The 138,236-nt window shown below is 41.4% G+C and overlaps 2 protein-coding genes, 2 long non-coding RNA genes and 1 other non-coding gene across 18 annotated transcripts; 3 read left to right on the top strand and 2 right to left on the bottom strand.

The window, feature by feature from the left end:
- Positions 1-59,709: 59,709 nt before the first annotated feature.
- On the bottom strand, positions 59,710-76,592 carry LOC114673752 (uncharacterized). Its single transcript, XM_077975102.1, has 3 exons — positions 76,503-76,592; positions 64,011-65,085; positions 59,710-59,880 (listed from the first exon to the last, which is right to left on the bottom strand). The coding sequence occupies exons 1-3, from the start codon at positions 76,590-76,592 to the stop codon at positions 59,786-59,788; spliced, it is 1,260 nt and encodes a 419-aa protein (XP_077831228.1). The 3' UTR covers positions 59,710-59,785.
- LOC114673941 (U6 spliceosomal RNA) lies at positions 60,956-61,062 on the top strand. Its single transcript, XR_003724779.1, has one exon. It is a non-coding gene; the product is annotated as a U6 spliceosomal RNA (small nuclear RNA).
- On the top strand, positions 63,755-136,790 carry PPP4R1 (protein phosphatase 4 regulatory subunit 1). Of its 14 annotated transcripts, none has more exons than XM_028837972.2 (20): positions 63,755-64,006; positions 64,748-64,792; positions 87,108-87,192; positions 88,422-88,528; positions 93,790-93,932; positions 94,426-94,572; positions 98,079-98,186; positions 98,317-98,382; positions 99,357-99,515; positions 105,405-105,532; positions 112,226-112,752; positions 119,353-119,525; positions 120,825-120,920; positions 123,240-123,425; positions 125,631-125,792; positions 130,217-130,317; positions 133,225-133,345; positions 133,434-133,568; positions 134,272-134,413; positions 135,679-136,790. In XM_028837972.2, exons 3-20 carry the CDS (start codon positions 87,134-87,136, stop codon positions 135,840-135,842), a joined length of 2,724 nt encoding a protein of 907 aa, XP_028693805.1. In that variant the 5' UTR covers positions 63,755-64,006; positions 64,748-64,792; positions 87,108-87,133; the 3' UTR covers positions 135,843-136,790. The 14 variants fall into 14 exon arrangements, with proteins under 14 accessions (XP_028693805.1, XP_077831381.1, XP_077831379.1 ...); XM_077975247.1 differs by having other exon boundaries at positions 63,821-64,006; positions 87,057-87,192; XM_028837971.2 differs by lacking the exon at positions 63,755-64,006 and adding an exon at positions 64,457-64,542.
- LOC144336503 (uncharacterized) lies at positions 65,899-69,940 on the bottom strand. Its single transcript, XR_013408360.1, has 2 exons — positions 68,410-69,940; positions 65,899-67,032 (listed from the first exon to the last, which is right to left on the bottom strand). It is a non-coding gene; the product is annotated as an uncharacterized LOC144336503 (long non-coding RNA).
- On the top strand, positions 113,677-117,010 carry LOC144336501 (uncharacterized). The gene is made up of 3 exons (XR_013408358.1): positions 113,677-113,979; positions 114,768-116,267; positions 116,966-117,010. It is a non-coding gene; the product is annotated as an uncharacterized LOC144336501 (long non-coding RNA).
- Positions 136,791-138,236: the final 1,446 nt, after the last annotated feature.

Raw genomic sequence — 138,236 nt, 5'->3', positions numbered from 1 at the left:
TTGTTCCATACCTTACACCATAATCAAAACATTACTCAGAGTGAATCAGATGTAAATGCAAAACCTAAAAGTATTAAACTTCTAGAAAAACAGTAGAAGAAAATCTATCTGATCTTGGGTTAATGAAAGGATTTTGAGATACAACACCAAAAGCGTGACCGTTAAAAAAAAAAAACGGATAAATTAGACTTTATTAACATTTAAAGTTTCTGCTCTTCAAAAGACAATGCTCAGTGAATGAAAAGCCAAGCTACATGCTCAGAGAAAATATTTGCAAGTTGTATCTGACAAATAGCTTGTATGTAGAATATGTAAACACTTTCAAAACTCAGGAAAAAACATTTGAAAATGGACAAAAGATCTGAACAAAGATTCACTAAAGAAGATACCAATAGCAAACAAATATTCAATAGAAAAGATATTCAACATCACTACACATTAAAGTAATGCAAATTAAAACCCCAGTAAGATACCACTACCCACCTATTAGAATAACTAAAGTTGGGCCGGGCGCGGTGGCTCAAGCCTGTAATCCCAGCACTTTGGGAGGCCGAGACGGGTGGATCACGAGGTCAGGAGATCGAGACCATCCTGGCTGACACTGTGAAACCCCGTCTCTACTAAAAAATACAAAAAAAAACTAGCCGGGCGAGGTGGCGGCGCCTGTAGTCCCAGCTACTCGGGAGGCTGAGGCAGGAGAATGGCGTGAACCCGGGAGGCGGAGCTTGCAGTGAGCTGAGATCCGGCCACTGCACTCCAGCCTGGGTGGCAGAGCGAGACTCCGTCTCAAAAAATAATAATAATAATAATAATAACTAAAGTTAAAACTGATGATTCCGGCCAGGCATGGTGGCTCATGTCTGTAATCCCAGCACTCTGGGAGGCTGAGGCGGGCGGATCACCTGAGGTCGGGAGTTCGAGACCAACCTGACCAACATGGAGAAACCCCGTTTCTACTAAAAATACAAAATTAACCGGGCATGGTGGCACATGCCTGCAATCCTGGCTACTTGGGAGGTTGAGGCAGGAGAATCGCTTGAACCTGGGAGGCGGAGGTTGCGGTGACCCAAAATTGCACCATCGCATGCCAGCCTGGGCAACAAGAGCGAAACTCCATCTCAAAGCAAAACAAAACAAAACAAAAACGACTGATCATTCCAAGTACTGGTGACGATATAGAGCAACTGGAACGCTCATACACTGCTGGTGGGAATGTAAAATGTTAAACAGTTTTAGAAAAGAGTTTGGCATTTTCTTAAAATCTTAAACATTCACCTGCCATATGAGACAGACGCTATACTCCTAGGTATTTATCAAGAGAAACAAACGCACATGCTCAGAGCACCCTATTTATTTATTTATTTTTATTATTTTATTATTATTATTATTATACTTTAAGTTCTAGGGTACATGTGTACAACGTGCAGATTTGTTACATACGTATACATGTGCCATGTTGGTGTGCTGCACCCATTAACTCGTCATTTACATTAGGTATGTCTCCTAATGCTATCCCTCCCACCACCCAACCCGACGACAGGCCCTGGTGTGTGATGTTCCCCTTCCTATGTCCAAGTGTTCTCATTGTTCAATTCCCACCTATGAGTGAGAACATGCGGTGTTTGGTTTTCTATCCTTGTGATAGTTTGCTCAGAATGATGGTTTCTAGCTTCATCCACATCCCTACAAAGGACATGAACTCATCCTTTTTTATGGCTGCATAGTATTCCATGGTGTATATGTGCCACATTTTCTTAATCCAGTCTATCATTGATGGCAGTGTATGAGGGTTCCAGTTGGTCTATATCTTCACCAATACTTGGAATGATCGGTCATTTTTGTTTTGTTTTGTTTTGCTATTGTGAACAGTGCCACAATAAACAAACATGTGCATGTGTCTTTACAGCAGCATGATTTATAATCATTTGGGTATATGCCCAGTAATGAGATGGCTGGGTCAAATGGTATTTCTAGTTCTAGATGCCTGAGGAATCACCACACTGTCTTCCACAATGGTTGAACTAATTTACAGTCCTACCAACAGTGTAAAAGTGTTCCTATTTCTCCACATCCTCTCCAGCACCTGTTGTTTCCTGACTTTTTAATGATCGTCATTCAAACTGGTGTGAGATGGTATCTCATTGTGGTTTTGATTTGCATTTTTCTGATGGCCAGTGATGATGAGCATTTTTTTCATGTGTCTGTTGGCTGCATAAATGTTTTCTTTTGAGAAGTGTCTGTTCATATCCTTTGCCCATTTTTTGATGGGGTTGTTTGATTTTTTCTTGTAACTTTGTCTAAGTTCTTTGTAGATTCTGGATATTAGCCCTTTGTCAGATGGGTAGAGCGCCCTATTTCTAATTGCCCCAAATGGGAGACAACCCAAATGTCCATCAACAGGTGAATGGATAAATAAATTGCACTACGTCTGCCAGATCCACTGTGCACTCCTCACTGCACTCCAAATACAAGCAACCAAGATTGTTTATTGTCTTAACATAAGCAGAGGCATTAACAGGCATTGTCCGTTCACTGCACATTCTTTTGGAGTCTCATCTATGTGGAAAAAGAGGATGCTCAAATGACATCGGGGTGGGCCACACTGGGTAACTAGTTTAAGGAGCAGAAGACAGTAGTCAAAACCTATTTCAAGTCCTCCTTAGCCAGTATTCTACTTCTTATCATATCTGGATAGGTTTTTGTATCTCTTCTTAGCATCTAACATTCTCATTTTCAGGGGGACTTCATTTTTCCCCACGTATTTTCGACAGACCGTGGCCCCGTCTATTGTTTTTGAAGAGGAAAACTCCTGGTGCCAAGAAGTCCACTGATCCTTGGTTCAGACAAGGACTTTCAATTGCTCAAGTCAGATGAATATTGAAAGGTCACCACAGGATACACCAGGATAAAAACCCTATGAACTTGATATTGAAATTTTCTTGTTGAACTGATGTTGGAAGGTGGGGAGAGTAGAAAATAAGTTGTAAAATGGCCCAGGGCTTAATTTATTTAAAACTTTGGTTAAAAACGTTTGCTGCTTTGAATTGTTTTATGAGAAACCACAAAAGATGTTAGGTAGTGGAAGAAAAGAATTCCACTGAGAGGGCTTTAACTACCCTGTTACCTTCATAGCCCCCCAGCAGTAATCCACAAAAATGATATTTTTTGTATGGAAAGTTGACCTGTTTCTCAATGTAATGTAGATTGAATAAAAATCTGTGCTTTTTTAAATGCTATGCAAGTTAAAATGATATCCAAGTAAAAACTCTGAGTTTGCTATGAAACACATCTCTGATTGCAGCCAGATTGCTACCTCCGAACACTTCTTAGGTAGAAACAATGTAGCCAGCTCACCGGTTTTCTGAGATAATACCTAAAATTTTGCAACCCAAGACTGTTCCGTTTTCTTTACCATCTGGTTCTAGGAACACAGGGACACCATGACTATTGAAGCGTTGAACATTCCAGATTAAACGTGTTTTAAAATGTAAGCCTACACTGCAGGGCATGGTGGTGTGCCTGGAGTCCTAGCTACGTGGGAGGCTGAGGTAGGAGGATCCCTTGAGTCCAGAAATTCTGGTGCAGCCTGAGCCACACAGTGAAACCTCGTTTTTAATAAAATATTTTTTAAGCCTACACTTCCTAAATTTTGTATAGTGACTGCACTAAAGGACATTATATATTTTCTTTAGTACTCACGCTAATAGTATTCAATAATGCTATTACTTCCTGCTTTGACAGACGAGGAAAATGGAGCATGACGGGAATGGCGAGTGTTGGGAATAAGGGAGTGTAACCACCCTCTTCTCCCAGATGCCTGTGCCTTTGAGCAATTCACTTGCTCTTCCTTCGCAAAGAGGTTGGACCAGCCTCTGGGTGATTTCTAACCTCTAACATTAGAGGGCAGTGACTCTAAGCTAAAACACCGTTGTGGGATCCACTGTGCTGGTATCAAGCCACGAAGAGGAAGCATCTGTGCTACAGAAACTCATAGGTGAAAGGAGCGTCTTTCACTGCCTTATAAACTTGTAGAGTAGGAAGTTTTAGCTCTGGTTGACATCATGTGCAACACCTAAGAGAAATGGTTAGACTGTTTGAGGAAGTGCACACTAAAATGCCTGACCCCTGCACAGAGGTGAGTGGGTGCCATCTGGCCGAGAGGTTCCTGTTATTAGTATCTAATCAGGTTTCCCTGGTAGCTAGAGAACTGCATGACTTGTTGACTGTAAGGCCTCTTACCTCACAAGGGTGTGGTTTCAGAGGTTTCTGAAGAACAAGTGCGGGAGAACTAACTATGACTAAGGCATCTCAGGTCAATGACGTGAATAATTAACCCCAGCTCTTTTTTTTTTTTTTTTTTTTTTTTTGAGACGGAGTCTCGCTCTGTCACCAGGCTGGAGTGCAGTGGCGTGATCTTGGCTCACTGCAACCTTCGACTCCCAGGTTCAAGCGATTCTCCTGCCTCAACCTCCCAAGTAGCTGGAACTACAGGTGCATGCCACCATGCCCGGCTAATTTTTGTATTTTTAGTGGAGACGGGGTTTCACCATGTTGGCCAGGATGGTCTCCATCTCTTGACCTCGTGATCCCCCCACCTCTGCCTCCCAAAGTGCTGGGATTACAGGCCTGAGCCACGTGCCCAGCTGACCCCAGTTCTAAGAATTCTTGTTCCATTATGGGTAGGGAGATCATAACTAGGGAAACCATCTAGGTGGTGAGGATGCAAGCCAGAGAAAAGCCAGAGCCTGCCAATTCAGCTTTGGAATGTTCCAGAAAAGCATTCCTGAGACTCTGATAGTATTTATACGCTGGAATGATTTCTATTTCCCTATATAAAAGATCTTTTTATTTTCCTACTGGCTAGTACCTAACTCAGAACGTGGAGGCTTTAAAAATTCAGTGAATAAATGAAAGAAAAAACCCTTCATTTACGTTGAAAACAGGTATTTCTTACACACAATCATTTTTTTTCTTCTAATTTATTTTTCCCTAAAAGGAACAAAGGGAAGAAATAATAAAATCAAGAGCAAAAAATGGATAAATTAGAAAACATAAAACAACACATTTGGTAGACAAATCCAAGAGCTGGTTCTCGGAAGAAAATAGACAACTTGTGTACAAACGTTACCAAGAAAACAAAAGGAGAGTCAACATACATTTTGTTAGGAAAGAGTAAGTTAATAAGTGAGATTTTGGTGAAAAAAACATTTACCGTGTGTGGAATAGATAATTTTCTTAAAAAAATACAAGTGATCAAAACTGATGTTACCGATAAAACTATCAACAGGATTTTTTAAAGTAAACTGATGAATTCTAAATTTCATAGGAAGGTCAAACAAACAATAAAGGTCAGACAAAATCTAAAAAAAAAAAAAAAGTATAGGAGGAGAGTATCTCTATCAGATATTTTAATATATTTTAAAGCTACAGTGACTAAAATTGTGTGGTACTGACACTTGAATAGAAAAATCAGCCAAGCATGGTGGCATGCACCTGTAGTCCCAGCTACTTGGGAGGCTAAGGAGGGAGTATCACTTGAGTCCAGGAGTTCAAGGCTGCAGTGAACCATAACTGTGCTACCACACTCCAACCTGGGCAACAGAGTGAGATGCTGCCTTTAAAAAAAAAAAAAAGATGAAGAAAAAGAAGATCATCTGGAACATCATGTCCAGACTAGACCAAAAGAAATATGGTAATTTAGTATAAGACATAAGCGACATTTCAAATCAGGGAGGAAAGATGTTTTATCTAAATAAATTATGTTGGAGACAAAAAGTATCACAAGGAAATCTTAAATTATGTTGATATTAATAGTAGTAATGTTAGCATTGATATTTTAAAATTATTTCATATACACAGAAAGATATACACATTGTATGTATGATGTATATACATAAATACCAGCCAGGATGTAATCAGAGAAGGAGAATCGCTAGAAATAATCGAGCGTGAAGGATTCCTAAAGGGATTTGACCTTCCACAGTTGTGGGAGCTGGCTAGACAGCCTCCGTTTGGCTCTTTATGCCTGATACTGAGCCTGAAGTCATAAGGCCGTGGTTAGGAAGGAAAAATGCATGTGAAATGCGGCTGAGCAGAGATTCCCTCGCCTCACCCCACTGCTACCTCTCCTGTCTTCACACCTGGCCCAGAACTTGGAGAAGCTGCAGGAAGAGATCACATGGGGCCTGGAGGATTCCGCCTCCAGACGCTGTCTGCATAACAAAGGAGCCGGCAGGCCTGCACGTGCCTAAGTTCCAACAGGGCGTAGCCTAGCCCAACATTCAGAGGGTGAGCGCTGCTACTTCTTGACTGCTACCTTTCAAATCTCAGAAATTTCCCTGTGTCCAACTCTAACCGAAGGTCTACCAGGAAGGGCATTCTGGAAAATGTAGTTCTGTTTAACCAAATTGACACATTATTAAACCACCATTATATACATTCATGTGTGCTCACACAAACGCATGCACACGTAATCTATCTCTACATATGAAATAATTAAGTTAATTTTATTAGGAACCAAGCTATATGATGTAAGAGGAAAAAGATATAAATATAAAATTACAAAATAAAAACCATGAAATAGTTCATTTGAATTGAAAAGTAAGTATGGGCTGGGTGTGGTGGCTCTTGCTTGCAATCCCAGCACTGTGGGAGACCAAGGCAGGAGGATCATTTGAGCCCAGGAGTCTGAGACCAGCCCTTGGCAACATAGCAAGATTCTGTCTCTATTAAAAATTTTTAAAAAAATTTAAAAAAAATAGCTGGGCATGGTGGTGGGCACCTGTATTTCCAGCCACTCAGGAGGCTGAGGCCGAAGAATCACTTGAAACCAAGAGGCAGAGGTTGCAGTGAGCCAAGATTGTGCCATTGCACTCCAGCCTGGGCAACAACAGTGAAATTCCATCTCAAAAAGAAAAAAAAAAAAAGTAAGTAAGTATGAACTCATGATGTATATCCCTTCTGAAAAAAAAATTAATGGGCTTTTCCCAGCTCTGGAAGCTGCAGAGGCCTAGAAGCCATGACAATGCAGTAGCAGTAGGTACATCTAGCATTCATTTTGTGGTCTCTAAACACCATTTTCCATTGAAAAGAACCAGGGCTTCTTGGAGAAATGCTGTTTTATTTATTTACTTATTTATTTTTATTTTGAGACACTGTCTCACTCTTTCACTCAGGTTGGATTGCAGTGAAACAATCTTGGCTCACTACAGCCTCTACCTCCCAGGCTCAAGCGATCCTCCCCACCCAGCCTCCCGAGTAGCTGGAACTACAGGCTTGTGCCACCACACTTGGTTAATTTTTATATTTTTTGTAGAGACAGAGTTTCATTATGTTGCCCAGACTGTTCTCAAAGTGCTGGGACTACAGGCATGAAGAAATGCTGAATGTCTTTTTTTTCTTTTTTTAAAAATGGGGGTCTTGGCCAGGTGCGGTGGCTCATGCCTGTAATCCCAGCACTTTGGGAGGCTGAGGAGGGTGGATCACCTGAGGTCAGTAGCTTGAGACCAGCCTGGTCAACAGGGTGAAACTCCGTCTCTACTAAAAATACAAAAATCAGCTGGCTGTGGTGGCATGCACCGGTAATCCCAGCTACTCAGGAGGCTGAGGCAGGTGAATTGCTTGAACCCAGGAGGTGGAGGTTGCAGTGAGCTGAGATTGTGCCACTGCACTCCATCCTTGGTGACAGAGCGAGACACCATCTCAAAGAAAAAAAAGAAAAGAAAAGAAAAGAAAAGAAAGAAATGGGACTCTCACTTTGTCACCCAGGCTGGAGTGCAGTGGAATGATCATAGCTCACTGCCACCTCCAATTTCTGGGCTCAAGTGATCCTCCTGAGCCTCAGCCTCCCAAGTAGCTAGGACTACAGGTACATGCCACTGCACCCAGCTAATTTTTAAATTTTTTGTAGAGACAGTGTCTTGCCGTCTTGTCTAGGCTGGTCTCAAATTCCTGGGCTCAAGCAATCCTCCTGCCTCAGCCACCCAAAGTGCTGGGATTATAGGCGTGAGGCACTGTGCCCAACCCTGAATCTCTTATATCAGAAAGCAAGAAATCTCTGAGACTGCAAGGTTAATGCCAAAGGACACAGGAATTAGCTTGAAGAGAAGATTGAAGCATATTGAGTAAAAACTCATCAGTTTATCATCATAGTAGAGGAGGAAAAGGGGGTAAAAAAAACCTCAACAACAGCACTGCTAGAAACAAAAATGAACAAGTTGCTGGAGGATGTGCTGTTAATTTTCTGTGTCAGTTTGTGCTGAATGTTGCCCAGATAACTGGTGAAACGTGACTTCTGGGTGTCTGTGAGGGTGTTCTGGAGAAGGGTACCATGTGAACTACACTGAGCAGAGCAGTTGGCCCTCCCCAGCATGGGGGGGCATTGTCCAATCTGTTGAAGGCCTGAATAGAACAAGAAGGGCAGAGGAAGGAAGGTGGATTTGCTTCCTGTTTGAGCTGGGACCTCCATCTCCTGCTGCCTTCAGCCATCCGCACTTATGGTTCTTGAGCCTTCAGAGTTGGACTTACATGACTGGCTCCCCTGAAATACACCACAGGTCTTCCTGGTTCTCTGCCTGCAGATGGCAGATCAGGGGAATTTGGGACCTCCATAATCACATGACCCAATTCTTGGGTTCTATATATTCTATTGGTTTCATTTCTCTGGAGAACCGTGACCAATAAGAGAACTCTCCCCAAAAAAGGAAAAAATGGAAAATGAAACAATTCATTTCATGAAGAGATACCCTAACACTAACATACAAACCTGACAAAAACACAGAAAAGTAAACTGACACCTGTCATGTATGATAGCAGCGAAGTATTAATGAAATACTAACCAATGGAAGACAGTTACATTAGAAGACTAATACAAAGTCGGTTATTCTAAGAGAATCCTGACGTAGTTTGAAATTACAAAAACAGGCCAGGCGTAGTGGCTCACTGCTGTAATCCCAGTGTGCCCGGAGTTGGATCCTTCTGGTGGGTTCGTGGTCTTGCTGACTTCAAGAATGAAGCCATGGACCTTTGCCGTGAGTATTACAGCTCTTAAAGGTGGCACAGACCCAAAGAGTGAACAGCAGCAAGATTCATTGAGAAGACCAAAAGAACAAGACTTCCACAGCATGGAATGGGACCAGAGGGAGTTACCGAGGCTAGCTGGGGTGGCCAGCTTTTATTCCCTTATTTGTCCCCACCCATGTCCTGCTGATTGGTCCATTTTACAAACCTCTAGCTAGCTACAGAGCACTGATTGATGTGTTTTACAAACCTCTTGTAAGACAGAAAAGTTATCCAAGTCCCCACTCAACCCAGGAAGCCCAGCTGGCTTCACCTCTCACCAGCACTTTGGGAGGCTGAGGTGGGTGCATCACCAGAGGTCAGGAGTTCAAGACCAGCCTGGGCAACATGGTGAAATCCCATCTCTATTAAAAATAGAAAAATTAGCTGGACATGATGGCAGGTGCCTGTAATCCCAGCTACTTGGGAGGCCGAGGCAGAAGAATCTCTTGAACCCAGGAGGCAGAGGTTGCAGTGAGCTGAGATTGTGCCAGTCTGGGCAACAAGAGTGAAATTCCGTCTCAAAAAAAAAAAAAAAAAAAACAAAAAAAAACAAAACACCTAACCACCATGCATAGTCTTCTCTTTTTAAAAAGGTTTTTTAATAATATTGAATATACAGCCAATGTGTAAATATCCCTGATTGTCTTATAAATGTCTTTTATTAATCAGTTGTTTCAAATCAGGACTCAAACTGGGTCCAGACAATGCAGCTGATGAATGGTCTCAAGACTCCTGTAGTCTTTAACAATTTTCCTCTCCTCTCCTTTTTATACCTGCCATTTGTTGAAGACATCTGGACAATTTTTATGTAGAATTTCTCCCAATCTGGATTTGGTTGGTTATATTCTTGTAGATTGTTTAATATGCTCCATATTTCCTGAAGACAGATGGTTGGATTCAGAAGTTTGTTGGTACTGTATTCAGGTTCAGTTTCGTTGGGGACAAGAATACTTAAAAGATGGTGTGTGTGGTTCCTATTGCATCTCATGAGGAAGTGCCTTCTTGTCTGATGATTAGTGGTTCATTGTTGTTAGCCTGACCTGTTCCCCTCTGCCTGTTTACCTACTGGCTTTAGAAGACAGGCTTCATCATTGCCTGTATCTATCACTTCATTAGCAGACGCAACGTAGTGATTTTTCAAATTCTATCTGCCTCACATCCCCTGCAATGATTAACTTTGATTCTTCCATAAAGAAGAACTTCTTTGGCCAGGTGTGGTGTCTCACACCTGTAATCCCAGTACTTTGGGAGGCTGAGGCTGGAGGAGTGCTTTATCCCAGGGGTTTAAGACTAGCCTGGGCAACAGATCGAGACCCTGTCTCTGTTATTAAAAATCATAAATAATTTTATTTAAAAAAGAAGCACTTCTCCTATCAACTGTTTACTCTGAAATACAACTCATTAGGGAGGCAGGATAAATGCTTGGGGCTGTCCCTTTAGATATCATTTCTGTCCCTGTATGTATCCAGAGCAGTTAAGAATATTTTAGTTGCAGATAACAGAACCCAATTTGGGACAGCTTAAGAAAATATATAATTTATTGGAAAGCTCTTGACAAGTACAGAATCGTAGGAAGAGAGAAGCAGAAAGTGGAGATGTGAGGGCAGCTCTGAGCACCCCAGCAGCAGGCTTCGCCGGCTTCTCTTCAGAGAGTCGCCCTCTGTGCGACTCAGCAACATTGACTTCCAGGAGCAGGGTGCACGCTTCACTGCTGCAATTAGACAGGACAGTCCCCACAAGAGACTGTCCTTACTCTGACACCAACTGAAAGTTTGGGAGGTTCCCAAAATCATCTTGTTTTGATAATTCACTAGCTAGAAGGACTCACGGTGCTCACCAAAATCTGTTATACTCATGGTATGATTTCTTACAGAGAAAGGAAATGGATTAAGATCTGCCAAGGGCAGAGACTTGTGGGGCAGAGTCCAGAAAGGGGTCCACCCATGGAGCTTCTGATTATCCTCTCTGCGTTGTTGAGCAGTGTGAGCTCCTCCCAGCCATGATGAGATAATGCACATGGAGTGTAGCCAACCAGGGAAGCTCGCCAGAGCCTGGGTGCCCACTGTTTCCATTGTTGCTCCATAGCATAGCATAATGACCACATGGCTGGCCTTTAGTCTCTACCCCTTCCTGGAGATGAGTCTGGTAACTTCAGTCTCCAGTCCCTTCTAGAGACAGAATCCATCCTATGTAGCCCACATCCCCCATCATAAATCACACTGTTAGACTGTCTGGTGGTGAAAACCTCCAGCCAGACAAAGGCAGGACATTCCAGGGGCCTAGAAACCACCTCCCAGTAGCTGAGGGCAAAGGCCAGCCTTCTCTTTGAGTAAGGTTCATTCTTCACTGCACACTGGGTCTCTTCATTCCAAGTTTAAAATTACGAAAGAAACAAAGACTAATTGGTCCAGTTTATACAAAATCAGTTCAGACATGGACCCTGGAGACAGACCTTGAAAAAGAGTCTTCTATATTTTACATACACACCCCTTTCTCCAGCTGTTTAAAAACGCCCCTAACGCAACTGACCTAGACTCCTATGCACCCCTCACTCTCTCAGAAAACATAACCCCAAGTTAAACTCAGCAGCTGCCTGTGAAAGTCATGTCACGAAGCCATAGTCCCCAAAGCCAGATCACAGGCCTGGCCTGTGCTCCTCCAGCTCTGCTGAGATCCTGTTTCAGTGATCTGCACCTTAGAGACATTAGTACCTCAGCCAACAAGATCACATCCAAAATCAAGGAGAAGAAAGAAAAAAAGACAAACTATAATAATGTATTTTTAAAAAGGGAAAAGGGTAGCAATTAGCTCCCTCTGGCAATAAGATAACGATGGAAGCATTCCATTTATTTTTCCACAGCATTACTCACAGTAGCAAAAGGTGAAGACGACTAGGTGTCCTTTGACGGATGTATGGATAAACTCAGTGTGATGGCTTCGTATACAAAGGAATATTATTCAGCCTTCAAAAGGAAGGCAATTCCAACACACACTACGATGTGGACGGACATTGAAGACATTACGCTAAGTGAAGTAAGCCAGACATCAAAAGGATAAATATTTTGTGATTCCACTTATACGAGGTATGCCAGTAGTCAAATTCATGGAGACAGAGAGTAGCAAGGTGGTTGTCAGGGGCTAAGGGTAGAGGGGATGGCAGTTATTGTTTAATGGGTGTGGAGTTTCAATTTAGAAACACTGAAAGTTCTCGAGGTGGATGGTGGTGATGGTTGCACAACAGTGTCAATGTACACAATGCCATTCAACTGTGTACTTAAAAATGGTTAAAAAATGTAAATTTCATATTATATAGTTTATGTATTATGTATTTTAGAACAATTTTTAAAAGGCTTTTAAAAATGTCCTCCATTGCAAATTGTCTGTTCCTGTTCCATGTGAATGAATTCTTTACATGTTAGAGGATATGAACTCTTTTTCTTTCATATTTACTTAGAATATATCTCTGAATTTGTAACTCATTTCCTTTGTTGTAGGGAAAATGCGGGTTTTTTTGGACTTAAACATTTATCATAATTATCTAATTGTTTAAAATGTTCCTGTGGGATTTGTCCCACAACGTTTAAGCTTCTGAAGTGGCCTACCCCTCTCCGTGTTTTAATTTTTTTAAGCCTTTTCCATGGTTTTAAATTTTTAAATTTTTGTAGAGACAAGACCTCACCATATTACCCAGGCTGGTCTCGAAGTCTGGACCTCAGACTCCCAAAAAGCCGGGATTACAGGCATGAGCCACGGCACCCGGCCTCGATTTATTTTTTTTAACATTGAATTCCTTAATGCCTTTATTGTCATAACATAATTAATTGAATAATTTTTCTATCTCATTGAGTTGAGATTGATGTGATTTTCATCACATATTAAAATGTAAAGTTTTTTGGCTTTTTTTGTCATTGATCAGTTTCATTTTTCATTGCTACAATACTATTTAATTATTCTAGTTTTATGTGGCTGTCTTCTGCAAAAATGGCTGCAATAATATTTCCCATCCTACACGAACCCTCTAGAACCTTCGCATTCCTCCAAAAAGATGGAGAGGCTGTGTTCCCTCCCTTTCAAACTGGGTAGGCATTTTGACTGCCTCAGGAGTACTCTGCAGTGGAGGTAACTCATGTGACTTTTGAGACTAGCCTAGAGAAGGCCACAAAGCTTGTTCTAGGCTCCCTTGAGACACAGGCGTTTGAGTAGGAGCCACAGGTAAGAAGCTCACCAGCTCTGAAACCGCTATGTTAGAACCACCCAGAGTCCAGGGCCCAGCAGGTCCAGCCTCAGCCCTTTAAGTCTTCCCAGCCGACGCAGCTGCCCAGCCTGGGAGGGAGCAAGTCTTTAGCCATCTCAGCCCTGCTCCCACCTCTCTGCAGCCACATGCGAATCTCAAGGAAGAGCCACCTAGCCCAGCCCAGTCACCTTCCAGATTCATAAGGCAGAAGACACAAAATTGAGAGGTGACAACGTGCTAGCAGCCCTCACTGGCTCTCGGCGCCTCCTCGGCCTCGGCGTCCGCTCTGGGCGCGCTGGAGGAGACCTTCAGCCCGCTGCGCTGTGGGGGCCCCTCTCCAGGGCTGGCCGAGGCTGGAGCCGGCTCCCTCTGCTCGCGCCGGGGAGGTGTGACGGGAGAGACGCGGGCGGGAGCCTGGGCTGCGGGCCGGCACGGGTTCCACGTGGGCACGGGCTCGGGTTCCGCGGCCGGCCAGCGCCTGCTGGGCTTGATCAGAAGCTGGACGAGCTCCCTCTGGGCTGCCGGAGTGCCGAGCTCCGTGCTGCGGAGCCACCTGGCGAGCGCCAGTGAGAGGTGAAGCCGGCTGGGCTTCCGGCACAGGTGGGGACTTGGAGAACTTTTCTGTCTAGCTGAAGGATTGAAAATGCACCAATCAGCACTGTGTCTAGCTAAAGGTTTGAAAACGCAACAATCAGCGCTCTGTGTCTTGCCAAAAGTTTGTAAACTCACCAGTCAGCACTCTGTGAAAATGGACCAATCAGCAGGATGTGGGTGCGGCCAGATAAGGGAATAAAAGCAGATCACCCAAGCCAGCAGTGCCAACCCGCGTGGGAGCCTTGATTTTTAGCTCTTTGCAGTAAATCTTGCTGCTGCTCACCGTTTGGGTCCACATCACCTTTATGTGCTATCACTGCGAAGGTCATTGAGACCACGAACCCACCAGAAGGAAGAAACTCCAGACACATCTGAACATCTGAAAGAACAACCTCGGGACACACCATCTTTAAGAGCCGTAACACTGACTGTGAGGGTCCGTGGCTTCGTTCTTGAAGTCAGCAAGACCAAGAACCCACCAGTTCCAGACACAAAATCACTATTGTTACTTATGCTACTGCGTTTGGAGTGATTTCTTACACAGCAATAACCGCCAGAACACTTTATAACATGTTTTAGAGCAGTTCTGCTGCTTTTCTTAGGAATTGACATTACAATTTGCGTCTATTTGTTCTTCCTGTGAATTTCAGATTTATTTGGTCACATTCCTACTTCCTTCCAATTTCTTTCTTGGAATCTATTAACATAGAAGTGACCGTGTCTATCTGGAATTGTATTATCCTTTAAATAGCATATTTAAAACTTTTTCTGTATAGCTATATAACTTCATAATTATATTTACTTAAATTTTGTCTGTATTATTGGACATTTAGGTTGTAGCATCTTTTTTCATAATTATAGATAGTACCATGCCATTTTACAATAATGCATGTTTGTGTACCCTCAAAATTCGTAAGTTGAAACTTAACTCCTAGTAGGATGGTACTAGGAAGCGGAGCCTTTGGAAAGTATTTAGATCATGAGGGTGGAGCCTCCATGATAGGATTAGAAGAAGCCAGAGAGCTGGCCCTCTTATTTGTTTATTTGTTTATTGTGATGGAGTCTTGCTGTGTTTCCCAGGCTGGAGTGTAGTGGCATGATCTCAGCTCACTGCAGCCTTCACCTCCCGGGTTCAAGCAATTCTCGTGTCTCAGCTTCCTGAGTACTCGGGACTACAGGCACCCGCCACCATGCCCAGCTAATTTTTGTATTTTCAGTGGAGACGGGTTTCACTATGTTGGCGAGGCTGATCTCGAACACCCTACCTCAGGTGATCTGCCTGCCTTGGTCTCCCAAAGTGCTTGGGTTACAGGTGTGAGCCACCGCGCCTGGAGTTGGCCCTCTTTTTACCTCCACGTGAGGATACAATGAGAGGTCAGCTGTCTGCCTCCTGAAAGAGGGCTCTCACTGAAACCTGACCATGCTGGACCCTGATCAGACTTTCAGCGTCCAGCGCTGTGAGATAAATTGCTGTTGTTTATAATAATAATAATAATGCTATAATAAATATCTTCATGCATATAACCTTTTCAAATAATGTATTATCTCTCTGGGGAGACTTTTTTGAGGTGGAAATCACTGGGTCAGAGAGCAAGAGCACTTTTAAGGGTGTAATACACAATGCCAAACGGTTATAACTCTTTATTGACACCACCAGGAATGTGCACAGGCAGACCCACAGTGCCTCTAGGACTCCCTGTTATGTTTTGTGTATTTGACTTAGCAAACAATTATATTTTATTATTTTTGTTTGACCTGTACTTCTTTCATTACTAGTGATGTTGGGCATTTTTCTATTTATAAATTAAGAATTACCTGTTTGTCTCCGTTATTAATGTGTGTATTACTACAGTCATCATTTTTTCTATTAACTGTATGAGCCATTTAGATAATTACAGTGAATTCTAGGGTGAGCCACCCGGACCCCCCTGAAAGATGGATGCTGTCATTCCCGCAGCTGCCAGGAGGATGAGCTGCTGACTTGCAACTGCTTCCCTCTCTGCAGATGCCTTCAGGAAAGGGAGCTGTCTTGCCCAGGGCTAGGCAGTCAGGGGCCACCCAAAGATCCATCCAGTGGACACCATTCCTCTTGCCTCAGTTTGGGATGATTCTGAAAGACAAACTGAGGCCTCAGTCAGTCTTATGTCCCAGGCCAGCTTTTCTCTATGCTCAGTCCTGCAGCCCTCACTGTCTCACGGATACTGTTTCTAGAACCCTCCCTAGTAAACTTCTTGTGTGCAAAGCTTCCTCTGAGGTGGTTTCCAGGGAACCTAATCTAAGACAATTGATTGTTTGTTTCTCATTGACTTCTCATTACTTCCCAGCCATTTTTTTCCCACAAATATTGAATTCCAAAATATGCAAACATATCTATGTTATTTCTGTGTGATTTCTTCTAAACTTAAAAGATGCCACCCCCAACACACACACCAGCAGTTTCACTAATACTCAGTTCTATTATCTTCTAGCTTTTCGTTTTTGTCTTTTTCTTTTTCTTTTTATTTTTCACAGATTCTTCTGGCTTTTCTACGGTTGCCATTTTATTCTTGGTTTCTAATTCTAATGAAATTCATTTTAGTGAAGGATTTGAAGCCAATGAGTAAATGCCATTTGTTCACTATGTCTCTCTCCCATGGTTCATTTGCAATGCCTATCCTTCTTTATATATTAAATGGAGGCAGTGTTCTCACCATATTATGCAGCTGTAAGTAGACAGCTGAGGAACCACTGCCTGGAAATGATTTCTGAAGCTATCCACAATCTCCTCCCTGTGTGTGGGCTTTTCAAATGTTCCTGCCCAGGCAATAGAGACTTTGGGCCAAGCTCTGGCTTCTCTTCCCCATCAGCACATCCCAGCACGTCACCATGTTTAAAACAAAGCCGGGATCCCAACACTGAATGAACCTCACTGGTTTTCTAGGAAAATTGCCCATACATTAGTGAGCTGATAACTTTGTCCCCAATACCAAATGGAGCTTTATAGTCAACATTGATGTCCACGTGGATAGTCATATTGCCAAGAAAACATTCACAATTTCCTTCCTTCCTTCCTTCCTTTCTTCCTTCCTTCCTTTCTTCCTTTTTATTTTGAGACAGGGTCTGCTCAGTCACCCAGGCTGGAGTGCATTGGCACTATCATGGGCTCACTGCAGCCTTGACCTTCCAGGCTCCAGCAATCCTCCCACCTCAGCCTCCTGAGTAGCTGGGACTACAGCATGTGCCACCATGCCTAGTTAATTTTTTTTTAAAGTGTTTTTATAGAGACGAAGTCTCACTATGCTGCCCAGGCTGGTCACGAACTCCTGACCTCAAGCAATCCTGCTGCCTTGGCCTCCCAAAATGTTGGGACTACAGGCTCGAGCCACCATGCCTGCCTTATGCTTCTTAATTAAATCAAATATTATAAATGAAAAAGAGAAAAAAAGACTGTTAAGGTCAGGGTTTCCTCGTCCAATAAACACGCTTTTTGTGTGAATAATATACTCTTAATTCAATCAGCACTTCCGTTTCGCCAGGCAGGCAGGAGGCGTATTTCCAGATCTCCTAGTGTGCCAACAAGAACTTTTTATTCAGGTCTGTCTTCACAGCCTTAGCCAATGGGTGCATTCACACGTGTGCATTTTTTCCCCATAAGCGTTCATGAGAAATCTATGTATGACTTTCCCCAAACTAGAATTTCTGAACAGATTTGAGTGGAATTCACACATTTAAAGCTTAGGTGTGGTGTGAACAACCCGCGTAACCAAGCAAGGGGCCATAAAACTCAAAGACCTTGGTGTCCACAAAGCTCCTCCACGCTCTAGGAGCCGTGCACGCCTGCGCAGCCCCTCCTCCTCCTGGGCTGGGGCGCTGGGCTCTGGGGGTGCAGTGCACTGGAGTGTGGGTCTCGTCTTCACAGTGTCTCCGGTGAGTGGATGCAGTGCTGCTTTGGCCCACTCTGAAGGGGTCTCCCCCAACATGGGGACAGAAAGGTGGAAGCACTTCCCGACTCCGGCTCTTCCGGACCCCGAGTGCACCCCTGCACACCACACTCACCGCTTCATGTCAGGGTGCCCAGCGCTGCAGCCCATGAGTTGGAGGCATTAAGAGAGGGTGATGAGGCCAGCGGCCTGGGCTTTCTTCTCTCACCAGTGCACCCCGTGTGTCCTACTAGAGAGCCTGCTTTGCTGCCCAAACTTCCCTGGAGAGCAGTTCACAGGTAAACCCGTTTTCTCCACGTGGGCCCCACCTGTTTCCTCCCCCAGTGCCATCTGTCCGTTGTTGTTGTTGTTGTTGTTGTTGTTGTTGAGATGGAGTCTCCCTCTGTCCCCGGGCTGCAGTGCAGTGGCCGGATCTCAGCTCACTGCAAGCTCAGCCTCCCGGGTTCACGCCATTCTCCTGCCTCAGCCTCCCGAGTAGCTGGGACTACAGGCGCCGCCGCCTCGCCTGGCTAGTTTTTTTGTATTTTTTTTTTTAGTAGAGACGGGGTTTCACTGTGTTAGCCAGGACGGTCTTGATCTCCTGACCTCGTGATCCGCCCGTCTCGGCCTCCCAAAGTGCTGGGATTACAGGCTTGAGCCACCGCGCCCGGCCCCATCTGTCCTTTTAATTCCTTTTCTTCTCCCAGAGTTCCTGCCTCCCCCATGTCCTGAAAGCTTCACATCACCCTCTCTCCCAAAGGTTAGTAGGTCTTGAAGCTTCTCTGGCGTCCTCGACATTTTCCCAGCCCCTCCCTCGATCTGTAAATCAAGGCTATTCCTCGACATTTTCCCAGCCCCTTCCTCCATCTGTAAATCAAGGCTGTTTCTCCTCTCCGCCTACATCTGCTGCCGAGCAGAGAAGTACAAACTCAGACGCCCAAGATGAGAGGGGTGGGGAGGAAGGAGTTTGCGATAATTCTCCATTCCCTACAGGTAGTTGGGGTTTTGCTTTTCTTTGGTTGCTTTCAAGTACATATATTTTTTAATTAGACATGACTCATACTTCGAGATCTAATCTCTTTATCATTGAGTCTTCATATGGACCCAAAGCTCCACCCCAAACCTAGCCGGTGTAAGCATGAGTTCACTATCATAAAAGAGCATTAGTTCCACTCTGACCTTGAATTACATGACAAAGCTTCTTCCAACCACTGGGTGTTGGTAGGATCCATGCCAAAGTACGCTGCTCTAATTCCTGAGTAATACAACCATATATTTTAGATCCCATCTACATAATTCTACCGGGGGACATGTTATCACTTCTTCCCACCTCATCACTTGCTCCCTTCTCTAACTGTCGTGTGAGTGTGTGGAGCGGAGGAATTGGAGCGCTGTCTCTGTGACCTACAGATGTCCTTGGGTAGCCGCTAGACCCCGTCAGAGAAGTGGGGAAAAGCTCGTTCATGGATGATCAGAGAGGCCTTGTTGAAACACTACGGCAACTTCCTAGAAAAGTTTCAGCACGATATTGGCAGTTGTATTCAAGAGTAAAGTGCTGCCCACAGTGTTTGACACAGGCATGACTCAGGCCATCAGTACACCCGTACCTTCAGCATTCTTCTCCAAGACCCAAATAAAAGTACCCTACTCACCTTCCGGTCACGCAGTTATTTACTGACAGCATGGAAAGGATTATCTTATAAATCCATTGTTGGAAAACCTCACAGGCCTGATCACCTCATGTGCTTGCCTGGGGGACAGGCTGAGCAAAAGGCAGGAAACTGCCCCAGGCCTGGGCAACTAAAGGCAAGAGGGAGCGGCTTGGCTGACTTAGTCACTCGTCACTCACCCTGGGTGCCAGTCCACTTATGGGGCCGTGAAAGTCTCCCCGCCCAAAATCTACCAGGCCTGGTCGATCGCTTAATGTGGTGGAGACTACTGGCAGTCAATCGCCCCTTCTTCTATATTAATAGAGTGTAAACTGAGCATGGACTGCCCAGGCAGAGACAGCATTTCCCAGACACCCTTGAGGCCAGGTGTGGCCAGGTGACTAAGCTGCTGCATGACTGAGGAATGAACAACTTCCGTCTTATTGCTTAAAAGGAAATTGCTTGTGGACTTCTGCTCTTTGTCCTTCTCTCGGGTTGGAAAGCCAAAGTGCCCAGTTTTGACCAGGCCTGTGAAGATCATGATCTAATGCAGGGGTCTTAGAGCCTTTTGTGCCATGAACTCCTTATAGTGCCTGGTGAAACCTATGGATCCCTTCTCAGAAAACTGTTTTTAAGTGCATAAAATAAAATACACCACAAAACATCCACTAGAGTAGACAAAGTTTGAAAGACTGATAATCTCTGGTATTAGTGACAAAGTGGGACAACTGGAAGTCATACATTGCATGCTGGTAAGAGTATAGCCTCACTCAACCACCTTGAAAAATAGCTTGGTGGTCTCTAGTAAAGCCAGACATATGGCTACCCTGTGACCCAGCAATCCCAGCCACAGCTTTATACCCAAGGGAAATGCATACATGTGTATGCCAAAGATGTGTGTGTGCAAGTGTATATATATGTGTGTGTGGAATATACATATGTTATATATGTAATATAGTATATGTATAACATAATATATGCTATATGTGTAATATATTACATATATTATGTTGTATATGTTATACAATACATATGTTATATGTGAAATATATTATATATAATATAATATATGCTATATGTGTAATATGTTATGTATATTATGTTGTATGTTATACAATATGTATGTTGTATATGTAATATATTACATAATGCAATAGTGTTATATATGTAATATATTACATATATAATGCAATAGTGTTATATATGTAATATAATATAATAAGTATATAATGTATGTATTATGTGTAATGTATGTTATATATATGTTATATATATAAAATAATGTCCACGGAGGCTTTGTTTATAATAGTAAAAACAGGATGGCCAGGTGTGGTGGCTCATGCCTGTAATTCCAGCACTTTGGGAGGCCAAGGCAGGAGGATCGTTTGAGTCCATGAGTTCAAGATTAGCCTGGGCAATATAGTGAGACCCCATCTCTACTTTTCAAAAATAAGAATAATAATAAAATGAAAACAGGAAACAATCCATATGTCCACCAATGGAAGAATAGACAAATAAATTGTGTCTATTCACAAAATGGAATACTACAAACAATAAAAGGGAATCAATTGCCAATACACAAAAACTTGAGTGCATCTCACAGGAGTTACGTTGAGTGAAAAAAGCCAGCACAAAAGCATACGCATTGTTTGTTTTCTCTTTTTTCTTTTTTTTTTTTTTGATGGATTCTCTTTCTCGTTACCCAGACTGGAGTGCAATAGTGCATTGTTGGCTCACAGTGACCTCCGCCTCCCAGGTTCAAGTGATTCTCCTGCCTCAGTCTCCCGAGCAACTGGGATTACAAGTGTGCACCACCATACCTTCTAATTTTTGTATTTTTAGTAGAGGCGGGGTTTCACCATGTTGCCCAGGCTGGTCTCAAACCCCTGGCCTCAAAGAGATCCACCCGTCTCAGCCTCCCAAAGTGCTGGGATTACAGGCGTGAGCCACTGTGCCTGGCCTGGGTGTCTATCTATCTATCTCTCTTTCTTTCTATCTATCTATCTATCTATCTATCTATCTATCTATCTATCTATCTATCTATCTGTCTATCTATCTATTTTTTTTTTTTTTTGAGACGGAGTCTTGCTCTGTTGCCCGGTCTGGAGTGCAGTGGTGCGATCTCAGCTCACTACAGCCTCTGCCTCCCGGGTTCACACCTTCTTCTGCCTCAGCCTCCTGAGTAACTGGGACTACAGGTGCCCACCACCACGCCCGGCTAATTTTTTTGTATTTTTGGTAGAGACGGGGTTTCACCGTGTTAGCCAGGATGGCAGTCTATATTTTAAACAGGCTTCTCAGGTAACTCTGAGGCCTGTGCAGTGTGAGTCTCTCCCCTGACTTACAAACAAGAATTTCTGGGCAATTGGTTGTCAGGAATTGTGTCCCAGCCTTGTCTCAGTTAAATCGAGTTTCTGTTGATCTGTCAGGGATTTCCTTTGACTTTAAAAATTAACGTGTAATTAATTAAAATTCGTAAAAACCTAGTTCTTTCGTAAGCATTTAAGTTCAATTTTCATATCTTGAACCCGGGAGGTGGAGGTTGCAGTGAGCCAAGATCATGCCACTGCACTCCAGCCTGTGCGACAGAGAGAGACTCTGTCTCAAAAAAAAAAAAAAAGTATATATATGTGTGTGTGTGTGTGCGTGTGTATACATACATATATATAGACACCCCACCTCCACTCCAAACTGAATCAGGGATCTGGGGATGAAGTGAAGCCTGGGAACTGTGGGGTTCTTCTCCCTCTGTATCAAGGATGAGGAGACATTGGTACTTTGAAGGGTTTCATATTAATTTCATTCATCACCCTGCTTTCAGTGAGGAACTTAAAATGCTTTACATACCATACCTGATTCATGCAAGTATGCGAATACAATTATCCCTCAGTATCCGTGGGGGATTGATTCCAGCAGGTAACCCAAAATCTGAGGGGTTTTGCTCAAGTCCCTGATGTAAATGTGGTAGTATTTGCATATACCTATGCACACTTTTTTATCACCTCCTGTACACTTTACGCCATCTCTAGATTACTTATAATACCTAATGCAATACCTAGACATCATTTCATTCTCATGGAGTTAACATAGTATTTGGTGTGTCAAATTCAAGTTTTGCTTTTTGGAAATTTTTGAACGATTTTTCAATCTATGGTTGGTTGAATTCACAGACGTAGAACCCACAGATACAAAGGGCCAACTGTATATGGTAATAATAACTCCAGGCATAGTGGACTTACAAATGTCTCCATGGCAACAATTCACTCTCTGGTTTCCATGGTGAGGCTTATAAGGACCCTCAAATTTATTTAAAATTCTAAATTACTTTGCTGTTGATCAGACATACATAAAGAGCTGTGTTTTAAAAATAACTCACGGCCGGGCGCGGTGGCTCAAGCCTGTAATCCCAGCACTTTGGGAGGCCGAGACGGGCGGATCACGAGGTCAGGAGATCGAGACCATCCTGGCTAACACGGTGAAACCCCGTCTCTACTAAAAATACAAAAAAACTAGCCGGGCGAGGTGGCGGGCGCCTGTAGTCCCAGCTACTCAGGAGGCTGAGGCAGGAGAATGGCGCAAACCCGGGAGGCGGAGCTTGCAGTGAGCTGAGATCCGGCCACTGCACTCCAGCCCGGGCTACAGAGCAAGACTCCGTCTCAAAAAAAAAAAAAAAAAAAAAAAAAAAAAAAAAAAAAAAAAATAACTCACTAGTATTGTTTCAGGACTCCTATAAAGAAAGAAAGGGAAAAAAGGAAATAGGAAGAAAAATAATAGTAATAAATCAGTACCTCCCATGAAAGCTCATGTTATGTGGCAATGAATTAGAATATCAAGGTCAAACATTGTAAAACTGAATTAAACAGCCCACATAATTTCTCCATCTGACACCCATTTGTCAGAATTCGTTTTTGTATTATTTAATACAGAAAGTGAATCATTGTTCAACCAGGCATCATTTTTATGAATTAAAAATGCATAAATTAACTGAATGTCCTTTATTCAGGAAACATTTCTCTTCATGCAATGTGCAGCTTACACAGATGTCTGATCATGGGAGAACAACTGACAAAATGTTGCTGAGTCAAACTGTCATTCTCCAGCAGCGAGAATGCCTCCCAATTAAATGCGGGATTTAAGAAGATGAGTTGTAACACTAATTGTTGCTTCAGAAATGTCACAAAGGAAGCACATCATTTTTTCCCCCTTTTGTTGAGATTTGGGAAGAACAAGGGCCTGGGAAAAGTGCTTGTACAGTCCTTCCCTCAAGCAAGGGGCCTGCACGTCACTAGGTTCTGGGACTGGTAGGCTGGGAGCAGTGAGCTTCCCACCTCGTGCTGGGACCTAGGGAGACGGATGCACCCCTGTTTGCTCCCACTACCTTACCTGGGAGCAATTAAGAGGACATGGCACCACCTGAGCTTTGCTGAACACCGGACAGTGGCTTACTCTGATTGCAGTCTTAACCATTATCTTCACCATATTTATTTTATTTTACTACATCTTATCTTGCTTATACTTTTGGAACAAAGGATTTTCATTCCTTATTATCATGGGGCTCTAGCCTTGCAACACATTAAGTGACACTGACCTTGTTGAAAACAACTACTGTTGGCCGGGCGCAGTGGCTCACCCCTGTAATCCCAGCACTTTGGGAGGTCGAGGCGGGTGGATCACAAGGTCAGGAGTTTGAGACCAGCCTGGCCAACATGGTGAAACCCGTCTCTACCAAAAATACAAAAATTAGCTGGGCGTGGTGGCATGCGCCTGTAATCCCAGCTACTCCAGAGGCTGAGGCAGGAGAATTGCTTAAACCTGGGGGATAGGGGGCAGAGGTTTCAGTGAGCCGAGATCGCACCACTGCACTCCAGTCTGGGCAACAGAGCGAGACTCTGTCTCGGAAAAACAACAACAACAACAACAAAAAAAACTATTGTTGGAAAATAATTATAGATGTTACCAGTGATGATTTGGAAAGAAAGCAGGTGGGTTCCATTTGGCCCCTCAAAGATCTGCATCTGAGCTGGGTGCAGTGGCTCAACCTGTAATCCTGGCCCTTTGGGAGGTCGAGGTGGGTGAATCACTTGAGGTCAGGAGTTTGAGACCAGCCTGGCCAACGTGGTGAAACCCCATCTCAAAAAAAAGAAAATTAGTCGGGTGTGGTGGTGCACACCTGTAGTCCCAGCTACTTGGGAGGCTGAAGTGGCAGAATCACTTGAGCTGAGATTGCATCACTGAACTCCAGCCTGGGCAACAGAGCCAGACCTTGTCTCAAAAAAAAAAAAAAAATCTGCTTCTGGTCTGCTCTCTGACACTACCTATGTATCTTTTAAAAATTACTCAGCATCACAAGGCCTCATTTTCTTCATCTGTAAGATAAACTGCAAAAAAAAAAAAAAAGATAATTTCTGAATTCCCTTCCAGCATTAGAATTCTCATCTCTGCTGTGTGTCTCCTGCACCTGGCACAATGCCAGTGGCCATGTTTGTGTTGGATGCTGGCCACGTCCCTTGGACACATGGTCTCGTGTGGCACAGATGGTGCCCTGGGGCTGAGTGGAGAACAATGCCAGGGTTGTGCCAGGTCAACAGCAGTGACTTCTAAGTGTATAACATTGAGTCTGTTACCCGAGAGGCAGCATCATGAGAATCAGGAGCCCAAATCAGCAAGAGCACTGCCTGGGTAGCCAGAAATCTGCAGCCTGTGGAAAAGCTAAGCCGTAAACTGATGGTGCTAGGAGCATGAGTGGTTCAGTCGCCAGTTTGCTTAGACAAATTTCACTGAACAGCATCCAGTCACTTGTATAGTTCTTATTAAACCATCCACTCCATGCTTGGGATATAGTTCGCCCTGGATATCCTTAAAGGTGACATTCAATCTCTAATATGGTGTGTGGCAGGCAGAATAACGGCCTCCAGAAATGTCCACATGCTAATCCCTGGAACCTATGTATGTGTTGCATGGCAAGGAAGCATTAAAGTCACAGATGGAATTAAGGTTGCTAATCAGCTGACTGTAAAATAGGAGATTATCCTGGACTATATAGGTTGGCCCAGTGGAATCGCAAGAGTCTTTTAAAGTGGAAGGTGGGCAGATGAAACAGGTCGGAGTCAGAGGGAGACTGGAAGAGGCTGCACTGCTGATTTTGAAGATGGAGGAAGGGACCACCAGCCAAGGGATGCAGGTGGCCTCCAGAAGAAGGCAAGGAGACAGATTCTCCCCTGAGCCTCCAGAGTGAGCTCAACCCTGCCACACCTTGGCTTTAGCTCAGGGAGACCCATTCCAGACTTCTGGCCTCCAGAACTATAAAAGGATAAATGCATTTTACTTTAAGCCATTACCTTTGTGGTAATTTTTAACAGCAGCAATAGGAAGTTAATAGATACTATGTATTCTGATGTCAGACGAGTCTGGATTACCTATGATAATAAAAAATATAAACAAAAGAAAAAAATACAAATTTTAAAAGTGAAATAAAATGCTTCAGAGATTTACTATAATGAGTTCATTAAGATGATGGGAAATTGATACATTCAAAGCAAAAGAAATAGTAAATTAAAAATTCCAGAATAAAACTACAAAGAAATGAACGTTATTCTTGTGAGTTGAAAATGCATAATTTTTTTTCTTTCAGAGTCACTGTGGACTGTGAGCCCCAGTTAATCACAGAGACTGGTCGGGGGAGGATGCACCAAGCATGAAATTGGGTTGAACCTGTGAGTTGCTTAATTGCCAGATTCCATATTCAAGGGAGAAGTCAGAAGACCAGAAACACATGGGTGCTAAGTCCTCTGCAATGCATCTGGCCAAGCAGGTGAGGGAGGTCGGATGAAGACTATGGGTTAAGAACCAGGTCAGGCCGGCGCAGTGGCTCACACCTGTAGTCCTAGCACTTTGGGAGGCTGACGCGGGCTGATCACGAGGTCAGGAGATCAAGATCATCCTGGCTAACATGGTGAAACCCTGTCTCTACTAAAATACAAAAAATTATCCAGGCGTGGTGGCGGGCACCTGTATTCCCAGCTACTCAGGAGGCTGAGGCAGGAGAATGGCATGAACCCTGGAGGCAGAGCTTGCAGTGAGCCAAGATCGCGCCACTGCACTCCAGCCTGGGCAACAGAGTGAGACTCTGTCTCAAAAAAAAAAAAGAACCAGGTCATACAGGAGTCTTGAAGCTCAAGGCAGGGGCAGGGACTAGAAGAGGATAGTGACAGCAGACAAGGGCACTCCAACAAGGACACCTTTAAAGTAAGGGAACCTCTACATCAGTCAAGATGCCTCCTGCTGAGTCGACAGCATTCCTTGGGCACAGAGGCAGCACTGCATCAGAGGGATTAGGGAATGCTAGTGAGGTCATTTTGGCAGGTGGGTGGGCGGGGGTCACAGCAAAGGACACATCTTGACATTTGCTTGATGATAGAATAAATGATTTTATTTATCTGATCATTTTTAAAATGTTACTTTGAAAAATTCCAGACATACACCACAGAAGTGGGATGGCCACTTTTGTCAGTACCCTCAACCACTTGCCCCCTGGACAAACAAATCCCAGCACATCACTTCACCTGTAAATATTTCAGTATTTGTCTCTAAAAGGATTCTATCTGACCAATTTTTAGTAAAAATACCCACACTAAATTATTTCAGCTGACCTGCTTTTCTAGTCCCTGTTCTGCAGCAATCTGATTACCTTTATCCTTTGGAAACACTGCACCTGGCTAGCAGCTGAAAACCTATGCGCCATCTCTGACAGTCAAGCTGACGTCAACACGAATTCCCATTTGCATTGAATTTTACCACTTATAAAAGACTTACACAGACTTATATCTGTCTGCTCCATAATGCTTGATGTCCTTTCCAACACCAACATTTCTTGCGGTCTCTTCTTCATTTCAGGTGTAGACATAAATGAACTAAAGTTAAAGGCAGGAAAGTGAAGTTTTGCAAAGCTGTTTTCTACAGGTAGCATCACAGTCTCCAGACGTCTTGTCCCTGTGCATTGTTAAACATTTGCAGGGAGCCAGGGACTGTGCTAGGTAATTTATTTTATTTTATTATTATTTTTTTATTTTCATTTTTATTGTTTTGGAGATGGAATCTCACTCTCTTGCCCAGGCTGGAGTACAGTGGCACAATCTTGGCTCACTGCAACCTCCACTTCCCGGGTTCAAGTGATTATCCTGCCTCAGCCTCCTGAGCCCTTGGGATTACAGGCATGCACCACCACATCTGGCTAATTTTTGTGTTTTTAGTAGAGATGGGGTTTCACCACGTTGGCCAGGCTGGTCTTGAACTCTGGACCTCACGTGATCCGCCTCGCCTACCTTGGCCTCCCAAAGTGCTGGGACTACAGGTGTGAGATACTGCACTCGGCCTCTGCTAGGTGCTTTAGACATGTTCTTTTATTGAAACTGCACCCTGAAGTTGGCATTTTTACCCATTTTTGATAAATGGGAAATCTCCAGCTTGAAAAGGTGGAGTCACTTGTCCTAGATCAATTCTGGAAAATTCTGGAATACCAGCCCAGGTCCATTTGGCTCCTATACCTGTGCTATAATTGACTACCCCAGTCCCCCTTCCCCCTCCTTTCTCCTCCCCTTTTCTCTCTACCCCAGGGACAGCAAAAAGTTGGCTGCCGGAACCTAGTCCCTTTTCTCCCTAATACAAAACACTTGGGAGTCATCATATTTTAGTGAAGAACAAAGAATAAATAGATGTCTGGTCTCCAAGCATTTCAAATTTTAGAGCTCCAGATGTGGATTTTCTAGAAAGTTAATGAAGCTCAACTGACAGAGTCTTTCCCTTGCTGAGACCTTTGTAGGGCCCTGGGAGGAGCCTTAGCAATACGTTCACACAGACTTATATTCCTATAAAATTGTCCAAAGCTACAACAAATTAGCCAGGCATGGTGGCGGGCACCTGTAGTCCCTGTTACACAGGAGGCTGAGGCAGGAGAATCCCTTGAACCCAGGAGACGGAGGTTGCAGTGAGCCGAGATCGCACCACTGCACTCCAGCCTGGGCGACAGAGCGAGACTTCATCTCAAAAAAAAAAACCTGGCAAAAGCACGGGATTTTTTTTTTTTTTTTTTTTTTTGAGACTGAGTCTGGCTCTGTCGCCCAGGCTGGAGTGCAGTGGCCGGATCTCAGCTCACTGCAAGCTCCGCCTCCCGGGTTTACGCCATTCTCCTGCCTCAGCCTCCCGAGTAGCTGGGACTACAGGTGCCCGCCACCTCGCCCGGCTAGTTTTTTGTATTTTTTAGTAGAGACGGGGTTTCACCGGGTTAGCCAGGATGGTCTCGATCTCCTGACCTCGTGATCCGCCCGTCTCGGCCTCCCAAAGTGCTGGGATTACAGGCTTGAGCCACCGCGCCCAGCCAAAAGCACGGGATTTTTATATTCCTTTTCTGAAAAGGGCCCCCCGAGTTTGTGTTAGTTACAGTCCCCAGGATCCAGATCTTCCCTGGCAAATCTCACCCATCACAGAAGCCTTCACTGTCCTTGTGCCTTGGCTGAGACCCGAGGGGCCTGCAGCCAGGGAGGAAAGCTGGGGCGTGGGGACCCTGCCCCTGAGCCTGGGCAGCAGGAAGCTGTGTGCATGGCTCCAAACGTGAGAAAACAGCCTGAATTTTCCCACAGGAACCCTGACACAATATTTATGCATACAGTCAGGCACCACTTAATGATGGGGATTCTCAGAAATGTGTTCTAACAAATGTGCCCTTGGTGATGTTGTCATTCTGTGAACATCGTTGAGTGCACTCACACAAACCTAGATGGCAGAGCCTACTACACACCCGGGCTGTCCGGTGTAGCCTGTTGCAGCTAAGCTGCAAAGCTGTACAGCGGGTTACTGTCCTGAATGCTGTAGGCAATTGTGTCACAATTGTGTATTGAAACACATCTCAACATAGAAGACGTACAGTAAAAATACGATATTATGATCTTATGGGACCACTGTTGTATATGCAGCACATGACTATAGTTGAAAGAATGTATTTATAATAGTTCTCAGGTACGTTGTAGATTTGTGGGCATACCAGGAGACCAAAGACCACAGTATGGTTTCTATGAGAAATATGTTCCAAGTACCAATGGTCAATCCTAAAAGAAATTGTCTGGGCACCATTGATGAAAGTGGTTTTAAGCAACCCCACAGGTTCAGATTCTGCCCATTCTTCAAAGTCAGACTAAACATGTGCCTGAGGAGGCCTCCCGGGATTGTCTCTGAGCTGAGCCCTGAAGTCCATACATTTCTCTACCTCTCTGTGGCACGTATCACCTATAACCTAGATTTATAGTTATTTGTGGACATGACTTAGCTTGTCTACTTTACTGTAAGTCCAAGGGGCAGGTCCCTTTCTTACTCATCCTGAAATCCCCTTTCACCCAAACACGGGAGTCCAGAAATACTGTGTGGCTGAATGAGTGAAGGAATTGGTGCCTGAATGAATGAAACCTTTTAGGGGGTCCATCTCTCTTCTGAACTTCTAAATCATTTATTTGCCTCTTTCCTCTAGCAGTTAATTATTAAGTATATTACACATTCCCTATGTCAGCTTTTGTTTTGTTCACTTTTTCCCCAGGAAGAAGTTTAGCTTCTTAAGGAGAAATCATGGTCTCTATTTTTCGTATACTCCGTGATGATAAACATCCAGATTTGCTCAGAGTAAGAGCTGAGCAAATGTTGATTGGCTGGATGACTAATCTTCAGGTGGAGGTGCTTTAGAGTATGTAGAATCACACAATTACTAAGCGTAAATAGGTCTTGATGTATCAGACAGGCATTTACTCTCAGGAAAAATGACCTACGGGAGATTTAGTACTGGTCAGCATAACAGACAGCATTCCCATGCCATTTACATGTCTTTATTACCAACTCTGGACCAAGATTGCTCTGAAATTCCTTGAACTGCTGGAAATAAAAGAAGTAACCCTTTTAACTCTCAAAATGAAATTTAAAAAAAAATGAAAAATGAAAAAAATCAAGTAAAATCTGATATCAGAAATCATAAAACCAAAAGAGCATTTATGTTGCTCTGTGTCATTGGCTCCGGTGGGAAACTTTTCTTACAGGGAATTGATGCTTTTCTTGCAGGGAATAGGTGCCCTGTGTTTCTGTTCCCACAGACCCAGCGATGAGTTGGCAGAATTCGTTTCCTTTTCATGCCTAGGTAAAAATCTTAAGCAACAACACAGGGAGTTCTAGTCCTTGCAAAAGTAGATCTGTCCTCCGACAGTTTAGAGATATGAGCAGGGACCATAGTGGTTCTGGAATAGGTATGAGGATGGGGACACCACACAGCTCATGTCCAGAGGGTGGAATCGCTTTGGCTCTATGCCATTATCAGGACAGTCTTCTGCTTCAAACTAGTCTGAAACAAAATGGTACTTGTTTAAAAAGAAAGAAATTCCATACATTTTTCAAAACAAGGTAAGAGCTAGATAAACAACTATCCAGTTCATTTTGCATTACACGATACTCCAGGGGTTACAGATTTCGTGACCCAGGGAGGGTCCCTGGAAATCAAATCAGAACAAGAAACCCCAAGTCAGTGCCTCAGGGAGAGTGGGAGTGTGTAGTTCGTCCAGACCCAGCAAGGCCCAGCATGGGCTCTGTCACAACAGGCTCATATTTGGGTTGGTGCCACTGTCTTGTCACCAGGCCAATCCCTAATTTTGCAGATGAGGAAAGTCAGGCCTAGGTAGCTTGAGGTCTTGTTTGAACACTGTCAGTGCTAGAGGGAGAAGGAAGAGATAGAGATGAAGGGAGGAGGATGAGCAAGGGAACTGAAGCTCTGGCTAAACTCCATGCATTGCAGGGCTTCCTTTTCCATTACCCTAGTCATGCACCTAGTGATTAAAGCTAGCAAAGTATGGCCAGGCATGGTGGCTCACACCTGAAATCCCAGCACTTTGCGAAGCTGAGGCAGGCTGATCACATGAGGTCAGGAGTTCGACACCAGCCTGGCCAACATGGTGAAACCTTGTCCTTACTAAAATGCAAAAATTAGCTGGGCATGGTGGCACATGCCTGTAATCCCAGCTGCTTGGGAGGCTGAGGCATGAGAATCACTTGAACCTGGGAGGTGGAGGTTGCAATGAGCCAAGATCGCACCACTGCACTCCAGCCTGGGTGACAGAACCAGACTGTCTCAAAAAAAAAAAAAGAAAAGAGAAAAAGCTAGCAAAGGCCTTCCAATCAGACAGATTTAGGTGAGAACTTAGTTCTCACTCTTGCTAGCTAACTCTGCAACTCAGTTTTTCTCATCAATTTTCTATCGTCAGAGATAGCACTTCTTCACAGAGTTCTTGTGAGCTTGAAATGCAATGTGCACCGAGCCCGAGATACAACAGACACTCAATACATGATATTCCCATCCCTCCACAGCCATATTTGAAAGTGTCGTACAGCATCCAGGTTTGTGTGTTTTTATTGAGTCCTTAGCCTGGAAGGATCTTTGGTCTTAGGGTATTGAGATGTGATGGAAAGCTCCGCACCCACTTCTTTGCATTTGCACAAGTTGTAACGTGTAGGAGTCAAAAGGTGACTGAACATGGCTGCTGGGGACCCCCCCACTTATTCCCAGCAGCTTCTGTAACCTACTTAAGTTCATGGCCAACTCTGAGACACTTCAGGTTTGTCTCTCCCATAAAAAACAGGGGAGCAACAATCTCGCTATTCATATTGTTTGCCCTAGACTTTGTGATTGCCCAGGGCTATGAAGCATGGCACAGCCAATGGCCTGCAGCTGCGCTCCTAACACACTGGAGTTTCCTGGAACACAATCAGTTAGTGCAAAGCACTTACCGTCTCCCGACTGGAAAGGAGTCAATGAGGCACAAGAGATACTCAGCAACTTCATTGTCCTTCATGCCCAAGCTCGGTTGACTTTTGCAGCCTTACTTCAGTTATTTATGCAACTGGAGTAGCAAAAGACTCCTGCAGTTGTGCAAAGACCTGTCATCAACCAAAGTTTAAAAGAGGGCAAGATACATGAGCAAGTGCACTAGTCAAAGGAAAAATTCAATACAGACGACAAATAGGGAAAGAATTGTGAAGGCCAAATGATATCACATGCTTTGAAGTGGCAAGAGTCAATATTCTTCTTTGTGTGATCTAAATGGCTTGTTTTAAGTGTCCCGTGTTACTGACTGCATGTTGGTGTCAGTCTATTATCAGTGAACGCGCCTAGGTTTTATTTTACAGAGACGGAGACAGCAGTATCGTGCCTAATTTCTTTATCTGTTATTTGAGAGACTGTCATCTTAAGAACTTTCATTTTTAAACATTCTGAAAGATGGGCATCTTGAAATTACCTACGTAACTATCAGCAAGTACAGTTCTGACACTGCTGGCCCTAAATTCTGGATGCAGAGGTTGGGGGCTGGTCAGTGAGAAACAATGATCATCTGTGAAAGAGAGAGCCCTGACCGCTTGGTGTATTTGTAACAGGAGGTAAAAGCATGTTGACCAATAGGGATTCAAACCTTTATTCAGTGAAATGAATGGTTAGGAAACATAATAGGTTTGTAAGAGATCTGTCCGTCAGAACAGAGCCACGCCAAAAATTTAGTATAAAAAGAAGTGTGAGAGAACTGCAAAGGACAAGAGATTTCCTCAGATACTCGTGGCTTTGTGTAAGTATGAATATGTTACAAGGAAGTGTATTAATCTACTCTAAAATTGTTGAAAATTTTTAAAGAAAGTCTTGTTGACTTGTTGATTTACAGTGGTTACATAGTTCTGGGAGTGATTTATTAGACTTCTAAAACGCGTCATGACCCAAGACCACTGAATATCAGTTTAGACCAGAAAATACTTGTATTTTTGCCTAGCAAATAATGTTCATTGTACTAATTATAAGCACATTTTCTTTAGAGATATACCCTTGAACAGCATGTAGCATGTTCTTGACCTTGACAAAAGGGCGGTAATGCATACAGAATGTTTACACTGCAGGCTGAGTTCAGTGTTAACATTTCAGTGTTGGCTGGGCGTGGTGGCTCATGCCTGTAATCCCAGCACTTTGAGAGGCTGAGATGGGCGGATCACCTGAGGTCAGGAACTCCAGACCAGCCTAGCCAACATGATGAAACCCTGTCTCTACCAAAATACAAAAATTAGTCGGGCATGGTGGCGGGTGCCTTAATCCCAGCTACTCGGGAGGCTGAGGCAGGAGAATCACTTGAACCTGGGAGGAGGAGGTTGTAGTGAGCCGAGATCACGCCACTGTACGCCAGCCGGGGTGACAGAGCAAGACTACATCTCAAAAACAAACAAACAAACAAAGAAACAAAAAACCAGTTCAGTGTTAGCAGTTGGACCTTGTTAAAAGAGGGAGAGAAAGGGTTTCAGTCCCTTCATAGAAAACTTTTTTAGTCGTTTGGTTTAATTTAAAATATAAACACAAAAAAGTGACTTGAGCTGTAATAGAATTTTGCCTGAAAATTCTGATTCATGAAAATTCCAATTCATAAAACTTTTGCCTAAAAATTCTGATTCATGAACATTCCAATTAATGAAAATTCTGATGACATAATCGTTCAACTTTTCAATTTTTTGAAATTAAATATGTAATTTAAAATCCTTTAGAGTAAGCAAGGGAAACTAATATTTAGAGAGTGGCTACCCTATGCTGGGTATTTTGCCACAAACTTTAGTCCATTGTTCTATTTAATCCTCATCGTCACTCTAGGAGATGTGGTTGGAGCTACCACAGAGAAGCCGTTACTGCACCGCTTAGTTGTATCAAAAAAAGGCACAAGTTGCTATCCATCAGTTTCCAGTATATCTATTATAAAAAGAAAATAAAATTAAGGAATGGAAGTGCTTTTCTCAGAGAACATGATTTTATCACTGTTAAACCATTTGTATCTTGAGTGATTTTAAAACTAATAAAACAAAATTTTACCTGGGGAACCAAATAGATACAAGTTTTTCTAGACAAAACTGCACATTTTTGTGTATCATCCTGAGGTTACAACTTGAACAATGGGTATTAAGGTAAATATACTTATGATCAACCTTAACACACAAATAGGGAACATTATTCTTATAGGTTTTTGGCTTATTTTAAAAATGCATTTCCAAGTGTAATATTTGCTTCAATGATAATATTCTATCAAAACCCAACAATCCAACTATGAATTTATATAAACATTTCTTGGTCATATTTTCTGTAAATATATGGTTTTGGCTTTGGAAGGATGGATGAAGGAAAAATCTAATAGGTTTGTGAAAGTGATCCCCAAATCCCTGAAGTGCTTGCATCCATTCTTCATTCCTTAGGTCGTTTTTGCAGAAGTACATAAACATATGGGTGAGTACCCTAGCAACCAGAAGGAGCATGTCAGCAGAAAGTCATTCAACTGCATTCCACAGCCATTACTCTTCCCTAAGCATAAAGAGCTTGGAATGTTCCTCCCTTTCCTAAATGTGAAAACAATTAGATGATTTATTATGCAAATCTACCTAAATGCATAAGGAAGAAAAAAACTGTACACATAAACCCCATATCTTTCATGAGATATGATTCCTTTATGGTTGTAAGGGAGGAATTGATAATGGATATTTTTGAATTACTAGAACTGGAAAAATCATAACAGAAAAAGATACATGGGGCATCCAGTTGACGGCTGATAGATGGAGTTGATCCCTGCCCGGTGCTAACATGACATTTTTAACATGTTATTTTTTGTGAGGTATTTACATTTTGATCAAGAATGCTAGAAACCTAAAATCCCCTCAAGACTCAAAGGGACACACCCCAAATGGTGGAACTTTAGGCATTTCATGCCTTGAGATGGCTGTCAGGGAGATGTGTTATGAAAAGCGGTTCTGCACCCTGTGCAGTTGTCCACTAATAAGCCCCTGGGCTGGCTCCACTGATAATTCTCACTAGAAACAGGTACACTATTTCAATGTTTGGTGTGTCTGAAAGATTCCATGCAGACTATATTTTGACACAATCTTCGTATTTTACTTAACAATTGCTGCTTCAATAAACCTATTCTCCAGGCAAGAAGATGACCTTTCTTTTTTTTTTTTTTTTTTTTTATGAGTCTTGCTGTGTCAGGCTGGAGTGCAATGGCGTGATAGCTCATTGCAACCTCCGCCTTCCGTGTTCAGGCAATTCTCTTGCCTCAACCTCCTGAGTAGCTGAGATTACAGGCATGCGCCACCACACCCGGCTAATTCTTGTATTTTTGATAGATATATTTTTGTATTTTGATTTTGGGGTTTCACCATGTTGGCCAGACTGGTCTCGGACTCCTGACCTCAAGTGATCCGCCTGCCTCGGCCTCCCAAAGTGCTGAAATTACAGGCTTGAGCCACAGTGCCCGGCCAAGAAGATGAAATTTTTTAGATTAAATTGAAGTGAAATTTCTTCTATGCATGTGGATTGATGCTAACTTTTATCATAGAAAATATACATGTGACATCCTAATCACATTTTTCTAATTGCACTTTCCGTGGCTGCTTGGTTCCATCGTCGTGAATTCATTTATTCATTCCTCCATATTTCCTTAGCGCTCAACCTCATGGCAGGCACTGCCCTAGTTGCCAGGGTTACAGCAGTAAAATAACAAAGCCCGTTAGTATAAGAGTGGGTCTTACATTCTTATTATCACGGAAAATAAGGAACTTACTATATTCTGTCTGAGGGTAAATTTTGGATAGAAAATTATAGGAAAGACACCAACAACATTTAGGTGGGTTTTTTGTTTGTTTGTTTCTTTGTTTGTTTTTGGTTTTTTTTTTTAGACACAGGGTCTTGCTCTGTCACTTGGCTGGAGTGCAGGGGTACAATTGTAGCTCACTGCAGCTTTGAACTCCTGGGTTCAAGTGATCCTCCCACCTCAGCCTCCCAAACAGCTAGGACTACAGGCACATGACACCACACTGGCAAAACTTTTAAAAATTTGTTTTGTACAGCCAGGGTCTTGTACATAGTTGTCCAGGCTGGTCTGCAACTCCTGGCCTCAAGCAATCCACCTAGGCCTCCCAAAGCGCTGGGATTACAAGCATGAGCCACCATGACTAGCCCTTTTATTTTGCACCGCCTAAATATTTCTCGCTGTTTGGAAAACTGTTAGAGTTTCAGAGTAGAATCAATAGCAGGTCACTTTTGTGCAACTGCACAGGATTCTACAGAGTAAAATGCTAGATATCTCGTCAATCAATAATTATTTATGAAGCACCACGATGGTTAATTTCATAGTCAACCTTGCTCAGCCACAGTATTTGGATCTATTTATTCAGATATTGCTCTAGCTGTTTCTGTGAATGTGTTTTTTAGATGAGATTAACATTTAAATCAGTAGACTTTGAGGAAAGCAGATCATCTTCTATAAAGTGGGTGGGCCTTATCCAACCGATTCAAGGCCTTAATAGAAAAAGACTGACCTGCCCTAGAGGGGAGGGAATTCTGCCAGCAGATGGCCTTCAGATTTGAGCTACAGCATCATCTCTTCCCTGGGTCTCCAGCCTGCAGCCTACTCTGCTGATTTTGGACTTGCCAGACTCCACATTCATATAAACCAATTCCTTAAAATCAGTATCTATCCGGCCGGGCGCGGTGGCTAAAGCCTGTAATCCCAGCACTTTGGGAGGCCGAGGCGGACGGATCACAAGATCAGGAGATCGAGACCACAGTGAAACCCCGTCTCTACTAAAAATACAAAAAATTAGCCGGGCGCGGTTGTGGGCGCCTGTAGTCCTAGCTACTCAGGAGGCTGAGGCAGGAGAATGTCGTGAACCCAGGAGGCGGAGCTTGCAGTGAGCCGAGATCGCGCCACTGCACTCCAGACTGGGCAACAGCGTGAGACTCCGTCTCAAAAAAAAAAAAAAAAAAAAAAAAAATCAGTATCTATCTATCTATCTATCTATCTATCTATCTATCTATCTATCATCTCCTATAAGTTCTGTTTCCCTGAACAACCCTAAGTAATCCATGCATCACTTTGAGAGATGATGTATCTCTTTGGAATTTAGAGTTTATTTCAAGACTTTTTTTTAATGGGGTCTCACTCTGTTGCCCAGGCTATAGTGCAGTGGTACCGTCATGGCTCACTATAGCCTCAAATTCCTGGGCTCAAGCTATCCTCCACCTCACCCTCCCAAGTAGCTTGGACTACAGAGGTGCACCACTACACCTGGCCAATTCTTATATTTTTTTGTAGAGACAAAGTCTCACTATGTTGCCCAGGCTAGCCACGAAAGGCTATTAATCAAGGCAAGACAAGCAACCTCAGGGACCCTCCAGGGAATTCTTCTCCCCTTTATGACTTAAGAGCCTACCCCACAAATTATTGATTCCGTTCAGATAATGTTTCCCACGTGAACCTTACCAAAAAGATCACTATCATTGTTGTTTAATTTTTTTAGAAAAACCCAGATTTCTTTACTCTTTCCCTGCAAGAAAAAAGAGAGAATGAGAAAAGCCATATCCTAATTGTAGCCGTCCTTGTCATCTATTTTGCGTTCTCATCGCACAGCTATCCAGGGTGTTGCTGGTCAGGGGAGGGGAAGGTCTTTGCCACAATGCCCTAGTCCAATCCTGAGAGCCTCTTTCCAGCCTAGTCTCATTCCAGTGGCCTGTTTAGCAAGGTCTAAAGGGATTCAGAACATGGACCTCCTGGTCTGTTGCTTGCTTTTCTTCAATACAGAGGTGTCTTTTGGGGAAATGATCATAGATTCTTACTACATGAAATTTTGAAAATCTCCTCAAAGGTGCCACCGCTTCTATTTTTAAAACATGTTCATTGAAATTTAAAAAGAAGCAGTTATTCTTTAATGCAAATTTGTGAGATTTGTACAGGCTTTCACCAAGAGCTTTATGTATGTCAGTGGTGCTCAAAGTGTGGTCTCCAGACCAGCAGCATCTGCAACACCTGGGAACTTGTCAGAAATGCACATTATCAAGCCCCCGCCTCAGACCTATGGAATTGGAAACTCTGCCAGTGAGGCCCAGCAATCTGTGCTTTCAAAAGCCCTCCAGGGAGTGGAATGATAGTTATCAGAGGCTGGGAAGGGGAGTGGGATGGAGAGAGGTTGGTTAATGGGTAGAAACATACAGTTAGATAGAATAAGTTTGAATGTTCGACAGCACAGCAGGGAAACCATAGTTAATAATTTGGCTGGCGCGGTGGCTCATGCCTGTAATCCCAGCACTTTGGGAGGCCAAGGCGGGTGGATCACCTGAGGTCAGGAGTTCGAGACCAGCGTGGCCAACATGGTGAAACCCTGTCTCTACTAAAAATACAAAAATTAGCTGGGCCTGGTGGCAGGCCCCTGTAATCCCAGCTACTTGGGGTGCCGAGGCAGGAGAATCGCTTGAACCCAGGAGGCAGAGGTTGCAGTGAGCCGAGATCGCACTCCAGCCTGGGGGACAAGAGTGAGACTTCATCTCAAAAAATAAAAAAATAAAATTAATAATAATAATAATAATTTACTGCATATTTCAAAATAGCTAGAAGATTTGAATTGTTCCTAGCACAAAGAAACAATAAATGTTAGAGGGACTGTATATCTTAAATACTTTGATTTGATCACTATACCTTATATGCATGTATCAAGATATCACATGTACCCCATAAAATTCTTCTTATTATTATTTTGAGACAGAGTCTCCCTCTGTTGCCCAGGCTGGAGCACAGTGGCACCATCTTGACTCACTGCAACCTCCACCTCCCAGCTTCAAGCAATTCTCCTGCCTCAGCTCCCCAGGTAGCTGGGACTACACGTGCACACCACCAAGCTCAGCGAAACCCCATGCAATTATTATGTATCAATTTTTAAAATTCCAAGCCCTCCAGGGGATTCTAAAGCATGCTACGGTTTGAGAACCCCTTATACATGTATTATGCAACTCACTCAGCAGGCAGCTAAGCTTCCTCACCCAAGGGGGTTGATTGAATCTATGGTAAACTAAAGCATGTCAATTATATAATTTTCTCAATATGATACTTGTTCAAATATGATACTTGTCCTTGAATAAACATTATCTCTCTAGTCATCAAATACAATTTAAATAAATATGCAACAGGAAATTGTGTGCACATTCTTAGGCTAGTCCTCTAGACAAAGGCAGGCAGAATAAAGTATCGGTGACATGGTGGCCACAGGTGGAGAGCCAAACACAGGGAAAAACACACCGACGAGTTCCAATCCATGCTCATTAGTTGCAAGAACAGACCTGCAGACAAATACCAGATGTGCTGTTTCAACAGACTTCCCAAGAAGGTGTGACTGTGTGTCCATGCCCACGGATTAACTGAAATGTACTCAGAGGAAATCTGTTCCTCTTGCTAGACCAGGACTCCCTAGAAGCAAACCTACAGACAAGCTCTCAGTGAATTCTGTGAAAGAAAACCCCTTTAAATTATCTACATGGAAATGGTTATCTAGAATAAAAGCGGGGGGAAAAAACACACTAAATAGACAAATATACAAATTAGTTCATGTACCTTTCACAGATTGAAAGTAAATTGGAAATGATAATTACTCACAATTCAAGGTTTATTAGGCTCACCTGTCTCCAGAAACGGTGTCTGAACTGACCTGGGGCTTGGGCACAGAGGGTGGGGAGCTACAGGCAAGGCCACTTGGGTGCCCACAAATAGATGGTAGTCAGGGAGGTCACTTTATCCTCGAAGCACTATGCTCATAACTCTACCCCTGCACATGGCTGAGGTGAACACTGAGCCTCCCCCCAGGTCCATTTCCCTCACTAGGGAGGACACAGAAAACTGACACCTGCTACCAGGCATGTTCAGCATTTACAAAAGACAACATGCTTCTCTTAGGACTTCTGACCAAGTATTCCTGCCCAGTCTTCTCAGATCCACCCTGTATGTTCCCAGAGCACCTTCTGCTTCCTTCTGTTAGAGCCCTTAGTGCATTTTGTCACAATTCTTTTACTTATCTTTGTTGTCTCTAGACTGTGAACTCCTTTTTTATATTTTTGGAGACAAAGTGTTTCCCAGGCTGGCATGCAACGACACAATCAAGGGTCACTGCAGCCTCAAATTCCTTGGCTCAAGTGATCCTCCTGCCTTAGCCTCCTAAGTAGCTGGAACTATAGGTATGCCACCAGGCCTGGCTAGTTTTATTTTATTTTGTTTTTTTTTTTTAGACGGAGTCTTGCACTATCACAGGGGCTGAAGTGCAATGGCATGATCTCGGCTCACTGCAACCTCTGCCTCCCAGGTTCAAGCAATTCTCCTGCTTCAACTTCCGGAGTAGCTGGGATTACAGGTGCCCGCCACCATGCCTGGCTAATGTTTTGTATTTTTAGTAGAGATGGGGTTTCACTATGTTGGCCAGGCTGGTCTCAAAACTCCTGACCTTGTGATCCGCCTGCCTTGGCCTCCCAAAGTGCTGGGATTACAGGTGTGAGCCACGAAGCCCGGCCTAATTTTTTAATTTTTGTAGAGACAGTGTCTCGCTATGTCGCCCAGGCTGGTCCCAAACTCCTAGGCTCAAGTCACCTTCCTGCCTTGGCCTCCTGAACCCGAAGTGCTAAGATTACAGCAGAAAGCCACTGCTTTCATAAGCCACTTCTCCTGGCCGAAGACTGTGAACTCCTTGAACACTTTTTTCCCCTACAGAACACTAATAGTGGAGCAAAGGCACTCTGTAAATCGTTTTCTGCATGAATAACACTTGTGTCCTAAGCCTGGTTTCTTGGGCATTTGCCTGCTTTGAGACCAGGACTTCCTGAGAGTTGAGATAAAAGTGAAAGCTTATTTGCCCTTTTTTTCAAACAGTGTATGTTTCCCATGAATCTTCAGTGTCTCTAGTGAGCATTGGTGCCATTTAACAAGAACGATGCTAAACCCTGTCCTAAAAGAATGAGCGGGACCAGGGCTTGCTGGGCGGGATTGGCTTACAGCATTTCAGAGCTTGAGTCCAGAGGCCTGCATAGACCCAAGACACAGCATTCTTGAGAGCTGATCCGCAGTCATGGAGATTGACCAGTGGGTCAGACACCCAGGGCTATGTCAGAGAGAAAGAACCCAGGCACAAGGTACGCTGTGAAGACTAGGGTGGTCAGGTGGCAAAGAAGCTTGAAGCAGAGGGTGGGAGCCTGCGCCAGGAGGAACTCATGTATCTGGGAGTGCTGCGGCCTTAAGCTTTCATGTAACTCAGTTTTTAACCTTGGGATCCCCCTTGAAGTCCCTGGTGTGGATACATCCTTCATCCTTTTAGACTTCCCAGCCCTGGACCTAAAGGAATGTACTTGTCCTGGATGGAAATTTTCATCTTCCCCAACTGAAACTCTGTACCCGTTAAACTCCCATTACTTGCTTGTACCTATTAAATTCCCATTACCTGCTCCCCCTTGGCATCCACTATTATTTCTTTCTTTTCCTTCCTTCCTTCCCTCCTTTTTCTTTCATTCACTTACTTTCTCTTTCTCTCTCTTTCTTTCTTTCTTTCTTTCTTTCTTTCTTTCTTTCTTTCTTTCTTTCTTTCTTTCTTTCTTTCTTTCTTTCCTTCCAGATGGAGTCTTGCTCTGTCACCCAGGCTGGAGTGCAGTGGCATGATCGTGGCTCACTACAACCTCTGCTTCCCAGGTTCGAGAGATTCTCCTGTCTCAGGAGACATCCACATCTTCACCAGCACATTTTATTTTCTGTTCTTTTGTTATTTATAGTAGCCATCTCATACAGTTTGGCTGTGTCCCCACCCAAATCTCATCTTGTAGTTCCCATAATCCCCATGTGTCATGGGAGGGACATGGTAGGAGATAATTGAATCATGGGGGTCATTTCCCCCATCCTGTCCTCATGATAGTGAGTTCTCACAAGATTTGGTGGTTGTATAAGGGGCTTTTCTCTCATTTGCTCAGCAATTATCTTTGCCACCGCCATGTGAAGACGGACGTGTTTGCTTCCCCTTCCACCATGATTGTAAGTTTTCTGAGGCCTCCCCAGCCATGCTGAACTGAGTCAATCAAACCTCTTGCCTTTATAAATTACCCAGTCTTGAGTAATTAGCAGCATGAAAACGGACTAATACAACATCCTAATGGGTATGAAGTGATAGCTCCTTGTGCTTTTGATTTACATTTCCCTTGTAGCAGTATTGAGCATCTTTTCATGAGCTTATTGGCCATTTGTATATCTTCTTTGGAGAAATGTCTATTTGAGCCATTTGTCCATTAAAAATACAAAATAATTTTTAGTCCTTCAAGGAAACGCACTTCTTATAGTTCTTAATATAATCATAAATTTGTTTTTTTGTTTTGTTTTGTTTTGTTTTGAGACGGAGTCTCGCTCTGTCACCCAGGCTGGAGTGCAGTGGCCGGATCTCAGCTCACTGCAAGCTCCGCCTCCCAGGTTCACGCCATTCTCCTGCCTCAGCCTCCCGAGTAGCTGGGACTACAGGCGCCTGCCACCTCGCCCGGCTAAGTTTTTGTATTTTTAGTAGAGACGGGGTTTCACTGTGTTACACAGGATGGTCTCGATCTCCTGACCTCGTGATCCGCCCGTCTCGGCCTCCCAAAGTGCTGGGATTACAGGCTTGAGCCACCGCGCCCGGCCAGTTTTTTTTTTTTTTTTTTTTTGAGACAGAATCTCTCTCTGTCGCCCAGGCTAGAGTGCAGTGGCATGATCTTGGCTCACTACAACCTCCACCTCCCGGGTTCAAGCGATTCTTCTGCCTCAGCCCCCAGAGTAACTGGGATTACAGACATGCACCACCATGCCTGGCTAATTTTTATATTTTTAGTAGAGACAAGATTTTGCCGTGTTGGCCAAGCTAGTCTGGAACTCCTGGCCTCAGATGATCTGCCCGCCTCAGCCTCCCAAAGTGCTGGGATTACAGGCATGAGCCACCACACCTGGCCAATATTCCTGTCTTAACATAGACTAAACCTTTATCAACCCACTGCTTATAGTTCTTAATATAATCATAAAATATTCTGTCTTTTTTTTTTTTGAGACGGAATCTCGCTCTGTCGCCCAGGCTAGAGTGCAGTGGCATGATCTTGGCTCACTACAACTTCCACCTCCTGGGTTCAAGCAATTCTTCTGCCTCAGCCCCCAGAGTAGCTGGGACTACAGGCATGCACCACCACGCCTGGCTAATATTTATATTTTTAGTAGAGACGGGGTTTCACCGTGTTGGCCAAGCTGGTCTGGAACTCCCGGCCTCAGATGATCTGCCCGCTGAGGCGGGCAGATGTTGAGGAAAAATATAAAGAAACTGTAGATAAGTCATGTAAGAAACATATAAATGTACATAAAGTACTATACATAAATATAAATCATATATTATATATTATACATATTTATATATCCAATATATTCATTTATATTGTACATATGTAGAATATATAAATGAATATATATATATTGAATATCTATAAATCATATATATATGATTTGAACAGTACACTGAATACATATCATGGCCAAATGCCAAATGACCAAAATTTTTTTTTTGAGATGGAGTTCTGCTCTTGTCATCCAGGCTGGAGTGCAGTGGCACAATCTCGGCTCACTGTAACCTCCACCTCCCGGGTTCCAGTGATTCTCCTGCCTCAGCCTCCTGAGTAGCTGGGATTACAGGTGCCTGCCACCACGTCTGGCTAAGTTTTTGTATTTTTAGTAGAGACAGGGTTTCATCATGTTGGCTAGGCTGGTCTCGAACTCCTGACCTCAGCTGATCCGCCTGCCTCGGCCTCCCGAAGTGCAGGGATTACAGGTGTGAGCCACCGCGCCCGGCCCAAATTACCAAATCTTAAAAACGATATTCAGCCAAAGCTAGGAGAGATCCAGGTCCTGTCAAAGCAGAAAGAGAAGCTGACTACCACAATCGCAGATTCATCTTCTCAAGTACAGAGATAAATGGCGTGTCCTCAAAAAATTTAATGAAGATTATAATTTTACCCTTACATATTTTAATAACCAATGTTTTAAAGTTTGACATTATTGTCTAGGAACAAAATTTTTCAAAGCTGTCAGCTGTGAATTTGCTTCTGTAGTCACTCAAGTGCATCTTTACGAGGCAAGATTGTCACCAGCACATTGGACGATGGCACTAATCCTTCATCCACAATTGAATATAACTCAAGAAAGGGTCTTCAGTGCTGTATTTTCTCAAAGGAACTATGCGCCAAGATTGGGAAAATCTCAAAAGTGCTTTTTAACTTCAACTACCAAAAAATAGTTGGGAGAACACAGCAAACATTTAAAGTTTGATGAACTCAAATCTATGAGAAAACATTCTTATGACATCTGTTTTTTTAAGTTTATTAGAAGGAACAAAATGTGGGCTACCTAATTTTTCTCTAACCCTTCCTTTTTTCCCTATTGTTCAAGCTTTTTAGTGTATGTATCTGGATTAAAGAAAGTTCATTATGGATTTAATGTATGCTGTTTTGTACTTCTCCCTGTAAAATTGAGATGGCAAAATTGACATTATGCTTTTAATATCTCATTCTTGTGATATGTAAAGAATTTTTCAGATAGAACTTAAGAAAAAAGACTTTTGACCTAAAAGACATTTTCAAAAACTTAAAATAAAATACAGTTCTTACAGATTATTTTGTTTATTGACAAAATTGCAAGTATAGGGCCAGGCACGGTGGCTCATGCCTATAATCCCAGCATTTTGGGAGGCCAAGGCGGGCAGATTGCTTGAGCCCAGGAGTTCAAGACCAGCCTGGGCAACATTGGGAGAGCCTGTCTCTACAAAACTACAAAAAATCAGCTAGGCATGGTGGCGCATGCCTGTAGTCCCAGCTACTCAAGAGGCTGAGGTGAGAGGATCACCTGGGCCTGGGAGGTCAAGGCCGCAGTGAGCTATAATCGTGGCACTGCACTCCAGCCTAGGCAACAGAACAAGACACTGTTTCAAAAAAAATGCAAGTATAACAATTCTGAGAAGATTGGAATCATGATATAATCATGATTATGTTACCTTATGTGATTAATTAAATTTTTATAAATATGTATTGGCTTCACTACTGTGTAGCATTCATCCTAAAATTGACTACCTAAAACACTCTTTTAAATAACAGCTTTCTAAATATATATTAATATGCAGCAGTTTCCCAGGCAATTATAAACTTATGTTTAACTTTAATTGACAGAATTTCAACATAGGAATCACATAAGGAGATTTCACTCTGAGTTATGTTTAGAATGCTTAATTCTGTTTCAAAGGTTATATTCAAATACTAATAACAAATCCACCCCATGGTTATTCCTACGAGATTTCACTCTGACTAAATACGATGATAACCTGTGTACTCACCTGATCACCAAGCAGCAGAATCCCACATGCTAGAAATGATGTTGAAGCAGCACGGGGCTGCTTAGCCTTCTGAAGGCGGTGAAATTAAAGCTGAGATTAAACCACTAAAGTCAAATACCATCACTTTCCTAATATATGCATTATTTTATTTTATTTTACTTATTTATTTATTTAATTTTTTTTTTTTTTTTTTTTTTTGAGACGGAGTCTTGCTCTGTCGCCCAGGCTGGAGTGCAGTGGCGCGATCTCGGCTCACTACAAGCTCCGCCTCCTGGGTTCATGCCATTCTCCTGCCTCAGCCTCCCGAGTAGCTGGGACTACAGGTGCCGCCACCTCGCCCGGCTAGTTTTTTGTAGTTTTTAGTAGAGACGGGGTTTCACCGTTTTAGCCAGGATGGTCTCAATCTCCTGACCTCGTGATCCGCCCGTCTCGGCCTCCCAAAGTGCTGGGATTACAGGCTTGAGCCACAGCACCCGGCCGCGTTATTTTATTTTTAAAATGTTGGAAAGACAGGAATGAGAGCTTTGTGAACCTGTGAATCCCAGCCCATCTTCAGTGCCATTAAATGTGGGGGATGGCATTTCCATTTCATAAAAAGCAGTGATGGCTAAAAATAGAAAGCCATCAGTGACAAAGTTAATTGGAATTCAGTTTGATCTGCTAACATTGCTGCCTACATCACTAATTTTGGTTGCTCAGAATGAGTGATTGTTTAATAAGTTCTCTATTGAGTTTACTTACTGAATTTTTACCCTGTACCAGCTACTGTCTCAGTACTTTACAGGTATTACTCACTTCAGTCCTCACAATGGCCCAATGAGAAAGGCACTTTTATTATATTCATTTTACAAATGTGGAAACCAAATCAGAAAGAGGTGAAGGAATTCAACCAACTGCAGATCAAAAGTATTTGGAAAAAAAACAAAACAAAAAATGTAACTATATACTTTTTAAAACAGGTTGGGCATGGTGGCTCACGTCTGTAATCCTAGCACTTTGGGAGGCCAAGGCAGGCAGATTACTTGAGGCCAGGAGCTCAAGACCAGCCCGGCCAACCTAGTGAAAATTTGTCTCTGCTAAAAAGACAAAAACTAGCCCAGCGTAGTGGCGCACACCTGTAGACCCAGCTACTCGGGAGGCTGAGACAGCAGAATCACTGGAATGTGGGAGGCAGAGGTTGCAGTGAGCCGAGATTGCTCCACCGCACTCCAGCCCAGGCAACAGAGCGAGACTCTGTTTCAAAATAATACTAATAACAATAATTTTAATAACAAATTTTAAAATACAGTATAAGAACTATTTGCCCAGCATTTACATTGTATTCGTTATTATAAGTAATCTCGAGACGATTTAAAGTGTACGGGAGGATGTGCATAGTTTACATGCAAATACGGTAACATTTCATATAACAAACAGGAGCATTTCAGGATTTTGGTATTCGATGGGGGTCCTGGCACCAATCCCCTCCAGATATGAAGGAACAACTGTACGTGTTTATCCTATTCAAAATAAATATTGTATTTTAATTACCAAGCAAAAGTGACAACTGCTAAAATGGTACAGGGAAAGAAGAGATGAGCTCTATCTAGATAGGAAGTCAAAAGCCATGGCTCCCACCTCCAGCCCTGCTCCTGACTCCCGTTGCTACCTTGAACAAATGGCTCTCTGCACCTTGGTTTCCTTGTCATGTAAATTAAGAGAAAGGTTGAACTAGAATTTTAAATTTCTGAGGGCAGGAATCGTGTGTGGTTTGTTCATCACTGTATGCCCCAAAAGTGTTGAATGAATGACTAACAAAAGAGTAGATGGGGGAAATAAAGAAAAGAAAGACATGAAGTAATTGCTCAAAGACCACACATCTGAAGAGGCAACGCCAGGGTCTGTGGCAGCTGCCTGGCTGCAGAACCCCTGCTTCCCTCCCCACGCTGCCCTGGTGCGGGTTACATGGAGATGAGTAGTTGTCACATAGCTGGCATTAAGGATTTCCTTTTCTCTCAACTTTCAGGTTAGAGGACTAAGTACCTTTGATTTAATCAGGACGCTACTGTAGTCCCAGTTCACTAGTGGTACCTATCCAAGGGGCTGGAGGTGCAGGAAGAGAGAGAGAATTCTAAACTCGCTGAGTTTGGAAGCTGAGGGAAGCTGAGAGTAGGTTGAAGACTTAAAGGGGATGGAAAACATGAAGGGCGAGAGAGAAACAGTGGATAGAAAAAAAAAAAAAGATGAGATGCACACTGATTTCTCCCATTTGCCTGGGGAAAGGCAGAGTTTTGCAACAGTTTATTGCAAAAAGCAAAATAATTAGTTATTAAATAATCATAGTAAATCAGGTAAACATTTTCTTTTTCTATTCCTCCCCTCTTCATCTTCTTCTTTCTCCTCTTCTTCATTTTTTTCCTAAAGATGATATAGAGAAAAACTCAGTGTTTGAAATTCTTAGGTGTTGGTGCTGGGCTATATATTGCCACACAAGTCTTTCTGGATGAGGCAATGTTTTTTTGTTTCTTCTTAACACACTTTTATAAATTAAAAGTAAAATATGCATACAGAATATCACCCTAAAAAAGGCATTAGAGAAAAATATCTCCAAATATGTTGAGTTTATCTGGAAATGAGAAAAGAGGATTATAATCTGGATGCACGAAACGGCAAGCCACAAATGCAGCTGGCTGGGGAAGGGCAAAGGGAAGTTCTATTGGCTGAAAGGGAGAAGTTGACATAAGCTACTTAGAAACTGAGCTAATTGGTCCCAGAGGCTCCAAGCGAGTTGTCGTCACTTCATTGGTGAAGATGGTGTTATTGAACAAGTGTTCTTTTGAGAGCATTTTATCTCAATTACTGCAGTCCTAAAGAATGTCTAGTGATAAACTTTGTCATAAAAATACATGTTGAGGCTGGGCGTGGTGGTTCATGGCTGTAATCTCAGCACCTTGGGAGGCTGAGACAGGAGGATCGCTTGAGGCCCTGAGTTTCAGATCAGGCTGGGCAACACAGCCAGACCCCGTCTCTACAAACATTTTTTAAAATTGGCAGGGTGTGGTGGTGCACGCCTGTAGTCCCAGCTACTCAAGGAAGCTGAGGTGGGAGGATCCCTTGAGCCCAGGAATTTGAGGCTGCAGTGAGCTGTCATTGTGCCACTGCATTCCAGCCTGGGTGACACAGCGAGACCCTATTTCAAAAAAAAAAGAGAGAGAAATACATATATATTTGCCAAATGTGCAAGCCATGCAAAGGAGGAGATGCATGTAGGATGCGGAGGGATTTCTTGTGGATTTTTAGAAAGTCCTTGGAAACATTTCTTATTTGAGATGCAAGCCTGAGCCTCCCTCCCCTTTGTCTTCTCAGCCCTATTTCGTCTGAGTCTGACTAAAGCAATTTCATCTTGGCATCTGCAACTTTTATAAGAAAAAAAAATCCCCAAATCATATGATACAGAACGAAAAATTATCACAGAGGTTCACACATAGACAACCATCACTCAGGTTAAGAACTGGAACTTTCCTGTCTGGGCATGGTGACTCACTTCTGTCAACCAGCACTTTGGGAGGTTGAGGCGAGTGGATTACTGAGGTGAGGAGTTGGAGACCAGCCTGGAAAATACGACCAACCCCTATCTCTATGAAAAATACAAAAATTAGCCAGGTGTGGTGGCACATGCCTGTGTGGCTGAGATGGGAGAATCGCTTGAACCCAGGAGGCGGAGGCTACAGTGAGCCGAGATTGTGCCACTGCACTCCAGCCTGGGTGACAAAATGAGAATCTGTCTCAAAAAGCAAAAAACAAACAACAAACAAAAAAACAACTGGAAAATTCCCAAGACCTAGAAGCCCTACTCCAGGCCTGCAGTAATTTTTCATCCCATCTGCAAGGTCACCTCTAAACTGACTACTGGCACCAAGGTTAGTTTTGCCAGTTCTAAAAATTTGAACAAATGGAATCACATAGAATGTATTCTTCAGTGTCCGGCTTCAGTTAACATTATGTTGGTGCTATATGTTCATTTCATAAAGTATGGCAGTTGTTTATTCACTTTCATTTTTATATAGTATCCCATAATATGAATATACCACAATTTTATTCATCCATTCTAAATGTTGATGGACACTAGGATTTCTTCCAGTCCGGGTGTTTTTTTACAAATAATGGTGATGTGCACACATTTTTTGGAGTGGAATTGTTGGATCACAGGTTCTGCATGTGTTCAGCTGTGGTAGATATTGCCAAATATTTTCTAACACGGTTGTACCAATTTACATTCCAAAGAGGATTGTATGATAGCTGTGTTAGGCCGGGTATGGTGGCTCACACCTGTGATCCCAGCAGTCTGGGAGGCCAAGGTGGGTGGATCACCTGAGGTTAGGAGTTTCAGACCAGCCTGGTCAATATGGTGAAACCCCATCTTTACTATAAATACAAAAATTAGTTGGGTATAGTGGTGCATGCCTGTAGTCCCAGCTACTTGGGAGGCTAAGGCAGGTGAATCGCTTGAACCGGGGAGGTGGAGGTTGCAGTGAGCCAAGATTGTGCCACTGCACTCCAGCCTGGGTGACAGAGTGAGATTCCATCTCAAAAAAAAGAGAAAAAGAAAAAGAAAAAGGCCAGGCACAGTGGCTCAAGCCTGTAATCTCAGCATTTTGGGAGGCTGAGGCGGGCTAATCACAAGGTCAGGAGTTCGAGACCATCCTGGCTAACATGGTGAAACCCTGTCTCTACTAAAAATACAAAAAATTAGCCAGGCGTGGTGGCGGGCGCCTGTAGTCCCAGCTACTTGGGAGGCTGAGGCAGGAGAATGGCGTGAGCCCGGGAGGCGGAGGTTGCGGTGAGCCAAGATCGTGCCACTGCACTCCAGCCTGGGCAACAGAGCAAGACTCTGTCTCAAAAAAAAAAAAAAGAAGAAGAAAAGAAAAGAAAGAAAGCTGTGTTGTTCCATGTGGTAGGCAGAATAGTGTCCATATTCTCATCCCAAGAACCTGTGAATACGTGACCTCCTCTGGCAACAGGGACTTTGCAGCTGTGATTAAATTAAAGCTATTGAGAAGGGGAGAGGATCTTGGTTTACACAGGTGAACCCAATGCCATCATAAAGTTCTTAAAGTGAAAGAGAGAGGAAGAGAGTTAGAGGGTGACGTGACTGTGGAGAAAGGGTCAGAGAGAGGCAACGATGCTGAAGATGAAGAAAGGAGGCCACGAGTCACGGAAAGTGGAGGTATCTAGAAGCTGGAAAAGGACAGGAAATGCGTTCTACCCTAGGGCTTCCAGAAAGGAATGCAGCCCTGCTGGCACTCTGACTTTAACTCAGTGAGATCCGTGTCAGACTTCTGACCCACAGAACTGTAAGATAACATATTTGAGTTGTTTTAAGCTCCTAAGTTTGTGGTAGTTTGTTACAGCATCAACAGAAAACTAAGAGACTCCACATTCTCAACACATTGTCTGTGTTGTAAGTTTTTTGCTATTCTGGTGGATGTGTTATGGTATCTCATTACGGTATTTATGTTTCCCTAATGAGAAATGAGCTTGAACACCATTTCATATGTTTTTTAGCCATGTAGATATTCTCTTTTATAAAGTGCCTGTTCATACATACTGCCAATTTGCCTACCAGGTTGTCAGTCTTTTTCTCATTGGTTTATAGGTCTTTGTATATTCTGAATATAAACCCTTTTTCAGTTATGTGTGTTGCAGATATCTTCCACTTTACAGCTTGTGTTTTCATTCTCTTAATAGTGTCTTTGCCTAACATAACATCTTTTTTTTTCTTTTTTTCTTTTTTTTCTGAGACGGAGTCTCACTCTGTCGCCCAGGCTGGAGGGCAGTGGTGCGATCTGGGCTCACTGCAAGCTCTGCCTCCCAGGTTCATGCCATTCTTCTGCCTCAGCCTCCGGAGCAGCTGGGACTACAGGCGCCCGCCACCATGTCTGTTTAATTTTTTTGTATTTTTAGAAGAGACGGGGTTTCACCGTGTTAGCCAGGATGGTCTTGATCTCCTGACCTTGTGATCCGCCCGCCTTGGCCTCCCAAAGTGCTGGCATTACAAGTGTGTGAGCCATCGTAACATAACTTCTTAATTTTAATATCATTCAACTTATCTTTTCCTTCGTGGTCAGTGTTATGTGTCTGTTTAAGGAATCATTCTTGGCTGGGTGTGGTGTCTAATGCCTGTAATCCCAGCATTGTGGAAGGCTGAGGCAGGAGGATCACTTGAGCCCAGGAGTTCGAGACCAATCTGAGAAACATAGTGAGACCCTACCTCCAGTAATGAAAAAAAGAAAAGAAAAGAAAAGAAAAGAAAAGAAAAGAAAGAAAAGAAAAGAAAAGAAAGAAAAGAAAAGAAAAGAAAAGAAAAGAAAATCATTCCATACCCCAATGCCAAGAAGATATTCCCCTGTTATCTTTTTCTTTTTTTCTTTTTTCTTTCTTTTTTTGTTTTTTTTTTTTTTTGGAAACACAGCATCACTTTGTTACCCAGGCTGGAGTGCAGTGGCACGATCTCAGCTCACTGCAACCTCCACCTCCCAAGTTCAAGTGATTCTCCTGCCTCAGTTTCCCAAGTAGCTGGGATTACAGGTGCCCACCACCATGCCCAGTTAATTTTTTGTGTGTTTTTAGTAGAGACAAGGTTTCACCATGTTGGCCAAGCTGGTTTTGAACTCCTGACCTCAAGTGATCTGCCCAGCTCGGCCTCCCAAAGTGCTGGGATTACAGGCGTGATGAGCCACCATGCCCGGCCTATGTTATCTTACAAAGCTTTATTTTTTTACCTTTCTTATTTGTATTAAATTCATCTGGAATTGTTTTCTGTGTATGAACAAGGTAGCAATCAATTTCCTTTTTTTTGTTTTTTTGTCTCATATGGCACTCCAACCCTCCCAGCCTCGGCTTTCTCCCACAGCTCTATGGTGCTACTTTTGTCTTTTAGTTCTCTACATACTTACTATTGTTATAAATCAGGTATTGATATATGTGTGGGCCTGTTTCTGTACTCTTCATTTTGCTTTATTGGTCTATTTGTTTATGTTCACTCCAACATTGCACTGTCTTAGTTATTGTAGCTTTAATGTAAGTCTAGATATCCAGCAGGGTAAGTTTCTCCCACTTGGTGGCTGTTCTTTGAAATTGGTTATTCTTGGCTTGATTCTTTGCATTTCTACATATACCTTTCGAATCAGGTAGTCAATATCCACTATCCACTTTATGTCATCATAAAGTCCTTAAAAGTGCCAGGCACAGTGGCTCATGCCTGTAATCCCAACACTCTGGGAGGCCAAGGCAGATGGATCACTTGAGGTCGGGAGTTTGAGACCAGCCTGGCAAACATGGTGAAATCCCATCTCTGCTAAAGATACAAAAATAAAAATTAGCTGGGTATGGTAGCATGCAACTGTAACTCCAGCTACTTGGGAGGCTGAGGCAGGAGAATCACTTGAACCCAGGAGGCGGAGGTGATGGTGATCGTGCCACTGCACTCCAGCCTGGGTGACACAGTGAGACTCTGTCTCAAAATAAATAAATAAATAAATAAAATAAAGTCCTTAAAAGTGGAAGAGAGAAAAAGAGTTAGAGGATGACGTGACTGTGGAGAAAGGATCAGAGAGATGCAACGATGCTGAAGATGAAGAAAGGAGGCCATGAGTCACTGAAAGTGGAGGTATCTAGAAGCTGGAAAAGGAAAGGAAATGCGTTCTACCCTCGGGCTTCCAGAAAGGAATGCAGCCCTGCTGACACTCTGACTTTAACTCAGTGAGATCCGTGTCAGACTTCTGGCCACCCATAAAAATAATCTACGCCGGACACAGTGACTCACACCTGTAATCACAGTACTTTGGGAGGCCAAGGTGGTGGATCACCTGAGATCAGGAGTTCGAGACCAGCCTGGCCAACATTGTGAAACCCTGTCTCTACTAAAAATATAAAAATTAGATGGGTATGGTGGCACAAGCCTGTAATCCCAGCTACCCCGAAGGCTGATGTAGGAGAATTGCTTGAACCTAAGAGGCGGAGGTTGCAGTGAGCCAAGATCGTGCCACTGCACTCCAGCCTGGGTGACAGAGGGAGACTCCATCTCAAAACAACAACAACAAAATCTGCTCAGATTTTAATCAGGAATGAATTGAATCTATAAATCAATTTGAAAGACAATTGACTTTTCATAAAATTGAGCTTTCTAATCTGTGGTCTTGATGTAGCCTATCATTTTCTTTCTTTTCTTTTCTTTTTTTTTTTTTTTAAGATGGAGTCTCATTCTGTCGCCCAGGCTGAAGTGCGGTGGTGCAATCTCAGCTCTCTGCAAACTCCGCCTCCCGGGTTCAAGCGATTCTCCTGTCTCAGCCTCCAGAGTAGCTGGGATTACAGGCACCCACCACCACGCCCAGCAAATTTTTATATTTTTAGTAGAGATGAGGTTTCACCATGTTGGCCAGGCTGGTCTCAAACTCCTGACCTCAGGTGATCTGCCCACCTTGGCCTCCCAAAGTGTTGGGATTACAGGCGTGAGCCACCACACCCAGCCAGCCTATCATTTTCTTTAGAATTCATCAAGTTAATTTCTTTGACAATGTTTTGTAGTTTTCTATGTAATTGTCCTGCACATCTTTCATTAGGATTCATTCTGAGGATTCAACCTTCTTAATGCTATTGCAAGTAACATTAAATTTATAAATTCTATTTATAATTATTGAGTAGTTATATAATAGATATAGAACTGATCTTGTGTCTAATGACTGCTAAATTTACTTTTAAACTTTAAGTTTATTATTATTATTATTTTGAGACAAAGTCTTGCTCTGTCACTCAAGCTGGAGTTCAGTGGCATGATCACAGCTCACTGCAGCCTCGAACTCCTGGGCTTCAAGTAATCCTCTCACCTCAGTTTTCTGAGTAGCTAGTACTACAGGCATGCACCACCATGTATAGCTATTTTTTACATTTTTTGTAGAAATGGGTATGGCTCTATTGTTTAGGCTGGTCTTGAACTCCTGGCCTCAAGTGATCCTACTGCCTTGGTCTCCCAAAGTGCTGAGATTATAGGTGTGAGCCACCACACTCAGCCTATTTTCTATTTTTTTTTTTTTTTTTTTTGAGACAGACTCTTGTTCTGTCGCCCAGGCTGGAGTGCAGAGGCATGATCTCGAGTCACTGCAAGCTCCGCCTACCAGGTTCACGTCATTCTGCTGCCTCAGCCTCCCGAGTAGCTGGGATCACAGGTGCCTGCCACCATGCCCAGCTAAATTTTTGTATTTTTAGTAGAGACGGGGTTTCACTGTGTTAGCCAGGATGGTCTCAATCTCCTGACCTCGTGATCTGCCCACCTCGGCCTCCCAAAGTGCTGGGATTCCTATATTCACTTTGTATAGTTTATTTCTAGAGTCTTGTATCTTCCACATATATAATCATGTCATTTGTGAATAACTACAGCTTGTCTTTGGATGAGACACATTTTACGTAGGAAGATGTGGAGAAATTAGAACCCTCATACATTGCTAATGAAAATGCAAAACAGTGTGGTTGCATTGGACAACAATTGCCAGTTCCTCAAAGTAGTAAAGATGGAGTTAACAGATAACCCAGCCAAGGCTGCAGTGAGCCTTGATTGTGCCACTGCACTCCAATGTAGGAAACAGAGTGAGATCCTGTTTCAAATAAAACAAAACAAAAACATGAAAAAAACACACGACCCAGCAAATCCACTTCTAGGGATATACCCAAGAGAACTGAAAGCATATATCCACACAAAAACTTGTAGATGAATGTTTATAGCAGCCTTATTCATAATAACTACAACAAGGAAACAATCCAAATGTCCATTAACTGGTGAAGGGATGAATACAATGTGATATATCCATACAATGAACTATTATTCATTAATAAAAAGATTTTTTTAAAAAAGAATGAAATACTGATACATGCTACAACATAGATGAATATTAAACACATTCAGCTAAGTGAAAGAAGCCAGTCACAAAAGACCACATATTATACAAATCCATTTATGTGAAATGTCCAGAATAGACAAATCCACAGACAGAAAATACATTAGTGGTTACCTAGGACTGGGGTTGTATGTAGTGGCAATCAGGAGAGACAATGATACTTGTTTCTTTTTGGGGTTATGAAAATGTTCTCAAATTAGATGTGATGGTCACATAACTGAATATTCTAAAAACTAATGAATTGTACATTTTAAATGGGGACATTTTATTTTATTTATTATTATTATTATTATTTTTGAGGCAGGGTCTTATTCTGCCACCCAGGCTGGAGTGCAGTAGCATGATTACAACTCACCAACTCACTACAGCCTCCACCTCCTGGGTTCAATCCATCCTCCCACCTCAGCCTCCTGAGCAGCTGGGACTACAGGCATGCATCACCACACCCAGCTAGTTTTTGTATATTTTGTAGAGATGGAGCCTCACCATGTTGCCTAGGCTGGTCTTGAACTCCTGGGCTCAAGCAATCCGCCTACCTTGGCCTCCCTAAGTGTTGGGATTACAGGCATGGCCACCTCGCCCAGCTAAATGGGTAAATTTTATAGTCTGTAATTTATATCTCAACAAAGCTATTTAAAGTTTTGGGTTTTTAAATTATTATTGTTGTTGTTGTTTTAAATGGAGTTATGCTTTTTTTTGCCCAGGTTGGAGTGCAATGGCGTAATCTCGGCTCACTGCAACCTCCACCTCCCAGGTTCAAGAGATTCTCCTGCCTCAGCCTCCCAAGTAGCTGGGATTACAGGCATGCACCACCACACCAGGCTAATTTTTTTTTTTTTTTTTTATTTAGTGGAGACAGGGTTTCACCATGTTGGTCAGGCTGGTCTCGAGCTCTTGACTTCAGGTAATCCACCCAAGGTGCTGGGATTACAGGCATGCACCACCACGCACGGCTAAACTTTTTTTCCCCCCCGAGACGGAGTCTCCCACTGTCGCCCAGGCTGGAGTGCAGTGGCATGATCTTGGCTCACTGCAGGCTCCGCCTCCCAGGTTAACGCCATTCTCCTGCCTCAGCCTCCTGGGTAGCTGGGACTACAGGCGCCCGCCACCACGCCCGGCTAATTTTTTGTATTTTTAGTAGAGACGGGGTTTCACTGTGTTAGCCAGGATGGTCTCGATCTCCTGACCTCGTGATCCGCCCACCTTGTCCTCCCAAAGTGCTGGGATTGTAGGCGTGAGCCACCGCGCCCGGCCTAGGCTAACCTTTTTTAAATATAGGACTTTGAAAGCTTAAAAAAGAGGTAAACATACGTTGTTTGGGGGTATAATCTCTAAATTTTTAGAGATTTTAATTTTTTTGTTATACTTTTCTGTGCTCTCCAAGAATATGTATTTTTGTAATTGGAAAATTCAGAAAAGAATAGATGTTACAAAGATGTAGAATTCCAGCCAGCCATGGTGGTTTACACCTGTAATCCCAGCTCTTTAGGAAGCTGAGGTGGGAGGATTGCTTGAGCCCAGCAGTTCCAGACTAGCCTGGGCAACATAGTGAGACCCCATCTCAAAAAAAAAAAAAAGATGTAGAATTCCACCCTTCCCAACACCTGCCACATACCCACAAGCAGCAGCAACAAACCCTCCTGAAAAACCAAGAACATCATTTGAGGGAGAAGTGAGTTGGTACCTGAGTTCAAGGTTGTCTACCTGGATGACTTGTCTGAATAATGAAATGGTGGTAAACTGCAGCTAAACAAGCCAAGGGCAGCTGGTGAGAGGACACTGTTAAGGCACTTGCTTGGGATTTTCACAGAATTGTGATGAACAAAATATTATATGAGAAAGATAATTTTTGTATCCGTGGCCAGAATAATTGAAACAGGTTAGTTAAAAAGTTATTAGTATGGGTTTGAAGTGGTTAATATCTTGGTCAGGATATTGAGTGGGAAACGGAGTGAAGGGGTGGCTCCTAAAATGTTTCAATGACAAAATCCTCAGGGAATAGTGATGACTTAAATGGAATTAGAGATTATACCAAGACACCATACATGTTGAAAGACTAGAAGTTCTCTTAACATGAAAGAAGTTGACTAAGGACCATTTTGACAGAAAAGCAATGAATGTGAGGATATGAAAACTCTATTGCCATTATTTAGAATCAGGATTCCAATGTTTGAATCCTAGTTTCCCTATTTGCTTGCTTTCTTTCTTTTTTTTTGAGACAGTCTCACTCTGTCACCCAGGCCAGGGTGCAGTGGCACCATCTCGGCTCACTGCAAACTCCACCTCCTGGGTTCAAGCGATTCTAGTGCCTCAGCCTCCCGAGTAGCTGGGATTACAGGCATGTGCCACCACGCCCAGCTAACTTTCGTATTCTTAGTAGAGACAGGGTTTCACCATGTTGGCCAGGCTGGTCTCGAACTCCTGGCCTCAAGTGATCCGCCCGCCTCGGCCTCCCAAAGTGCTGGGATTGCAGATGTAAGCCACCATGACAAAACCCCTATTTGCTTTTTGATCTCTGTCAAAATACCCAACCTTTTTGAGCTTCGATTTCCTATATTTTTAAAATAGTAATATCAATTTCTACTTCATAGCCTGTTTTAAATAAATCAGAAAGCACATAAAAGCACTTAACAGGCTGGGCACGGTGGCTCACACTTGTAATCCCACCATTTTGGGGAGCCGAGGCAGGTGGATCACTTGAGGTCAGGAGTTTGAGACCAGCCTGGCCAACGCGGTGAAACCCCATCTGTACAAAGAAACAAAACAAAACAAAAACAAACAAACACAAATTAGCTGAGTGTGGTGGTGGGCGCCTGTAGTCCCAGCTACTCAGGAGGCTGAGACACGAGAATCGCTTGTATCCGGGAGGTGGGGGTTGCAGCAAGCTGAGATTGTGCAACTGCACTCTAGCCTGGGTGATGGAGCAAGACTCCATCTCAGAAAAAATAAAAAAGAAAAGAAAAGAAAAAGCGCTTAATATAATGCCTGGCACATGCTCTGAAAAATATTTTATATATATGGTAATATTACCATTGGGGGAACTGGTGTGAAGGGGACATAGGATATCCTGGCACATCATTTGAAACTTCATGTAAATCTATAATTGTTTCTAAATAAAAAGTTAGAAAATGTATTAGCTATCTAGTCTGGGAATTGTGTTGTGTCATTGTGCTAATATTTTTCTCACCAAAGGAAGGAACCAAGGACCAGAGACACAAGCAATTTGTTACAAAGAGTTACAGAGAAGTGAAATGAGAATGGAAGTAATTTCTTCTGAATCATATTACCATAGAGCAGCCTTACTGTGAAGGGAGCTTAGAATTAGGGCAGTTAACCACTGAACTTATCTGGGTTTGAATATGTGGTTTGCTATGGTTTATTTCCTGGTTCAACTTGACTCATTCATTCAGATTCAGAATAATAAATATTTAAATGTTTAAAATAATAAGCATCGGCCGGGCGCGGTGGCTCAAGCCTGTAATCCCAGCACTTTGGGAGGCCGAGGCGGGCGGATCACAAGGTCAGGAGATCGAGACCACAGTGAAACCCCGTCTCTACTAAAAATACAAAAAATTAGCCGGGCGCGGTGGCGGGCGCCTGTAGTCCCAGCTACTCAGGAGGCTGAGGCAGGAGAACGGCGGGAACCCGGGAGGCGGAGCTTGCATTGAGCCGAGATGGCGCCACTGCACTCCAGCCTGGGCAACAGCGTGAGACTCCGTCTCAAAAAAAAAAAAAATAAATAAAATAAAATAAAATAAAATAAAATAATAAGCATCTAAAATGATAAGCATTTCCTCCCCATGTACTCTGTGCTAGGCATTGTGGAAGCCCCTCCCATATTGCTTTGAATGCGATCGCAACTAAAGGTTTCTGAATTCTAAGAGAAAGGCACAAAGGAAATTTACTACTGCCACTCTAATCCATTTAGTGCTCACTGTTTAAACATCTTTGTTTTCTCTTAATGAAATTAAAATGTGTGGAACAAATTGTATAGGATGTAGTACCTCCTCAGTGGGGAATTCTTTTGCCTCTACTAACCTGGAGCATTGGGAAAAGCACGGGACTAGGGAACACAGTGGATAAGAAAAAGAGGGTTTATTTTCCTTTATACTCAGTTTACAGTAGTGATTCCAGCAGGATGCACTATTTTGTTCAGAAAAAGCTGATGCGAAGAAACTTGGAGCTGTGGCTGATGACCTTGGGACAGAGTTGAGGTTCTGTTGCATTCTTGGGGCAGTGTTCAGCTCCTGTAAATGCAGAAATAACAGCCCTGAATCAGGGTAACTCTGGATAGAGCTCAGTTCTGTAGGTATTTTTCCCTTTCCCTCCCTCCCTCCCTCCCTCCCTCTCTTAGGTCAGTGTGAGAATATGTCTCTTTAGCTGACGTGAATAAAGAGATCAAATATCTTTGAAAAACTATGAAAGTTCTAGGAAAGGCTAAGGCTTCACATTCAGAATGTCACCTTTACAGGGAGCTTTAAAGGGAGATGGAAGCAGCATAGAGCGGAGAACATGTAAAATTTCACAAATATTTACCTTTATACAATTTTTTTTTTTTTTTTTGAGATGGAGTCTCACTCTGTCGCCCAGGCCGGAGTGCAGTGGCGCGATCTCGGCTCACTGCAAGCTCCACTTCCTGGGTTCACGCCATTCTCCTGCCTCAGCCTCCCAAGTAACTGGGACTACAGGTGCCTTCCCAGCTAATTTTTTTGTATTTTTAGTAGAGACTGGGTTTCACTGTGTTAGCCAGGATGGTCTCAATCTCCTGACCTCGTGATCTGCCCGCCTCAGCCTATCAAAGTGCTGGGATTACAGGTGTGAGCCACTGTGCCCGGCCTTACCTTTGTACAATTTATAGAAATGTATAAGAGGCTTTAGGTAAGAGACTGGCAATTAATTTTTTTAATTGTTCTTTTTCTCTTTTTTTTTTTTTTTTGTGAGACAGAGTGTCACTCTGTGTCCCAGACTGGAGTGCAATGGCGTGATCTCGGCTCACTGCAACCTCTACCTCCTGGGTTCAAGTGATGCTCCTGCCTCAGCCTCCCTAGTAGCTGGGATTACAGGCGTGCGCCACTACGCCCAGCTAATTTTTTGTATTTTTAGTAGAGATGGGGTTTCGTCGTGTTAGCCAGGCTGGTCTCAAACTCCCAACCCCAGGTGATCCACCCACCTCAGCCTCCCAAAGTGCTGGGATTACAGGCGTGAGCCACCACACACAGCCTAAAAATTGTTCTTATTTGAAAATGAGTCTATGAGGGACATTTTGTCAACCTGGTTTCAAAAAAAGAGATGAATGAAATGAATGGTAAGAATTTGTTTAATGTGCTCATTTCAGCAGCACATGTACTAACATTAGACTGATACAGAGAAGATTAGCATGGCCCCTGCGCAAAGATGACACACAAATTCATGAAGCAGTTCATTAAAAAAAGTAAAGAAATATTTGTTCAAAAATCATTTTTAATTACATAAGTATTTCTCCATTTTTCAGATTGTATAATAAATAATAGGTCTGTCTTTATATACTTTCAGTTTCAGGAATGATAATTCTGAAGAAAAAAGTGAATGGTTCATCACCGATGCAAAAATTAACAAACATGATAGTGGCTAGCAACGTCAGGTAGGTTTTATTTATTAGCAATGTTTTCCCCACGATTTTTTTTTATGTTTGTTTGTGGTTGAAAAGCCAAACACATTAATTTCCAAGGCTCATTGGCTGCTAAGAAAAATTGTCACTGTGGCCAGGTGCAGTGGCTCCTGCCTATAACCCCAGCACTTTGGGAGGCTGAGGTGGGCAGATTACCTGAGCCCAGGAGTTTGAGACCAGCCTGGACAACATGGCAAAACCATGTCTCTACAAAAAAATACCAAAATTAGCTGGGTGTGGTGGCGCCCACCTGTAGTCCCAGCTACTCAGGGGGCTGAGGTGGGAGGACTGCTAGAGCCCGGGAGGTGGAGGGTGCAGTGAGCTAAGACTGCACCACTGCACTCCAGCCTGGGTGACAGAGCAAGACCCTGTCTCAAAAACAAACAAAAACCCTTTAATTATCATTTGGAAGAGGACTTATTTTTAAAAATGCAGGCCTTAGTACTTACATAGTTGGATGATGCTTTTTGAAAAATGACTTGGGGGACACTCCTCCTATATTTTACACATTTCAGTGGCAGAACAGGATAACAATTCAGACCTCCTGTGTGCTCTGACCATGGACAACACACAGCTCTGTCATCCTCAAGCTGCACTGTAAGTGAAGCTGGGGTAACGGTATATAGAACAATGATTGGTATTATTTGTTTAAATATTATTTCTTATAAGAAGGCAACAGAGTGCAGTTTGTAAATACCGGTTTAAAAACTCCTTTCTTTTAGAAAGGAGAATGAGAGAAAGCGAAATATAAAAAACACATACTTGTGCTGAACCATGAATGACACCATCACAGAAATATCTAAAAACCATACTGCTTAAAGGCACTTGTTGCAATGTGTAATTCAGCTAAGATGATAATCAAATGCATAGCTCTTGAATACAGAAAAATGATACAAATCCTCCTCCTTTGCTGCCCTTCCCACAGAATACTGAGATAAAACTTATTGAGGCCCAGCTACCAAAGGCAGAATTAGTTGTTCCATATCCTAGGCTAGCATTTGGTACATAGCCCCTATTTTATCATGATTACTGAGAACTGTTAAGTCTAACTCGACTGTGTAGATCAAGACAGTTTTATCTTAGTGCATCCAGTGGCTGAAGCACAGGTGGCACCCTGTAGATTTTGTGTTGTTGCAGTGAGATCACCAGTTACTATAAAGAGCTGATTTGGGCTGGGTTTGGTGGCTCACACCTGTAATCCTGGCACTTTGGGAGACCAAGGCCAGAGGATTGCTTGAGGCCAGGAGTTCAAGACCTGCCTGGGCAACATAGTAGAACCACATCCCTACAAAAATTTTAAAAATAAATTAGCCAGGTGGAGTGGCCCGCACCTGTAGTTCTAGTTACCTGGGAGGCTGAGATGGGAGGATCTCTCGAGGCCAGGAGCTCGAGGTTACAGTGAGTCATGATTGTGCCACTGTACTCCAGCCTGGGCTACAAGGCAAGACTTCGGCTCTAAAAAAAAAATTGTTTTTTAATGAAAAAAAGAGCTGATTTGGCTCTTTCTTCCCCCATTTACCCAGAATTGCTTAAGTGGTAGATACTGACAAGGTATCTCAGCAGAGCAGAATTCTCATGGTTTGAGTCAGTCGGGACCAATTTATGTTGATGTGAATTTCTAACTCCTTTGTCATTCTGAGTGTGTCAGCTGAATTCACGTAAGGGCATTCATCAAGGAAGGAAGAGAAACAGCCTTTAGTTTTAACTATTTTATAGCTGAGAAAATTAGACACATACTCCGAGTTACGGGGTCTATTCTGATTTTTATTACTCCTAGAAATTTCATACAGACTATAATCTATCTTGTTAGTAATATCTGATAGGGAATTTTTTGGAATAGCTATGTGTAGAAACTATTTTATTACACAGATTTAGGAATCTCAGAGGATCTGATTCCTTCGTCTCTAAATCTTCAATGGCATTAAATGCCAATACATTGTCCTTGGTCAAGATTACAACGCAGAAAGGAACAAGCTAATTAACTATTTAGAATTCCCTCTCCTAAGAGACCACATCGACAAAGTGGCACCATAACACAGTTTGGTGTTTTGTTGATCACTTGAGGATACCACCACCATTTTGGAGGCTTTGGGTGGAGCTGGGGATAAAGCCATGGAGGCAGAACCGTGTCGGAAAACCTGGGTTTAGCCCCACTTTGTACTTGGGTGTTTGAGCTAATCGCTTAAGTCACGTAAAACAACAAGACTAATAAAGTCTGGGACACAGACTTTAACACCTCAAGTGCTGCCAAAAGTATTTAAAAGACAAAAGCGAATCACAGGCACCCTTCACCGAGCACCTACCTCCTAGACATCAAGAACCGTGCTAGGTTCCCTACATTCTTCATTTAATGCCAATAACCCCACGAGGCAGGTATCACCTTCATTCTACAAATGGGCCCCACTCCTACCAACTAACTGGCTGATTCAGGATCTGACCCCAGGCCTGCCACCGCTCCCGCTGGCGGATTGCCCGCCTTGTCAGCTCGAGTTAGCAGGACGTGGGAGTAAAAACCCGGCGCCCCAGCCTTCACCGTGCTGCACGAGGAAGCTGGCTAGGCAGGCATGACTTTGTCAGTCAACCGCCCCGCAGCCGGGCCCTGGGCTTTGTTAGCAGCCACTTGGCGAGGGCCCCGGGCGGGTGGGGAGGCGGCGCTTCCTCCAAGAGGAGGTGGGACCCCGGCTCCGCCGACCCCGGAGCCGCCCCGGCCCCGGATCGCCGACGACGTACGTGCAGGCCTGGGGATGGGGCGCGGGCCACGAGCGGCGCGCCCGCCGAGATGGCTGCGGCCTGCAGGGCGGTGGGCGAGGCCGGTGACCCAATAAAGCGGCCGGTCCGCGGGAGGCCCCGCCCGGCCGGGTTCCGGCACTCGCCGCAGGGTCCCGGCCGGCGGCAGTTTGCGCGCCCCCGTCCGCAGCGCTCGGCTTGAGGGCGGCTTGGGCCGAGGGTGTGAGCGCGCGCCGCCGGGCCGGGGCCCGGCCGGGAGCGGGGAAGGCGGGAGGCGGGAGCGCCGGTCGCCCGGGAACCGCGCAGAGGAGCAGGCGGGGCGGGACGCGGCCGGGGGCCCAGGCGTCCGGGAGCCGCGCCGCCCGCGGCAGGCCCGGGCCCTCGGCCCGCCCCGCGCGCGCGCCCCCGCCAGCCCGGCCCTCCTCCTCCCCGCCGCCCCTCCCGCGCGCGTCCACCGGCTCCCCGGCTCGCGCCGCTCCATGTAGCCCCGGATCCCCGGGCGGCCGCGGAGGAGGGGGCGACCACAAGATGGCGGGTACGTGGCCCCCTGTTCTCCGGGCGGCGGCGGCGGCTCCTCGCGCCCACCCGCCCTCCGCCGCCGCCCTGAGTGGCGGCCGGGCCGGGGCCGGCGTGGGGTCCCGGCGCGGGGAGGCGCCGCCGGGGCGGGAGGGCGGGCGGTGGGGGCGTCGCGCCGGGCCCCGGGGCGCTGACCGGGCCTTTCTTCTCTCTCCTCGGCGCAGACCTCTCGCTGCTCCAGGAGGACCTGCAGGAGGACGCCGACGGATGTGAGTGGCCCGACCTCGCGGTGGCCCGGCAGCCCGCGGGGAGCGGCCGGGGAGGGCGGGCTGCGGCGCGGCCTGGGCCGGGCCCTGGCTGGCTGAGGGGACGGTGGGCGAGGGCGGCCCCGGGCGGGCTGGGGTGGCGATTTGAGGGGAAAATCTCGCGTCCGTGAGGAAACGGCGCGCCCAGGTTCCGCTGGGGGAGGGAGACGCCCGGAGTAACGCCCAAGTTCGCTTTCCGCCCTTCGCTCTCCTCTCCCGGCGCCCCCGAATCGCCCGCGGGCTCGGCAGTGGCGCGGCTGTTTTGGAAGGAGAAGCCGGTGGGGCAGGATTTGAAGTGGGGTTTGGGTGTGTTTCGGCCCCGGGTGTCCCCTTCCCCCGTCCCTCTAGGAAGGAAGAGGCTCGCGCGGGAGGTGTGTTTCCTTAGAGTGGCTCTTCCAGGAGCGCCGGGGGGGCAGCCTGGGCCCCGGTAGCCGTCTGGGCTCCCCGACCCGGTTTTGGGTCGTTTGAGGATGACATACCTGTCATTTTACTTGGGCTGGGAGCAGTTTCTAGATTGCTCCCGATGTGATTCGTGGATTACGGGAAGGTTAGAAGGTGTGGCCTCGTCAGGAATTACTAGGTTTGAAGAGCATATTTCTTTAATGCAGATACTCAGAAATCACCCAGCCCTCCTTCAGTGTTAACAGTGCAGCCTTCCTTTGAGGTACTGAAGTTTTTAGAGAGTTGACGTTTTTATTTTTAAAAAGACAAAGTTTTTGACGTTTCCTGATGGCGACGGAATTGATATTTAGAAAGGAATTTTTCGTCTTATATGTACTTTTCTAAGTCTTAGAAGATAATTTGGGTCACGATAGAAAAGACAGAGTTAAGCAGGTTTGTATTGAAAGAAGTGACAGATTGCAGTTAACTTAAAATAGTTTCTATTCATGCTAATCTTCCAAAATAGTGACCCATCAGAAAAATCAATAGGTTTTGAGATGCATTTTAAAAATGAAGAGTGTGCAAAATGTATAAGCGTAGATCATGGGATGCATAAGGGACCAAGAAATTGTTCTGAGTTGAGATGCTAAGCATAGTAGAATTGTGGTCTGTTTAGTGGAAAGCCTACTGGATGCTGAGATTGACTGTCTAATACCTGTGTAAGTAATTTCAGAGATGGTTGCAGTTTGAAATTACTCTTTTAAATACTCTGTAGTTAATCCTTAACATTGTCTAATGTGCTTCCCTTACTCAGAGTAAACTGAATTTTTAGATTCCTGGTTGTTTTGAGTAAAGTAAAGGGCATTTACTATTTAGATGGATTATTTGAAACGAGTGATTTATCTTTAAATGAACCACGTCCAGACTTTGGTTAAGTCTGTGTTTTTAGTGGGGTGGCTCAAAACAGCTCTCTTAAAGGGAGCAGTACTCATGTAGTGAAGGGCGGCTTTAACATTTTATTTAATGTTTACCGTAAGCCACTTCTCTGCCTAATAGTAAGTTTGAGATATTGTTTAAGGCAGCTATTGATTTCAGATCTCTTGCCAGGTTAGGATTGGAGAAGTGGCCCTGATTATGTTACCTCGAGGAGGGCTTTTTAGATTTATGTTCGACTTCGTGAATAAAAGATTCATTCATTCAGCAAGTATTTATGACTGTCTGGAGCAAAAACTTCTCACTCCTGAAGGATGAAATGCGGTGTCAGTTTCTTCCCTAGCCCCCAACAAGCACAGTGTAGAGGGGAGGGCATACCTGTGAAAAATTCAGCCATGAGTTTGAAGACTCTGCCCGGTACTAGGGATGGAGCTCTGAGAAGGGTGGGCACAACCCATGCCCTCTAGTGGTTTACAAGCAGTTTTGAATCTAGGTGTATAGTACTATTACAGTTATAGACTTGGAGCCAGGCTGCTCTGTTCGTCTTAGCAGTGTCTTTTTGGGCAGACTTGGGCAACTCACTTAACCTCCCTATGCCTCAGTTTTGTCATTTGTAAGTAGACATAAGAAATATTACCTGCTTCATAGAGTTGTTCAGGACTATACGTGAGTTAGTGCCTGTGAAGCACTTGGAACAATTCCTGGTAAACGGCGATGATTATGATTATGTTTGCTGTTACGAGAAAAGAGCAAGGGAAGCTTGAAAGAAGAGCAGAGTAGGAAACACTGATGTTGAACCTTCCAGAATGAAGGTACTTACAGATGCTGCCAACGCTTGCAACTAACTTTTTTTTTTTTTTTGAGATGGAGCTTCACCCTTGTTGCCCACGCTGGAGTGCAATGGCGCGATCTCGGCTCACCGCAACCTCTGCCTCCTGGGTTCAAGTGATTCTCCTGCCTCAGCCTCCTGAGTAACGGGATTACAGGCGTGCGCCACCACGCCCAGCTAATTTTGTACTTTTAGTAGAGACAGGGTTTCTCCATGTTGATCAGGCTGGTCTCAAACTCCCGACCTCAGGTGATCCACCTGCCTTGGCCTCCCAAAGTGCTGGGATTACAGGCGTGAGCCACTGTGCCCGGTTGCAACTAACTTTTTAAAGATTCTGTTTCCTATGCATTTTAATTTAGGGTAAAACAGACATTGAAGACACAATAGTTATTTGCATATTCATAATTTGGTTGAAGGCTTTGTTAGAGTAATTGCTTGTTTTTCTCAGTTACTAAAGTGTTTGCAGGTGATACCTTTACCCAGAACATTCAGGAACAGAGGACCTTTGGACATATGGCCAGTTGAAGGACCACTTCCCTTCTCTTGTGAAGGGAGAAAGAATGAGGAGGAGCACTGGGCCATGGTGCCTGCTTAGAGAGCAAGATGGTTGGTAAGGGAGTGAGAAAGCTGTCACATCCTGGAGAAGCTGGAGAAGGTAGAGGACCCAAAGGTAGAGGAATGGAGCTTGGGCTGCCCTTACAACACGGTTGTTATCTCATGAGCCTGAGTTTCTCTGTCTGTGGCAAAACTCCAGAGTATGGAGGCCAATCATCAGCCAAGCTAGGTGTAAGTTGGCCCTTGATATGGGAAGAAATTATTTTCTGGTCAAGCTCTAGAATCTTGGTTGCCCTTCCTAAGTGCAGAACCTGGGCTATGAGGGAAGAGAGAGTAAGTTCTGTTGTGCAGATGATCTAGGAAAGGACCTAGCTGGAGTCTAGAACTGGAAAGAGGGTCATTGCCAGACATTGGTAAGAGTCTCACGTCTTTCGATTTGATTTGTTTTAAGCCCATCTCTGTATAGAGGCATAGAGTTGGGGAGAAGGTTGGTCAAAGACTGACTTGACTGATAACCTTTGGAGGAGAAAAAAAAATCTAATGAGGAAAAAATGGATGGTATTGTATTTGTATATATATCTCAAAAGGTCATAAAGGTAAGTAAATGAAATCATTATCAGGTGCTGTTAAATTTAGGAGAATAGGCTGGGCGTGGTGACTCATGCCTGTGATCCCAGCAGTTTGGGAGGCCAAGGTGGGCAGATCACGATGTCAGGAGATCGAGACCATCCTGGCCAACCTGGTGAAATGTCTACTAAAATACAAAAAAATATTAACTGGGCGTGGTGGCATGCACCTGTAGTCACAGCTACTCAGGAGGCTGAGACAGGGAAGCTGCTTGAACCCGGGAGGTGGAGGTTGCAGTGAGCCAAAATTGTGCCACTGCACTCCAGCCTGGCGACAGAGCAAGCCTCCATCTCAAAGAAAAGTTTAGGAGAATAATGCAGTAAAACTATATGTATTTAAGTTTAAAAGTGATACTTTCAATACTGTATCATGAAATACTTTGAATTTCAGATTGAAAGCAAACCAGTGACTCCATTTGAATATGGTTATCTCAGCGAATTTCAGAGTTGGATAAACCCTTTTTAATTTTTTATATTTAATTATGTACGTTAAGTAATAGGAGACAATACAAAATTGTAGATGTTTAGAAAAAAGTTATTTCAGATTTCTATTTTAGTTTCCAAAGATTCAATTTTGATTCACATTTAAGTTGGTAGATTCCTAAAATGAAATGAGACTAAGATACAGTTAAGATTTGATGAGCTAATGCTTGTAAAAATAATTTCACTTAAGGAGTTTCATTAGAACTTAAACTTTTATCAAAGCAGTATGTTGAATATCATTTTTAAAGAATGGCTATGTAACGCTTAGTTTACAGTGCCTTTCATACACAGGTTATTCTTCACAGCAGTCCTGTGATGTAGGCTATGGTATTCTAATACTAATAAGTAAGTTGACTAATGCCCAAAGGGACTAAAGAAACAAAACTCCTAAGTTTAGATGGGATTTAAACTAGACCTTCTGATTCTAAATATCATACTTTGAATATTATATTTTCTTAAATGGCCCAGTTTAAAATATTGATCAACCCAAACTTGTATAGGCAATTTCTTTGAACTCATTCTTAAAGTACCCTTGCAAATTAATCTGGGATGCTGCATGTGGTTTAGTTTACACCTGGAGAATGATAGAGAGGATGGAGCTTGGGTATAATGCAGCTTATTTAGTCGTTAATTTTTATTTCAGCTGTAACTAAGTATAACGTTGAAAAGTTTTTGAAGCTATGTTACTGAGTATGCCATGCAACAAATTTTTTTCATATTGAAGTTTTGGAATCCTTTTACATTATGCTGTTTTTTGGGTTTAAGGGCAGTGTTGAAGTGGAGTGAAGAATGGGTCCAGAACTAACTGAGGGTAACCGCCTAGACCGCACTCTGTGCAGAATCCCAGGCCCTCCTACCACTTTTCAAAACCAGTTCTGATAAGCTTAGAGTCCTTGTTGCTGGGGGAGGTGAGGAGCAAAATATTGGTGCTGTATCCGGTAGCAGCCAGGGAATCATTCAGAAACCTTAGGAAGGTGCCCTTGAACATGAATGATATTTAGGAGTATTGTTAAATAGGGATTTGGGAGGGTGAGTCATGAGACCTGGTAGCCTGTTTTGACTGCTGCCAACAAGCCTGGATGGAGAAGTCTTTATTTAGAGATAATATCATTGATAAACTAGAAAAGAGTGCTTTTAAAATGGTTCCGGTGGTACCCACATGTGTGTAGGATCAATTAATGATACTTAGGCTAACAACTCCCCACATAAAATTGAGAGAGAGAGAAACCCCTTTGTAAATATGCATGGGCCTGTAGCGTCAAGATGCACTGCCCTTCCCCCTCCAGAAAAAAAAAAAAAAAAAAACACCTAAATGCATACTTTTTGTTAGTTCCTGCCTGTGAAAGATAAATAGACCTCAGGAGGTAAAGTTCAGAAGTCTGCCGCCACATTTGTTTGATCTCTGGTTTATTATTTCTGGTCCTTTTCCCTCAGTCCCCTCAAAACAATGAATGTATGTTTATTAAACTACTGTTACTTTGCTTCCATGTTTGTATTATATCTCTTTTTTTATACTTTGGAGTAAAAGTATTTGAAAGTTCCTAAATTTGAATTAGAGTTTTGTTGTTGTTTTTAAATTGGATCTGAGAATAAACCTAACTTAGTGTTTTGGGCAGAAGTCTAGATGGCACAACTACGGAATTTTGGCTGAGGAGGTTTTCCCTCTAATTTCTGTAAGAGGGTCTGGAACCTGCTCTGCTTTTAGCACAGATGTTTGAGCTGGTGAATCACCAATGCTTTTTCCTCCACAAATTCATTTCTTAACTCTCCTAACTTTTAAGTCAGCTTCTTATCTCTCTAGACTAAGAAGCAAACTTAACTTACTTTCTGGCTTTATTGATATGAATTTGGTTGGTATTTGAACATCTATCATGAAGTCGTTCTGGAAGATACCTCCGTATAGTTTTGTGGAGGGGAAAGAACACTAGGCTTGGTAAGCCTTTAGACCTGAGTTAATATTCTGGCCCTGCCATTTATTCTCTTTAAAATCTGAGCAAGTTAACTTTTTCTCAGCTTTCTATCTTTAAAATATTGATGGATTTTTGGATCATCTCCAGTTTTTTGCTATTACAAATCTGCTGTGAACATTCATACACAAGTCTGTGTGAATATATACATTTTTTCTCTTGGGTATACATCTAGAAGTAGAATGGCTGTTTAACTTTTTAAGAAACTGCCGGCCCAGCACGGTGGCTTATGCCTGTAGCTGGGACCATAGGCCTGCACCACCATGCCTAGCTAATTTTTTTGTATTTTTGGTAGAGATGAGGTTTTGCTTTGTTGTCTAGGCTGGACTTGAACTCCTGAGCTCAAGCAATCCACCTGCCTTGGCCTCCCAAAGTGCTGGAATTAACAGGCGTGAGCCACTGCACCCAGCCTGATGTAGATCACTTTTATATTTCAATCTATGAAATTCACTTTTAGTAGAAATAACTCATTTATTCAAGACTTCATTTATTTAAGATTGGTGGCAATTTGGACCTGGGTTAGTTCAAATTTTATATTTGGATTACCTGTGGAATAAAAGATTACTACCAAAGTAATTGCATTATGATTGCAAAGGAAATTTTTATTCACTGAAGGGAACATATAACACATCTGTAATATTTGGGAAATCCACAAGTGTATATCAGAGCAAGTGCTTTGTTATACTACCTTTCTATTAAATACTGTTTGTATACATAATCTTGGTAACTAACTTGAAACTAGATAAACATGCTGCTACTGTATTATATAAATAGAAATACATTATACATATGGTGTATATATAAATACATGTATGAATATACATATAGTATACTTCAGCAAATTATTCTTGCCTTAAATTCAGTTGTGTTGTAGGACAATTTTGCATTTCTAAGGATTTAGTAAGGTTTTAGTATTGATATTTGAAGGAAGGATTTCTGATAAACATTATTTGTATTATTGCAAAGTACAAAATTAAAGCTTGCCATACCTCTTGCTTGAGACTATTAGACTAAGTTGTGTAGTCCTTCAAATTTATGTTATTTATCTATTTCTATTAATTTTCTTTCTCCAAATGAATTAATTGGGTTTCTGCTACCTCACTAGATGAGGGGTTGAAAAGTTTCTGTAGAAGGCCAAATATTAAATAGTTTAGGTTTTGTGGACCATGTGATCTTTGTTGCAGCTACTCAGATCTGCTATTGTAAGGTAAAAGCAGCCATGACAATACAGAAATGAACGAAAGGAAGTGTCATCCAATAAAATTTTATTTATGAAAACAGAAGGTGGGCCAGTTTGGCTCGGTGGCTGTAGTTGGTCAGCCCTTTCACTGTGCTATAAAATCCAAGATCTGTAACATTTTTATTCTTGACTCATCACAGAGTGCTCAGCAATATATCTCATCAATACTTATTTGCCAAATAAGTATTGAATGAATCTTGATGTTTCAGGCCAAGCTAAATGAGACCATAAACCTAATTTGGGGTCAAATAATGAAATTATTTTTAATTAAACTTGTTATTTTGAATACTTTCCAGACCTATACAAAAGCTGCACAGATATTGTAATGAATTCCCAATTCTTCACCTGAATTAAGCTGTTAACATTTTGCCAGTTTGCTTGTTATTTCTCTATACATTTATACATTATTCTTAATCTTAATTTTTTGGTGCACCTTTTGAAAATAGGTTGTGGTCATTGGGACCTTTAACCTGTGTCTCCTAAGAACGAGGGCACTTTTACAATCATAGTAGTGAAATTTAGGAAATTTAACATTGCTACAATTCTGTTATATAATATGCAGTATATATTGAAATATCCCCAGTAATGGCCTTATGGCAACTGTCTTTTGCTGTAAGGACATTACTTACAAACTTACTAGTTTGGAACAGTTTCTCAGCCTTTAGCGTTGATGATATTGACATTTTTAAAGAGTCCATTTGGTTTTTTCTGTTTCCTCATGATTTGATTCAGGTTATGCTTCTCAGTGGTTCACATTAAGGAGCACCTGATAGCAGTGTCCATTACTGGTAATGTGGAGGTGATGTCTATCAAATTGCTCCACTGTAAAGATTCTATTTTTGCTATTGTAAATAGTAAGGAAATAATTTGACAGTAGGGAAACACCCTGTTTCCAAACATTTACCCATTAGTATTAGACGGTGCTGATGATTCTTGCCTGAATTAATTGCGTTTACTAACTGACATTCTGCTTTATATTCATTTGTTGGTATATTTATTTGTTAATATCATTTTAAAGCCCCACATCATTATAAGGTAACTCTCATTCTGTGGTGTATCTCATTGTCTTTCATTTTCTAAAATGTAAAGATGGGAAACAAAATTTGGCAGATTTATTGTGGCCTGAGCAGTATCAAGGGAAAAACTGAAGGGAAGGATAGACTGTGAGCTTTTTTCTGTTTTATGTAGGATTATTAGAGGTTATGTAGGGAATAGAAGGGTGTTTAGATCAAATTTGATAAAAGGTTATACAAATTAAAGAGTTCTCTTTGGTGTGATACTTCTCAAGGTATTCATATGCTAATGTGCTTGTGAATATCTTATAGAAGGATAAAATATATTAAAGAAACTCTTGACTCATCAAGTATCCCTATGGACTACATTTTCATTAACAAATATTAATGAATGTGCCTCCATGAGAAGCATTGGATTCTGTTTTTTAGATAATAAAAAGATTTGCAAGACAATCTTTATCTTTAGGGAATTTATATATGTTGGGGAGGGAGAGGGGAAGGAGAGGTAGGAGAATATGAAAAAAAAAAAAAAAAAACTTTGCAATTATTGGTGGAGTAAAAGTAAGGGCACCCAAGACAGCAGGGAATTAAAAGGAAGAAGAACTCTTAATTAGAAAATGGAAAATGCTTCCTGGATGGTGTTTGTAATAGGTAAATTTAAGCTGAGATGAGGTTAGAGAGTACAGAAATGGAACAGATGAAACCACGTAAGACAGAAAAGTAGTGGGGCATGTTGCAGCAAATTGACTCCATATGGGCTGTGTGCAGGGGAGGAAACTAGGTTGGGGCCAGATCCTGGAGACCCTTGAATTACAGCATGAGAAAGAAAGTTGTACCTTAATTCAGACTGCCTGGGAGGCTTATAGGGGGTGGAATGGTGGGGGTTGGGAGGGAGGGCATGCAAGGGCGTGCATTGAACAGAGTGGGAAGATTGAAATGGTGCTGATATATAAACTGGATTTGAATGAGGGCAGGCAATTATATTAATAATAGTCTAGGACCATGCTCTTTAAACTTTGTTACTGCATACCTACTAAAATAATTTTGAAAACTGTATCATGTATTTTAAAGTTGACATCCAAAATTTTCTCCATAAAATTTTACCATATTTGCAAAGGATATAATTTCTAATGTATTATAAATATCAGTATTTTAAACATAGAGTTGTATCACTTTTTAAAATGGACTCTAAATACTAAAGCACGTGTATACCCACTATTCATTTTTTAAAACTCACAAATAGGCAAGACTGTAAGAGACAAATAAGACAAAAAAATTGTGAATAAATTATTTAAATTGAGACTCTTGCAGTTTTTTCTTTATCTCTTTTCATTTTCCACACAGAAATTTACCTTGATATATTTTCATATTTTCATGCTTGAGAGTTGATTTCTCAGTCACATTTCTCTGCACCAAAAATGGGTAAAGAGAAATTTAAATTTTGTGTCAGGCAAGATGGCTCACACCTGTAATCCCAGTACTTTGAAAGGTTGAGGCAGGAGGATCACTTGAGCCCAGGAGTTTGAGACCAGCCCTGGCAACGTAGTGAGACCACCAGCTCTACAAAAAATAAAAAAAAATTACCTGGGCATGGTGGCACATGCACTTGTAGTCCTAACTAGGGAGACTGAATTGGGAGGACTGCGTGATCCTGGGAGGTTGAGGCTGCAGTGATCCATGATCACACGAGACTTTCTCTCAAAAATTAAAAAATAAAAAGAAATTAAAAATTTGAATTTCCTGTTAATATAAAACTTAAAGTTTTATTGAGTTCCCATTATTAATACTCAGTTGATCAACCAGAATATATTACAAATTGAAAAAACCTAGTGAACAACGTTTTATCAAAAAGGCATCTCTTAATGAAATGGATGGGAATTTTACAAAATAATTGTGTATTCATGGATAGAATTTATTGCTTAGAATGAGATAATACTTAACATCATTTCTACTTTGCATTTTAAGAGCTATAAGCGCTGAGAAATGTTTGTAAATAAGTCAATGGGAATGGAAATGGTTTTTTTTTTTTTTTTTTGAGACGGAGTCTCGCTCTGCCGCCCAGGCTGGAGTGCAGTGGCCAGATCTCAGCTCACTGCAAGCTCCGCCTGCCGGGTTCCCGCCATTCTGCTGCCTCAGCCTCCCGAGTAGCTGGGACTACAGGCGCCGCCACCTCGCCCGGCTAGTTTTTTGTATTTTTTAGTAGAGACGGGGTTTCTCCGTGTTCGCCAGGATAGTCTCGATCTCCTGACCTCGTGATCCGCCCGTCTCGGCCTCCCAAAGTGCTGGGATTACAGGCTTGAGCCACCGCGCCCGGCCTGGAAATGGTTTTGTTGGCAGTGCCACTCATTTTCTTGAACTGCTTCCAACTTATATGCAAAAAAATTACAAAAATTATTTTTAATACGCTTTCAGTCTTTCCATAATTTTGAAACTTTGTTGAAATTTGTTGAAATATTTCAACAAAGGGTTGAAAACCATCTGACTTGTAAAAGTATTCATTACAGTATTTAGGGGGTTGATCACTTAACATTTTCATCAATATTTCAAAAGGTTCCATTGTTTAGCGTGGAAGGTTTTTTTCTGTCTTGGAGAAGTGCATCCTAGTAGCTTTGAGATAGTTAGCTTAGAGATAATGCTTTTCTCAGATTCGAGAACATGAAGGGAAAGCCTTGGATCCATAACTCTCAGGCACATTTTTGGGATAGAAATCCCTGGAAGCTGGGGTCTGGAAAATTCCTTAGAGTTATCCAATCTGATAAAGTTGTAGTTACTAAGTTATAAATCTTCATGTACCTTCATGGGGTTTGAATACCCCAGTTTGCTCTAGGCGGAATTATCAGAGCCTCTGAGTTAGAGTGTTGGGAACTTAAAAGGAGGGAATAGATACAGAATACTTTATAAAAGTAGAATTTATGGCTCTTAGGAACTGATTAGATATGGGGGCAAGAAAGATAGTATTTTAAACAATAAATGAAGACCTCGTGTTCGGTATCTCGAGTTGAGTGGGGAAAATGATGGTGATTGGAAAGTCATGAGGATGAGCTGATTTTATAAGAATAGTTTGGACAGTTTAGTTTTCAGAACAAATATGACATGGAGGTGGAGATTTTACAGTGTACTTGCAAATATGGCTCTGGGGATCAGGACAAGATGACTTCATGGGTCATCTGCACAATATGTGATAGCTGCAAATGGCTGGGTTTACCAAGGAGGGGAAGAGGGCATATGTGTAATGTATATGTATGAGGACAAAAGTATAGGGGAAACTACTACATAAAAGAGAAGTAAGCAAGAATAGTTCAGAAGAGTAGAAAATTACTCAGGATTGTGCACTCCAGAGAACTTACGAGAATTTTAAGAAGAGGATGTTGGGGTGGCAGGTGTCAACATTATGAAAAGCTGTAGAGAAGTAAGAGCAGTTGGTCTGAGAAGGATTGCTGATCTTTGAGAAGAGAGTCACAGAGTGAAAGAGAAGACATTTTATTTGTCTTGGTGAAGGCTATCAAGGGGGAACTGTACCTTTAAGAAGTTTGATGGAAAAAAGCCATTTTAGGGATAGCAAGCTTAGGTTCTAGATTCACCATGAAAGGAAAAGCCCCATGTAGTGAGACTGGTTCTTCAATACCTTTCTATGGATCGTAAAGTACAGTTTCCATGGAGACATTCACCTTCACCATTGTAACATTATTGTTGCTGTGGTTGAGTCCTGGGTGAGGTGGTTGGACTTTAAGAGCCATGTCGTTGGAAAAATCTGTGTCTTCAGACCATAGCAGCATGACTTTTTGAGAATCCTCTGGGGACTGAGACCAGCTGAGGGAATAGCACTTCTCCATCTCTCTCTCACACTCTGAAGCGTGTGTATGCTCACTGAATTGGATGTATGGTGGTCAAGTGCACTATCGAGACTGTTTCTTGCTTTTGTTCTCTTGGTTGCTGACACTTCCCACCCGACTTGTCCCGACTTGGCAGAACAGAGTAAATGCATGTGTGGTGATAATAAGGTAGGAATGGAAGTTGGGTTTTTTGAAGATGGTTTCAGGAACTTTTAATAAATAAGAGATTTGAGACATCTTCCGAGGATTGTAAGGTTTGATAAGAATTGTAGATTCAAAATTCTTATTGAGTGACCATGAAATTAGCTTGAATTTGTAGTATATTTGAGCATATTTAACAAGGAATAGAAAAGAGGCATACTTACAGTATTGATGCAGGTGGAGAATACAGTTGGTCTTCCACATTCAAGATTCCACATCTGGGGATTCAACCAACTGTGAATTGAAATATTTTTAAAAATAGAAAACAGGAGAACAATTTTAAAAATACAAATAAAAAATGCCGTATAACCAACTATTTACATAGCATTTACGTTGTTAAGTAATCTAGAGATGGTTTAAGATACAAAGGAACCTGTATATAGATTATATGCAAATTCTACAACATCCTATGTCAGGGCTTGAACATCCTTGGATTTTGGTATTCATTTGGGGGTTGGTCCTGGAACCAATTCCCTGCAAATACCAAGAGATGACTGTATGGTACTCTTGAGAAGGTTAGGGCTTCTGTGTATTCCTTCCTTCCCCCTCTTGCTCTTTGACAACTAAGAGTGGTAGGATCATTGAAAGAAGAGTGCTAGGAAATGAGGCCTGAAGTTCTGTTAGAATGCTGTGTAAAAACAGGTCATTTCGCTTGGAAGTGATAACATGATCTTTGCTTCTTAATTTAAAAAACAGATCTTAATAATTGATAAGTTTAGTCAGATTTTATTGTAGCATAGTTGAGTGAGTATATACGTTGCCTGGAGTTGTCTGTTGTTCTGCGATAACTGTTGAAATGAGTCAAGTTGTTGCTTGGAAAAATCTCAGATGTCATTCTGAATTACAGAGTAGTAATGTGATTTCTCTAGCCAAGTAAGAGGATTTTGCAAAATGTATTAATGTTAACTCTTTAAAAATTAGAAGGCAGAGTCGATTTGGGTAGGTCGTGTTTCCCTACTCCTGCCTTGCTTCTGTATCAACCTTATGCCCCAGCTACACCAAATTACTTGTAATTCTGGAGACATGAAATAGTTTTCTTTGACTCCCTATCTTTGGAATTTTCTGCTTAGAATGCCCTCCTCCTGCCCTTTGTCCTGCTTGGCAAATTCCAGTGTATTTTCCAAGAATTGGCTTGACTTCGAAGCCTTCTCTTACTTATCAGGGCAGACTTAGAAGTATAATAGTTAACAACATATTTTGTTTGTATACAGTCTTATACTATGTATTTTTTCTTAGTAGAGTATGTTTATATATGCACACACATACATACAATGTATACCCATATATGTACATACATGCACAATTTTTTGTCTAGTTTTTATAGTATATTCCTTGTTCAGTGCCTGACATTAGATAGTGTATGTGCTGTCCTGTTTATATTAAGACTACTAACTGGTTGAATGAAAACAATTAAAAACACATGGTTTTCCTACTTACTGGTTGAATGAAATCAATGAAAACAAAAATACTTGGAAACTACGGGCAGATTTTCTGTTTCTAGAAACAAACTGAAATGCAAAGTGGGAGGGAACATTTGCTTATTTGCCTGACACTGTTGCAGTTATCACTGTGTCTTAAAAGTCTTAACCGTTATTTTATAGATAAATATAATAAGTGACAAAACGGGATTTGAATCCAGATCTCTCTTACGATAAAAATCTTCTGTTCTTTTCACACAATTTGGCTATGACTATGTACAATTTTATGGTGGGCCCAACCTTTTTTTTTTTTTTTTTTGAGACAGTGTCTCGGTACGTCACCCAGGTTGGAGTGCAGTGGCGTGATTTTGGCTCACTGCAACCTCCTCATCCTGGTTTGAAGCGCTTCTCCTGCTCCAGCCCAGCTGATTTTTGTATTTTTAGTAGAGATGGGGTTTCACCATGTCGGCCAGGCTGGTGTGAAACTTCTGACCTCAAATTATCAGCCCACCTTGGCCTCCCAAAGTGCTGGGATTACAGGCGTGAGCCACTGCGCATGGCCAAAGGAAAGGCGCAACTTTTAAACTATTATATTTTAGGCACTTTTTCTTAAATTTAAAAAAGCGAAAAATTGGAATTTCTCTTCTGCTACTTTGGATTTTTATGTTAGATTCAGGGAACTGCAGGTAGTATAGAGAGAGGATACTTCTGGAACTATGACAGTTGTTTTGTCCTGTTACATAATCTCATGTCTATACAAAAAGACATTCAGTTCTAGAGGTAACAAGGATTGTCGTTGTTTTATTGTTTCTTCCCCTTGTCATCTTCATTCCTGATGTTCTCTTTATTTGTATCGTAACATATTTGATTCCTTTCGTGATTTGGAACTAGAAGGTTCTATTGAGCCTAGTTTATGTGTAGCAGCAGTTTTCAAAGGGTCTTGGAGATAAGATGAGCCAAAGCTTTAAGTATAGGGCCTTAGTTTATATCCTAGATTTTCTGTTCCTATTAAGAATTCTATTCTTTTGGCCAGGCGCAGTGGCTCACGCCGATAATCCCAGCACTTCGGGAGGCCAAGGCGGGTGGATCACTTGAGGCCAGGAGTTCAAGACCTACCTGGGCAACATGGTGAAACCCCGTCTCTTCTAAAAATACAAGAATTAGCCAGGTGTTGTGGCGCCTGCCTGTAATTCCAGCTGCTCAAGAGGCTGAGGCATGAGAATTGCTTATACCTGGGAGGCGGAGGTTGCGGTGAGCCGAGATAGCACCACTGCACTCCAGCCTGGGCAACAGAGCAAGACTCTGTGTCAAAAAAAATAAAAAAGAATTCTATTCTTTTAGAATTCTATTCTGTTAAGATTAACCAAAAACCCAATTTTCAATTAAAAGATGTGCCACATAACTTTTTCATGGAATCTTTTACTTTATAATTAAATATTAGGTTTTACAAAATGAAAAATACCTATTTAATTATTTATTGGCAATCTGTCTTGAGCTTACAAGGGATCTTCCCTTTAACTTTTTATCCTGGCTCCCCTTCAGCTAGCAATGATAGCTATTAAGACAGTAAGTTTATAGGGAAAGAAGGAGTATTGGGATTTTGGGAGAACAGATATAATTAGAAAAAGCATTTCAGAGTAGTCATTGTTAATATATGCTTTTTAAAAAGTTTATTATTTTTTTTATTTTGGAGACAGAGTGTCATTCTGTCACCCAGGTTAGAGTGCAGCGGTGCCATCTTGGCTCACTGCAACCTCTACCTCCCAGGTTCAAGTGATTCTTGTGATTCAGCCTCCCAAGTAGCTGGAATTTCAGGCATGCACCACCATGCCCAACTAATTTTTTTGTATTTTTAGTAGAGACGGGGTTTCACCAGGTTGGCCTGGCTGGTCTTGAACTCCTAACCTCTAAGCGATCCACCTGCCTCAGCCTCCCATAGTGCTGGGATTACAGGCATGAGCCACTGTGCCCGGCCAGTATATGCTTTTTTTTTTTCCTCCAAAAAAGACAACAGTAACAACAACAACCTGATTTGAACACACTGTATTATATGCTTTTTGGTCATTTAAAAAATTCAAATAGCATTAAAAGATGATGGTTTTTTAATGGTTTTTTTACTTCATCAGTGAAAGAGGCTGAATTTTAAAAGCCGTGGAACAGTATAGGGCTATTGCTGCCATTATAGTGTTCAAGAATCCATAGAGTTTAGTTATGCAGAGCTACTTAAGAATTCAAGAGTCAGGCCGGGCGCGGTGGCTCACGCCTGTAATCCCAGCACTTTGGGAGGCCGAGGCGGGCGGATCACAAGGTCAGGAGATCGAGACCACGGTGAAACCCCGTCTCTACTAAAAATACAAAAAATTAGCCGGGCGCGGTTGTGGGCACCTGTAGTCCCAGCTACTCGGGAGGCTGAGGCAGGAGAATGGCGTGAACCCGGGAGGCGGAGCTTGCAGTGAGCCGAGATTGCGCCACTGCACTCCAGCCTGGGCGACAGAGCGAGACTCCGTCTCAAAAAAAAAAAAAAAAAAAGAATTCAAGAGTCTTAAAGTACTAATATCTCCATTTCTAGTAATACTTCTTGTCTTTGATCTATTTTGTCTCATAATAATATAGCTACTCCAGCTTTTTTTCTTTTTTCTTTTTTTGAGACAGTCTCACTCTGTCACCCAGGCTGGAATGCAGTGGAGCTATCTCAGCTTACTGAAACGTCTGCCTCCCATACTTAAGTGATCCCCCCACTTCAAGCACCCAAGTAGCAGGGACCACAGGTGTGCACCACCACCCCCAGCTAATATTTTTGTATCTTTTATAGAGATGGGGTTTCACCATGTTGCCCAGGCTGGTCTGGTCTCAAACTCCTGAGCTCAAGCAGTCCACCTGCTTCAGCCTTCCAAAGTGCTGGGATTATCGGCATGAGCCACCACACCTGGCCTCCTGCTTTCTTATGCTCACTATTTTGTGTTATATCTTTTAAAAAAATTATTTTCAACCTGATGGTTGAAATTTTGTCTTTAGAAATGTATCTCTGGTAAACAGACTATATTTCTGATGGTCTGACAATCTTTGCCTTTTAAATGAGATATTTTAGTCCATTTATATTTAATGTAATTATTGATCTAGTTGCATTTAGGTCTGTGATTCTGCTATTTATTTTCTGTTTGACTCATGGTTTTTTCCTCTGTTACTCCTTTCCAGACTTTATTTTGGGTTAACTGAGTATTTTTTAGTACTCCATTTTAGTTTCTCCGTTATCTTTATACCTATACCTTCTAATATGTTTCAGAGATTGCTCCTAGGATTGTTATTTTTTTTGGGGGGGGCGCCAAATATAAGTGAACATTTGTCACTAGTGTCTGTACCAGAGTGGAACGCTCCCTTTGTATGGAAGTGATTAGACTTTGTATGGAAGTCTAATCATGATAGAGTGGTAGCAAAACATTTGAAGCAGAATATGATTTTGTTACCTTCTAGGAGTATGCTTCTTAAGTATGGTTGTTTAACAGTCTGCATTTAAATTAGTGGAGTTATTTATCTAAAAATAAATGCTCCTGAGCCTTACTCCAAACTAAATAAGTATCTGAGTGTGGGATCTAGGTATCTGCATTTTAGGTAAGTGCCCCAAGCTTGTCTTGAACATAATTATGTTTGGCAGTCACAGCTGTAGGAGTTTTTTTCCTACTGCCCTCTGCTTTTTATGGGCCAGAATCAATTTTATTGTTTATCTTTAAGATTAACAAGTGTGAGACTGATGAAACAGTTTGGTCATAGTCATAGAATTCTAGAGCCTTTATAAAGGTGTTTCAAGGTTATGCTAGCTTAACAGTCTTATAAAGGAGAAAACTGGCCAGATGAGAGTGGCTGAGTGGCTTTTACAGCTCTGATTTATAATTAATAAGGTATTTTGCTATGAATTGTAGACTAGAATAAGCTGTATAAAATATTTCTGCTCTGTATAGTTATGTTCATGGTTAGGTATTGTTTGTAATCCAATTTGACAGTCTCTGCCTTAGTTGGGCTATTTAGACCATTTGCACTTAATGTAGTTGCTGATATGGTTGTGTTCAAATCTCTTTATCTTGCTGTTTCTCATTTGTTTGTCTCATCTCTTCTTGTTCCCTTTATTCTCTTTTTGTGTGTTCTTTTAGATTACTTATGGGGTGTACTGGATTAGTAGTTGTATGTCTTTGGTGTATGTGTGTTTCTTTTTAAATAATGATTGCTTTAGAGTTTGTAATTAATATGCATTTTTACTTTTCCACAGTCAACTTCAAGTAATACGTATCTCTTCACACACAGCGTAAGAGCTTTGTAACAGTATACCCTTTTCTTGCCTGTGTGCTATTGTAGTCATATATTATACTTCTGCATGTGTTGTGAACCCCACAATATATATTTATCCATTTATTTTTTAGTACATAGTTTAAGCAGTTATGTTTTAGATACTTGAAAAATAAGAAATTTTTTATTTATCCCATATTAACTTTTTGTTCTTTCTTTTTTTTCTGGAGACAGGGTCTTGCTTTGTCCTCCAGACTGGAGTGCAGTGGCGCCATCTCAGGTCACTGCAGCTTTGACCTCCCAGGTTCAAGCAGTCCTCTTGCCTCAGCCCCCTAAGTAGCTGGGACTACAGGTGCATGCCACCATGCCCAGCTAATTTTTGTATTTTTTTTAGAGGCACAGTTTTACCATAGTGCCCAGGCTGATTTTGAACTCCTGAGCTCAGGTGATCCATCCGCCTCGGCCTCTCAAAGTGATAGGATCACAGGCGTGAGCCACTGTGCCCGGCCCTATATTAATTGTTTCTGATGCCCTTTATTCTTTTGTATAGATCCAGATTCTCATTTGGTGTAATTTTACTTTTGCTTGAATGATTTGCTTTAGTATTTCCTATAGTGCATGTCTGCTGTTGATGATAGCAGTCTTTGTATGGCTGAAAGAATCTTTATTTCAGCTTCATATTTGGAAGATTTCTACTTCTTAGGTGTGGAGTTGTAGGTATTTTTCTTTATGTACTTTAAAGATGTTACTGTCTTCTGACTTGTATTTTAGATGGAAAAGTCTGCTATCATTCTTATTTTTGTTTTTCTGTATATAACTTGAGTTTTTCTTTGGCTGCCCAAAAGTTTCTATCACTAGCTTTAAGCAGTTTGATTATATTGTGCCTTGGTATACTTTTCTTCATGTTTCTTGCTCATGAGTTTCATTGAACCCCTTGAATCTATCTGTAGATTGATAGTTTTTACCAAATTTGGGAAAATTTTGTCCGTTATTTCTTCAAATATATTTTATATCTCCCATTCTTCTTTGGGGACTCCATTTGCACATATATTTGGATGCTGGGAGTTTTCCTACAATTGATTGATGCTTAATTTTCTTCCTCCCCCATATTTTTTCTGTTTCATTTGGGATATTTTTCTTACGCTTTTTCTTCAAGGTAACACATTTTTTCCTCTGTAATGTTTAATCTGCTCTTGATCCCATCCCGTGTATTTTTCATATCTTTTTTTCATCTCTAAAAGATCAATTTAGGTCTTTCATATCATCTTCCGTGTCTCTTCTTTTTTTTTTTTTTTTTTTTTTTGAGACGGAGTGTCGCTCTGTTGCCCAGGCTGGAATGCAGTGGCCGGATGTCGGCTCACTGCAAGCTCCGCCTTCCGGGTTTACGCCATTCTTCTGCCTCAGCCTCCCGAGTAGCTGGGACTACAGGCGCCTGCCACCTCGCCCGGCTAGTTTTTTGTATTTTTTAGTAGAGACGGGGTTTCACCGTGTTCGCCAGGATGGTCTCGATCTCCTGACTTCGTGATCCACCGGTGTCGGCCTCCCAAAGTGCTGGGATTATAGGCTTGAGCCACCGCGCCCGGCCCCGTGTCTCTTCTTAACATGCTCTTTTTTTCTGCCTTCTTAAATGTATGGAATATAATTAAAATAACTTTCAATATCCTTATCTACTAATTCTATATTCTTTGTTCTGGGTCTGTTTCTGTTGTAGAATTTTTTGCCTCATGGTTTGTATTTTCCTGCCTTTTGTGTGCCTAGTAATTTTTTATTGGATGCTAGACGTTGTGGAGTTTACCTTGTTGAGTGCTAGCTATTTTTATATTCATTTACATACTTGAGTTTTGTTCTGTGACACAGTTTTTTGGATATAGTTTGTTTCTTTTGAAGCCTGTTAAACTTTGTTAGGCAAAACCAGGAGAATTGTTTGCCACTTCTTAGGCGTTTTGCCTCATTTATTATAGAATTTTTTAAATTTTTATTGGTGGAGACATAAACTAGTCCTTGTCCTTTGTGATAATCGAGGATTTGTTTACTTGATCATTTCAGGTAGTTATTTATTTTTCCCAGAATACGGAGTAGTTTCCTCACACACATAAACTGTTTGAATACTCACTCAAAGACTCAAAGGGACCTTCTGTAGCTTTCTGAGGTTCTTTCTCTGTGAAGGTCCCTCCTCTCTGATACTCCTCCTCTGCCAATTCTAGCTCCCTTGGCCTCCCTGAATTCTCAACTCTGTCTCCTCAATTCGAGGAGTCTGCTGAGATTATATTTGGACCCTCCTAGTGCTCTGGAAATTATTTCCAGGAAGTTAACTGGAAGAATATAGGGCTCATTTCATTTGTCCTCTCTTTCTCAGAGATCACTGTCCAGTACTGTCTTTTGTCAGTGTCTGATACCATGACTTCATATGTTTTATCTTTTTTTTTTAAGAGATGGGGGTCTCACTGTGTTTCTCAGGGGCTAGAGTGCAGTGGCTATTCACAGATGCAGTTATAGCACACTACAGCGTCGACCTCCTGTGCTCAAGCAATCCTCCTGCTTCAGCCTCCTAAGTAGCTGGGACTACAGACACTGTCGGCATACCTGGCTCTGTCATTTTATTTATTTATTTATTTACCATTTAAGGTGTGAGGGTTAAGTTGGTTCTTGTTAATCCATCCTTTTCAAAAGTGGAAGACCATGTTTAAGTGTTCTTTAAATACAGAAGTTGTTTTGTTTTTAACAAAAGGGACTGTGCTGTGTTTTGTGGTCCCTTTTTGATAATGTTCTATTGGGAGTAAAAACGATGTTATCTGTTTAAAGTAGTCAGTTCTGTAAGATGGTCCCATGGTATATACACATTTAATTTAAAAACCAGCATTTTAAAATGCCCTAATAGCAATAACATTTCATTAGGAAATGATGAATCTTTTCGGTCACTCATATAGCAACATTTGGGAGGAGTTTCTTAGGTGGTTTTCTTTTTCTCTCCTAAGAAAAGAGCTAAAGGAGCAAAGACAGAATCTCATGGTGAGTGATGAACAGATTTTTTTGTTTCAAAAATACTTAAATGCTTACTTTGTGCCTGGAAATATCCTGGAGATGAAGCAGTGTATGGGATAAAAATTCCTGTCCTCATGGAGCCAATAACTTACTCTAGAGAGACAGACAATAAGTAAAACAACTAATATTACCAGATGTTGACAGGCACTGTTGAGAAAGTAAATCAAGTAATGCAGGGGATAGAATAGGAAGTGCCAGGAAATAATAAGAAAATTTCTTGGAAAACTCTTAGGGCCTTGAGAAAGGCCCTGAACTGTAGCAGTTGAAGAGTTCTTATTTAGCTCTGGATCCCATCCTTTCCAACCTCATGGTGTTTCCATCAGTAATATTTTCTTATTGCTAAAACTTCAATTTATGTTTATTTGTTGACTATTTACTTTCATTATATAACCATGTGCAAATCTTTGTCTTCTTTTAAACATTAGGAACAAAACAAAATAAATAATCTTTATTTTGCTTGAATGCCCTGGCTAGTAATCTAATCCAGTTTACTATTTCACAACCACAATTCTGGAAAGTATATTTTGTATTCCTTGTCTTCACTTTCTTATATTTTCCTCTACCTCTTCAGTCAGGTTTGGCCTCTCAGCTTTCATACGATGGAAAATCGCCCTTGTCATACAGCATGGCACAAAAGTACCCAATTCAGTGGGCACCTTTCAGTTCTTCCTTGACTCCTTTGGTAGTAGATGCTGTTTAATCATACCTTCACTCATTGCTTGGTTCCTTTGAAATAATTATCTTTTGGTTGGTTTTTAGCCATTCTTTCTTGGTCTTTTCTTCCTTCTCCTGCAGCTTGAATGGGTGTCTGGCCTTCTAGTTTGTATTAATACATACTTTTATTACAATTATCATTTTAAAGTAGATTGTTTTATGTAGAATATTAGCTCTTTGAAAGCAGAAACATTAGTATTTTCATTATTGTCTCCCCAGCAACTACCCTAGTACTTGGCACAAATGTATTTAATAAATATTTGTTTAATGAATATAAATATACTAGTGTTTTTAGCTTTCCTCTATTAAGTGAAGTTAGATACCAGTTTCATTAGCTTTATCTTCTACATTGCAGGATTAACTATATCGGTGCTAGACTTTTTGTGTGTCTATTCACAAGTTGTTAGTGTCTTGATTGAACATGTTCTCAAGACTCTGATCACTGTTTCCTGCATACTGAGTTTCTGTAGCCTCTGACCCTTGTGCTTTAGAGCCAAGTAGAACTTTGTCATTATAGAGCCAAGTAGAACATATCTGTAGGAAAAGGAAAGGGAGGTATCTTTTAGTTATTTGTGGCTTCTGGATTGATTCTGAGAGTCTCTTATGATTTTTTTTTTTGTACCATTCCAGAAACAGATTTTTACTGCTTCAGACAGGCAAGGGGTACATTTTAGTTTCAAAGTGTTATAAGGAGTATTTCTGATATCTCTGATAGTTGGTGTGGATGACTACAGCTCAGAGTCTGATGTGATTATTATACCTTCAGCCCTGGACTTTGTCTCACAAGATGAAATGTTGACGCCCCTGGGGAGATTGGACAAGTATGCTGCAAGTGAGAACGTATTTAACAGGTATGTGCATATTCTTTTTGTTAAAGTGGAAGTGGAAGGGTGGTTTTACTAACCTCAGTAGGGAAAATGAAAGTATCCATTTTAAAGGAGGTATTATTAACAGGCACAATCTGAGTCACCAAGTTTTATTCGTAATCATAGCATGAGCAGTTTTGTACTTGTTTATTCTTTGATCCTAGTAAGCATACAACATGCTTTCTTTGCAAAAAAATTACCATTAATTACCATTGCTTTCCTGCCACTGGACATAATTTTGGTATTGATATAAATTGCTTATTGGAAAGTACGTTATTCCTTCAACACATGATGTTGTATACCTGCTGTGTGACAGGTGATGCTCAAGGTCATTGGGTCACATGGCAGTGACCAAGAGCCAGCACTCTTCCTGCTGCATTGTGTTTGTCCGGCCACGATCCCAGACCACTTACATCACACTTTTCTGGGAAATCAAAAAGTCTGTTCAGATTTTTTGGGTATGGCTATGCAAAACTCATACTGTTAAAAATATGTAAGGATAGCATTTTGTATAATGAATGTGTTTTTTCATTATAATAATTGAAAGACAACTGAAATGAATTTTTGGTGACTTTTTGCCCAATCAGTTAGATAAAGATTTAAAAAAATGTTGTAAATATTCAGTCTCATCTTGTTAAAATAAAATCAATACTGCCATTTGCCACTTAGAAAATTATAGACCTAATATATGTTTTAATAATGTAATAAGAAAAAAATTTCTTTTTTTTTTTTTTTTTTTTTTGAGACGGAGTCTCGCTGTGTCGCCCAGTGCTGGGATTACAGGCTTGAGCCACCGCGCCTGGCCTGAAAAAAATTTCTTAAAAAATGTGTAGATTTTGTCTTTTAAAATTCTAGATACCGGCCAGGCGCAGTGACTCATGCCTGTAATCCCAGCACTTTGGGAGGCCAAGGCAGGTGGATTGCTTGAGCACGGGAGTTCGAGAGCAGCCTGGGCAACATGGTGAAACCCCATCTCTACTAAAGATATTTAAAAATTAGCCAGGTGTGGTGGTGCACGCCTGTAGTCTCAGCTACTCAGGAGGCTGAGGTGGGAGGATTACCTGAGCCAGGGAAGTCAGTGCTGCAGTTAGCCGTGGTTGCACCATTACACTCCAGCCTGGGCAACAGGAATGAGGCCCTGTCTCAAAAAAATAAAATTCTGGATATTAGCTGTTGATGCCATTGAACATACGTAATCTTGTTTTTCTGTGTAGACAAATGGTGGCCCGGAGTTTGCTGGATACCTTGAGGGAAGTCTGCGATGATGAAAGAGATTGTATCGCTGTTTTGGAAAGAATTAGCAGATTGGCCGATGATTCAGGTATATGTTCATGTGGAGAAAGTGAATTTACTCTGTTCTAGAAAGGTTTCTTTGACCAAATTTGTGTTTCTAAAAACTAATGAAAAAATTAATGTGATATGAGATGGCTTTAAAATCTTTCCTAAGTAATTATCAAAGCCATCCATGACAACAAAAGTAAAATGTGTTACTGAGACCTGGACATTTTACAGTAGTCTCATTTAGTTTAATTTTAGAAATTTCTCATCAAAACAAGTCTAAAAATATTGTTTTGCATCATGTATATTAATATTTTAGGATTAATAATATCTAGAATAATTTTGAATACATTAAAAGAGATGGAGGAAGCTATAAATTGTTTTTTTTTTTTTTTTTTTTTTTTGAGACGGAGTCTCGCTGTGTCGCCCAGGCTGGAGTGCAGTGGCCGGATCTCAGCTCACTGCAAGCTCTGCCTCCCGGGTTTTTACGCCATTCTCCTGCCTCAGCCTCCCGAGTAGCCGGGACTACAGGCGCCCGCCACCTCGCCCGGCTAGTTTTTTGTATTTTTTAGTAGAGACGGGGTTTCACCGTGTTAGCCAGGATGGTCTCGAACTCCTGACCTCGTGATCCGCCCGTTTCGGCCTCCCAAAGTGCTGGGATTACAGGCTTGAGCCACCGCGCCCGGCCTATAAATTGTTTTAGGCAAATATAGAAAGCTTGCTTTCTGTGTGGTTTCTCACTTTCAAAAAATGTTGATTAACCATTTGTAAAACTACACCTGGTTTATCTCCAAAGTGAAAATGAGAAAGTCTGCTTAAGAAAGAGGTAAACTTGATTTGAAGCTTAGAAAATGGTGATGTTAGAGTTTTTACAAATATGTCTTTTGTTGTAGTAAAATATACTTAATACTTAACACATGAAACTATTTTAAGGTAATACTAAGCATATTTTTATACTTGATTTTAGAAACAATCCAAAAATAAATTCTAAAACTTTTTTCCTTAAATCTGTTATCTTTATTAAAGTATATTTTCCATCTCTGACAGACTTTTTGGCATCTCAGCAAGCCCCATCTTTTAATTTTTAGACAAACTCATCTTTTGATGAACAGTTCATTTTAATGGGAATATGTTAAATGTTTACATAAGCCTTAAATGTTCCTAATATTCTTACAGGGTGGGTACAACATTTATAGGCTTAACTGAGCAATAGTCTACCTTTGTGTACATAATTGCTTATGTATATGCTTGCTCTAAAATGGTTTTAGGAGGGGTCTCATCAAGTATAATTTTTACTTATTTTTTAAATTTGATTTAAGTTAAATAACAATTTCATGTAAATTCATGGCACTGTTAAGCCTATTATGGTTATATTCCTTAGTAAAGACAGATATTTTAAGGATGGATTTGTGTTTTCCTTTATCTGTTTACCAGCTCTAGAGTTTTTTTTGGTAAGTGTGTGGGGGTGTGTGTGTGTATTTTAAAATATGTTCTCACATTGGTAAGTTCATAGTAAATGTCTCTATTGACATAATTCTATTCATTCAGTATACATCAAACAGTACCTACTCTATACCAGGTTCTAGATTAAATGCTAGAGCAGTCATTAAGGTGAACAAGGATTTCTGTCGTCAAATTAACAGTTTAGTGAATGCAGCCAACGTATAAACAGTACATTACAGTGGGAAGGATCGGGGCAGGCTTCAGAAGGTTAGTGACGTTTACGTTGGATCTGATAGAATCATGAGGTATAGAGAGGGGAAAGGGCGCACCCAGGAGAGGAAAAGACAGAGGAGTTCAAGAAGGTGGCCCGTTTGGTCAGCAATGAGGCCAACCTGACAATGAGACTAACCTGCTGAGTTTCCAGGTTAGAAAAATTAGGCTGTTAAATAAGGTAGGTGAGGGCTAGATTGTAAAGGTTTATAACAAACCATGCTGATGACTTTACCTGTTTTGTGATTTAGAACAGTGTGGTGTAGCAGTATGAACTGATATGGTGAAAAAGATGGGTGACAAGAAGACTAATTGGAAGACTATACCAATTAATTGGGTGTTTTTGTTTTTGAGACAGAGTCTTGCTCTGTCGCCCAAGCTAGAGCAGAGTGGCGTGATCTCCACTCACTGCAACCACCCCTGCCTCCCAGGTTCAAGCAATTCTCCTGCCTCAGCCTCCCGAGTAACTGGGATTACAGGCATGCACCACTACACCCAGTTAATTTTTGTATTTTTAGTAGAGAAGGGGTTTCACCATGTTGGCCAGGATGGTCTGGAACTTCTCTAACCTCAAGTAATCCACCTGCCTCAACCTCCCAAAGTGCTGAGATTACAGGCATGAGCCACCGTGACCAGCCAGTTAATTGTTATAAGGATGAATTGTTGGATAGAAATTGAAGTGCTGGGAGGGATTCCAAGGCTAACCTCCGGATAGAGTGAGGAAGAGAGAGGATTTCACCCTGAGGTTTCTAATTTGTAGGACTGGGCTTATTGTGATATCTGGGTAAGATAAAGACTATTGAATAATATAGCTCTGAAGTGAATGAAATATGTATCCTTTGTTTAGACAAATAAGCAGCTGAGAACCTTTCAGTCTTCTGCCTTACCTTTCATTAGCTTTTATCTTGATTTTTTTATTCCCCAAAATTTACCAACTGCTTTTATTATTTTCCCCTGGAATGGATGGATGTGTAGTGGTTTCTCATTTTGGTTGTAATTTACATTTCCTCAATAGCCAGTGAAGTTCATACCTGGTTATATACTTACTGGCTATTTGGGTATCCTTTTTTTTTTTTTTTTTTTTTTTTTTTGAGATGGAGTCTCACTCTGTCATCCAGGCTGGAATGCGGTGGCACGACCTGGACTCACTACAACCTCTTCCTCCTGGGTTCAAGTGATTCTTCTGCCTCAGCTTCTTGAGTGGCTGGGATTATAGGCATGCACTACCACGCCCACCTAATCTTTGTATTTTTAGTAGAGATGGGATTTCTCCATGTTGGCCAGGCTGGTCTTGAATTTCTGACCTCACGTGATCCACCCAACTCAGCCTCCCAAAGTGCCGGGATTACAGACATGAGCCACCATGCCCGGCTTCTTTTTTGAAATGTCTAAGTCTCTTCCCCCTTTAAAAAATTGGCAGTCATTTTCTTACAGATTTACACGAATTCATTCTGCATATGAGCCCTATGTTGTTGATGTGTATTGAAGATATCTTTTTCACTCTGTGCCTTGTGTTTGCGCTCATAGTGATGCTTCTTAAAGAAGAGAAGTGCTTTTCCTTTATGGGTTGTGCTGCTTTTGTCTTCTTAGAGATTTTCTCCAATCTCAAAGTCATAATAAATATCTTTTCCTGTATTCTCTAACACAGAGAAGCCTTATTGTTTTTTGCCTTGACATTCAGATCTGTATTCCACCTGGAATTTGTTCATGTGCATGATATGAAGTGGAGGACAAGTTTCTTTTTTTTTTTTTTTTTAATATGAGGAGCCAGTTGACACAATACCCTTTATTGAGAAGGCCATCTTTCCCAGTTCACCTTGTAATAAATCAGTTGTCTATACATGCATGTGTCTGTTTCTGGGCTTCCCCCCCCCCCCGCCCCATTAGTCTATTTGCCTAAGCAGGGCTTTGAGGAAAGAAAAGTTGCTTATTTCATTTTTAACTGAAACCATAACTTGTGTCCTTCTTTTGCTTCAAAAATATAAGCAATTGTCAGTGTTAACTTAGAAAATTCAGGATCCGTGAGAATAGCAGAGGCCTGTATGTTTACTTTTTTTCTTCAAAACAGAAACACTCTATTTTGTTCATATCTGGCCAACTTCACGTGGTACAACAGTATAATAGAAATTCCAGATATTGGTTTGTTGATAAGATTCTGAACTTTGTAAAATACCATATTTTCTATTTAAAGCTCTGTCAATTTCTCTGTTGAGATCTGAAATCCTAGTAGACACATTCATACGTATTTAATGTAATTTTAATAATGCATAATGATAATGGGCACCAAAGTTCTAGTTAGGTCCAATACAGTGACTTGTTACTGATAATCCATCATGTCTGTCTGTATTTCAGTCACTTGCATGTCTTCTATGAATTGCCTACTTGTATCGTTATTGTCTTTCTTATTATTTATTTGAACAGTGTGTTCTTTGTGTAGTTGACTTCCTAATACTCTGTTATACATGAATATGCTCCCAGGCTGTTTTCCCTTTTAACTGAATATGGTATCTGTTATCTATAATAAAGTTTTTTCATTTGTTTGTTTTTGAGACAGAGTCTTGCTCTGTCGCCCAGAGTGGAGTGCAGTGGCGCTATCTTGGCTCACTGCAACCTCCACCTCCCGGGTTCAAGTGATTCTACTGTCTCAGCCTCTGGAATAGCTGGGATTAGAGGCATGTGCCACCACCCCTGGCTAATTTTTGTATTTTTAGTAGAGACGGGATTCACCATGTTGGCCAGACTGGTCTCGAACTCCTGACCTCAAGTGATCTGCCCGCCTCGGCCTCTCAAAGTGCTGGGATTATAGGCACACCCAGCCTATAATAAAGTTTTTATAAAGTAAAATTAGTTGGTCTTATGGTTGATTTTTGGGTTTTGTCTTCCCATCTCAAGATTGAACATTTAATATTATCTTTTAGTACTTTTGATCTTTATGTATGATGTGCAGTAGGTACTTCCGTTCTGTGCTAACTAGCTGATTTTCCTACTGCTGCTTCTTAGACATTTCATCTTTTTGAAGCCCAGAGATTTGAAATGCCATATTTCTCACATTTAAATTTGCCATATGCACTTGGGTCTTTTCAGGTTTTTAAAAAATACTTGTCACCTTTAATTTTCATTTACCCATTTTTAGTCTTAGTTAAGTCTAATTATGTATCTTTCATTTATTGACTAAGTTGAGATTAGGAGCTAGTTTTTATGACTTGTCCTAGTAGGTTCTTAAATAGTGGAATTTATCGATAATACTATGTATGTATCACAGTATTGATGTAAATATCAGATAGGATATTTAACCCCTCGCACAGTGTGGCACAGTGTAGGTGATGAATAAATTTATTGTTAAGAAATGGTTAGATACTCAGTGCATACTGTGAACAACAGAAGCTTGGGGTGAAGATAAGGTCCTCCTTTCACTCATGGGATTGATCTGTGTATGATTCTGAAAAGGATTGCAGAATTAAAGGATGTTGTCCCAAGTCCTTTATATTTTGAAGATGAAAATCCAAAGCCTTCCTAAGTATCCTCAAGTCCAGATAAAGGTTTTGTTGCTGCAGGAGAACATGTTTGCTCACATTGCTGTTATCTCAATAGAACCAACTGTGAGAGCGGAGCTGATGGAACAGGTGCCTCACATCGCACTGTTTTGTCAAGAAAACCGGCCTTCAATACCATACGCTTTTTCCAAATTCTTGCTACCTATTGTGGTTAGATATCTTGCAGATCAGAATAATCAGGTAAGAGTACCATTTATATGTTCTTAAAAGAAATTTGCGTAGTGTAATATATGGAGAATAGCCTAGCCTAAGTGTTCTCTTTGGAATGTTTTTTTCCTCTTTAACTCGGTTACTGTTTTTCAAAAATGAACATTTATCTTAGACAAGGTGTGTTTAGAGTCTGACAAATCTAGTAGATCCCTTTAATGCCATTATAGACAATGCCTAGTAACTGCACTGTCACTTGGTAACCTCCTAGGGGTCCCTCAAAATGTTTGTTACTTTGTGAGGCACCTTTTACCAGGATGGCTCTGTCCACTTCCTCTGTTACAACACAATCTACCAAGTTCTGTAGTCTTTGTAATAGTTGAAGAAAATAAACACAAACATTTATTTGCAGAGTTTTGCCAGTTATGGGTCCCTTTGAGGTGAGAAATCTTTGTTTTAAAAGTCAAGTGGTAGAATTTTGTTGTGTCGCATATGTACTTTGTCTGTGTTGTTATTTTTCTCCTAGGTGAGGAAAACAAGTCAGGCAGCTTTGTTGGCTCTGCTGGAGCAGGAGCTCATTGAACGATTTGATGTGGAGACCAAAGTGTGCCCTGTCCTCATAGAGCTGACAGCCCCAGATAGCAATGATGACGTGAAAACAGAAGCTGTGGCTGTAAGTCAAATGGCATTTTTCCGTTTATGCAAAATGTGGCTGATAAGAGGTGCTTATTAAAAGTTAGGCTGGGGTCGGGCGCGGTGGCTCATGCCTTTAATAATCCCAGCACTTTGGGAGGCTGAGGTGAGTGGATCACTTGAGATCAGGAGTTTGAGACCAGCCTGGGCAACATGGTGACACCTGGCTCTACTAAAAAAATACAAAAATTAGCCAGGCATGGTGGTGTGCACTTGTAGTCCCTGTTACTTGGGAGACTGAGGCAGGAGAATCATTTGAACCTGGGAGGAGGTGGAGGTTGTAGTAAGCCAAGATCAGGCCACTGCACTCCAGCCTGGGTGACAGAGCAAGACTCTGCCTCAAGGAAAAAAAAAAATTAGGCTGGGCTGGGTGCAGTGGCTGACTCCTGTAATCCCAGCACTTTGGGAGGCCAAAGTGGTAGGATCACTTGAGACCAGGGGTTTGAGATCAGCCTGGCCAACATGGCAAAACCCCATCTCTACTAAAAATACAAAAAAAATTAGCCGGGTGTAGCGGCACATGCCTGTAATCCCAGCTACTCTGGAGGCAGAGGCACGAGAATTATTTGAACCTGGGAGGCAGAGGTTACAGTGAGCGGAGATCATTCCACTGCATTCCAGCCTGGTTGACAGAACAAGACTCTGTCTAAAAAAAAAAAAAAAAAAAAGGGCCGGGCGCGGTGGCTCAAGCCTGTAATCCCAGCACTTTGGGAGGCCGAGACGGGCGGATCACAAGGTCAGGAGATCGAGACCAGCCTGGCTAATACGGTGAAACCCCCTCTCTACTAAAAAATACAAAAAAAACTAGCCGGGTGAGGTGGCGGGCGCCTGTAGTCCCAGCTACTCGGGAGGCTGAGGCAGGAGAATGGCGTAGACCCGGGAGGCAGAGCTTGCAGTGAGCTGAGATGCGGCCACTGCACTCCAGCCTGGGTGACAGAGCGACACTCCGTCTCAAAAAAAAAAGAAAAGGCTGCTTTACCTTGTTTAACATTTTTCTGTTAAAGTTGCCACAAATCATTAAATTTGAAATATAATCAGGGCTAGAAAGGGACATAAATGCTTACAAAGGAAAATGTACCTTCTGCAAACAATAAGAAAACAATAAATAATTGTAAATTATTATGTCAAAATGGAAAACTGAAATGGTTATTTTATCAGTGCAGTTAAAATTTTAAAAACCCTGTATTGAACGAAGAAACACTTGAACCCCTTCAGCAGGTATTGAGCACTTTTCTAGGCACTGTCAGCACAGTGGAAATAAAATAATACTTGGCTCCTGCTCTGACAGGTACGGTCTTTGTGGGAAGGATGGTCAGGCAAGTACATTTCCCGGGAAATAGGACATCATTGATGGTTATCAGAAGAATATACAGATTGTTAAGCCATTATGCACATCATAAAGTCAAATGTAATAGGAAGATTCTGGGTTTTTTTTACTTAGTTTGCAAATATTCTGATTACTTGAAGGCCATGAGAGGGCATGAATTAGAATGGAGTAGTATCTGTTGTGATTCACATCTGTGGTTCCTGAGTTCTGATAGTAGTAATTCTGATGGTAAATTTATTCAAATCTATTTGGATAGTAAGAGTTCACTCCTTAAACCTAAAATAATATGGTTACATCTTTGTTGATATTTTTAAAAAATTACACTATATGTAGTGCTTCTGGATTATCATTAGTGGGATGAATTAGATGATCTTTCTAGTCTCTTTCCCTTGAAGAATTTCTTGAATCTATTATTTTTAGATACTCAGTTACCAGTTAATAATAAATTTACTTTTTCAGTAATGTTTTTATTGAAGTGAAACTTACATGACATAAAATCATTTTAAAGTGTTAGTGGCATTTAATATGTTCACAAAGTTCTATAACCACCGCTTCTTCCTAGTTTCAAAACATCACTATTTCTTTTTTTACTTGAAGATTTTTTCAATGAAGGAAGTCAGTTTTCGTCTTGGCCTAATTTTTGTTTTATATTGAGCCGTTTAACTTGCTGTATTATCATTCTCGATGCAATGTGAAATTAGTAAAACATTATAATAAAAAATTTAAAAACTATATCCAGTGGTAGTAGGAATCTCATGATTCTCTTACAGTTGTGTTTGTTTTTTGGTCATGTTTTATATTCCTTGGCTTCCATATTTTCTCTATCTTGATAGAGAAGTTATAATTATTTCTTAATAAAAACTAATTTTTTAATAAAATAATTCACTTTTAAATAAATTTAGTTATGCTCCATCAGTGATATACAGCATAACTTTGAATTGTTAACTAGAGCATAGAGATGCTTATTCAAAAAACAAAACTGACTTTGGGATTTAGGAGATGTAGGCCTTGTCTCCAGTTCTGATGATGATGGGATTTTCATGGGGATAGTGTTGAATCTGTAGATCAATTTGGAGAGAATTGCCAGTTTTACAGTCTCTGAACACAGTAGATCTATTTATTTAGGTCTTTGATTTGTATCTTTAATCTTTTATAGTTTTCAGCAGAAAGTTCTTGAGTATATTTCATTCAACTTCATATTTTTTTAAAAGTACTTCTGTGAATGATACTGTTTTTAAATTTTCCAGTTCATTGCTAATTTGTAGAAATAGAATAGATTTTTGTAGTCTAATTTATAGCCTACAACCTTCCTAAACATACTTATTTATTCTGGTGGCTTCTTTGTAGATTCCTTCTGATTTTCTATATAGACAACCATGTCATATTTGAATAGAGAGAATTTTCTCTCTTTACAATCTTTATGTATCTCTTTTACTTCTTTATTTTGTCCTGTTTGTACAGTCTAGCAATTGATAGAATTGTTAAATGACGACAGGCTATCCCATTTCTTTCTGTGTTAACTGTGGGAGCAATGTATCTAAATAGAGGGCCAGTTTTCAAATAAAGTTAATCCTCACTTTGTCTGCTTTTAACTGAAACATGCCTATATCAGAACTGTGTCCATGCTTTCCCTGGAACTGAAGCTTTGCAAAACCAGAACATGGTTCTGATATGTATGACCTTTAGTTCACTGGGTGCTTTTCAAGGCAAGGACTGAATTATTTTCTTAGCAATACAGATATGCTAAATCTAGATCTTTCCTGGGGATAATTTTCCCCTTGAACAGTCACTAATTTTTTTAATTGGGAAAATGTAGATTTTTGTTTGTTTTGCTTTTAAAATTACCAGGCAAAATGATGAAGTAGTAATAAGATGGAAACTGGACAAAAATGAAATTGTTAGGATTTTCCGTGGGTTTACTGGGCATGAAGTATTTATTGGTTGTTTTTATTGATTGTGGTTAATATCTGTCTTTGTTTCCTGCTTAGATAAGATGAAATTAATAATTGGCTATGAATATTTTCTGTGATGTATATAGTATAATGATGCCATATCATATTTTGTTTCCTTAAATTATATACTTTTATTAAGTTTTTAAATTTAACCGAAAGAGCCTTACTTGATATTTTCAGTTGTGTGTTTGTTCTTACTTATTTTAGATAATGTGCAAAATGGCTCCCATGGTTGGGAAGGACATTACAGAGCGTCTTATCCTCCCTAGGTTTTGTGAGATGTGCTGCGATTGCAGAATGTTTCACGTTCGAAAGGTATTTTTTTTTCTTCTGTTTAAAAACATAGTGCTAGTGGTTAATGTACTGATACATGACATTTAAAAGATTATCTTAGAAGAAGCCTATGTGTAATATTTTGAAATGTCAATGATGCTTTTGTTGTCAGGTCTGTGCTGCCAATTTTGGAGATATTTGCAGTGTAGTTGGCCAGCAAGCTACTGAAGAAATGTTGGTAAGCATTGCAGATACAAAGGAGTAAACAGTGTATGTTACAAAGTAGTACATAAAGTTTGAAATGCACACATTTACTCCAAAGTTTTATTAACACAATTCCATGAATATAAACCAGAAAGATAATAACTTTGAATTTAGGAGTTTAAATATCTGTAATCTGGGCATTTGAATTATATTTTTGATATTTATTAAAAATATAGATATGTTTCAGAACCATTGATCTGTTTTTACCTCTTCCATTTCTGTTAAGCAAATCAATTCTTGTTCAATTGAATCTTTAATTTTATTGCAACCCTCAAGAATGTTGATGGCATATTAAATGTATAGCAAGTTAGTTTCAAGTAGTACACAAGATGCATATACTTGATGTATAAGGCACCATACCTAAAGAGTTTCTGAAGCCATCTCTTATGCAAAATAATTAAGTTCAGGGGCAAGCGCTTGTATAACATTAAGCTATGATTGTTGAGAGTGCTTTTGCATAGCCAGTTGAGTTATAAATTAGATGTGATTTATTGAAAATTGTTGAGTATAAATACGAATAGATCCTACTTTTTAAGACAATCCAGTATTTAAAATACTGAGGCCAGGCGTGGTGGCTCACACCTGTAATCCTAGCACTTTGGGAGGCCAAAGTGGGTGGATCACCTGAGGTCAGGAGTTCGTGAACAGCCTGGCCAACATGGCGAAACCTCATTTCTACTAAAAATACAAAAATTAGCTGGGCGTGGTGGCACACGCCTGTAATCCCAGCTACTTGGGAGGCTGAGGCAGGAGAATCGCTTAAACCCGGGAGGCGGAGTTTGCAGTGAGCCGAGATCTCACCACCTCACTCCAGCCTGGGCAAAAGAGTGAGACTCTGTCTCAAAACAAACAAACAGACAAAAAAAACAAAGCAGAAAATGAAAACGAAGTAACTAATGAAATCTGCTATCTTTATCCAACTAACAAAACTCTTTCCTTTTCACATAGCTGCCCAGATTTTTCCAGCTTTGTTCTGATAATGTATGGGGAGTCCGAAAGGCTTGTGCTGAATGCTTCATGGCAGTTTCATGTGCAACATGTCAAGAAATCCGACGGACCAAATTATCAGCACTTTTTATTAATTTGATCAGTGATCCTTCACGTTGGGTAGGGTTTTGATTATCACTTTTATAAAATAATACATTTGTGTCCGTTTTAAAGCAAACATAATTTTGACCTCATAAGAAATAACTTATAATTTAAGATATATTATTTTTTATACTTTTAGGAATAGACAGTAGAAAGACTCCTATATTAACAGTTTTTATGTTTTTTTGTAACAGGACAAAAGTTTGTTTACAACTTTAAGTCCTGTTGATTTTTATTTAATTGGCATGTTGTATTATGTTAATTAATTTTTAGATGGTAAACCACTTGCGTCTTTGGAGTAAGTCCCACTTGGTCATAGTGTATAACTCTTTTTATATGTTGCTGGATTCAGTTTGTCAGTATTTGGTTGAGGATTTTTGTGTCCTTATCATGAGAGATATTAGTCTGTAGTTTTCTTATGGTGCCTTTGTCTGGTTTTGTCAGAGTGATAATGGTCTTATAAAATGTGTTAGGAAATGTTCCCTCTTCTACTATTTTTGAGGAGAGTTTTTGGAGAATTGGTATTGATTATTCCTTAAATGTTTGGTTGAGTTCAGTGGTGAAGCCGTCTGGGCCTGGGCTTTTCTTTGCCGATAGTTTTAAAATTCCTAATTCAATCTCTTCACTTGTTATAGGTCTGTTGGGTGTTTTTTTCTTGAGTCAGTTTTCATAGTTTGTATCTTTCTAGGAATTTTGTACATTTCATCTCAGTTACTTAATTTTGTTGGTATATGATTATACGTAGGATTCCTTTATCATCTTTTAATTTCTGTAATGTCAGTAGTAATGCCTCTTCTTTCATTTCCTATTTGAGTAATTGGAGTCTTGTCTCTGTTTCTTGGCCAGTCTGCTAAAGGTTTGTCCGTTTTGTTGAGCTTTTTAAAGAACCAACTTTTGGTTTCATTGGTTTTCTCTATTTTTCTATTATTCATTAATTTCCATTTTAATCTTTATTCTCACTTCTGCTTGCTTTTAGTTTGCTTCTTTAGGCGGAAGGTTAGGTTATGGATTAGAGGTCTTCCTTCCTTCTTTGAAGTATCATCTGGGGTAAATGGCTTTCAACCTGAAAAACTTAATTTTAGAATTTCTTGTTAATGTAGTTCTGCAAACAACTGTTTTCATTTATCTTTGAATGTCTTTATTTCACCTTTGATTTTGAAAGACAGCTTTGCTTAACGTGAGATTGGGTGTGTTATGCCACTGCCTCTGACCTCTTCTGTTTCTGCTGAGAAGTCAGCTGTTAATCATATTGGGGTTCCCTTGTAAGGGATGTGTCATTTTTCTCTTGTTGCTTTCTGGATTTTTCTCCTTGCCTTTGACTTTCAGAATTTTTACTGTGATGTATCCGTATGTGCAGCTCTTTTAGTTTATACTACTTGGAGTTGAGTTGATTGAACTTCCTAGTTATGTAAGGTACGTTTTTCTATACATTTGAAAAATTTTGAGCCAACATTTCTTCAAATATTTTTCTTTCTCTTCTCTCCCTGTAATATTCCTATTGTATATATGTTAATGTGCTTAACGGTGGCCTACATTTCTTTGAGGCCCTTTTCATTTTTCCTCATTTTTTCTCCTCTCTATTCTTTGGCTTGCATAATCTCTATTGATCTATCTTCAGTAGATCAATTCTTTGTTCTGCCAGGTCAGATCTACTGTTGAGCTCATGTATTGACTTTATTTTAGTCATTGCACTTTTCAGCTGTAGAATTTCCATCTGGTTCTTTTTTATAATTTCTCTTTATTGATGTTATACTCTAGTTGATGCAGCACTGTCCCCATACCTCCCATTACTTCTGTAATCATCATTTCCTTTGGTTCTCTGAACATGTTTATAATAGCTACTTTGAAGTCTTTTTTTAAGTCTGAAATCTGATTGCTCTCACAATCAGTTTCTGTTGCCTGTCTCTTTTATCCCCCTAATGTATGGAATTTTTTTTTTTTTTTTTTTTTTTGCCTGCCTTGTAATGTTTTGTTGAGAGTTGAACGTTTTAGATAATATGTGTAGTAACGTTGATACTGGTTGTCCTTGCTCCCCCATGGGGCTTGTTACCATTATTTGCTTGTTTAGTGACTGGCTGGAATGCTTGGGTGAAGACTGTTTCCCCATTCTAGGAGGTACAGCTTTGGGTCTGCCCACAGTCACGCTGGTATGACAGGGGCTTGGTGGGTATGGAAGGGCAGCAGCCTGAGGTTCCATTGGCTTCTTTCTCCTGGTGAGGACTCACCACCCTGTGAGCTGGACCAGTGGCTTTTGGGGCCCCAGCCTTTTCAGTGTGCCACACCCAAAGGAGCCTCACCCCTCAGCTGCTGTCACTCAGGACTGGGCCTCAGCATCAGGTAGCTGGAGCAAAGCAGCCTGTGCCCAGGAGCTGCGGGAGAGCAGACCCCAGTGTGCTTGGCTACAGCACACTGCAGTCTCACACCTCACCTCACTGGAGGTAGTATAAGGAGGAAATGGTCGGCCGGGCGCGGTGGCTCACGCCTGTAATCCCAGCACTTTGGGAGGCTGAGGAGGGTGGATCACGAGGTCAGGAGATGGAGACCATCCTGGCTAACACGGTGAAACCCCGTCTCTACTAAAAATACAAAAAATTAGCCGGGCGTGGTGGCGGGCAACTGTAGTCCCAGCTACTCTGGAGGCTGAGACAGGAGAATGGCGTAAACCAGAGAGGCGGAGCTTGCAGTGAGCCAAGATCGCGCCCCTGCACTCCAGCCTGGGCGGCAGAGCGAGACTCTGTCTCAAAAAAGAAAAAAAAAAAAGAGTCTCAGCTTTTTTAGGATGTGTACGACATTTTGTCAGTTTTCTGGAATTGATATCCCTTCATTTGCTGCTTGCTCCTAGGGTCATTTCCAGGGGCTTTGAATTATTGTTTTATAATTTTCACTTCACCAGGAAGTGGGTCAGCTGAGCACCTCACACAGTCATGGCAGAGATCAGTCTCAGGACCTTTGCATATTCATTCCCAAAACAAAATTGACGTAGAGGGCAAGACTCTTAAGCCTTGATATTATGTTAATGTTTTTGTCATATCCTGTATCGGCTTGTTAGAAAAGATTAGCATAGCTTACTTAAAGTTTTCTTGGTGAAGCTATGTATTTGGTCATTGTTTGGATTGGTAACATGCAGTAGTTCCTATTAATTTGAGAATATGGATGTGTCAGTCATTTTAGAGATGTACAGCTGTTCCTTGGTATCCATGGAGGATTGGTTCCAGGACCACTTGTGGATACCAAAATCTGAGGATACTCAGAAGTCTCTGATATAAAATGGCATAGTATTTGCATGTAACCTATGCACATCCTCCTGTACACTTTAAATCATCTCTAGATTACTTATATCTAATACAGCATAAATGCTATGTAAGTAATTGTTATTCTGTATTATTTAGGGAATAATGACAAGGAAAAAGTCTGTACTTGTTCCGTACAGACACAACCATCATGGATCTAACTATGTTTTCAATGTGCAATTAGTTGAACCCACAGAACCTGTGGATACAGAGGGCAGACTCTATATGCTGCACCTGTCTGAGAAAAATATGTATCTTATGCCTATTTTACACACACACACACACACACACACACACACACACACACACGCATATGCGCGCGTAAAAACTATGCCTATTTAGTTGCAAAAAAAAGACAAGATAGTCTTTTGTCTGAACAATGTTAAGCCATTTGGGGAAGGTTATAATCTACTGTATTATCTCTTCTCAAAAGTTAAAATTGGATTAAAAGTTAATTTTATTTCTGAAATTCTTTAATATTTATTCTTTGAGTGACTTACAGGTTTTTTAGTGGTTTCCAGAACCTTTGTTTAAAATCATTAGTTGTTTTTTTCTTAAAGTCATTGAAAGTAGTAAAAGCAGTAGCTTAAAGTCAGTTTATTTTGAGGAATAGCTCAAAGTAGAAATATTTTTATAGTGTTGGAAAATTAATTACAGGCAGTGGGGTGTGTTGGAGAGTTAAAATTGGACTTTAGTCCTGATTTCATTGTAACTATAGGGTAACATTGAAGAAGTCATTTTATTTGGATTCCAGTTTCTGTTTTTGTGAAATCAAGGAGGTAGATTAATAGTAGGATTTAATTAACTCTTACTAGACACTCTAAGGTGTATTTGTCCTCCACATTAAACTTTTTTCATTCTAATCTAACAACAAGGTAAACTAATGATTTAGATAAATTAAGCTATGTCCTTTATTGGGAACAAGCTCAGAGATTTAACAATATTCAAAGAAGATTAAATTCATGCATACAGTGTTAGAAGTGACCTTTTATCCTTTTATGGAAGTAATATTTGGTGACTTACGAAGAGGAGAAAAACCCTTAGTTTACACACATATGAGCTATTCTTTTCTCTCTCATGTATATAATTCTAGCCTTTTTAAAAAACCAATTGAGTCATTTCTTATATATGCTTCTCCAAGAGTAAGTAAATACTAATAATAGATATGCTTTACATTTATTTGCTTTTGTAAAAATCATGCTTACTATATAATTATCTTAAACTTGAGAAAGGTATTATGCTTTTTTTTTTTTTTTTTTAAGAAAAGGAATGCTAGCCAGGAGCAGTGACTCACACCTATGATCCTAACACTTTGGGAGGCAGAGGTGGGAGGATTGCTTGAGGCTAGGAGTTCAAGACCAGTCTGGGCAGCATAGCAAGACCCTGTCTCTGCAAGAAAAAAAAAAAAAACTAACTGGATGTAGTGGCACATGCCTATAGGCCCCAACTATTCATGAGGCTGAGGTTGGAGGATCACTTAAGCCAAGGATTTTGAGGCTGCAGTGAGCCATGGCAGCACCATTGTTTTCCAGCCTCTACAACAGAGCGAGACCTGCCTCAAAGGAAAAGGAATGCTAAACTTCAGGGAAATTGGTGTGTGGCAAAGTCAAGGTTTTAGTAACATACCAGTTTTCCCATTGTTGTTGCCTTTGTCTGATTGTGTCCATCCATCCTTCCTTCCATAAAAACCTCTCATTTTCAAAAATATGACATGAAGTGAAATTCTATAACTTTTTTATCACCCCCAAATGAGACAGTCATCGAGAACAATAGTTTATGCTTCGAGATCTTTGTGACATATATTTTAAGTTAACATTATATTTCTGGTACATCTGTCTTGCTTCCTTGTAGTGAACAAATTAAAGTCTTTCCTACCTGAAAACATTAAATATATTTATCACATTTTGTTGACTTTATTGATTTTTATGTTCTTTGTGGCACTCTTGGTTTTCCTTATTCTTTTTGTTCTTGAGAACACAGCAGGACTTTCTTTAGTTTTGTTCTATGCAAATGTTTTATAGTATCTCTTAGATTATCATGGTTCAGACATTCAAGAGAGGATAAAAATAATTGAAAGTAAAAAAGAACCAATAGGGATTTGTTTGTTTGTTTGATGTGTGTGGTGTTTGGGGGCTTTTTTTAGACAGTCTTGCTCTGTCACCCAGGCTGGAGTGCAGTGGTGTGATCACGGCCCACTACAGACGTAGCCTCACGGGTTCACCTGCTTCTTCCACCTCAGGCCCTGCCGAGTAGCTGGGACCACAGACATGCGCCACCATGCCCTGCTAACTTTGGTATTTTTTGTAGAGACTGGATTTCGCCATGTTGCCCAGGCTGGTCTCAAACTGCTGGACTCAAGCGATCTGCCCAGCTCGGCCTCCCAAAGTGCTGGGATTACAGGCATGAGCCACTGCGCCCAGCCAGAGAAAATAGCTTGTAAGAATTTTTCAATCCTAGCTAAAGTTCTGAATTTGGGCTTCCTTTAGAAAAGCTTTATTATTATCCTAAACATACTTTGGCATTTGAAAGTAGATTATTAAATATATATAATGTGTGTGTGTGTATAATTCTTTTTAAAAACGATTCCTTTATTAAATTGTCCTTTTTCTCTTCCTAGGTTCGCCAAGCAGCTTTTCAGTCTCTGGGGCCTTTCATATCTACTTTTGCTAATCCATCTAGCTCGGGCCAGTGTTTTAAAGAAGAAAGCAAAAGTTCAGAAGAGATGTCAGTAGAAAACAAAAATAGGTATAATTTTAAAACTTTGTTTTCTAATTGTACTGCTTTTAAACATTATTTCCACTATTCTGCAACAAATGTTATTTTTTGATAGTTTGCTGTTTCTCTTGAGTATAAAAATTGGTGAATATTTTTATAGAGCTTTTTTTTAACTGCATTTGTTTGTTAAGTATCTCTTTGGTTACATATCGAATGAGTAGATGCATGTAACACAATTAGGTAGTTGCCTGGCACATAGGAAACTAAATGATAGATTATGACTTTTTAAAAAAACGTTTATTTAATACATTATTTACCTAGTCAGTCATTCATTGATATCTACAATATACAGGGTAATTGTTATACACTGTGTAATATTTTGTTTTTTGGTTTTTAAGGAGTAAAACTTAATTTAGGAATAGGTTTTATTGTCCTTTTCTGTCAAATAATTTAGTTGTGCATCTTGGATTCTCTGTCAATGGTGATTGTAATCTGTCAGTTTAAGGAGAAAGCATTGGAATGATTAACACCAATTTAGTATATTTATTAGCCAGTATATCAGTTTTAAGTATATCAGTCTCATAGGGAAACCAGAGTTTTAAATAAAGCTTAAAGAGTCAACTGGGATTTTTATTTTTAAATGTTTTTGCATCAAAAATTTTCTATTAAATTTAAATTTTTAGAATTTATTATAATATATATTTAGGGGAAAAATTAATTCAAGCCTAACTTATTAGTATGTGGGAAATGTACACAAACTTTTACAGTTATGCACTTGTACAAGTTTTTGAAACAGTCCCTGCTATAATGCTTGAGTTACCGTAGTGTCTTTTCCCTCCCTTGTCATGATGCTAATGGACATTTTCTTCTGTAGGTCTTGATACTGTGCTATTTGCTTTCTTGGTGTTTTGATTTGGCAGTTCTTCTTTCTTCTCTGCTGCCTTGTTTTACCTTTTTGCCCGTTCTCCTACTGTCCTGCTGAATAGCCAAACAAACCTGAGGTACTGTTTTTTGTAAAGGAAGAAAATCACTCAAACCTGTCTTCCTAGCAAGCAAAGTCTGTCAGTTTTTTTTGAAAACAGGTGCTGCAAGGAGTTTGACAAAAGTGATGATGGTGGGTGGGGAATGTTATCTATTTTTCATTTTTGAAATCAGCATACTTAAACAAATTACTTGTGTATACTGAAGACTGTTACATAACTTTTGTTTTAAAATCTGAAATGGGTCTAGTAAGTCAAACTATAAATTTACAGAGAATTATATAGGACGAGTTGGTAAACTTTCTTCTCTTTCACAACTACTTACTCGGCCTTTGCAGTGTATAAGCAGCCATAGACATTACATAAATGGACAAGCTTGGCTGTGTTCCAGTAAAACTTCACTGACCTAAACAGTGTGCCTATCAAGGCCATGTTTGCTGTCTACCGGTGTGTAGCATTATTGCAAGAGCTATTTAAAGGTAGTTTAATTTCTTGATTCTTCTTCCATTGTAATAAGGTATGTCTTAATGTCCAGGCAATACTACTTGTATTGCTGATCTTCAGTAATATTATTAGAGCTTATTAAATTACGTTAATGATATGGTGGGGGGAAGAGAGCATTCCTGGCTAAGGAAGGAGTTATGTAAAAGCTTTTACATTGTAAAAGCTTTTGCACATTTTGACATTCTATCTTTATAAAGAAGTAGTACTGTATATTATTAAATCTCAGAACCATTAGTTTGTTTGCCCTCCCTTAGATAGCACACTGGCATTTGTCTTAAGCTGTCTTAAACTGTTGTGGTGTTAAGATTGATTGATTGATTATGCAAAAGTTAACTGAGCACCTACTATGAACCAGAAACTTTAAGTGGAAAGATAGAACTTAGTTCCTGTCCTCAAAGTTCTCTCAGTTTCTTAGATTCAGGTTTTTCAAACAAATGTCTTACAAAGTAAGAAAGTTTTTGGCAACATATTTCCACCACTGTTTATTGTATAGTGTTTCATCTGACCCTAGAAATGTTTACTATCACTTCATTACTGTTTGAAGCATGTATTGATTCCAAACATCTGACTTACACATCAGATCTTTCACTCACCCTGGATCAGGCTATTAATGCTTCTTTGAAAGTGCTGATAGGCCGGGCGCGGTGGTTCAAGCGTGTAATCCCAGCACTTTGGGAGGCCGAGACGGGCGGATCACGAGGTCAGGAGATCGAGACCATCCTGGCTAACCCGGTGAAACTCCGTCTCTACTAAAAAATACAAAAAACTAGCCGGGCGAGGTGGTGGGCGCCTGTAGTCCCAGCTACTCGGGAGGCTGAGGCAGGAGAATGGCGTAAACCCAGGAGGCGGAGCTTGCAGTGAGCTGAGATCCGGCCACTGCACTCCAGCCTGGGTGACAGAGCGAGACTCCGTCTCAAAAAAAAAAAAAAAAAAAAAAAGAAAGTGCTGATAAAGCCTGCTTCACAGAAATAGAGTTGAAATACTCAAATCTGCATTTTGAAAGTATGTAAAATAAGCATTCCTTATCACATTGTTTTCTGAATGCACCATGTTCTCTTAATTCTCCCTGTTTTTATACTTGCTGCTGTCTGGGAAGCTTCTTGTTCCATCCATACCCTCGTTTAACAAAGTCCTGTCTTAGACTCACTGACTTGTCCAGGAAGTACAGAGCTTTTGTCTTCGCATCAGTAGCGCTGTGAGCACTATTTTAATCCTATCCTTTTGGCTACATATTGGCATCTATCATCAGTAGCCTCCCGGCCATGCATTGTGGCATCCAGCTCCTCCCATTGTCTCTGCTGGGACTTGCCCTTTGGTGCACATATTAGTCCTGAATGAATTATTCTAGGAAAATATGGATTTGACCTCAAAAATCTGAAGTAACTAAACCACTTTTGCTGGGGTTTTCCAGTTTAGCTTAATGCTAACTATATGAAAAAAAAAATCTTAGCACAAATTTGGAAATATTTCATGAATGCTAAAACTTCGTTGAATTAATTCACAGTACTTGGAAGGTGTATCCTGGAGTGTGTTTGCTTTTATCTCAGGATACAATGCCTCTTTAGCCAGATGTTCTGCAAGTCATTTTCTCCTTGAAATACCTGTAATTAATTTTCTAGGCCCATAGTCTCTAGTAAGGAACTCTGAGGATATTAATTGCAAACTTATGTAGGCACAAAAAGACACTTAGATTCCTCCTTAAGTAGGTAGTTTCTGGACTGTCCTCTGGTGCTCTTGATACCTACGTCTCTTAGGAGACAGGGTAATTCTCATTATACAGAGTCACAAAGGGCTTCAGTTTTCAAAAAAAATTTGTCTTGCACAATAGCTTTTCAAAGTCTGACAATTAGGAATATCAGAATTTTAGCATTGGACAGCTTGATTTTGCATTGACTATTATACTTTACCAGGAAAAATTCGAATTTAGAGAATTTATGCTTTTGACATTTTTGAAGCCATGCATGCTATAGTTCTATCCAGAATTTAATACTGTACTAGGGAAAACTTCGTCTTCTAGTTTCATTCTAAGAGTTTTAACTTTGGACAAACTAACAAGTTTACATTTATCAGACAAACAGTTATTTGACCAGTCATTCTCCGTTCATTTTTGCAGCTGAGAATATTAAAATTTAATTTTAACACCAAGGTGAGATAGTGATCAAGGAACTTCAAGCCCCTGTAATTCCATCACTTTGGGAGGCTGAGGCAGGAGGATCGCTTTAGCCCAGGAGTTTGAGGCTGCAGTGAGCTATGATCATACCACTTTACACCAGCCTGGGCTACAGAGTGAGACCCTGTCTCTTAAAAAAAGAATAAACAAAAACAGAAGTTCATTATATTTATTAGATAGTACATATGAGGTCTTACAAGTTTTATCCATTTGCTCTTCTCTTCCCCGTTTCTGAACAGTATCTTATTATAAATTTAAAATTTTAGTTTGAATGATTTCAGAAATTTTGCAAGAATATCACAAAGAATTTCATATATCCATCTAGATTTTCCAAATACTGTTTTACCATATTTGCTTTATTCTTTTTTCTGAACTCTATGAGAATACGTTTTAGACATGATATTCTTTTTACCTTTTTAAAATAGTATGTATTTCCTTAAAACACAGATGTTAATATGTAACTGTAGTCCAGTTACCAAAATTAGGAAATTAACATTGATACAATACTGTTAGCTAATCTGTAGCCTTTATTGAATTTTACCAGTTGGCCCACTAATGTTCTTTATAACAAAAGGGAAAATTATGTATTTTTTAATAATGGACAAAATGGGAAATACGTAATTCATAGACATATAGAAGACACATTTATTTTACATAATAGCACTAGTTTCAGGAGCTCCTTTGGGAGAGAGAAAACCATCTTACAGGTTATCTAGGTCAACTCCTCATTTTTATGAATAAGGAATAAGTGAGGAATCCTAGAAGTCATTAAAAGGCTCAGAGTTTTATATTAATGTAGTGCCAGTGTGAGAGTAAGAACTTAAAGTCTGGTTTCCTCACACTTGTAAATAATTGTATTATATATGCATACTATATATATTGTAGTTACAAGAATAGAAGAAAAATACCAGAATTTAAAATGCAGTCACAATGTGTTATGTTTTCAGATGACTTAACAAATATGTTTTTGTTCATCAGTATTTTAAAAAATAATCACCTGTTGGTGAAAATATGGTTTTTAAAACAGCATTATGATGAGAGGGAACTTCGTAATTTCATGAGAATGTAGATGGTGACTGTTGAACTGGGAGCCCACATAGGTATTAACATCACCCTCCTTTTGCACAGTCCTTTTAATTCTCCCGTTAAGCATCTTTTTTATGTGTATTTAAAGGCACACAGATGCTTTTTTCTGTATTCATCTTACGAATTTACTTACATATTCAGCCATCCTTATTTCCCTTTCATGTTTTTTTGGAAGCAATGTCTCCTCACCTGTTTAATCTGTTCCTCTGTGTTTTTGAAGCCCATATTCTTTCCTCTTCTCAGAAAGACATTGCTTTATCAGTTATTCCATCAATCTCTGCGTCTCCAGTTCCTTCATCTCTTTTAACCTGTTTTCCTCAGCCTAAAAATACGCTCGTTATGCTTTTATACAGGGAGAATGCCTTCACTCTTTGTTATTCTGTGCAATTGTTGTGTTATTCTTTATTAATATTTGCTGCCTCCACATGTGTCAGCCCCACACATCTGAGTTGATGACCTCCACCTCTGTCTCAGTCTTTACCTCTTTCTCATAGATATCACCACCTAGAACCCAACATGGATAGCTAACTCAGCCTATCTCAACCTGAACCCGTTAGCTTTCTTGTGAAACTGTTATTTGTTACCTGCAGCATGCAATAAGTGGAAAAGTCCTGTTGGTTTTTGCTGCTGTTTGAATGTGTTGTTCTGTACTCCTGAAGATACTACCTCCATCAGAACATCATCACTTTTCACCTGCGCATCTGTAATTCCTGCCACCTGTCTTATCTCTCATTTTCTACACTTCCTCCAGAATGGTCTTTCTAAAACAACAGATCTATCAACAGTTTCCTTAACTTCTACATGATTTCCTGTGGTCCAGGATGAACTCCGGAGGTCTGCTGGTCTGGAATACAGTGTTTCCTGTGATATCTTTCATCCTTGTCATCGATCATTTCCTCATTGCTGATTCCTGAATGCGTCGCACCTTGTGTGCCACTCCGGCCTTTGCATGTACTGTTTCTCCTTTGGATGCTTTTTTCTTCCCCTTAGCCCCATAAACATGTATTGGTTCTTCTGAGCACAACTCATGTCATTTTCTTGAAGGCCTTTTAATCTTCACTCCCATCTCCTCCTGTGTTCAGTGTGCATGCATCTGTGCTTACCGCCCTGTCTAGCAGCAATTTGCTGATATATGTTCACTTTTTCTGTTTGCCTCTAATTGTAATCTCAAGAGCAAGAGCTACATCTCATTCACATTTGAATCCTCAATACTGATTTCATTTCCTGGCTCTTAGTAGGTGCTCAGTAAATGCTTGTTAAATTAAATTGAATCAAGTAATAACACTTACAGTCGTAGTTTAGATCATAGATGGCAGTAATCAGTGGGCTTTAATGAATTTGTACCCTCTGTCCTTATCAATTAAGTTATGACCTCATTTTAGGAAAACCTTGGGGAGTAGAGAGGAGTATTTTAGAAGAAACGGAAATAATATTTACATTCAAGCAGATTTTAATATATTTTGTGAGATAGCAAATAAGTATCTTTCCTACTACTATATTAAATTTTTTTTTTTAATTTTCCTTGTGTAATGTAAGCAAATAGGCTTTAGGTCTCAGCTTTTCAATATGTCATTGGAGTAGAGAGGCAATACAAGTAATCCTAAAAATAAAATAATTTAAATATTGTTATGTATCTTAAAATGATTTTACGAATTTCTGTTTCCACTACTTTAGTTATTTATTATTGAAGTTAGCATGGTATTATAGAATCCCAGGATTCTTAAATGTTACCTTCTCTAACTAATACACATTGCTTGACTATCTAGACTTACACTTAACAGGTATTTACATCTTTGAACACAGAACAGCTGATGGAGAAAGAAGCATTATAAATAATATACATAAACTCAATTTGTGCAGATAATCCATAATTTTTAATGTTTAACTTGTCTAAATGCTATATGTAATATCTTTCATCAGTTTTTTTTAAAGTAATTATCCTTTCATCTTGTTTTTTTTTTTCACCAAATAAAACAATAAAAGGACCAGAGATCAAGAAGCCCCAGAGGATATACAAGTCAGGCCAGAGGATACTCCTTCAGATCTCAGTGTTAGTAATTCCAGTGTCATACTGGAAAACACGTTGGAAGACCATGCTGCTGAGGCATCCGGGAAGCCTCTAGGTGAAATTAGTGTTCCACTGGACAGCTCTTTACTTTGTACTTTGTCCTCAGAATCTCACCAGGAAGCAGCTAGTAATGAGAATGATAAAAAACCTGGTAACTACAAATCTATGTTGCGACCAGAGGTTGACACCAGTTCACAAGATTCAGCTCTCTTAGATCAGGAATTGTATAACTCCTTCCATTTCTGGAGGACTCCTCTTCCTGAAATAGATCTAGACATAGAGCTTGAACAGAACTCTGGGGGAAAACCCAGCCCAGAGGGACCAGAGGAAGCATCTGAAGGCCCTGTGCCCAGTTCTCCAAACATCACCATGGCCACCAGAAAGGAACTGGAAGAAATGATAGAAAATCTAGAGCCCCACATTGATGATCCAGATGTTAAAGGTATGGAAGTCAGTCAAGTTCTTTATTCTGAAATTGATTAAAAATATTAGTGTCTATCTTAAACATTTCATTTCAGAAAAAATTGCCATTTAATGATGTATTATGGACGGGGCAAAGTGACTCATACCTGTAACACCAGCACGTTGAGAGGTTGAGGCAGGAGAATCACTTGAGAACAGGAGGTCGAGACCAGACTGGGCAACATAGTAAGACCCCATCTCTACAAAAAATGAAAAATTAGCCAGGCATGGTGGCACATGCCTGTAATCCTAGCAACTTGGGAAACTGAGGTGGGAGAGTGTTTGAGCTTAGGAGGTTGAGGCTGCACTGAACTGTAATTGTGCAGCCTCGACCTCATGAGTTCAAATGGTGTCAAAGGATCATGCTCTGATAGTTCTCCAGCCTGGGCAACAAAGTAAGATCCTGTCTATTTAAAAAAAGAAAAAGGTAGTATGACCATCATTATCATGTATTTCTAAATTCTCTTGATAAATACAATTAATCTGATTTTCAGGAAATTTTTTATTTACAATAGGCTCATCATTGCATTCCTTACTGTAATTTTATTTGTTGATAAATCACTCTCTGAAATTTTCAGTCACTCAAACAGTGCTTTACAGTTTTAAAGTTTGGGCTCTGCCTTAACTATTTTGCACAGAGACTCACTACCTTTTTATAAGATAGCAGTAGACGCAGTCATTCTTTTATGGAAAGACTGTAGAATGTTCATTGCGCCACTGCACTGCAGCCTGGGCGACAGCAAGACTCCGTCTCGGGGGTGGGGGAGGAAGAGACTATAGAATGTTCATAGCAGGCATAGTCAACACTTGATGAGTGTTTAATGTCTTTACAGCTTTTACCTGTTTAAATTTTATTATTTACCAACTTAAGTTTATTAAAGTTTATCGAACTTCAGTGACTCCGATTTTTTTTTTTTTTTTTTTTTGCTATGGAGTCTTGCTCTATCGCCCAGGCTGGAGTTCAGTGGCACTCAATCTTGGCTCACAATAACCTCCACCTCCTGGGTGCAAGCAGTTCTCCTGCCTCAGCTTCCTGAGTAGCTGGGATTACAGGCACGTGCCACTGCACCCAGCTACTTTTTTTTCTTTTTTTTTTTTTTTGAGACACAGTCTCACTCTGTCGCCAGGCTGTAGTGTAGTAGTGCCATCGGCTCACTGCGTCCACTGCCTCCCGGGTGCAAGTGATTCTCCGGCCTCAGCCTCCCAAGTAGCTGGGACTACAGGTGGTGCCACCACGCCCAGCTAATTTTTGTATTTTTAGTAGAGACTGGTTTCACCATGTTGGCCAGGCTGGTCTTGAACTCCTGACCTCAGGCAGTCCGCCTGCCTTGGCCTCCCAACATGCTGGGATTACAGGTGTGAACCACCATACTCAACTTATTTTATTTTTCTTAAACCATATATGAAAAAAATATTACCAGTTGTCCTTAAGCCGGTTCTGGGAGCTCTCATTGTATTATAGTACCTGCTAGTTCTCTGACATAGACTAGTCACTTAAATATTAATTGAAATATTGAAAGAATTGCTCTAAATTTTTCTTTCAGTAAATAAGTGAAAAGAAATATGCATAGGTTGCTTTTTAAAAAGATTTACATGTACATGCATATAAGTTTCTTGATATGACTTTGTGTTTCAGAAGATATCTAATACTCTTTGTACTGTAAATTTACTAGCTGCAGTTGAGAGAGTTCAATAGAAATAACAGGCATACCTTGGAGATATTGCTGGTTCAGTTCCAAACCACTGCAAAAAAGCAAATATTGCAGTAGAGTCATACAAATTTTGTGGTTTCTCAGTGCATAAAGAGTTATGTTTACAGTCAAGTGCAGTGGCTTTCACTGTAATAGCTGTAATCCCAGCTATCTGGGAGGCCGAGGCAGAAGGGCAGCTTAAGGCCAAGAGTTGGAGACCAGTTTGGGCAACATAGCAAGACCCTCATCTCTAAAAAGATTTTGAATAGTAGCTGGGCATGGTTGCACACACCTGTAGTCCCAGCCACTCGAAAGGCTGAGGTGGGAGAATTGAGCCTAGGAGTTTTAAGATTTCAGTAGCTATGATCGCACTACTACATTCCAGCCTGGGTGACAGAGTAAGACCCGGTCTCAGAATTTTATAAAAGTTGTGTTTATACTATACTGTAGTAAGCGTGTGATAGCATTTTGTCTAAAAAAAAAAAAAAAATGTACACACCTTCATTGAAAAATTACTAAAAAATGCTGATGATCATCTGAGCCTTACACAAGTTGTAGTCTCATTGCTGGTGGAGAGTCTTGCTTCAATGTTGATGGCTGCTGACTGGTCAGGGCAGTGATTGCTGAAGGCTGGGGTGGCTGTGGCAATTTCTGAAAATAAAACAGCATGGAAGCTTACTATGTCAGTGGACTCTTCCTTTCGTGAAAGAGTTATCCGTAGCTAGCAATGGTGTTTGTTGGCATATTACCTGCAGGAGACATCTTCTGTAAAAATTAGACTCAGTCTTCTCGAACACCACCACTCTTTTATCAGTAGGTTTATGTAATACTCTAAATCTTTCGTTGTCATTTCAACAATGTTCACAGCATCATCACTAGGAGGAGATTCCATCTTGAGAAACCACTTTCTTTGCTCATCCTAAGAGGCATTTGTTCAAGTTTGGTCAGGAGAGCCGGATATAGTGACCATGTGCCTGTGATCCCAGCTGAGGACAGGAGAATTGCTTGAGACCAGGAGTTCAAGGCTGTAGTGGTTATGATTGTGCCTATAAGTAGCCACTGTACTCCAGCCTGGACAACATAAGAAGACTCTGTCTCTAAAAATTAAAACAACAAAAAACGTTTGATTATGAGATTGTAGCATTTCAGTCACATTTTCAAGCTCCACTCCTAATTTTAGTTCTCTTGCTATTTTTACCCTATCTACAGTTACTTCCTCCACTGAAGTCTTGAACCCTTCAAAGTCATTTATAAGGGTTGAAATTACCTTCTTCCATACTCCTTTTATGTTGATATTTTGACCTCCTCCCATGAATCGTGAATGTTCCTAATGGCATCTGGGGTGGTGAATCCTTTCCAGAAGGTTTACAGTTTACTTTGTCCAGATCCATCAGAGAAATCACTATTTATGGCGCTATAACTTTACAGAATGTATTCCTGAAATAATAAGACTTGAAAGTTGAAATTACCTGTTGATCTTTGGGCTGCAGAATGGGCTTTGTGATAGCAGGCATGAAAACAACATTGTCTCCTTGTACGCCTCTATCAGAGTTCTTGGGTGACCAGGTGTATTGTCAGTGAGCTGTAATCATTTGAAAGGAATATTTTTCTAAGCTGTAGGTCTCAACAGTCGGCTTAAAATACTCGGCAAACCTTGCTGTAAACAGATCTGCTCTCATCCAGGCTTTACTTTTCCAGTGACAGGGCACAGGCAGAGTAGATTGAGCTTAATTCTTAAGGGCCCCAGGATTTTTGGAATAGTAAATGAGCATTGGTTTTAGCTTTTTTTTTTTTTTTTGACAGCGCCTCACTCCGTCACCCAGGCTGGAGTGCAGTGATGCAATCTCAACTCACTGTAACCTCTGTCCCCCAGGTTCAAGCAATTCTCCTCCCTCAGCCTCCCAAGTAGCTGGGACTACAGGCACGCACCACCATGCCTGGCTAATTTTTTTTTTTTTTTGTATGATGGGGTTTCACCAAGCTGCCCAGGCTGGTCTCGCACTCTTGACCTCAGGTAATCCACCCACCTCAGCCTCCCGAAAGTGCTGGGATTACAGGTATGAGCCACCACTCCTGGCCTGGTTTTAACTTAAAGTCACCAGCCACATTAGTCCCTAACAAGAGTCACCTTGGCCTTTGGAGCTTTGAAGCCAGGCATTGACTTCTCTTTAGCTAGGAAAGTTCTAGATGGCATTTTCTTCCAATAGAAGACTGTTTTATCTGTGTTGAAAATCTGGGCCGGGCGCGGTGGCTTATGCCTGTAATCCCAAAACTTTGGGAGGCCGAGGTGAGTGGATCATCTGAGATTAGGAGTTCAAGACCAGCCTGGCCAATATGGTGAAACCCTGTCTCTACGAAAAATACAAAAATTAGCTGGGCATGGTGGTGCATGCCTGTAATTCCAGCTACTAGGGAGGCTGAGGCAGGAGAATTGCTTGAACCCAGGAGGCAGGGGTGGCAGTAAGCCAAGATTGTACCACTGTACTCCAGCCTGGGTGACAGAGCAAGACTCCCATCTCAAAAAAAAAAAAAAAAAAAAAAAAATCTGTTGTTTGGTGTAGCTACCTTAGTGGCTTAAGAAATTTTAGCTAGATCTTCTGAATAACTTGCTGCAGCTTTACCTAAGCACTGGCTGCTTCACCTTGCACTTCTGTGTTATGGAGATGGCTCCATTCCTTGAACTTCATGAAGCAACCTCTGCTAACTTTCAGCTTTTCTTCTCAGCTTCCTAAACTCTCTCAGCCTTTACAGAATTGAAGCCAGTTAGGGCCTTGCTCTGAATTAGATTTTGGCTTAAGAGAACATTGTGGCTGATTTGATTTCTTTCCAGACCACTCAAACTTTCTGCATATCAGCAATGAAGTTGTTGTTCCTTCTTCTTCGTGTGTGTGGAGTAGCACTTTTAATGTCCTTCAAGAACTTTTCCGTCTGCGTTTATAAATTGGCTAACTGATGCAAGTGGCCTAGCTTTTGGGCTTTCTTGGCTTTTGACATGCCTTCCTCACTAAGCTTAATCATTTCTAGCTTTGGATTTAAAGTGAGAGATGTGTTACTCTTCCTTTCACTTGAACTCTTAGGGGCTACTGTTGGGTTATTTATTAATTGGCCCAATTTTAATATTGTTGAGTCTCAGGGGATAGGGATAGGGAGAGAGATGGGTAGACAAAGTCGGTAGAGCTGTAAGAACACACACATTTATCATTTAAGTTTGCTGTCTTGTCTGTCTTGTACAGCTAGTTAGCACCTCCCGAAACAATTACAATAGTAATATCAAAGATCACTGATCACAGATCACCATATATATATCTGTTATATCAGATATAACAATAATGAAAAAGATGGACATAGTACAAGAATTAACAACATGCAGTACAGAGGCACAGAGTAAACACATGCTGTTGGAAAAATAGCACTGATAAACTTGCTAAATGTAAGCTTGCCACAGACCTTCAGTTTATAAAAAGTACAGTATCAAGCCCGGCATGGTGGAGTGTGCCTGTAGTCCCAACCACTCAGGAGGCCGAGGCTGAAAGATTGCTTGAGCCCAGGGGTTCAGTGCTTCAGTGAGCTATGATCATGCCTTGTGAATAGCTTTCTGCAGGTAACTCCAACCTGGGCAAAATAGTGGGACCTCACCTCTTTAAAGAAAAAAAAAAGGAAAAGTGTAGTATCTACAAAGTGCAATAAAACAGGGTGTGCCTGCACTTTCCAGTGAACAGAATGGATGGGGGATGATACACGCACACACCGACACACCATGCACTTTATATGGGACAAAACGTTTTAACGTTTCTCTCTTGTACAATCTGTTTTTGAGTACTGTTTTGGTTTGGCTTGGGAGTGATCCCAAGAGGGAGTGGCTGAAGTGATTAAAAGGGTTGGTGAAAATTGCAGCCGAAATTCTGAAGATAATGAAAATATTCCACCGCAACTTTTTGTGAGTGAACACGTTCAGTTTTCTTAAGTTAGCAAGTAATGACCTAATGGACTAGAACCTCATCCTGTATGTTTCTTGCATGTCTATTGTCAGACACTTAATATACTTAGATGAGAAATTTTATAAATGCTGCATCTTAATAGATTATCTTAATAAAAGTTACTGATTGTTTTGTTTAAAATGTTCATATTTTGAACATCGAAGTGGATTGTTACTTGGAATAAATGCTAAGCAATATTTTTTGCTAAATTTCTGATTTATCTGGGGAGCAGGAAGAATGCCTTATCTTAATTTCGAATCACCTTTGTAAGTAAGGTGCAACCCAAAACGTAGGCAATGCTAGTTGCCAGATTTTTGAACCCCTGCCTGGTAAGTTGTCCTTTTGGTTTGCTGTAAGCAAGACAGTGCTCATTTGGGATTGTTGTGTTTTGGAGAAGATACAATTCTCATTTTCAAAAAGAATTAGAGAGAAATAAGCAGTAATAAGATATGAGATGTTTAAATTAACTGTGACAAGAATCTTTGTAATTACCATTGTTTTATGTTGGCAGGGTTTGTGTGACTGCTCTTCTGCTAAAATAGCTTAGTAAGTAAGACTTGTCAGTTTGATTCATGCACTACCAAAACATAGTTAACTTCTACTGAAATTGACTCCTTTTAATAAGCTGGAGGCAGCTCCAGCAACTAGATAGCATTTCTCTTTTCATACTAACGCAGAATAATGTACAGTAGCAGATAAACATTTTTAATCTCATGAAAGCATATTAGTTTTCTACTTTTTCTCTTGAAGGACTAATGATTTACCACAGTAGAAATTTTTTTCCAGCTTTTTGATTGCAGTGTCAAAAAAGTATACATTTTATTGATAACGTACAATGCAAATGGAGAACAGCCTTGTAAGGATATTGCAATTGTGGTTCTCACTTTGTCCGTTTCCTTATTTTGCCTGTAGCACAAGTGGAAGTGCTGTCCGCTGCACTGCGAGCTTCCAGCCTGGATGTACATGAAGAGACCATCAGTGTAGAAAAGAGAAGTGATTTGCAAGATGAACTGGGTATAAATGAGCTACCAAATTGTAAAATAAATCAAGAAGATTCTGTGCCTTTAATCAGCGATGCTGTTGAGGTAACAAACTCAGTATTTACCAAGTGAGAGTAGTTTGAATCAGAAGTCTTTCGTTGGGGAATAGTTGTAGCTGATCACTTTTAGTTTGTATGTTCTGTTTGTTGCTGATTTTTTAGCTCTTCCTTTTGCATAAAGTAATTGTTTTCATCACATCCTGTCCTCGTGACATCAGTGTCATATGAAATGCCTGGAAAAGTAAATCCCACTTCTGTCTATATGACCATTTAGTAGACTCAATGTTAATGTAGCTCACTGCAGTGAAATAGTCTTACTGGAAACAAAGCCCTTTATCAAGAATAATTAACTCTTCCCTTTTCTTTTTGGAGAGGTGCTTTGTTTCTGATCGGACCATTTCACTGCAGCGAGCAACACAGTATTCTGAGCAGAAGATCGGGACTTGAGGCCATGTTGCGGAGGGCCAGTGACATTATCTGGACTCTGGAGTGTGAGGGTGGGTACTGATCCTAGCATCATCTTCACTTTGTACTTATAGCTGTTCTCTGTGATCCTTCCCTAATTTCCTGCTGCATCTCCATCAAGCCAGCATTATTTGGTGTCAGTGCTACTTAGCCATTATTTATATAAATGGGGAGAAGGAATGCACCACCGATTGCCAGAATCGCATGGTCACAGATCATAGTGGCTTGAATGAGAAGCTCAGGAAAGAGTACCTGCACACACTGGGGACGGCAAGAGGGTTCTTAGAGCTTTAGTGCATTTCTGTTTTGATTCCTGTTAGATGGCATGTGGTATAGTTAGAAGTCTGTATGATACCACTGCTTTGGATTGAAACCCTGACTATTTATTGGAGATTTGAATAGTATTAATATATCTGCATCTTAGAAGGTGTTTATGTTGTTGTTGTTGTTACTGTTTTTGGCTGTTAACATATACATAATTTGTGAAAATAGATATTAACAGCCAAGAATAGAAATAGAAGAAAAACTGCATATGACACTCCATGGTCTCTAAAACAATGGATCAAAAGAATCCTCTCAGTACTATTTCATAAATAAGCTAATTTGAGCTGTTCGGACCATTTCAAAATTACTTTCAAATATTGTTTTTAATTACTCTCATTTTTTCTGGAGTTGTTTTTCACACATTTGACAAGCTATTCAGCAAGTTAGGTTTAAAGTAGGGAAAGTTCTTAGGTATGGCTATAAGCTTTTAAAAACGTGAGGCATGTGTGTGTTTATTACTTTTGGCAGTCTTGTAGGTAAGTAACTTAGTGTAAGATAGCTTAAATGAAGATGTGCAGCCGGGACAGCTCTTTAAGTAGTTATTTTTTCCTGACAGAATATGGACTCCACTCTTCACTATATTCACAACGATTCAGACTTGAGCAACAATAGCAGTTTTAGCCCTGATGAGGAAAGGAGAACTAAAGTACAAGTAAGTGACCAAAAAATGTGTTCCTAATTCCTCTTTTAGAGCCCATTTCTGACCTAATTTGCCCCTTCTTTATGATGAGTGTTCTAAAAATTATGACTAGTGTGTCATATTTTCTATAAGGAAATTGAAATAGTAGAGAGAGGAACGTGTAAGCACAAATCTTCGCTTTCCTACCTCTGTGATCCCATTCTTCATTCAGAGTGACCACAGTCACACACCTCATTATCTTCCTTCGTGTATTTTCATGGGCACATAAACATACACATGTGCCCCTTTTTATCATTCAAGACAACTGTGGTCATCCCATCCTACCTAGGTATTTCCTCTTGTTCACATTGCCAATAATTATAAAATACAGCTCGATTTCAGAGATGAAAATATGAAAAAATATGAAAATTTTGAAGTGCCGTCAGTAACAAGCTGCAGGAAAACTGTGCTCACGGAATCATTGGAATGTGATAGCTATGCCTTGCCTTGCTCTTTTCTAAGAATCTGACCTGGTGATCTCTCCTGTAAACACACTAGGACTCCCTCACCTTCACAGCAGCACAGCCCAGTGTACATGCCACACCTGTGGTCTCCATTGTAAGAAGGCTCTGTGGGAGATGCTACTTGTAGTTTCACTTTGATGCTGTAAGAAGTGCTACATTCACTGTGACTGTCTAGATGTGTTGTTTGCTTCTAGGACTTTATTATTATTATTATTAGAGATGGAGTCTCACTCTTGTCACCCAGGCTAGAGTGCAGTGGCACCATCTCAGCTTACTGCAACCTCCGCCTCCTGAGTTCAAACAGTTCTCCTGCCTCAGCCTCCCAAGCAGCTGGGACTACAGTTGCGAGCCACCAGGCCCAGCTAGTTTTTTTGTATTTTTAGTAGAGACAGTGTTTCGCCATGTTGGCCAGGCTGGTCACGAACTCCTGACCTCAAGTGATCCACCCACCTTGGCCTCCTAAAGTGCTGCGATTACAGGCATGAGCCACCGCGCCTGGCCTTAGGACTATATGATTATTGTTAGAAGTAGATTTCCCAGATCAAATGGTGTATTTATTTTGTTGTTGTTGTTGTTAGAGATGGGATCTCAGCTCTGTCACCCAGGCTGGAGTGCAGTGGCGAGATCACAGCTCATTGCAGCCTCGAACTCCTGGGCTCAAGCAATCGACCCTTCTGCCTCAGCCCCCCTGCTAGCTGGGACTACAGATGTGCACCACCACATGTAGCCAATTTTTATTTATTAAAAATGAAATCAGTATTCAAAACAATAGTGTTTTGAAACATGCTTTTCCCCACTTATAGACATTTTCAGTATTTCAAATCTCATTTTAATGAGTTTATTTCCATTTTCATTCTGTGTATATGGGTAGTTTATGTAGCTCAAAATTCAAGATACTTAACAGGCATTTATTGACATTCCCATCTCAGTTTTTCTTCTCCACTTGTCCATTTTGCTTCCTGAGATACAACCATTTTTACCTTTCTTTTATATCCTTCCACAGCTATATTATACGCACCTAAGCAAGATTGCAAATATGTTCTTCTTTTCCTCACATATATGCAAATAATTAGACATGTGCACTTCAATTTTGTGTGAATAATTGCTTAAATTTTCATCTAAAGAAGACAAGTTTTTATTTTTGTTTTGAGACAGTCTCACTCTATGGCCCAGGCTGGAGTACAGTGGAGCTCTCACGGCTCACTGCAGCTTCCACTTCCCTGGGCTCAAGTGATCGTCCCACCTCAGCTTCCCGAGTAGCTGGAACTACAGGTGTGAGCCACCATACCTGGCTGATTTTTTAAATTTTTTGTAGAGACAGGGTTTCACCATGTTGCCCAGGCTGGGCTCAAGTGATCCACCCTCCTTGGCTTCTCAAAGTGCCGGAATTACAGGTGTGAGCCACTGTGCCTGGCTGATTTTTGCTTTTTTAATGAACATGTTGCAAATCATGCAGAGCACCTGTTATTCTGCATTTGCTGGGTTATAACAAACTTTGTCATCTCTGCCTACATTTAAAGGTGCTGGTGTTATTTTAATACATCTTTTTAATTTAGTAATTAATTCTAATTTTCCTTTGAACTGAGATGTTACTCATTATTCTCCTAGAGTTGCTTTTGCTTTTATTTGTTCATATATGTTTCCCTTAGCATGTTTTTTGTATCTCTTAGTTGTTAGATACCTGAAAATTTGACATTGGTATTTCTCAACTATTTGAGATGCTATGTTAAAATCTATATATTTAAAAATAATTTTGCCCAATTTATGTCTAAACTGCTCAAAATGCATCTCAACTGCTCAGTCACTGTGGTTTCTCTTTCTCCATTAGGATGTTGTACCTCAGGCGTTGTTAGATCAGTATTTATCTATGACTGACCCTTCTCGTGCACAGACGGTTGACACGGAAATTGCTAAGCACTGTGCATACAGCCTCCCCGGTGTGGCCTTGACACTCGGAAGACAGAATTGGCACTGCCTGAGAGAGACGTATGAGACACTGGCCTCAGACATGCAGGTGAGTAAAGCAGTTAAAGAATTAGCTGAACGTGCACGTGGAAGGCACAGTGCTTTCCTTTTCATAACCTAAAGAATTTCTGTTCGTGTTCTAGCATGTTCTTAGTGTTATAGGAAATTATGTATGGAAGAGCTTAAGAGTAATAACAGAGCATGTTCTTTTTGCACTGTCAGAGTCCCACAATTTGGCGGCTTCATTTTTATCTAAAGCATTAGAAATTGTTAGCACATTCACCATGCCTACATTCCTAACTTAAAATGTGTTATTATCTAGAGTTTATCTGTAAATTAATTGTTGAGAATATAGGATTTAATTTTTCACCTAGAAATAGTATTATAAATGCTTATTTGATTTTTCACACTAGAGCTCAAAATATTTGTTTAAACTGTAGTAGAACTGTAGTATTACTAGCGAGTGTGAAGTTCTGGGCCCCGCGTGCCTTGAGCATTGCAGTACAGACAGGAGAAGTTCTGTGGTTCTTGCTCTCTCCTCGTCCCCACACACCACCCCCACCCCCTTTCAACAGAACACACAAGGTAAACCTTTGCTTCAGGTCATTTTGTCTGGACATCTGTGACTTTCGTGTGACCTCTTCCCAGGCTTGATGACCTAACCTCCCCTGCCAGGCTGATTTCTATATAAACAAAGTTTGCCCCTCTTTGAACACACCCGTTCCTTCAGTGAAGTTGATCTCTCAGTTATTAAAAAAAAAAAGCAGTCTCATTAGGCTAATTTATACTGAAATGTGATGACTTTTCCTTAAACTTCTTAGTAATTATTATATTTTTCAGGGAATCAGTGGTGTTGACTCAGCAAGTTCTAAGTGGGAAGTAATCTTGATAGGTCAAGTTCCTCCTTTGACCTATGAGGTTAGGAAAGCCGGGCCCAGGAGAAGCGAATTTATCTGTGTTCATACACTTCTTCAGTGCTGCATCTGGTCATGGAACCACAAAGGCCCAATTTCCATAGAGTGCTTTGTCCTGTGTATTCGTGTTTTCAGTCTTTATTCCACAGAACTGTAGGGTTCCCGTGGGATGAATCTCCAGGGGCACCTGGGTGACTCTGACGGCTCAGAGTCTGGACTAGCAGTTCTTTCTCTCTGCTGCCCCCCTCTTCCATGAGAACATCTCTGCCTTCATCTGTTGAACTTAGGTGTAAAATTTGATTTCAAGAGTGGATTCTGGGTGGAAGAGAAAGGAAATAAAATGTTTGCTCTAAACTGTTTCTCTTTAGGTAAAGTTTTAAGTTACTGTGTGAAAAATTAAGGCAACATGGAGAAAAGGATGTTTTTAACTTAAAATTATTATAAATGCAACACATTTCTGTTGAGGGTTTCTTTTCCAAGGCTGTATGCAGATTTCCCTAGTCTTATATTTCTTAAATTGCCAATTCCTTAAGAACAAATTTTATTGTTCTGTTTTGTTTTTCTTAATCCAAGGTGTGACTGTACCGGAATCTGAAGGGGGACAGTAAACTGGGGAGGGTGCTAGAGAGCCTTTGGTCCATGTGCAGCCTCAGCTCATCAGCGTGTTCTAGCATGTATTTAGTGTTACAGGAAATTATGTATGGAAGAGCGTGAGAGTAATAACAGAGCATGTTCTTTTCGCACGGTCAGAGTCAGGGTCCGACATTCAGAGAACTACAAAAACTTAATGATTTCTGAGCATTTTTTCCTCATGAGTGAAAGGAAGATAATACATACTAGGCAGGGATTTAAGATTTTTTTGTTATACTTTTCTTTTCTTTTTTTTTTTTTTTTTGAGACGGAGTCTCGCTCTGTCGCCCAGGCTGGAGTGCAGTGGCGCGATCTCGGCTCACTGCAAGCTCCGCCTCCTGGGTTTACGCCATTCTCCTGCCTCAGCCTCCTGAGTAGCTGGGACTACAGGCGCCCGCCACCGCGCCCGGCTAATTTTTTGTATTTTTAGTAGAGACGGGGTTTCACCGTGGTCTCGATCTCCTGACCTTGTGATCCGCCCGCCTCGGCCTCCCAAAGTGCTGGGATTACAGGCGTGAGCCACCGCGCCCGGCTGTTATACTTTTCAATGCATAATTTAGGCATTTAAAATTAGTATCTGTTATTACTATTCTGATTTAATGTTTTGAGATTAGTGACATTCATATATAAATTAGCCTTCGTATATTGCCTAAAGGTTGAAGTACTGAGTACTTTGTGGTCAGCTTACTAATGTGTTTTCATTTCTGCAGTGGAAAGTTCGACGAACTCTAGCGTTCTCCATCCACGAGCTTGCAGTTATTCTTGGAGATCAGTTGACAGCTGCAGATCTGGTTCCAATTTTTAATGGATTTTTAAAAGACCTCGATGAAGTCAGGATAGGTGTCCTTAAACACTTGCATGATTTTCTGAAGGTAACTTTTAAATTCTTTTGCAGAAAAGCACAACAAAATTCTGCTGTAAATCTAAATCTTTATCTTCTGCTAGCACCAAGAGAGGTTTCTGTGTGTTCCTATGTAAGAAAGTATAGCCATAAGTTTATGTTAAGATGTGACTTAAAAAAGAAATAGTTCCATAATTATACTTTCACTTTTAAAACAGTATTAGAGGATAGTGTTGTTTTTTTTTTGAGATGGAGTCTCACTCTGTTGCCCAGGCTGGAGTGCAGTGGCAGGATCTCAGCTCACTGCAAGCTCCGCCTCCCGGGTTTACGCCATTCTCCTGCCTCAGCCTCCCGAGTAGCTGGGACTACAGGCGCCCGCCACCTCGCCCGGCTAGTTTTTTGTATTTTTTAGTAGAGACAGGATTTCACTGGGTTAGCCAGGCTGGTCTCGATCTCCTGACCTCGTGATCCGCCCGTCTCAGCCTCCCAAAGTGCTGGGATTACAGGCTTGAGCCACCGCGCCTGGCCTGATGATAGTTTACAGGCGTTTGTACCTTTTTATTTTTCAAAATTATTGAATGAAATACATGTTTAAAAAAAAAAAAACAACCATTAGCTGCAGTCATCCCTCAGTATGTGCAGGAGGAATGGTTCCAGGTCCCCCATGCATACTCAAATCCATGCAGTACTCCAGTCCTGTGGAACCTGCGTGTAGGAAAAGTCTGCCCTCCATGTACTCCGGCTTTGCATCCAGGAATACTGTATTTTCAATCCTCACTTGGTTGGGACAGACAATTCCGTGTAAGTGGACTGATGCAGTTCACACCCCTGTTGTTGAAGGTCAGCTGTGTATTAAGTTTGGAGGCTTTATGTGGTATTCCAGGAGTCCGAGAATTTACGTTTAGCCCTCACTACTTTAAGAGCTGTTATCTCCAAAGTGAATAGCCTTGATTTTTTACAAATTGTTTAATCCTGGAGTACTGTTGTTTTTCTTAGACTTTAGCCTTGAAATTGACTCAGATAATTCTAAGGCTTGAGTGATAGAAGTAATTGGAGTCCTCCCTTTTAAAAAACATTGAGACCGGGCACAGTGGCTCACGCCTGTAATCCCAGCACTTTGGGAGGCCGAGGCAGGCAGATCACTTGAGGTCAGGAGGTCGAGACCAGCCTGGCCAACATAGTGAAGCGCTGTCTCTACTAAAATACAAAAAATTAGCTGGGCATGGTGGTAGGCACCTGTAGTCTCAGCCACTCAGGAGGCTGAGGCAGGAGAATCGCTTGAGCCTGGGAGATGGAGGTTGCAGTGAGCTAAGATCGTAGGCACTGCAGCCTGGGGTACAGAGCAAGACTCCATCTCAAAAAAGTAAAAAACAAGAACATTGAGACCTATATTTTATGTAGATCATATTGAAATTTTTCTTTCTTTTCTTTTTCTTTTTTTCTTTTTTTTTTTTTTGGACACAGATTCTTGCTCTGTCACCAGGCTGGAGTGCAGTGGCATGATCTTGGCTCACTGCAACCTCCGCCTCCCAGGTTCAAGTGATTCTCCTGCCTCAGCCTCCCGAGTAGCTGGGACTACAGGTGTGTGCCACCACACCTGGCTGTTTTTTTGTTTTGTTTTGTTTTGTTTTGTTTTGTTTTTTAGTAGCGATGGGGTTTCACCATGTTAACCAGGATGGTCTTGATCTGACCTCATGATCCGCCCGCCTCAGCCTCCCAAAGTGCTGGGATTACAGGCGTGAGCCACCACGCCTGGCCTCAAATTTTTCTAATTGTCCCAGTATTGTCCTTTTTAGTTTTTCTCTGCTCAATTTTGAATCCCATAAAGTGCATATTAAATTTAAATGTTATGTTTCTTTAGTCCTCTTAAATCTATGTGTCACTGGCATTTTTGAGGAGTCCAAACCAGTTGTTATACAGAATTACCCTCAATTTGAATTTACACAATTTGATTCTGGGTAAGCAGGGTTTTTTTGCAGACATGTTAACCTGTGTAGGTTTTCATGCATTTTTCTGAATGTGTCACATCAGGGCTAATGTAATGTTGGCTCTTCCCATCATTTGTGACGAGAAGGCTGACAATTCCATTATAAAATGACCTTTCACCTTTTGTGGTTAATAGAGAATTGGTGAGGTGATACTTTAGAACTCTGAGTATCTTTTTCTCTAGAGTCCTTCACCAGTGCTCTCATAGCCAGGCATCTGTACATGGTTCTTACCTGAATCAGTTAACTGTGTTGGTTGTGAAAGAGTGATTTTCTATTTTCATAATTCTGTTTTTTTTAAATTAATTAACTTATTTTGAGACAGGGTCTCACTCTGTTGCCGAGGCTGGAGTGTAATGGTGCGATCATGGCTCACTGCAGCCTCCACCTCTCCCAGCTCAGATGATCCTCCCACCTCAGCCTCCTGAGTAGCTGAGGCCACAGGCGCACTATCACACCCAGCTGAGTTTTGTATCTTTTGTAGAGACGGGGTTTCGCTGTGTTGTCCAGGCTGGTCTTGAACTCCTGGGCTCAAGTGATCTGCCCCGACTTAGCCTCCCAAAGTTCTGGGATTACAGGTATGAGCCACTATGCTCGGCCATTCCTTCTGGTTTTTTTTTTTTTTTTTGAGACGGAGTCTCGCTCTGTCCCCCAGGCTGGAGTGCAGTGGCCGGATCTCAGCTCACTGCAAGCTCCACCTCCCGGGTTCACGCCATTCTCCTGCCTCAGCCTCCCGAGTAGCTGGGACTACAGGCTCCCGCCACCGCTCCCGGCTAATTTTTTTTTTGTATTTTTTTAGTAGAGACGGGGTTTCACGTGTTAGCCAGGATGGTCTCGATCTCCTGACCTCGTGATCCACCCACCTCGGCCTCCCAAAGTGCTGGGATTACAGGCTTGAGCCACCGCGCCCGGCCTTCCTTCTGTTTTTATTAAGTAACATTCCTGTGTAAAATAACCTGTGCCTTCTCTCCCTCCCCGGTTTCAAAAGTTGTTTTAGTATTGGTGTGGACTCTAGGATTTAAAAAATTCAACGTAATGGAATCCATTTCTGTCGTTTGTTTTGAGCATCAAATTTGACTAGTGGGGACCCCTTAAAGCTGCCTCTTGTGTCCTTTGATTTGTCCTTTTATTTTTAAGCGTATCAACACTTGCAGTTTCAACTTTCCCTTTCCCTGTCCCAGCCTGGAGTCAGCTATTTCTCCAAGGAACGGTGGTCCTTTTTAGTGGAGAATGGTCCTTAGAAACTGAGATCCAGGCACTGGAAGTGCTTATTGCTCCTGGGCTGTCATTTCTTTTAGGTCTTTTCAGGAGATAGTAGCTAGGAGGTGTGTACTTTTTTTTTTTTTTTTTAATTACTAACTTCATATTGTTAAGAACTACTTCCATTTCAATACTGTTTCCTCTCTTTTCTTCACTTTATATATTTTTTTCTTTTTACTCCTGGTAAAAAGTCTGTTCTTAACAACATTAATGTATAATACTTAGTTGTGGCTGGGCGCAGTGGGCTGTAATCTCAGCACTTTGGGAGGCCAAGGCAGGCAGATCACTTGAGGTCAGGAGATCGAGACTACCCTGGCTAACACGGTGAAACCCCGTCTCTACTAAAGATACAAAAAATAGGCTGGGCGTGGTGGCGGGTGCCCATAGTCCCAGCTACTCGGGAGGCTGAGGCAGGAGAATCGCTTGAACCTGGGAGGCGAAGGTTGCAGTGAGCCAAGATCACACCACTGCACTCCAACCTGAATGATAGAGTGAGACTGTCTCAAAAAAAAAAAAAAAAAAAAAAGTTTGCTCAGTTCCACAACATAAATGAAATAGTTTCAGAGTTACTCCACCAATAATAATTCCCACATCAAATCAGCTACATAATATTCAGGACTTCGTAGCACATTCTGTCCTTAGACTGTCTCTTGAAGATGTGTGGTCACTCAGTTCACACTTTGGCTTTTTTCCCTGTGATTGGTTTCCATCTGATGTACAGTTAGGTTGGTTTTTCCCCCTTTAAATATTTATAGAGCAGCTATTGGGATACATTTCTTTATTTTTTTTCTCTCAACAAATACTGAATGCCTGCTCTGTGCTGTCACAGTGCCACATGCAGGGCTTACACACGTGGTTAAGAGCATAATTACTGCCTTAAGTGGGGCCATGGCAACAAGGATGTCATATGAATAAAGGGGGGCAAGTCCTGTAATCAAGCTGTGCCCGGCGTACTGTGGGGTTTAGTGTGGCTCATTGATAGACACAAGGAATAAAGATTGCCAGACAAGATGGTGATTCCTGAAGGCAAATGGTGTTATTCAAGGAAAAATAAACTTAATACCAAATTTAAAACATTTAAATACAACTACTACATTTCCTTTTCAGAAGAATTAACCATATTGCTTACAGTCTGTTTTTACACACTCTAATATTAAAGAAATAATGTCTGTACCTTGTCCTGGTAAATATTTTTATTTTGTTACTTTAGCTTCTTCATATTGACAAAAGAAGAGAGTATCTTTATCAACTTCAGGAGTTTTTGGTGACAGATAATAGTAGAAATTGGCGGTTTCGAGCTGAACTGGCTGAGTAAGTTCTAACAGTTTATTAGATTATATTTTGGAGGGGTATATATTTACTTCATTTTTACCTTCTCTCAGTTTCATTACTTTGTGTAGATCCAAGTTTCTATGTGGTGTTCTAGCCCTTTAACGCTTCCTGTAATACATGTCTTACTGTCAGTGAATTTCCTCAACTTTTTTTTTTTTTTCCTGAAAATGTCTTTAGTTCATTTTTATATTATTTTTATCATGGTGAAATACACATAGCCAAATTTGCTATTGATGACATTTAGTACATTCACAATGTTGTGGAACCATTCCCTCTAGTTCTAAAATGTTAACCTCCTGAAAAGAAAAATGCATGTCCAATAAGCATCTACTTACTATCTATGGATTTGCCTATTGTGGACATGTCATGCAAGTGGAATCATACCACATGTGGCCTTTTGTGCTTGGTTTCTTCATCTAACAATGCTTTCAGTTGTCCCTCCATATTGTATCCTCTAGCTGAACTTGCCTCCCTTTTTGTGGTTGAGTAAATATTCCATTGTATGGATATACCACATTCATTTAGTGCATTCATCTGTTGAGGAACATTTGGGTTGGGTGTGTGGTCTTTTGTGAATAGTGCTGCTAGGAACGTTTATGTACAAGATTTAATCCTTGAAATCTGTTTTCAGTTATTTTGAGGTGGATTTGCAAGGCCATATGGTAATTCTGTGTTTAATTCATTGAGGAACTGCCACACTTTTCTACAACAGCTGTACCATTTTACATTCCCATCAGCAACGTATGGGAGTTCCAATTTCTGTATGTCCTCACTAACACCTATTTTCCTATTAAATTTTAAAAATATTTCTAAATTGGCCAAATAATAATTGTGCATATTTATAAGGTATGTAATGATGTTGCAATACATATTGGATAGTGGTTAGATAAGGGCAATTAGCATATCCATCACTCGCTTATCATTGATAGCTGTTCTGATGGGTGTGGAACAGCACCTCGTTGTGGTATGATTCACATTTCCCTAATGACTAATGATGTTGAACACTTTTTCATAAGCCTGTTAACCATTTGTGTATATTTTGTGGAGAAATGTCTATCCAAGTCTCTTGCACATTTTTAAATTGGGTTGTTTATCTTAAGTTGTGTTGTTGAGTTGTAAGAGCTATTTATATATTCCGGATCATACACCTCACGTGTATTTTCAGATGACGTCTTTGCTGAGTATGGGATGTGGGGCTGACAGTTTGTCTTTCAGTGTATTAAAAATGCCTCTCCATTGAGTTCTGGCTTTCCCACTTCTGACTCGAAATGCACGCCTCCTCTTCCGCTATGTAGTGCCGGGATGTGAGTCCAGCTAGTCAGGATCAAGCTGGGCTTGCGTTTTGTCATTGCTGTGGTTACCTTCAGTGTATTTGGGGCTTCAGTTTTCCTCACTGTGGGCTGCCACTACCGTTGCCGTTTGCTGAGGGTGGGAGCTGGGGCACCAGTGGTCTTGTAGTGCGAGTATTCCACCCAGGCTTGAGCTATACCTGCACCCCTGTGTAATGGGTGGGGCCTCCTGTCTGTGCTTGGTCTCGGGCAGGACTTCCTGCAGCTCCTCCTAGAATAAGGAGCGTTAGTTCTCCTCTCCCCCAGTTGCAGCGTTTTTGCTGGCCCACAGGGTAGACAGGCTTTGGGCCCCTCCACCAGCAGGTTAAGCCTTTTGCTTTGTGTGAGTGAAGGGCCCAGTAGAGTGCTTGGTGATTCATGGCTGTCCGTCAGCCGCTTCTGCCTGCTATGAGACACCGCTCCTGTTTCTCCTGACTGTCTTTCTTGAAGCACCCATGGGAGGCAGGCACCCTGTGGAAGTCAGAAGGTCAGAAGGTTGCCTGGGGATGTGAGCTCCCTGTGTCGGGCACATATGGCTTTGCTTGAGCCACTCCATGCTCGTGCCAGCCACCATCTGGCCCTGGGCAGCTGGCTACAATTCGAGCTGATTTCTCCCCACCCTGTTATGTGCTGGCAGGTGCCCTGTCCCTCCGGGCTCTGCTGAGGGGGAAAGTTAGGCTGTTTGGGTGCTTTGCAACCCCAGCTCTCTGATGGGCTCAAGAAAAGATCTTGAAGTTTATATAGCTTTTTCTACTGTAGGGTCAGTGACATTCTTGCAGTTTTCTGTATTCTAAGCAGAAACTGATGTCCTATTTGGAATTCTGATTTTGAACTTTGTCAAAAAGTACGTGTGTCTGTTTGAGGATGTATGTTTGTATGCACAGGTGCATTGTCATGACTGCATAATCTACGTTCATGTTACAGTTGACTTCCTGCTTATTAGAAATGTAAATCATCTCGAACATAAAATCTGAAAGGCAAAAGTCTCACATCCAAGGTATTTCTTCAAGGGCATCATTGAAGCCTTCAGGTTAGCTTGGTGGATGTCATGAAAGTCTCAGGGCCCCTCAGATGTGATGGGAAGGTCGCTGGAGGACACCCTCCCTCTGTTATCCCTAGCGAGTCCCTTCCAGGAAGGCTCCTCAGAGCCCCGACAGGTACACAGCAGACTACCTGCCCCTGCGGGAACTTCTTACTGAGAAACTTGATTGTAGATGGAAGCTTCTCAGCACGTTCCACACTGTAACCATGGATCAGTGTGGGCCACGTTCCAGTTGAACATACTAGGAAGTGCTTTGCTTTCTCAGTTCCCATGGATGCAGAGCTCTACGGCTTTTGTTTTCCTTACACTCTACGGAACTTGAATAGCATGTAAGTGCGTTTCCAGATGCAGAGACTGGAGGTAACTGGACAGGAGAGGTCCGCTTAGTCGCTCCTCTTTGCATGTGTTTGAGACAGGTGCTCCGTAATCCAGTATTGCAGATTATTTAAATGAGAACCTGTTTTCATTTGTCTCGCCGATTTTTAAACATTATCTTTTTGTAATTCCTTTTTGTAGACAGCTGATTTTACTTCTAGAGTTATATAGTCCCAGAGATGTTTATGACTATTTACGTCCCATTGCTCTGAATCTGTGTGCAGACAAGGTTTCTTCTGTTCGTTGGATTTCCTACAAGTTGGTATGTATTGAACTTTTAAAATTTTAGACCAGTAAACTCTAAGATCCTAGATTGGAAGCTGTTCCTCACTTCACACTCACCCTCCCAGGTCAGCGAGATGGTGAAGAAGCTGCACGCGGCAACACCACCAACGTTCGGAGTGGACCTCATCAATGAACTTGTGGAGAACTTTGGCAGATGTCCCAAGTGGTCTGGTCGGCAAGCCTTTGTCTTTGTCTGCCAGGTAAGCGAGGCCCTGGGCTTACCTGTTTGTGAGTTTTTCTCCTAGAAGAATGTCTTCTTTGACTTCCTACCTCTCTCTCATCCTCTTCCTTATTCTTAAGAAACAGAACCTTACGGTAGCCTGGCTGTTTCTAGGATCACCTGTCCCCATTGTTGGGCATCTGCTGGCCCCTCCCTCCCAGCCAGCCAAGCCCCTTCTTCACTGGCACGCACCACACACACCCCACGTGCCTGCTGTACATGCATGTTCCACACCACACACCACATGCCTGGAATGTGCGTGTTCTGCTCTACACACATTCAGACGTGTGCATGTGTACATTTGACAGTGCACATACATGCGTGTTCCTCACTGCATATTATACAGGCATACATACATGTACCACACCACACACATACTGTGCACACATATACCATACCACGGTTCCCACTAGAGGGTGCTCATGCCTGGGACCCAGAGCACAGGTGTGAAATGAAAGTGTGAATGAACGCTCTAGGTCTCCGTAGAACAGTTTAAAACCTGTCTGTCCATGTGGGCAGTTAATTATGTAATTTTTTATTTGAGTTCCCAAGTACCTGGAATTTTGGTTAAAAAGCAGTAAGTAAAATTTGTGCCTGTGGTCACTCAGAGATTTTGTTGGCCAGCAGACGAGTTTTTGGCTGCATTGACAGAGAAGCCTAGAGCAGCTGTTTCTTTTCCCCAGACTGTCATTGAGGATGACTGCCTTCCCATGGACCAGTTTGCTGTGCATCTGATGCCGCATCTGCTGACCTTAGCAAATGACAGGGTTCCTAACGTGCGAGTGCTGCTTGCAAAGACCTTAAGGCAAACTCTGCTAGAAAAAGGTAGGTAGTGACTCTACTAGGAGAAGCGTGTGAGTAGAGAGGGAGGTCTGTCGACTGCGCTGATCAACAGATACCAAAGCAGAAGTATTGTCTGCTCAGAGAAAATAATCTGGTGGAAGGAAATATTTTAGTTGTTCTGGTGGTTCTCCCAAGAGGGCATGGAAGATGAAAGGAGTTTTTTAGCCCTCTACTGTTCAAGTTGGAGTTTATCGTAGGCATGGATCATTTTTATCATTTAAAACTTAGCTTTTTTGTTTGCTTGATTTTTTGAGACTGAGTCTCATTCTGTCACCCAGACTTGAGTGCAGTGGTGCGATCTCAGCTCACTGCACCCTCTGCCTCCCATGTTCAAGCAACTCTTCTGCCTCAGCCTCCCCAATAGCTGGGATTACAGGTGCCTGCCACCACACCCAGCTAACTTTTTATCTTTTTAGTAGAGACGGGGTTTCACCATGTTGGCCATGTTGGCCAGGCTGGTCTCGAACTCCTGACCTCATGTGATCTGCCTGCCTCAGCCTCCCAAAGTGCTGGGATTACAGGCATGACCCACCGTGCCTGACCTAAAACTTAGTTTTTAAAATTGGGTATTCGTTCTCTTTATGTGCAAACCATTGGCTGGCAGCATGCCACTTGCAATCTTGCAGTCTTCAGTATGGAGGCTGGTACCTGTGTTTGCTCTCCCTCCTTCTCTTCATTAAGCAAGAGACAGATGCCCCGTAGTATTTGTTTTGTTGGAAATTATAATCTCTTCAAGATTAAAGGTGGTTTATTTTATTTAATCGACCCCCACCCCGCCTGCCACCCAAACACCTCACCAATATAGTTGCATGGATGAATGAAGCACAGAAAGAAATTTGTAGTAGACGTCAAAGAATAAGGATAAATGAATATTGCTGCTTTTTTTCCTCCTTTTTTTTTTTTTTTGTAGTTGGTGTTTGGAAGCGTTTTTCTTTTACTGCTACTTAATAGCTAAGAAGTGTGATGTTTTCATTTATTTATTTATTTAATAATTTAATTATTCCTTAGCTGTCATTGAATATCATGAGATTTAGTCTTATAAAAACAAGATAAATCTCATAACTCTTTTTATTGTGGCACTTTTTCTTCCTATAACAAATCAGGTTGGATTACTGTTTATGTTTCAGTGTGGCTTCTGTTTGTACTTGTAGAAATACCCAGTTTAACTGTTTATACTCGTACTTGACGGAACTCTGAAATGTTCCGTTGGACTGGTTTCATCTGTCCTGTGCACGTGTCATTTCCAGACTATTTCTTGGCCTCTGCCAGCTGCCACCAGGAGGCTGTGGAGCAGACCATCATGGCTCTTCAGATGGACCGGGACAGCGATGTCAAGTATTTTGCAAGCATCCACCCAGCCAGTACCAAAATCTCTGAAGATGCCATGAGCACAGCGTCCTCAACCTACTAGAAGGCTTGAATCTCGGTGTCTCTCCTGCTTCCGTGGGAGCCGAGGTTCAGTGGGCGTTCCGCACGTATGTGACCTGGGATAGCTTTCGGGGGAGGAGCGACTTCCCTCTCCTGCAGGCTTCACTGCAGGTGCAAGTTGCCTATACCCAATGCCAGGGATTTTAAGAGTCAAGAGAAAGTACAGTAAACACTATTATCTTATCTTGACTTTAAGGGGAAATAATTTCTCAGAGGATTATAATTGTCACCGAAGCCTTAAATCCTTCCGTCTTCCTGACTGAATGAAACTTGAATTGGCAGAGCATTTTCCTTATGGAAGGGATGAGATTCCCAGAGACCTGCATTGCTTTCTCCTGGTTTTATTTAACAGCCGACAAATGAAATTCTTACAGCCTGAAGGCACACGTTTGCCCAGATGTGAAAGAGACCTTCAGTATCAGCCCTGACTCTTCTCTCCCAGGCACAAGGACTTGCTGGGCTGTGTGACCAGCTGTCCAGCCCAGCCCTGTGTGTGAATCATTTCTGATGTGTGTAAATGGGAAAGGAGGGTTTTTTACTTCCCCTGAGGGCTTGATGCTAACACAAAAGTAGGATTGACTTTAACTCTTAAGCGCAGCATATTGCTGCCACATTTACAGAATGGTTGCTGAGTGTCTGTGTCTGATTTCTTCATGCTGGTCATGACCTGAAGGAAATTTATTAGACGTATAATGTATGTCTGGTGTTTTTAACTTGATCATGATCAGCTCAGAGGTGCAACTTCTTCACATACTGTACATACCTGTGACCACTCTTGGGAGTGCTGCAGTCTTTAATCATGCTGTTTAAACTGTTGTGGCACAAGTTCTCTTGTCCAAATAAAATTTATTAATAAGATCTATAGAGAGAGATATATACACTTTTGATTGTTTTCTAGATGTCTACCAATAAATGCAATTTGTGACCTGTATTAATGATTTAGTTTAAAGTGGGGAAACTAGATTAAAATACTTGTCTTTTAACTAGTTTATTAGTTTCTCTGGAATCTGCCTGTGTCCCCGGGGTTGGGTCTTGCTCTTGGCGGCAGCAGGTGCCTCTTGGGTGCTCCTCCTGCTCCTGCCTACAGCCCTAAGGGCAGGTGGGTGCCGAGTGTCTGGCACAGCTTGGACACCCCCCCCCACCGCCCGAAGACAGTGGGTGGGCAGTGGGGGGGGTTGTCTTGAAGCTCCTGAGACACAATCAAGCATCTCTGAGCCTCGATTTCTTCGTCAGTAAAATGGGAATTAGTAAAACCTACCGTTTCTCACAAGGTTGTTTTGCAGGCAAATGAGGTCCTCTGTGAAGGTGGTTTTGTAAAGTGCTGCGTGTATAAATGTGCGATGTTCCTGTAAGCCTGGTTTGAAAACCTTGGCCTGTCTGAGTCCCCTGGTGCTTCTGTGAGTTTTGGTTTTATTTAGTTAGCCGGCGGGGGGACTCCTCAGTAAGTCAAAATAAGTTCCTTTGAACTTCAGTGTGGGATTTGAGAATACATGGGCTGCTTCCTGTCTACACTATTACAAATAAGCCTTTGGCTGCTGCCTCTCACATTATAACCCAGATATTTACACACTGCGGATATAAGTGTGAACAGATTTCACTGGGAAGAATGTTCAAATAAATAGATAAATGCATAGGTAATATGTGAAGTGGGTCATGGGGGCAGGGCTGGGGAGTAGCTGTGGAGGGTGTGGGGTGGTCTCCGAAGGCCTCTGAAAGCATCAGAGCAGAAACTGGAGGAGGACCTGGCCCCTTGATACAGCCTCATGTGTGAGCTGCAGATTGTCTGCTATTACATACTTTTGGCCCCCAGTATTTCAGTTCTGTAAACTGCATTAGAATCATACACTAGTAGCAGCATTTTTTTTAAAGCAGTGGCTATGCTAACATGGTACATTTGGGGGTAAAGAACTTGAATTTGGCACTGTCCCTGCTCCACAAAAAAGCCCCTATATGTGGCATTTAAGGGCCTTTCTGCCCCCTCCTCTGCCCAGGCTTGCTATCACATCTCCTGGGTCTCCTGGGCTGTAGTCTAGAACATTCCAGGGGCACTGCCCACCTTCCCTAAAAGCTGTAGGATCTTACACTGAAGGCTTTGCCTGCTAACTGACTCTGGCTTTTCCTTCTATCCCTTGTGAGAATCATGGGCCAGGGCTGAGGCTGCAGACATGGAATTGGGCGCGTTGTCTCCGTGGAGAGCTCCAGAATGCCAAGGCTGCATCTTTCTCCGCCTGGCTGGACACAGAAGGTGTGTTTGTTCTTAAGATTTCCTAACACATAACAAGCAGTGTGCTCTTCACAGAAACAGCTGCAGTGAAAAAAAAAAGACCACGCTGCACTAGAGCCCATCTCGGGAGGTGACCTCAGGCCTCACCCCTCA

This window comes from Macaca mulatta, chromosome 18 (genome assembly GCF_049350105.2).
Source record: "Macaca mulatta isolate MMU2019108-1 chromosome 18, T2T-MMU8v2.0, whole genome shotgun sequence".
NCBI classification, from domain to species: Eukaryota; Metazoa; Chordata; class Mammalia; order Primates; family Cercopithecidae; genus Macaca; species Macaca mulatta.
The sequence above is the reverse complement of the archived record's forward strand: the minus strand, read 5'-3'. Positions and strand labels throughout refer to the sequence as shown.

Excerpts from the sequence above, each read along its gene's own strand:
- PPP4R1 (XM_028837970.2), top strand. Across the intron at positions 87,193-88,421 it reads AGTGAGAACGTATTTAACAG|ACAAATGGTGGCCCGGAGTT; the intron begins GTATGTGCATAT and ends TTTTCTGTGTAG. Across the intron at positions 112,753-119,352 it reads TGATGATCCAGATGTTAAAG|CACAAGTGGAAGTGCTGTCC; the intron begins GTATGGAAGTCA and ends TTTTGCCTGTAG.
- LOC114673752 (XM_077975102.1), bottom strand. The coding sequence starts at position 76,592 with ATGGCTCTTAAAGTCCAACCACCTCACCCAGGACTCAACCACAGCAAC. Across the intron at positions 65,086-76,502 it reads TGAATGTCTCCATGGAAACT|CCGCGCCACTGCCGAGCCCG; the intron begins GTACTTTACGAT and ends CTTCCAAAACAG. Across the intron at positions 59,881-64,010 it reads CCCCATCCCCAGGCCTGCAC|GAGCTGAACACTGCCCCAAG; the intron begins GTACGTCGTCGG and ends CTGCATTTACAG.